The sequence below is a fragment of the Peromyscus eremicus genome, chromosome 3 (genome assembly GCF_949786415.1).
Source record: "Peromyscus eremicus chromosome 3, PerEre_H2_v1, whole genome shotgun sequence".
Classification (NCBI taxonomy): domain Eukaryota; kingdom Metazoa; phylum Chordata; class Mammalia; order Rodentia; family Cricetidae; genus Peromyscus; species Peromyscus eremicus.
The window spans coordinates 97,734,087-97,875,047 of NC_081418.1; the positions used below are offsets into that span (position 1 = coordinate 97,734,087).

General features: G+C 48.5%; 5 protein-coding genes, 1 long non-coding RNA gene, 1 other non-coding gene and 1 pseudogene across 8 annotated transcripts in view; 3 read left to right on the forward strand and 5 right to left on the reverse strand.

Annotated features, from left to right (window-relative positions):
- Positions 1–310, reverse strand: part of Nagk (N-acetylglucosamine kinase) — a 7,673-nt gene extending 7,363 nt beyond the window's left edge. The window contains exon 1 of one of the 2 annotated variants that reach the window (XM_059258105.1): positions 235–310. Coding sequence is in view for 1 of the 2 variants with exons in the window: in XM_059258102.1 (XP_059114085.1) it covers positions 3–31 (29 nt within the window). In the remaining variant the exon portion in view is untranslated. The other variant, XM_059258102.1, reaches the window with a different exon arrangement.
- Positions 311–33,466: 33,156 nt separating this feature from the next.
- Positions 33,467–40,607, forward strand: Tex261 (testis expressed 261). Its single transcript, XM_059258106.1, has 6 exons — positions 33,467–33,670; positions 34,266–34,345; positions 35,604–35,757; positions 37,282–37,349; positions 37,894–37,996; positions 38,093–40,607. Exons 1-6 carry the CDS (start codon positions 33,601–33,603, stop codon positions 38,206–38,208), a joined length of 591 nt encoding a protein of 196 aa, XP_059114089.1. The 5' UTR covers positions 33,467–33,600; the 3' UTR covers positions 38,209–40,607.
- A 584-nt stretch (positions 40,608–41,191) lies between these two features.
- On the reverse strand, positions 41,192–49,440 carry Ankrd53 (ankyrin repeat domain 53). Its single transcript, XM_059257079.1, has 7 exons — positions 49,362–49,440; positions 46,666–46,963; positions 46,437–46,566; positions 45,952–46,151; positions 43,923–44,087; positions 43,450–43,570; positions 41,192–41,908 (listed from the first exon to the last, which is right to left on the reverse strand). The coding sequence occupies exons 1-7, from the start codon at positions 49,438–49,440 to the stop codon at positions 41,210–41,212; spliced, it is 1,692 nt and encodes a 563-aa protein (XP_059113062.1). The 3' UTR covers positions 41,192–41,209.
- Positions 49,441–49,883: 443 nt separating this feature from the next.
- Atp6v1b1 (ATPase H+ transporting V1 subunit B1) lies at positions 49,884–66,380 on the reverse strand. The gene is made up of 14 exons (XM_059258107.1): positions 66,204–66,380; positions 59,733–59,788; positions 56,394–56,492; positions 56,125–56,218; positions 55,513–55,590; positions 54,531–54,670; positions 53,610–53,711; positions 52,953–53,050; positions 52,094–52,217; positions 51,711–51,861; positions 51,483–51,565; positions 50,436–50,540; positions 50,154–50,283; positions 49,884–50,068 (listed from the first exon to the last, which is right to left on the reverse strand). Exons 1-14 carry the CDS (start codon positions 66,319–66,321, stop codon positions 49,905–49,907), a joined length of 1,542 nt encoding a protein of 513 aa, XP_059114090.1. The 5' UTR covers positions 66,322–66,380; the 3' UTR covers positions 49,884–49,904.
- Positions 66,381–70,539: 4,159 nt separating this feature from the next.
- Positions 70,540–76,455, forward strand: LOC131905972 (uncharacterized). The gene is made up of 3 exons (XR_009378082.1): positions 70,540–70,980; positions 71,174–71,532; positions 75,883–76,455. It is a non-coding gene; the product is annotated as an uncharacterized LOC131905972 (long non-coding RNA).
- Vax2 (ventral anterior homeobox 2) lies at positions 71,549–99,853 on the reverse strand. The gene is made up of 3 exons (XM_059256766.1): positions 99,580–99,853; positions 75,226–75,413; positions 71,549–72,239 (listed from the first exon to the last, which is right to left on the reverse strand). The coding sequence occupies exons 1-3, from the start codon at positions 99,812–99,814 to the stop codon at positions 71,862–71,864; spliced, it is 801 nt and encodes a 266-aa protein (XP_059112749.1). The 5' UTR covers positions 99,815–99,853; the 3' UTR covers positions 71,549–71,861.
- LOC131907524 (U6 spliceosomal RNA) lies at positions 88,741–88,846 on the reverse strand. Its single transcript, XR_009378431.1, has one exon. It is a non-coding gene; the product is annotated as a U6 spliceosomal RNA (small nuclear RNA).
- Positions 99,854–135,325: 35,472 nt separating the features above from the next.
- Positions 135,326–140,961, forward strand: part of LOC131905973 (C-type lectin domain family 4 member K-like) — a 6,963-nt pseudogene continuing 1,327 nt past the window's right edge.

Sequence of the window (140,961 nt, forward strand, 5' to 3'; positions counted from 1 at the left end):
ACCCTTCCACGCCGCCAAAGAGCGCAGCCATGGTACAGTTGCCACCGCAGGTCCCTCTGAGGCAACCTCCCTCTCACTGGGTTGATTCTCTCCGCCCACCGCCGCGCACCCGCCCCGTGTCATGTGACCTCGGCGCGCACGCGCAGGGTACGAACTGGCCCAGCCTCTGTGGCCAAGGTTGGCCAGTACTAGCCCGCTCGGTTCCAGCCCTGAGCTTCCACCCGGAGGCCGAACCTCAACTGAGAAGCCTGGGAAGGTGTTCGAGGGAACGCCGGAAGCAGGCAACCGCACGGTGAATTATGGGGCGCCATGGGGCGCGCACGCGCAGACGCATGCCGAGGCGTGCTCAGAGTCTGGCGGAAGTGCCTGAGGACCAGGGCGGGGAACCAAGGTTTTGTCCCCTCCTGCGCAGCCTGGGGTCTGTCTACGCTGCGCTGAGTACTGAGCCGGTACTGGGCAGAAGGGCCCCAGGCTGCTGTCAGCATCGGTCTAGCGGTGGTGGGGCTCAACAGAGCCTCAAGTTCCGTGCATGTCAGGCAACCACTCCACAGGTGAACTGAGCCTAGCCTGTTCTTTTTGGACAGTATCTCATCTGTGTAACCCAGACTGGCCTGGAACACAATTCTGGCTCAGCCTGCAAAAAGCTGCCATTCGCAGACCTGAGTTCACCTTCTGAACACCACCCTCCCCTATTCTAAAATGTGCAATGGAAGAGGAGCAAGATGCCATCAGGTCTGGCAGAAGAGTGGCTCCCGTGTGCCACCTCAGGCTCCTCCAGGTGGTTCTTGGCCCGTTAGTGCCCCCTTCTCTCCCCTCTCCTTAATAAACCTCTCACGTGGGCCCTGACTCCTGCCGGGTTTTTTTGTTTGGTTGGTTGGTTTTTTGGTTTTTCAAGACGGTTTCTCTGTGTAGTTTTGGTGCCTGCCCTGGATCTCGCTCTGTAGACCAGGCTGGCCTCGAACTCACAGAGATCCGCCTGGCTCTGCGTGAAAGACCCCCACCAAAGGTCCAGACACAGTTCCCCCCAAAACCCAGAAGAGCTGAGGGAAGAGATATCTTAAAATAAACAGAACTGAGTCAGTTCCCCCTTCCTGGAGAGGGTGAAGTCAGGTGTTTTCAAAAGAACAAAGTCAGGATGTCTGGTGGTGACCATTAACCACGAGATGCCCCTCTCCGGAGATAACATGACCAGACCCCGGAGATGGGTTGTAAAACTCCTGACAGGGCAAACAGATAAGCTGAAATAAGACAAAGTCCAGGCCCGGGAAAAACTGGACCAATCAAGAATGGACCCATACTAACCCCCTCCCCTCTAAGAAATTTTGCGGGTTTTGCCTATAAAAACTAACTTCCCCAAGAAAGTAACTCCTCCCTGCCTCACTGCGCTGCGGCCAGTGAGTGCTTCAGATGAGTTCCCTGTCTCGACTTATAACGGAAATAAACCTTGCTTTTGCATTCTGGTACGCTAGTCCTCGGTGGTCTCTCTGGGGGTCACGATCTGGGCACAACACTGCCTCCCGAGTGCTGGGATTAAAGCCACCAACGCCCAGCTGTGACTCCTGCCATTTTTTAAAATACAGCAGCTAGGGGCAGCTTTGATAGCCAAGAGAACTGTCTGCTGCCCTTAACATTTCTTTGAGACATCAGATGGAGCCTCCGTGGGGCTAACCTGCCACCTGTCCAACCTCTACCCTCTGTGCCTGCCTCCTGTGGAAAAATCTCCTAACTAGTATCCTCTTTCCCTGACAGTTAATTGGCTCTGGTTGAGTTTGGGTGTGAATAGTTGGGAAGGTGGACACACATTGTCTCATGTATTCCAAACTAACCTCAAACTCTGGCTGCGGGTGAATTTAAACTCCTGATTCTCCTGGCCCCACTTCCCAAGTGCTAGGATGTAAATTTTTGGTGTAGGCATACTTTAAGATTAATGAGTGGACTCTGTAATTTATTTCTTACCTATCTGAGTCAGTAAAACACTCAATAACTCAAGAATAAAAACAATATTGCTACCTGATAGAGAAACTAGAAGGAGGGTCTTAATGCCCACTTGAGACATTTCCATTCACAGTACATCAAAGCTGGAAAAGATTTCATCCAACAACAGTTTTAGAATCACAGCTAATTGCATTGGGTTCAAACTGAACAGAGGTTTTAGCAAAAATGTGAAGTTGGTGAATTTTGAAGAGAAATTTCCTTTTTGTGCTAGTGTGATGAGGGTGGGGACCTATTTGTGATAATACTCAAGTATGCTTTTGTGTTATTGTTTGTTTTTGCCATTTTTTATTTTATTTTGTTTAAATTACATTTTTCATTTATTTTATATACTGAACACAGTTTCCCCTCCCTCTTCACCTCCTGGTAGCACCCACCCTTCCCATCTACTCATCTCTCCTTCCACTCCTCCTTCATTCAGAAAGGGGCAGGCCTCTTATGGGCTTGAAAAGCATGGCACATCAAGTTTAGGTAGGACCAATCTCTTCCCTGTTGTGTGATATTTTGATTGTGTTCTAACAAAGCTTGCTTGTAGTTAGAGGGTGGAGGCAGCCACTAGCTGACCAAAATTAACCATAGAGGTTTGGAGGACTGTAGACAGAGAGGAGACAGGAAGTAGTAAGGCAGAGCTGAGAGAGGATCTAGGCTCTTTTAGACAAAGGAGTGGTAGTAGAAAATGACTGGTGGCTGCTCCCTGCTTCTTTAATCTTTTAAGTTCTTACCCCGATATTTGACTCTCAAGTTTTTATTGTTAAAGATTAATTAGATAAATGCTTTATCTCAGGTCCAACTCTTGTGTGGCTTTGCAGCTGCCCACACCTGCAGGAGCTACATGTGGGAGCTGCACCTGCTGCTGACTGGCTTTTCCTTTTCTTCCCCAAGCCTTCTGAGTGAGTCTGGGATTTATTCTGTTGCAACCTCTCTATGGCAATCTCCTCAAGCCCCAGACTCCACAGGTGCCTGGGCTCCAAACACCACTGGAGTCAGCCCCTCACCACTGGCCAGCTCTGCCTTCAGGCAGCTCTGTGCTCTCACTTCCCACCTGTCACACATGCTGCTTTCACACATTCCTGTTTCTGCCTTTCAGACAGCTGACTCTTTGGCTCCTTTTCACGGGAGTTATGGGCTTTCCCTGGATCCCTCCTCAAGCTGCTGATGCAGGATCAGAAGTAGCTGTCTTCAGCCAGGCTGTGCACTGCCTATGTTCTCTACCCAGATGTGCTATACATCAACAGCTAGCCTTACACTTCACTGTCATTGTCAGCAGATTTGGTGAGACAACTTGGGATTCTTAAAAGGGGGAATTAGTTGAAAAAAGAAGAAAAAGGGAAAAGAGGTATTCCAACATTAAAAGTGGGAAACAATATTAAGATGGAGGGAGTTAGGTCTCTGTATGATTCCACAATGGATGGTTTGAAAGTGGAACAATTAAATGAGGGGATAATTAAAATAGTTGGGACTTAGATAATGTCAGTTATAATCATTATCTATTTGGTAATTCTTGTTTTAGTCCTTAAAAAATTGGTTGATATCAGTGTCAAGATACAGGCCTTAGAAAAAGTTACTAAAGGAAATAATGCAATTTTGACTGATAAGTTACAAGCCTTAGAAAAACTTACTGAAACAGATAATAGAGATATTTAAATGAAGGCAAAGGAATCTGAAGGAGAACCAATCTCACCATTACATTATAAAATTAGAGAGGGGTGGCCCAAGGTTATTAGAAAACCAACCTTATTTTTATGGAGAAGTTAAATGTCATCCTTTAGAAATATTAGATTTGAGGAGATTTAATGAAGATGTTGTTTCATATGGTATGCATTCACCCTATGTGAAGTGGATATTAAACTCATGATCAACTCAGAACAGAATTATCCCTCAAGACTGGAAAGATTTGGCATCAGTGACATTGGAAGCTGGTCCGCAGTTACGATGGCAAATATGGTGGAAAGAGGAAGCTAGGGCTGTAGAACAAAATAGGGCTTGAGGTATTAATATTTCCCAAGATCAATTGCTAGTTGAAGGCCAGTATGCTGGATTGCAAAGGCAATTTGAATTTGATCACCATACCTTGGTGCTTTGTCAGTTAGCAGCCTTAAATGCTTTGGACAAGGTTAAAGAACCAGAAAAGAGTTCTGAATCATTTACTAAAATTATACAAGGCCCAAAAGAAGCCTTCACTGATTTTTTTTCGCAAAGATTGACCTCCAGTTGTAAATAGAATAGCATCAGATTCAGAAGTCAGACAACTATTAATTGAATCTTTGGCTTTTGAAAATGCTAATTCTGAATGCAAAAAGGTGATCAGGCCACTAAAGGCAAGATTGGCACCAACAGATGAATGAATTAGAAATATGGCTGATGTTGGATCTCATACCTATGATACAACTTTAATAGGAGAAGTAAGCTCTAAAGGTTTGAAGAAAAGACAAACTGTTAAATGTCTTGGCTGTGGCAAGCAAGGTCATTTCAATAGGGATTGTAGGCAAGGCATTCCTAGAAACAATGTTTTTTTTTTTTTCTGGAGATAATTAAAAAAGAAGGTCTCTACCTTCTGGAGTATGCAGAAGGTGTGACAAAGACTGACATTAGACTAATGAATGCAGATGAACAAGGGAAAATGAAACCGTTTTTTACTTATTACAGCATAAAGGATCTTACAGGTATACCACACAAACCTACAAAACAAACAGTTATAGAAAGATCTAATGATACATTTAAAAATGTGCTTATTAAGCAGAAAGGGGTAACAGAGACCCCCAGAGATAGATTGCACAATGCTTTATTAACTTTAAATTTTCTAAATGCTAATGAGAAAGGAATGACAGCTGCAGAGAGATATTGCATAATAGAAAAAACTGCTGAATTAAATCAGTCTGTATACTTTAAAGATGTGTTGACCTCAGAATGGAAACCAGGATATGTGTTACACTGGTGAAGAGGTTTTGCTTTTGTTTCCACAGGAGAATAAAAGCTATGGATACCATCAAAATCGATAAGGATTAGATTCGAATAGGAGAGGCCTTGATTAGAAGAGGCGATGGTTAATCAAACAGCATGACCATTCAATCTAAACTAACTTACAAGACTAACAAGTGCTTTTCATTTGATTAGATATAATTTGCCAAAAGGGAAACACCTCAAAGTTAGGGTTGGGGGTGGGTTTTGTTTCTGTCTTTCCAGGAGAATGAAGGCATCCAATTAAGGAATCTGAAGACCGCTGGACAAATGAGACATCTCAAGAAAAAGGACAAATCATCCAGAGAAAAATATCCCAAGAAAAAGAGTAAATTGTCCTATTGATACATCACATTTCCAACAGGATAACAATTCATAAATCTTCACAAATATTTGTTTCTGCTGTTCTCTACAGACATGTAATGCAAATGTTGTTTTTGTAGTCCCAGTTTAATTAAAAATTAAAGCTGGCTTTGGAGTTGCAACATGGCTCTCTCCTCTAAACCCAAACATGCTTGTTAAAGGAAAATCCAAAATCTCTGTCTCATGTCAGAAGAGCCACCTGATATGGGACAGAAGAAAAACCAAAATTAAGGGACTATTCTGTTGCCACTAATCTCATAATCCTTTGATCTTATTTGGACTCTTTATAATACTTTTTTTAAGGCATAGGTATTATCTCCAAATTTATAAAATTTATATATATATATATATATATATTTAAACTTTTTGTCATGATATTAATGGACATATAGAGTAAGTACTAACTAATTCTAGAAAAAGGTTTCATCTAGCTTCCTGTACATGATTTTGGGTTTGAGTCATCAGGTAACTAGGAATTAAGTTATTGTACTCTGGTTGTATATAACAAATTATGGCCATTTAACCTCTTCAAGATTATTGATAGTTTAGATATGATAGGATGAAAGGGTAGATTAATGAACCTACTTTTAAAGAGTAACAACTTGTTTAAAAATGTTTTACATTGCTGTGGATTTTAGTTTATTGATACAAGTTTAAACTTAATTTTGTTATACTGTATATATATATTTCTATTCTCATTGGAGGTATTATGTTTATGCAACTCATTTAAATTGTAATGAATAATTAAAAATACTGATTAATAGTCTTCTATGATAGTCAAACTTGTAGCCATATTAGTTAAGTTTTCTAGGTATACATAGATATATTTCAGATAGGTAGGTAATCTTCAAACACTTCAAAGACCTACAGAATATGGCATTTAAAATGTTTTAAAAATTTAGACTTTCTGGACAGTGAGACATGTCTGCTCCTGGCAGCACCGATTTACTTCAGAGAGGAGGATGGGCATCAAAGATACTCCATATGGGGTTTATCTTCTTCTTGGCAAAAATAGCCATTTGGGCAAGAAACTGTTCTTGTCTGGATTGCTTAAAAAATGTATCAACTGGACATACAGGAGCCATAGGAAGATGACCACTGAACTTTGCTTGGCAAAATGGTCCTTCAGGTCCCTGCTTCGCAGAGGAAACTGCCAGACATTCTACAGGACACAGAGAGAAGTGACTGAGAGACTCTAGGCCTGTGGGCTGAAGACAGATGCCCCAACTTTACAAAGGAACATAAGGTGACAGTCCAGGCTGCCATCTGTCTCTGTCTACTCTCTCAAGACTCCCGAAAAGTGCTTGCATCCTTCTCCCATTTCTCAGGTAATATTATATCCTTCTGAGGTCTTTGATGTAGTTGAAGACTAGATAGTTATAATTTCCTTAGTTATGATAAAAGATAAGTTAGATATAAAATCTTAGACTCACAAATGTAAGATAGATAGGATATCTTCTTTACCAAATACAAATAGACTGGATATTATGGCTATAATTTTTGCTTGATAATTGTTTTGTTATATGTAATTTTGCTATGTGAAAGTTAAAACCTTCCTTTAAAAAAAAGAAAAGAAAAGAAAAGGGGAAGTGCTGTGTGATGTTCTCTATGCTGTGAATGTATTGCAATGATTGATTAATAAAACAGGAAGGCGGAGTTGAGATGCTGCCAGCCACCATGATGAAGAGCAGGATGTAAAGTACCAGTAAGCCATGAGCCACGTGGTAAAGTATAGATTAATAAAAATGGGTTAATTTAAGATAGAAGAACTAGATAACAAAAAGCCTGCCACAGCCATACAGTTTGTAAACAATATAAGTCTTTGTGTGTTTACTCAGTTGGGTCTGAGTGGCTGCAGGACCGGTGGGTGAGAGAGATTTGTCCTGACCGTGGGCCAGGCAGGACTGGAGAAAACTCCAGCTACACAAGATCTGCTGCATATGACATTTAAAATGTTTAAGTTTTCGGCAGTGAACCATGACCATGCCTAATAGTGACCTTTGAAGTCTCCAAAAGGAGGATGAGACCCCACAATGACAGTTCCACCAGGATTGTGGTAACACCACTAAGCTGACAAATTCCACTCAAAGATCATCTTTGGACTACAAACTGCTCAGGACAATTTCAAGGTGGCTGGCTGAGATGATCCAGCCTCACAGACTACTTTAGCCAGGATTTCAGATAAGCCCTGCACTTTCCCATTACACAGAGACTGGACAACAAATGATACAGCTAGCTCTCCCAGGACTTGACAATTCTCCCAATTTTTTTTCAGGGTTCCCTAGAGATGCTGTTGCCCCCCAGACAATGGGAAGTAATTTTAAGAACACAATGCCCACATTCCCAAGAGGTGGGGTGGGCGGTTTTTTTGGTAGTTCAGTGGGTTATGGATATTTGTCATCGTTTAGGGGGATTGGTTACAAGTTGTTACTGGTAATGATCAGAAAAAAAGCTGAACCTCCAAAGGAAATTAGATTCAGGAATCTGTAGAGTTTTCCTGCCTGGCCCACAGTCAGGACAAATCTCTCTCACCTGCCAGTCCCACAGCCACTCAGACCCGACCAAGTAAACACAGAGACTTATATTGGTTACAAACTGTATGGCCATGGCAGGCTTCTTGCTAACTGTTCTTACATCTTAAATTAATCCATTTCTATAAATCTGTACCTTGCCACATGGCTCATGGCTTACCGGCATCTTCACATGCTGTTTGTCATCGTGGTGGCTGGCAGTGTCTCAATGACTCAGCCTTCCACTTCCCAGCTTTATTCTCCTCCTTTTCCCGCCTATACTTCCTGCCTGACCACTGGCCAATCAGTGATTTATTTATTGACCAATCAGAGCAACACATTTGACATACAGACCATCTCACAGCAGGAATCTTGTTCTGAAAAGAAAAAGGGGGGATATAGAAATGATAGGATAAAAGGATAGATTATTGAATCTATTTTTAAACCAAAAAAGCAACTACTAGTCTTAAATATTTTACGTGGGTATAGATTTTCATATGCTGATACAAATTTGAGGTTATTTTTGCTATACTGTATGTAAGTTTCTACTCTCATTTAAGATATTTTTGTATATTAATACAAATTAAAGGTTACTTTTGTTAGAACATACTGTACATACATTTTTACTCTTGTTCAAGGTATTGTACCTATACAGCTCATTTAACAATGTAATGTAGCTGGGTGGCAGTGGTGCATGCCTTTAATCCCAGCACTTGGGAGGCAGAGCCAGGGGGATCTCTATGTGTTCGAGGCCAGCCTGGACAAGCAAAATCCAGGACAAGCACCAAAACTACATGGAGAAACTCTGTCTCAGAAGAAGAAGAAGAAGAAGAAGAAGAAGAAGAAGAAGAAGAAGAAGAAGAAGAAGAAAACAATGTAATATAAATTGCTAGTCTTTGAAAGTTATTATTACAAACTATTTAGGATAATAAAGAAATGCAGGTTAGTAGTTAGTCACCTATTACAATCAAACTTGTAGTCTTGTTAGGTATGTTTTCAAGGTCAGACAGAGATATATTTTAGATAGATAGTCTTCAAATACTTCAGAGATCCACAGAATATGTCATTTAAGATGTTTAGTAACATAAGGTTTTTGGTTTTTTTTATGACAATGAGACATGTCTGCTCCTGGCAACACCAATCTACTTCAGAGAAGATGATGGGCATCAAAGAAACTTTATATGGAGTTTATTTTCTTTGTGGCAAAAGTTAGCCACTGGACAAGAAACTGCTCTTGCCTTGACTGCTGACAGTATGTTGTCCAAATGGATAAGCAGGACACAAAAGAAAATGACTGCCAAACATTGTCAAGACAAGGTGGGACAGTCCTTCAAAAATCCAGCTTCACAGAAAAGTCTGTCAGATATACTAGGCCTTTAGGCTGAAAATGGATGCTCCAACATGGGGAACCTTGGGTGACTGTCCAGGAAGCCAGCTGTTTCTGTCATTTCTTAGTTTTGGAAGTTGTTTGCTCTGCACTTCCTGTTTACTCAGGTAATATATCCTTCTCAGGTCTCTGATGGAGTTGAAGACTAGATAGTTATAGTTTTCCTTGTTACCAAGTTGAAAAAAGAAACTCACAAAAGAGGTATAAAGTGAATAAGGTTGAGAGTCATAAAAGATAGTTTGGGGTTCATAACACAAGTTAGGATAGAAAGGGAATTATGTACAACACTTTGGACTCACCAAGATAGGATAGATAATGGAGTATTTTCTCTGAATTTATCAAATGCAAATAGACTGGACATTGTTAATTTAATTGTTGCCTGTATATATTTGTATATAGTTATTGTATTTATTGTATATAGTTTTACTATGTTAGTTAAAGCCTTTGCTTTTTGTTTAGACAAAAAGGGGGAAATGTTGTGTGATACTTTGATTGTGTTCTGACAAATAAAGCTTGCTTGGAGTCAGAAGGCAGAGCCAGCCACTGGCTGACCAAAATTAACCATAAAGATTTGGAGTTCTGGAGACAGAGAGGAGACAGGAAATAGTAAGGCAAGGCTGAGAGGGGACCTTAGCCCTTTTGGATGGAGGAACAGTAGAGGTAGGAAGCGACTAGCATTGCTCTCTGCTTCTCTGATCTTTCAGGTTCTTACTCCAATATTTGACTCCTGATTTTTTATTGTTAAGGATTAATTAGATAAATGCTTCACCTCTCCTTGATCAAGGCTAGCAAGGTAATCCAGCATTGGGAACAGTTCCCAAAAGCCAGCTAAGTGCCAAGGACAGGTCCTGATCTCACTGCTAGGAGCCTTACAAAAGCACCAAACTGCACAACTATCACACACATGCAGAAGGCCTAGGTCGGTCCCATGGAAGCTCCCTAACTGTTTGGTCCAGAGACCATGAGCTCAGTCAGCTGTTTCTGTGGGTTCTTCCATCATGACCCCCCTGGCTCATACAATCACTCCTCCCTTTCTTCAGCAAGACTCCCAGAGGTCAGCCCAGTACTTGGCTGTGGATCTCTGCATCTGCTTCCATCAGTTACTGGATAGAGTATCTCTAATGGTGTTTAGGGTATTCACTAATCTGATTATAGTAGATGGCCAGTTCAGCCAACCTCTCCACTATTTCAAGGAGTCTTACCTGGGTTTATCTTTGGATTCTTGTGGGTTTCCCTGGCAATAGATTTCTCCCTAACCCAGAAATGCCCACCCCTATCAAGAAGTCTCTTTCTTTACTTTCACCGTCTGTCCCACTCCAATCAACCTTCCGTACACAGCCCACCTAAATTGCTCCCTCAAGTTGCCATCCTTCTATCACCTCCTCCCCTGACCCCTCTTTACCAGGAGATCTCTTCTATTTCCCCTTCCCAGGGAAATCCATACATTCCTCTTTGGGCCCTCCTTATCTAGCTTCCCTGGGACTGTAGATTGTAGGTTGGTTATCCTATACTTCTAATATCCACTTATGAATGAGTAATACCATGTTTGTCTTTCTTGGTCTGGGTTACCTCACTCAGAATGATTTTTTTTCTATTTCCATCCATTTGCCTGCAAATTTAATGAGATCATTTTTTTTGTTTTTGTTTTGTTTTGTTTTGTTTTGTTTTACATCTGAGTATTACTCCATTGTGTAAATGTATCACATTTTCCTTATCCATTCTTCGGTTGAGGGGCATCTAGGTTGTTTTCAGGTTCTGGCTATTATGAATAATGTTGCTATGAGCATAGTTGAGCAAGTGTCCTTGTGTTATGATTGAGCATCCTTTGGGTATATGCCCAAGATTAGTATAGTTGGATCTTGAGGTAGATTGAATGTCTATTTTCTGAGAAACTGCCATATTGATTTCCAAAGTGGCTGTACAAGTTTGCACTCCTACCAACAATGGAGGAGTGTTTCCCTTGTTCCACACCCTCTCTAGCATGAGCTGTCACTTGTGTTTTTTATCTTAGCCGTTCTGACAGGTGGTATCTCAGAGTTGTTTTGATTTGCATTTTCTAGATAGCTAAGGGTGTTGAACAATTCCTTAAATTTTTTTTCAGCCATTTGAGATTCTTTTGTTGAGAAGTCTCTGTTTAGATCTGTACCTCATTTTCCAATTGGATTATTTGGTATTTTAATGTCTCATTTCTTGAGTTCTTTATAAATTTTGGAGATCAGCCCTCTGTCAGAGGTAGGGTTGATGAAGATCTTTTCCCATTTTGTAGGCTGCCATTTGTCTTATTTACTGTGTCCATTGCCTTACAGAGCTTTTCAGTTTTAGGAGGTCCCAATTATTAATTGTTAGTCTCAATGTCTGTGTTATTGGTGTTGTATTCAGGAAGTGGGCTCCTGTGCCAATGAGTTCAAGGCTACTTCCCACTTTCTCTTCTATCAGGTTCAGTGTAACTGGATTTATGTTGAGGTCTTTGATCCAGTTGGACTTGAGTTTTGTGCAGGGTGATAGATATGGATATATTTGCATTCTTCTACATGCTGACATCCAGTTATGCCAGCACTATTTGTTGAAGATGCTTTCTTTTTTCCATTGCATAATATTGGCTTCTTTGTCAAAAATCAGGTGTTCATAGGTGTGTGGATTTATGTCAGGTTCTTCAATTCAATTCCATTGATCCACATGTCTGTTTTTATGCCAATACCAAGCTGTTTTTATTACTATAGCTTTATAGTAGAGCTTGAAGTCAGGGATGGTGATACCTCCAGAAGTTCCTTTATTATACAGGATTGTTTTAGCTATCCTGAGTTTTTTTGTTTTTCCATATGAAGATGAGTTTTGTTCTTTCAAGGTCTGTGAAGAATTGTGTTGGAATTTTGATGGGGATTGCATTGAATCTGCAGATTGCTTGTGGTAAAGATTGCCGTTTTTATTATGTTAATCCTATCTATCCATGAGCATGGAAGATCTTTCCATTTTCTGATATCTTCTTCATTTTTTTTTCTTTAAAAACTTAAAGTTCTCATCATATAGGTCTTTCATTTGTTTGATTAGAGTTCACCCCAAGATATTTTATATTATTTGTGGCTATTGTAAAGGGTATTGTTTCTCTGATTTCTTTCTCAGCCCATTTATCATTTGTATATAGGAGGGCTACTGATTTTTATGGTGATATTTTATTTGTACTGAAATGTGACTTGTATGTTAATAAATAAAGTTGCCCAGGGATCAGAACTATTAGCAAGCCTTATTGAAAGCTGGGCGGTGGTGGTGCACGCCTTTAATCCCAGAACTTGGTAGGCAGAGCTAGGTAGATCTCTGTGTGTTCAAGGATACAACCAGCATTGCAGACACACGCCTTTAATCTCAATACCAACCATAGAAGACCTGGAGGTCTGTACAGACAGGCAGTGACTAGGAGGTCATGTGGTTGGGTTTACAACCAATGAGAAGGCAGAACAGAAACTCTATAAAAAAAAGACAGACACAGGAAGTAGGTCTCTTTCGGAGAGGTACAGCAACAGTTAAAGGTAAGGTTTTTAGCTCTTAGCTACTGCTCTGACCTCTTGGCTTTCATCTCCGTATTGGCTCTGTGTTTTTTATTCAGTAAGATGGTTACTTCTACAGATGTTTTTGGAGTTAATCTTGTATCCCACCACATTATTGAAGGTGTTTATCAGACGTAGGAGTTCCCTGGTAGAATTTTTGGGGTCGCTTATGTATACTATTATATCATCTGCAAATAATGAAAGTTTGACTTCTTCCTTTCCAATTTGTATTCCTTTGATCTCCTTTTGTTATCTTATTGCTCTAGCTGGAACTTTGAGTACTATATTGAATAGATATGGAGAGAGTGGACAGCCTTGTCTTATTCCTGTTTTGGTGGAATTGCTTTGAGTTTCTCTTCATTTAATTTGAAGTTGGCTGTTGGCTTGCTGTATATTGCTTTTGTTATGTTTAGGTATATTGCTTGTATCCCTGATCTCTCCATGACCTTTTTCATGAAGGGGTGTTGAATTTTGTCAAAGGCTTTTTCAGCATCTAATGAGATGCAGCTAACTTCCTTGGGTTGGAGTTTTCTTTCTAGTACTTTCTGTAGCGCTGGATTTGTAGATAGGTATATTTAAATCTGATTTTGTCATAGAATATTTTATTTTCTCTGTCTATGGTAACTGAAAGTTTTGCTGGGTATAGTAGTCTAGGCTTGCATCCATGGTCTCTTAGTGTCTGCAAAATGTCTATCCAGGACCTTCTGGTTTTTAGAATCTCCATTGAGAAATCGAGTGTAATTCTGATAGGTCTGCCTTTATATGTTACTTGGTCTTTTTCCTTTGCAACTCTTAATATCCCTTCTTTATTCTGTATGTTTAGTGTTTTGATTATTATGTAGCAAGGGGGCTTTCTTTTTTGGTCCAGTCTATTTTGTGTTCTGTAAACTTCTTGTACTTTCATAGACATATCTGTATTTAGGTTTCTTCTATGATTTTGTTTCTTGTAGACCGTTAAGTCCTGCTCCATGGCTACAAACCAGGTTTAGAGAAAAGATCCACAGCGAAGCAAAACAGGACTTAGGACCTTTTTATCTGAAAAATTTACACACCATTTGTCCAGGTCATGGTCTTTTTAATCTGCTCACTTCAACTTTCCAACTTTCCATTATATATATATATATATATATATATATATATATATATGGAAGCAAACTTTGGCAGTAAAAAGGTTATTCAAGGCTATTTTCTCAGGGTGATAAAACATTCTTGTAGATATGATATGAGTCACGATATGCCTATCAGCTTTGATTAATGGCAGCCAGCAGCTGTGGTTGTAAAAGTAACCTTATCTAAAAGGGGCAGCTACAAGAGTTACAAAGGGAAGAAATTAAACCATTGAGAGATCTAAGGAAGAGGCAAAGAATACATGTGCTATTTTACATTTCTTAAGTGTGATTAATAATATCCAGACACGGTTATTCAGTTAACAACCTTTTCCTATTAACCATCTGAATCTCAGGACCTAAACATAAGCAGTTAGTCTACTGAGTCTAAAATCTTGCATCAAAAACTGGTGTAGAAGTATATACAAAGTGTCAATTGCTTTTTTTAAGTCAGAGCAGAGAGGTGCTGGTGAAGAAAGCTTAGTGGAACATAGATCGTTATTCATCTCTTGAAGGACTATGATATAAGAAGGCCAGACACCTGCAATATTGCCCTAGTTTGCTGTAAATCTTCTCAAGGACCTTGATCCTATAAGGCCAGATACCTGCAATTCTGCACAATGAGTAAGATTTGTGAAAGTTCCATTTGTGATTTGTCCAGAAGGACACTTTGTTTGGCCAGATTGCCCTGTCAGTAAGCCAAGGATAGAGAACAGGCTTCTTAGTTCCTCACCGTAATATGGAGAGTTTGCTTTATTTACCAGAATAACACAGTATAGAGAAGAGTCATCTTCCTGACCATCCATAAATATAAGTGCCCATAAGATTGAGATGTAATCATGAGATTACATGTACACATTACATGAAAATGCATGGTAGTGGGGAGATATCACAGCTGTATTTGCATAAAGGAAGCTACAGATAGAAGCAACAGTTCTCAAGAGTCCGTGGCCCTGCAGCCCTGCCTGACAGGGTTCTTCCAACAGAGAATCATCTGGTGGGTTGACATCTGAATTATCAATTGCTACCTGCTGTAATTGCATCATGGCCCGCAATAGCTCATGACAAACACTCCTGACATTTGTTGAATATATTTTCTGTGCCTTTTTGAGCTCAAATTCTCCTTCTTCTTTCCTTATTATTCTTAGGTTTGGTCTTTTCATGATGTTCCAGATTTCATGGATATTTTGTGTTAAGAATTTTTTGGATTTAACATATTTTTTGACTGATGAATCTATTTCCTATATTGTAACATCAACACCTGAGATTCTCTCTTCTATCTCTTGTATTCTGTTGCTTGCATCTGTAGTTCCTATTCACTTACCCAGATTTTCCATTTTCAGAATTCCCTTGGTTTGTATTTTCTTTATTGTCTCTATTTCAATTTTCAAGTCTTCAACCACTTCCTTCACCTGTTTTATTGTTTTTTCCCCCTTGGCTTTCTTTAAGGAATTTATTGATTTTTTTTCCAATTTTTTTGTTTGTCTTTTCCTTGATTTCTTTCAGGGAATTTTTCAGTTCCTCTTTAAAGGCCTCTATCATCTTCATAAAGTTATTTTTCTTTTTTTAAAACATACATCTATCTATCTATCTATCTATCTGTCTGTCTGTCTGTCTGTCTATCTATCTATCTATCTGTCTATCTATCTGAGTACTTTGTCAGCATGTACATCTGCACACCAGAAGAAGGCATCAGGCAGTTGTGAGTTGCCATGTGGGTGCTAGGAATTGAACTCAGGACCTTTGGAACAGCAGTGAGTGCTCATAACCACTGAGTCATCTCCCCAGCCCCTTGTAAAGTTATTTTTAAGGCTGTTTTCTTTTGCTTCATCTGCATTGGGATGTTCAGGTCTTGCTGTTGTAGGAAACTGGGTTCTGGTGGTGCCATATTGCCCTTCATGTTGTTGCATGTATTCTTATACTGGCATTTACCCATCTGTTCTTCCCACTGGAGTGGGTGGTGCTTGGGCAGCAGAGTGGGTTGTAGGGTTTACAGAGTCCAGTGGGTGTTGGGGATGGTGGTGCACTCCACCCGCAGATCGCTCACCTGTTGGCCAGCTGCTGGGGACTCTGGATGTTTTTTAAATGAGGTCTCAAATCACCAAGGCTGGCCCTACACCCCTAAGGCTGTCTTTGAACCCAATCCTCCTGCATCCACTTCCCAAATGCTAGGATTAAAGGACTGCACTGCCCTCCCAACTTTATACTGTTTGTTTAGAAAATAATACAAGGGAGAAAGCTTGATTTGAAGACAAGATTGAATTCTGAATTTGATTTTGGATGAGAATTATATATAATTGCTGCCAGTTCTCATCTTCAGAATAAAGATGATAAACTTCAGTGCCAAACTGATGGTTCAGATAGCACCTGCTGCTCTTGCAGAGGACTGGAAGTGAGTTACCAGCACCTACCTCAGGTGGTTCCCAAACCCTGTAACTACAGCTCCATGGAATTCAACTCTGTCTTCTGGCCCCCTTGGGTACTTCATAATGCACACATACACACGACTTAAAGTTAAATATAAAAAAAGATTACAAACCTCCAGAGACCCAATAAAACAGATCTCATGTAGCCTAGGCTCACCTCAAACTCCTTGTGTAGACAAGGATGACCTTGAACTTCATCTGTTCCTGCCTCAACTTCCCAAGTGCTGGGATTACAGGTAGGTACCACCATGCCTGGTTTATGTAGTGCTGGCAATTGATCCCAGGGCTTTATATACTGTAGATAGCCTATCTACCAACTGAATTGCATCCCCAGCCCAATGGCTAATTTTATTAATATCGCCCAATGGCTAATTTTTATTAATATCCAAATGTAATTTTAAATACTTGAAAATACTCCCAGGTTTAGGTATAAAAACATAAATAAAATACTAACTTTTATATGAATTCTATATTGAAAGAATAACATTTGGGATATAATTAGTTAATTTTTGTGTCATTCAAATTGACTTAGCCAATTTTTTTAGCTTTTAAATTAGAACAATGTAAATCACACATGTAGCTAATGTTTGTGATTTGCATTATGTTCCAATAGCTGTTCTGGGTCTTGTCTTCTGTTCATCCTGACCAGATTATTTCAAAGTCACTGAATTGCCTATTTTTATGAAACATTTACTAGCCATATTAACGTAAAACAGTACATTGAATAAAAGATTGATAAGAACACTGTCCATTGCACATAATTCTTTTGTGGTTTGGTTTTGTTTTTCTTGGTGGTACTGGGGCTTGAACCTAGGTTTTACCTATGCTAGGCAAGTGCTGTACCACTAAGCTACATCCCTAGCCCATGTTAATAATTCTTTGTATGTACCTTTGTATTACCTTTGTTTATCATGCGGAAAAAAACTGTGGGAAATCACAAGAGATTCTAATCACACTTTACAAGGGGGAGATTGAGGCTGTGTAATCAAAGCAATTAGCCTCAGCTCACACAAATTATAGGCGCTTGTTATAGATGTGAGTGGTTACAAGGCCAAGGCAATAAAAATGCTGCGGTACAAGGCGCTCGTTTGCTTTTAAGTGGCTTTGTAAAGGTTTAACACCCTCTGCCCTCAGCTTGCCACATCCCAACAGCTATTCCCGCGATGCTCACAAGACTCACAATGTTCTGAAGAGAATCTGCAAGCTACAGCGGCTGTCTTCTCTCCTCTGCCCCTGTGACCCCAGGGAGGCCTTCACTGCAGAAGAAGCAGGATGAGGGTGGGAAAAGGCACAATGGAAAAATACCTCCATGCCAAATTTACTCACAAGGAGGGATCAGAGGACTCCCGGCCCAAGGTCCGTCCTTAGAGGATTACATTGATCTAGTCTGTGGGACAGTGCCACATCTGTTGTTGGGCAGTGCTGTTTCCCATGTCCACCTCAGACTGGACACTGCAATAGCTTTGAAAGTGCCAAGAGACTGTAAGATCCTGCCACGACATGGGCTACGGCAAGTGCTAAAATAGGGAGCAAGCAAGTTCCGTAGTAAAGATGGCTTTCAGCATAGACTAGTGAAAGAGGTGGGGGAAAGGCAAAATGAACTGAGGAAGCAGAGCCAGACGTGGGGCCCAGGAGGTCTCACTAGGGTCTCACTATGAAGGTTTCCAGTATAAGTGTGATCTCAACTCTGTACTTTAGAAAAGTCCGGCAGGTTCCGAGGAGTAGGATAATGAGGGAGGAGCTTGGAGCAGGGAGACACTTAGATAAGCATCACTACTATAAAAAAAAGAAACAAAAGCAGTGAACTTTTCAACTACCCAGATAGCTTACACTGAGGCCCCAGGTCAGGACCTTTTCATTTGTTTCTTTCTGTTTGGTTTGGCTGAACCAACAGCTGCCAGGGAGCCATTCAGGACAAGCAGATGATTGTTGCTGGAGACCCACGGCCTGAGGGAAATGGACAAAGGTGGGCCTACACAGGCGATATGAGGAGAGCACCCTTCTACTCCTTCCTCTAGATTCTGTCTAGGCAGTGGTTCTCAACCTTCCTAATGCTGTGACCCTTTAATGCAGTTCCTCATGCTGTGGTGACCCCCCAACCATAAAATATTTTCGTTGCTACTTCATAACTGTAATTTTGCTACTGTATGAATCATAATGTAAATATCTGTATTTTCCAATGATCTAAGGTGACCCCTGTGAAAGGGTTGATTGAGCTCCCCAAAGGGGTTGTGACCCACAGGTTGAGAAACACTGTGTTTAGGCAAGACTTAGGCCTGCCACTGCCTGTTCTGGGCCCGGCAGTGGTTTTCAGCTCTCCAGACCCAGGGTCAGAGGTGTTACCTGCTACTCTTTCATTTTTATTTTTGAGACAGGGTCTTCTATGTCCCACATTGGCCTCCAACTTGCTGTGTAGCTGAGGATGACCTTTCCCTCCTGATCCTCCTGTCTCCCCAAGTGCTGGAATTACAAAAAGGTCTGCCATTGTACTTGTACATGTGGTGCTAGAAACCCGGGAATCCATGCATTCAAGGCAAGCACTCTACCAGCTGAGCTACAACCCAGGGTTGGACTGTCTCTTGTGTACTTTCCCAGAAAATGTAAAGGGCAGTCACTGGGGCTGTTGTTGAGTGTGTGTGTGTGTGTGTGTGTGTGTGTGTGTGTGTGTGTGTGTGTTCTTAACACCCACTCACCCATATTCCTAGCCAGGACACCAGGGAAGAAAGACAGAGGCACGCTGCAGTCCACCTCTGCCCTGACTCTAGGCTCCTCTTGAGAGCAGAAGTGGCAGGAACAGCATGGGCTTCAAGGACAACAGCACAGGCCAGGGCAGCACAGAAGACTTCCTGGAGGAGGCGGGATTTGAGGCTGTCTTGGAGACTGAGTGGTGTTTATTCTAATCCCAAACTAGAAAGAAATTCAGACCCTAAAAAGGTTTGGGCTCTGCTGGCCATGGTTGTATTTGTCTGTTATCCCAGCATTCCGGGGACTGCAGAAGAAGTAGGGAGAGTTTAAGGCTAACCTGGGCTACATAGTGAGGCCTGGTTTCAAAAACCTGTAAGGAAACCAGGCATGGTGGCACACGTCTTTAGTCCCAACACTAAAGAGGCAGAGTCATGCGGATCTCTGTGAGTTCCAGGCCAGCCAGGACTACATAATGAGATCCCGCCTCAATACAAACAAATAACAACATAAAGACACCCCACAAAACAAAACGGTATAGAAGGGAAAAATGACTAGGCTCTGGAAAACTCTGCAAGGGTTTTTCTACACTGGGCTCTTGAGGTTTTTTTGAAAAGTGGGAGTGAAGAGACACCCACCTCCCACAGCCTTACCATGCCTCTAGGCCTTGATATCTCGTGTGGCCCAGGCAATGTGGGCCTTAAAAGCCTTCTGGGAGGAAAGCTATTTAGTCAGCACCCACCAAGGATCCTGACACTGAGTGAGGAAAAGCCACTTCCCTTTCCCAGGAGCTCTACAATCTCAGAGACAGGAAGGGATGGGACCCAGCGGTTTCTGCTCTGAAGTCAGTCCACTGAAAGTCCTTGGACACAGTGGCCGGCAGACATCATAACATCAGGCTTCGAGACCCGGCTACTGAATCTAAGCAGGGATAGACGTGAGTTTCCTTTTCTGATACTCCAGACCCCTGCTCTCTCTTGCCTCTCCCTGGGCAGGGGTGTGCTCTTTAGAGAAACACTGAAAGGAAGCCAGGAAGCCAGAATTCACTAAAAACATCCTTCTAATAGTGGTTTCTCAGGCCCTCGGTCAGCTTATGCACAGGTGCCTGGGCCTGGGCCCTTCCTAAGGTGATCTTATACCCTTGAGGCAGTGGCCATCCAGGGCCAGCACTGTTTGCTGAGTTTTCTCTTCTGCCTCTCAAGATGGAGTGTGTGTGGCAGCGGCAGTGTTGGGGGGGGGGGGGAGTGGGGGGGAGCTACCATCAAAGGAGCTGGATTGCCCAGTCTGTCCCACATGGCCAGGCATGTGCGGTTCAACGGCCAGCTGAGGCCTAAGCGGAAGGGACAGCAGTGCCTTTCCTGAGACAAGTGGGGAGAAAGTATCAGCCACGGCTGACCGAGCTGTGACCCAGGGCCCAACACAGAGCCAATTAGCAGTCACCACCATGGTGGCGGGCTTGCCACAGTTTCCACAGGAGGCCCTCATGTGCAGCTAGAGTGTCAGGCCGAGTTAGCACCAGGAGGCTGAGTGGAGCCCAGCTGCCTAGATGGAGGGCCATGGGTGACAACACTCCCACTGGGCTCTGGGGGGGCCAAGTCAGGGAGACCTGCGAGCAGGCATGCCTCCACTCACAAATGCATGTGCAGGCATGTTGTTGGATGTATGTTTGTGCACATGCCTGTCACTGAGGATTTGTGTGGCCTGGACTGCTGCCTGGGCATGCCTTTGTGTGTCCAGTTAGCACATTCAATGTGTGCCTGCTCTGCACACCTGGAGGCCTAGGATTAAGCAGTCCACAGTCCCTGTCCTTGTGGAGCTGGAAGTCCAGCCGGACAGGTGGGGAATGAGTGGGTGTTTATTGTGTTGTATAGCAGTAGGCCCTATGGGAGAAGGTAGATCTGGAGGCAGGGTGCAGTTTGCTCGTTAGCTGGTGTCCTCAGGGTGGGCCTTTCTGAGGAACAGATGAGTGGGAGTGAGGTGGCAGCCAGCTGATTTGGAAGAGGAAAGCGGCAGGTGGAGGAACAGGCCAGAGAGTGAGAGAAGCTGGGTGGGAGGGGAAGGGTGGGAACCATCCCTGGAGTGGCAGTGGGAACAGCCTTCAATAAGAACCTACTTTCCCAGCCCTGATCTGAGGACCATTCTGGCCCTTTCCCTCAGCCCAGCTGCACAGCTTACACGGACAGCACCCAGGACTGTCTGTGGTGGCTATGCTCAGCTATACAGACCTCGCTGGGTGCCCTGGGAACCCATGGGTGCCCAGAGAAAAGAATCAGAGCTCTCAAAACCTGGTGTGATCCTGGAGCCACACCCAGCCTGAGGCTGGCCTTGAAACTGCCTCCTTGTGGCCAGAGGCAAGGATGCACATGGAGGCTGAGATGCACAGTACCCATTAGAAGGTAGGAACAGGGCAGGCGCTCTCAGCCCAGGCTTTCACTATCCACCTACCCTGTGCTACAGAGAAAGGGAAGTGGCGTTGTCGTGGAAAACTTGTCACCATGCCAAACCAGCTGAGCTCTCCTCCCTTCAACTGAAGTGTGTGACACTATTTCTGGTGTCACATCCACTCACCCCAGACAGGAACCAACAACTGACCAGTTATGATACCACTAAAGCTCAACTTCGAACCAACGGGCTTCGTGGGGTTATGGGTGTATGGGTGAAAGGTTAATTCAGGGATATGGTTCACTCAAGGCAGACGAGTGACTAAGAGCTACCCCAGTATGGGGTGCAACTCACAAAACTGGAACCTTAGAACTCTGTGTGCCTTGCAGGCAGCTCTACCGGTCAAGGAGGCTCCTCAGGAGCTTTTCTGCTTTACACAACCTTGCAGAGGAAGAGACCCGTGCATCTGGTCAATTTCAGGAACTTCCTTAGACTCACGATTTGCTTAGTTTCTGAGTTTTAAGAGCTTCCTGTTAGAGGCTCTTAAGTCTCAGAGCTTCACTCCAGGGTAGAATGTTTCAGCGCAGGGGCTACTGCTGCAACAAGAAGGATGCTTGGATGTCCCGAGGATGTCGGGTGGGAGGCCCACAGCTTTGTGACTACCTGGGTCCTGTGTCTGCAAATGGCCCATACATTATGTTTGATTCAGACCAAACTGGAACCACCCTGCTAGTCTCTGTAAACATGCCCCATGTACCTCTGCACTGTATGGCTACCCAGGCACACAGCTGGGCCCCTGCCCTGCCCACCATGGGGGCCTGTGTCTGAGCTTTTCTGGGAGACTGAACCAGTGAGTGTCTCTAGGCTTGTGAGTTCAGCTGTCAGCCTCTGAAATCTGTAATACCCTCTTCCCCAGCTGACCCAGAAGCTCTCAAGGAATAAGCTGCAGGCTCCACCCTCCCTCATCTGGGCGGCATATGGCCACAGCAAGTGGACAGAAGGCACAAGGAGCTCTCCTAAGATGCTACTCTGTGCTGTAGGTCAGCAGGCTTGCACCCCTCTCTCTCCCTCCCTCCCCCTACCTTTGTCTATCTGTCTCTGTCTGTCTGTCTGTCTCTCTCGTGCACATGCAGCTATGTAGGCAGTCAGTGTTGGGGTTCTGGCCTCTTACTGACCTCTGGCTTTGGCTACAGACTCGTTATCCCTTTGGTCTCCCACCCTGAGGATGCAAGGAGCATGGTGATGGTGCCCAGGGAAGGGGGGAGGGGAGGGGTGAGAAGAGGAGAGTAACACCTTCCAGTGCAGTGGAAACTGAATTTCCTGAAGGGGAGAAAATAGAAACAAAGCAAAGAAACACTGTGTCAAAGATTCTACGAGGCTGGTTGATTGGGTGGAATGTCCACAATGGTGGAGAGTGGGGATGTTGCACATCTGGAACCAAATCATCCCGGGCTATGTTTAGCCTCCTTAGTAACCATGTATTGGCTACCTCTGTGTGGGAATTAACATCCTGTGACCATCAGGTGAAGTCCATCTAGAACACAAAACAGACCCTCTGCTTCCACAAACCCAAAGTCTGAGAACGCCACCAGACAGGATCTGTCTCTAACAGACTTTGTTGTTTCTCTGTGACCCGCCACCCTAATGTTTCCACCAATGCTTTTTTATAGTTTCACAATTTATAAGTTTCTTTGTTCTGTTATTGTAAAAACTTCATGAAACTGTCTCCACGTTGGACTATGGCGTTTTAGGGGAAACTGAACCTGTGTTCCTGAGCTGTGGTTACTCATATGTGGCTCAAAATAAAGTCTGTCATTCCCTTTGAGGAGAAAGCTGTGTTTTTGCATCAACAGTACAGACTTCTGAGTGTCTCCCTCAAGCCTAGTCTGAGGTCTGGCCAAGCTGTGGGTGAGCAGACATGGGCCTTCCCACTTGGGGTAGAAACTCCTGTAAAGTTTCTTTCTATAGGGCATTTTCCCAGCTGCAGGCTCCTCAGTCTTTCCCAGTACTATCCGCCTGTCTCTACATCTGGAAACGTTCTGTTTGGTCTTCAATACCCAGCTTCAGAGCGAGGAGCCAGGAGGGTCCAGTGAGGACAGTGGGCTGTGGTGCAGACTGGGCTGGAGGTGTAGGCAGGACAGGCAGGTTCTGGGTTTATGTGGATGGGGCTGAGGAAGCCTCAGGGGGCTGCCCTTGCTGAGAGAGGATGGAATGATAAGAACAGGGCTGACAGAGCAGGGCTGTATGCAGGCCACTCCAAGGCTAATGCCTCTGCAGTACTGCGGGGAGGGCTCAGGACTCCAGCCACCAGGGCTCTCAGTGTCCTTGTTCCTAAGGCAATGGCTCCCTCCCGGGTGCTCATGGGAACTGTGAAGATGAGGACCTGAAAATCTGCTCCTGATGGATACGTCTGGGAGGCCCAGGAGTCAGCCTGAGTTCCCCAGCAGCAGCAGCTGGGCCCTGGAGCATCTAGTCCTGAGGTGGTTGTAGGATAGACAAAAAAAAAAAAAAAAAAGAAAAGAAATAGCCCTTCTTGGAAGAGTCAAGTGTGGGAGGCTGCTGGAACAGGAAGGCCTGAGAACTTTGTGTAAGCTGGGGGGCCCAGACCACACCCAAGAAGGCCTTTCTAATGACCAACCTTTCCATTAATGTTTTCTCAACACAGACAGTCTACACTGGATCAGATGGTTACCACAGACCTGGCAGGCTGCTATCATGGTAGCTCAATATATACAAGCCAGTCTGGCTTCTCTCAGAACCATTGTCCTACTGTGGTAAAGAGAATATGTTCGTCTGGTAAGCTTGAGTCAGGGTTCCACCCCTCCAAAAGGATGGCATGATCTGGCAGAAATATGACTTCCAGAGGTAGCCCCATAGGCAGAATGGCTCATACCCTGCCCCCTCCAGGTACCTAAGTGCCAGACCCTGTATGGGCGTTCAGGTCACGGCCATGAGCTCACTCCCATAACCTTCTCAGGAAATACTTGAGCTGGGTATTGAAGAGCAAACAGAACATTTCCAGATGTAGAGACAGGCGAATGGTACTGGGAAAGGCTGAGGAGCCTGCAGCTGGGAAAACGCCCTATAGAAAGAGAATACAAGAGAAGGGGCTGGAGAGAGGGCTCAGCAGTTAAGAGCACTAACTGCTCTTCCAGAAGACCCGGGTTCAATTCCCAGCACCCACATAGAAACTCACAACTGTCTGTAATTCTAGTTCCAGAGGATCTGACACCTTCGCACCAATGCACACTAAATAAAGTGAAGTAAATTTAAAAAAAAAAAAAAAAAAAGGAAAGAGAATACAAAGAGAACACAGGAGAATACCTCCCAACTCTCTCCTCCCTGTCTGAATGGAAAGGAAGTACCAAGACAAGATGGGTGTGCTGGCTAGTTTTATGTCAACTTGACACAAGCTAGAATTATCTGAAAGGAAGGGACTTCAATTGAGAAAATGCTTCCTTAAGATCCAGCTGTAAGGCATTTTCTTAATTAGTGATTGATAGGGGAAGGTCCAGCCCATTGTGAGTGGTGCCGTGTCTGGGCTGGTGGTCCTGGGTACCATAAGAAAGCAGGCTGAGCAATGCATGGAGAAGGAGCAAGCCAGTAAGCAGCACCCCTCCATGGCCTCTGCATCATCTCCTGCCTCCAGGTTCCTGCCTTGTTTGAGTTCCTGTCCTGATTTCCTTCAGTGATGGACTATTACAGAAGTCAAATAAACCCTTTGCTATCCAACTTGCTTTTGGTCATGGTGTTTCATCTAAGCAACAGAAACCCTAAGACAAAGAAAACCCCATGTGGGGATATCCTGACTGTGTGCTTTGTATTCGATGACCGTTTTGCTTCCTCCTGCCAACCCAGCTACCTTGCAATCAAGTTTCCATTGTCAGTGACTAGGCTGAGGCCAGCAATGGAAAAGCCATTTGTGTGCATTGTATTTTGTTTTGTTTTTAATTTTTTTTTAATGGAGGTGGGGGCAGGAGAGATAGCCCAGTGGTTAAGAACATTGGCTGTTCTTCCAGGGGACTTTGGTTTGGTTCCTAGCATTCACATGGTGGCTCACAATGGTCTGTAACCAGGATATCTAATGGGCCTTTTCTGGCCTTTTAGGGTACTGCATGCCTATGGTGTATCAACATACATTCAGGCGACTACTCATACACATAAAATAAAAACAAATAAAATCAAGCCAAGCGGTGGTGGTGCACGCCTTTAATCCCAGCACTCGGGAGGCAGAGGCAGGCTGATCTCTGTGAGTTCGAGGCCAGCCTGGTCTCTAAAGCGAGTTCCAGGAAAGGCGCAAAGCTACACAGAGAAACCCTGTCTCGAAAAACAAAAAAAAAAAAAATAATAATAATAATAATAATAAATAAATAAATAAATAATCTTTAAAAATAAGTAAATAAAATTAAAAAAATGGAGGCTGGACCGGGTGGTGGTTGCACACGCCTTTAATCCCAGCACTTGGGAGGCAAAGACAGGCCAATCTCTGTGAGTTTGAGTCCAGCCTGGTCTACAGAGCAAGTTCCAGGACAGGTTCCAAAGCTACACAGAGAAACCCTGTCTCGAAAGACCAAAATAAAAAAAAAAATGGAGGCTGGGGGTGGGGGTGGAGAAATGGCTCAGAGGTTAAGAGCAGTGGCTGCTCTTCCAGAGTTCCTGAGTTCAATTCCAAGTAACTACATGGCGGCTCACAACCATCTGTAATGAGATCTGGTGCCCTCTTCTGGCCTGCAAAGCGTATATGCAAGCAGAACACTGTATACATAATAATAAAAAAAATCTTTTAAAATATGGAGGCTGGGGCTGGGTGGTGGTGGTGCATGTCTTTAATCCCAGCACTCAGGTGGCAGAGATAGGTGGATCTATGTGAGTTCAAGGTCGAGCCTGGTCTACAGAGTGAGTTCCAGGACAGCCAAAGCTACATGGAGAAACCCTGTCTCAAAAAATCAACTCCTCACCCCCACCCCCCCAAAAAAATGAGTCTGGGGAGATGTCAGTAAAACACTGGCTTTGCAAGCATGAGAACCTGAATTCAACCCCCCAGAACCCACATAAAAAAGCCACACGTGGCAGTCTGTGCTTGTAATATTAGTGCTTCAGAGGCTGAGACAGCTGAGGCCCTGGGACTCACTGGCCAGAGCCCACATCAGGGAGAGACTTTATCAAAAAACAAAACAAAACAAAAAAGCAAGAAACAATACCATTTTGACCTTTGGCCTCCACATCCCTGTGCATACATGTGTGCATACACCTGGAGACATGCATACATGCCATGCATACACCTGGATACATGCACACATGCCAGCACACACAGTGGAAACAAAGTTTCTCTGTGTGTCCCTGACTCACTTGAAACTGTGTAGCTGAGCTGACTGCACACAGTGCTCTTGTCTCTACTTCCCAAATGCTGGGGTTACAAGTGTGTGCTACATTTTGTTTTGAAGCAGGACTCACGGCCAGCCGCCAACAAGAGGTGTTTTCTTAGGAAGAAGAGAAGAGGGGCACTCAAGCCTAACACCCCGGGTGACATGCCTTTAGGATGAGTACCTGACTCCAGTGCCTGGGTCACACACAGGCGCACCTGGCTGAATGTTTGTGTTGCTAACAGAAAAGTATCCAATGTTCTACAGTTAGTTATAGGCCAGGGAGTGAAGCAAGAGAAACCAGATAACAGTTTTTGACAACAGGCAAAACTCCCAAGAGGATGGCCTCGGGGTTGAGGGTGGGGGTGGGGGTGGGGTTGGGGGTGGGGGTTGGGGGGTGGGGGTGGGGGGATGTTACCATCTCATCATGTGACACCTTTTCCGGTCCCTTGTCCTATCCTCCAGTCCCTGAAATTTTGCCCAATTTCTTCTTGTCCCTCTCCTCTTATCTACAGATCCATGGTAAGCAAGTTAGCTTTTATTTCCCCAAATTTCCTTTCCTTTAAAAGTTTTTTATTACATTTGTTTTCGGGTTTTTTTATGTGTGTATATATATGTGTGTTCGTGCCAAAGTGTACACGTAGAGGTCAGAGGACAGCTTGTGTGGATTTGTTCCTTCCGTCCACCATGTGAGTCCCAAGGATCAAACTCAGGTCATTGGTCTTGGTGGCAAGTGCCTTTCCCCACTGAGCCGTCTCACCGGCCCCAGATTTTCATGATCAAATATCGGGGTAGTCATGCCAGCAAGACGGATCTCAAGACATACTTCTGCCCTCATCTTGGCCTTAAGAGTACTGAGACAACAGACACCAGGACACTGGCTTCCCTGCGGGAATCTCAGGACTGGCAGAAGAAGGACAAGGGCTGGAATGGATGCCAGCCAGAGCAGGAGCTTGTAGCCCAGAAAGAGATTTCACACACCTGTCAGACCACCTTGCAGGAGAGCCTGGAACCGAGACACTGAAGGGTCAATGACGGGCAGACCACACCCTCGCCAGGGCTGCTTAGCTACTGTCCTCTACTGAAACGTAAACTTCATGTCTGGTCCCTGAAAGATGGACTTGGGAGTTGTTAGACCTCACTGTTTTCTTCCTCTGTCTCACTGATTAAGTCTCCTTTCTCTGCTTTTCACTCCCACCTGTCCCTGTAGTTGCCAGCTTGAGGACAGTGGTCAATTCTGGCTCTTCAGGGAAGCCAGAGCCCAGGCCGTGACTGTGACCACACCGAAATGGCAGACTTGTTTCCACCTGCCACCTAGTTCTGCCCCTGGTGGCGGAGGGAACACGTTCCAAGATTGGTCCTGTCTTCCTGTCTTGTGGCTTTGTAATGGCTGTAATAAACCCTTTCATTCCAGAGATCTCTCAGTCTCTAGACCTTTGCTTTAACAACATGCTAGAGTCTGATCCCCGTCCCCACCCCGGCTTCTTGTCACTCCCCCTCAAACCCTGTGCACCTGTCTTAGTCACTTTTCTTCTGCTGTGATAAGACACCATGAGACAACTTATAGAGGGAAGAGTTTATTGGGAGCTTCCAGTTTCAGAGGATGAGTCCATGACCATCATGGCAGGAAGCATGGCAAGAGGCAATCAAAGCATGGCTCTGGAATAGTAGCTGAGAGCTTACATCTTGAGGCAGAGACAGGAAGCTAACTGGGAATGGTGTGGGCTTTTTGAAAACTCAAAGCCCACCCTCAGTGACACACTTCCTCCAATAAGGCCACACCACCTAATCCTTCCCAAATAGTTCCACCAGCTGGGGACCACATTCAAATACATAAGCCTATGAAGCCATTCTTTTTCAATCCATCACAGCACCTCTGCACATGGTTTTGTTGAGCCTGGCACATTAGAAGACAGCACTTGAACAATGATCAGAACCTTTGAGGACGTTTCACTAGTGTGATAAGGATGTGGGTGGGGACTGGCACACTGAGTAATTTGGACGAATGGATCACAGATCATTTGTGTGTGCTGTGCAGCGAGCGGTCAGAGCTTTCATAGTTTGCTTTTCACCCCCTTCTGGGATTGTGCTCTGATTAACTTGCCACAGGATACCAAATAATAAACTCACTCACTTCATGGACCACCACAGGGAGAACTGGCCCCCTAGCAGGGGGGCACTACACAAGAAGACATCTACTAGAGGCATGGTATGTGTTTGTAATGGAGAAGCGTGGATGTAACACTTCTGCAATGGCTCCCACCACCCTATGCTGTTTCTGGGAGGCCTTGAGAGCGGACAGGCATGTGAGGGAAGAAGAGCCTGATTCTCCAGCTCTACTGGTATCTGATCTCTGAGTCTCTCTCTCTCTCTCTCTCTCTCTCTCTCTCTCTCTCTCTCTCTCTCTCTTTCTCTCTCATTACCATTCATTGCTGCAGCCTGGGAAGACAAGGCAGCAGAGGTCCACTGCTGAAGTGGACCCTGTCCACAAGTGCATGCAATGTGTGTGTGGTGGGTGCTATTAGGTTCCCTGGCTGGCCCTCACTGCAAGACCGGCAGGAAAATCTAAAAACTCCATTCAAGAGGCCATGAAACCACTCCTGGCTGTGGTGCCCGGATACTCCTCTGATCGCCACTAGAGGGCAGACGTCAACAACTCCAACTAAGGGATTTTTGCCATCATCATGCCTCACATAACCCCAGCTTTCTTATCAAGGCTGATCTGGTTCCAAGTAGGGACCACAGCTCGACATTAATGTCCCTCGTCTTAGACGGAGTGAATTTGTGAGTCTGTGAGAATGTTACAAGATGAGTTATTAAGGGCACACTTTGGGGGAACAAAGGTGGCCAAGAAAGAACTGTGAGATGTGTTCACTCGTCCTTGCAAGGATAAAGCTAGAGAGGAAAGAGGAGGCCTGGAGCTGAGGCAGGACCCAGCACCTGGGCTGAAAGGCCATAAATGGACAGGCAGAACCAGCTGGCCAAGGAAAACCACATGATTTCTTGCTACAGGCCACAGGAATATATTACAAGAACTCAGCTGGTTATGGCAAAGCCACTACCTGAAGGGATCAAGAAATTCCTCCAGAGGAAGCCAAATCCCAGGGAGCTTTTGGTGTTATTTGGCTTATTATATCATATATTATTATATGATATATGATATATAATATATTATATCATATATATTATATTATATCAGCTGTCTTCTGTTATGAAAATCATGTGTGCCTTCATAGCTTTCCCAATTGATTTTTCCCCAAGAATTACTAACAGTGTGGACATATACATTCGAGGTATTTGGAGAACAACCTCAGGAAAGACTTCCTTCCCTAAGGCCCATCCGTTTCTTCTCCATTTAGCGCTGGAATCAGACATCTCCCTTAGCCACATTCAAGGACTAACATAACAACTCTCCTGCATTAAGGTAAATTCCACAAGGAGACACTGCCGAGGTCAGGTGGACCTTAAGTAATAGCTTTGCACAATTTAGCTCGGACCCTCCTTTCTTACAGCCTTACTAACTTTATAGACCTCTAACTCCTTACCTAACCACTTCTAGGAATATTTAGATAACCTTCTGCGCTGACAGCTATGCACAGCAAGAACCTCAGTTCAAGCCTCTCTGTAATTATCATCATTAGCAGCATCCGGCCAGGTCCATCCCCAGATGGAGGAAAGTATCTTATTAGAGATACCTCTGTACTCTCTAAGAACAGAAAGCATCCAGACTACCTGTTTGAGAAGGTCTGGCAGATGTGCCAATTAAGCTTAACTTTCTCCTTTCTGAAATCTTTCCTCTACTTCCAGATCTCCCTTTAACTATCACCAGAGGCATCTAGCTGTACACAGATTGCCTAGTGACTGAACACACTTCCCCCCACCCTGCGGAAAAAATGGCAGATAGCTTGGACAGATAAGGGTCAATGGGATAAAGAGACAATTTTATTTTTAGAGAAGGAGAGATAGAACTGAGAGGTATGAGGAGACAGAGAGGAAGAGAGGAGTGGAGAACTTGAGGATGGAGAACTGAGAGGGATAAGGAGGATTTTGACCAGAGAGAACATGTGGACGAGGTGGAAGATGAGGAAAAGCCAGAAGGGGAAGTACTAGCTGGGTAAGAACGAGATGAAGAGGACCTAGATGAGACAGAATTAAGATGAGAGAATTAAGATAGAACTTAGAGGGAACAGTAGATATAGAGAGAAATCAGGCAAGAAAGGAGCTAGGCATGAGAACAGAACTGAAGCTGTGTAGATAGGATTTTATCCCAGAGGAATAAAGTAGATGGACAAAGAACTTGGTGTACTTAGATTCATTTCCCAAAAATAGTTCTCACCATTCATAGTTTTCTCTTCTGAGCCCCCAGGAAGTATAATATTAAGGCCGGTCCTTTTAATATTATTCAAGAGTTTCTGGAGCCAGGCTGTCCAGATTCAAACCCTGGCTCCTCCTGGTACTAGCTATGTGGATTTGGATGGGGATTGAAGCTCTCTGTGTCTTGGTTTCTTGTCTGTGAGACAGAGACAGTAATAGTAGCATCTCCTGCCCTAGATGTGATGCTAACTGGGTCATTTCATCTGAATCATTTAGGACCATATCTGGCACAGAGTAATAGAGTGGAAATTGCCAGCACTTAGCATCTTCTAACCTTGATTTTAGCAAAAAGGCCAAGAAGTGATTCGGTCATTGATTTCCAAGGAAGAGATCTATATGGGGTTGAGCTAGCTACCTTCCTCTCTCCACACATTCAGGCACAAATGTGTGATGAGGAAAAGTGAACGGGTTCTCTGTAACCTCCAAATGAGAACATGTGCCAAATAGGTTGTGCTCATGACCAAGTCAGCCATCTGTTCAGATGCCTTGAATCTCTCAGACTTTACTCTTGAAGTGAGTCCTTGGAATTTAATGCCCCTCTTCCTTACCCCCTCAAATTGAGACTTGGGTTTGGCCCTTCTCACCCTGACCCCTGCTCAGCTTGGTCCCCAGGATTCCAGAGCCCTGTGATGTGGAGTTGAGCAGAAGAAATTGCTTTTTGTTTCTTCCTGCTTGCCTCTCAGCTCCCAGGAAGCAGTGGTTTTCCTCCTTTCTTACTATCAAAGGGATTTGAGATCTTCAGTCCTGGCTGCCCAGGCCAGTTTGGGCTCTAAAACAGGGTAAGTGGCAGCACCCGGCTGGTGTACCAGTTCTAGTCGGCACAGTGAAACACAGGTACACTCAGCTTTCAGGGGCCTCGAGTTCCGTTGTCTCCAGTTCTGGAGAGGTATCGGGGGACACGTTTACATTTCCTCCCTCCTTGAAGCATTTTTATTCATTAAAAAAATTGTTATTTTATTTTTATTGTTTGTTTTAAGACAGGGTCTAACTATGTAGCCTTGGCTAACCTGGAACTCTCTGTGTAAACCAGACTGGCCTCAAACTCACAGAGATCCACTCTCTTTCTCTCAAGGGCTGAGACTAACAGCATACAGCACCATGCGTGGCCTATTAATTTTGAAGTATGTATTTATGTGGCTGTCTGTGTAAGGGTATGTGTACTTGAGTACAAGTGTCCAATGAAGCCAGAAGCATCAGGTCTACCTTGACCTGAATTTACAGGTGGTTGTGAGCCACCTGACTTGTGTGCTGGGAACTGAACTTGGGTCCTCTGCAAGAGCAGCCTAGGCTCTTAACCACTGAACCATCTCTTCAGCCCAATTCCTTGGTCTTTTGTTTTGTTTAGGAATGTGCCTTACTTTATGAATCAAGAAACATGATTCTGCCGGGTGGTGGTGGCGCACGCCTTTAATCCCAGCACTCGGGAGGCAGAGCCAGGCGGATCTTTGTGAGTATCAATTGAGTTCCAGGAAAGGCGCAAAGCTACACAGAGAAACCTTGTCTCGAAAAACAAAACAAAACAAAACAAAACAAAAAAAGAAACATGATTCTGTGTGTGATATGGTGGCACACCCCCACAATTCCAGCACTCAGTAGGTGGAGACAAGAGGATCAGGAGCACGTCATCTTAGGCTACATAGTTAGTGTGTTCAAGGCCAGTCTGGGCATATAAGACTGTTTCAAAAAAGAAAAGAGCTGAGTGTGGTGGATCCCAAGATTTGGGAGGCAGAGGCAGGATCTCTATGAGTTCGAGGTTAGCCCAATTTACATAGCAGATTCCAGGACTACATAGAGACCCTGTCTTAAAAAAACAAAACAAACAAATAAAACCAAGTGTTATTTTGCCCTCGCATGGTGGCACACATTTGAAATCCTTCCAGTTGAGAGGTGGAGATGGGAGGACTGGCAGTTCAAGGCCCATCTGAGCTCCGAGATCTTGCCTGAAAATAAGGAAGTCTGAGTTAAGAGGCATCCCGGCACTCGGAGCTTGCCTGTGTCAGCCACTAGGTGGTGCTCTCTCAGATAACCGCCTGCGGTGTCGCAAGTGCGGTCAGTGCTTAGCGGTAGCCTTACCTTATCTTATCAGGTAGTCCTGATGCAAAGGTGCAGACCTGTACTGTATGCGAGAGAACTAAGCCTAGAGGGAGAGTTAGGATTGAAGGTGACCATTTAATGACACCCGGGATTCCGGACTATTCGGCTTCCTCGTGTGTGACCTGAGATACGGTAACTTCCCTTTCCCAGAAAAGTCATGTCCGTGCGGAGCAGGATCGGAGGACTGGGCTTGGTTTGGTCCCAGGAACCTGGGCTCTGTGTGGGCTCTCGGTGCAGGGTGCAGAGCGAGCTCGATCCTCCACGCCGGTTGGCGGCGCTCGCGGGCTTGGCCGGAGCGCACGGGCGGCGGTGCTTCGCCCTGCTCCTCTCCGCGTCCGTGGGGCGGGGACAGTACGGCGGCCGCCGCTCAGTGTCGCGGGAGCCGGACCGCGCAGGCCCGTCCCGGCGCCCGGGGGGCGCCATGTGGTTCATGTACGTGCTGAGCTGGCTGTCGCTGTTCATCCAGGTGGCATTCATCACTCTGGCCGTCGGTGAGAGCGCTGACCCGGGCCGCGCGCACCCTGGTGCCCCGAGCCGCCAACCGCTGCTGTGCTTTGCAGCTGGGTGCGGGCGACCCCGAGCTGGTCCTGCTGGACCTCGGCTGAACCTTCCGGAGGGGATGCATGGTCTCCGAGACGCATCCTTGCTCTCTGGGCCATGGGCTGCCCCCTCTACCTGTCCCCTCTAGCCGGGGCTGGGAAAGGCCCCTGTCTGTGTCACCCGGCTGTGTGCTACCGCTAGCACATAGCGCCCGGCCTGTAAGCTAAGTGTTCTGCAGGTATTGATTGAGTGACTGAAGTTTAAGGTTCCTGGGGCAGAGGTTAACCCTATGTTGTGCAGTCACATCCAGTCTTTCTGTTGTCCTGGCAAAGTTCTATTTGTGCAGATGGGAAGGACACCACAGGGGTGCTTTAGCTTCTTCCTGACTTCCTGAAGTCTGGGGAGGATTGGTGGGGACTTACGGGATGAGCAGCCTGGTGGGAGTGGCCCTGGCTGAACTCTTCCTGTTTGTCCCCTCCTGTGACACCTCACCCCCCCCCCCAACTCCCACCCCCACCCCCCCCACCCCCACCCCCGCCAACCCAGCGGCTGGACTGTACTACCTGGCAGAGCTGATAGAAGAGTATACAGTGGCCACCAGCAGAATCATCAAATACATGATCTGGGTAAGTGGCAGCTTTTCCTTGGAGTCACCCAGGGCTTGCTTGCCCCGCCTCGGAAGCAGGAAGTGGGGGCTGTTTGGTTTGGAACTGCTGTGGTGCTGAGAACCCAGGCTCTGAGGGTATCCCTCCTACCTCCCTTGCCCTGCACTCTGCACTCCTGGGTCCAGACCTCCCCGGCCCTCCATCCTCATGTGGCATTGTTTCACAGCCTACTGTATCCTTTAAGGTGACAGTGGAGCTATTGCAATGACAGGTCTCGTGGTTTCGCCTTCACATGGCTATTTCCCACTCTGTCCGCTGTCTCCAGCCCCAGATCCCCACACCCAGTTCAGGCTTAGAACTTACAGCGACATTAAGGACAGTTTGTCGTGCTTATTTTTTGCCCTCTTTCTAATCAGAGTGATTGTTCCTGAGGGAGCCGCATGCCTGGCCTTTCTCTTGCCTCATGGGAGGCTTCATTTCCTGGAGACGTGGTCCCTGCCACTACAGCTAGCAAGGCTGTAGGAAGGCTTTTCTGAGGTTGCTGTGGGAATGTGTGTGGACAGAGAAGTTCTTCACCTTTCACTCACCTACCCTCTGCAGCTACTTTCATTGTGCACATAGCCTGGGGTTGTAGTATGTGTAAAGACGGGGCTGCAGCCAGTTCATTGGCTCAGCCTGTGGGTGTGGTTGGTATGGCAAATTAGACCTTTCACCACTGACAGCTGAAGCCTCTCTCAGGCTGCTGGCTGGAATCACTACTGGGTTAACGTAACTGATTTGGTAGATCATGCTCAGCATTCAAGGAAAATATGAAATGGGAGGTGGAGGGTGGTGGGCGTGCATGTGGCCTGTGGTTAGATCCCCAGCTCCCAAAATATGATAACTGTAAAGACTAGGACGACAAATTGAGTGTGAGCTCTGCGTGCATATGGATGGGTGTGTGGTAAAGTGCTGTGTAAAATGGTTTTTTCTTACTTTGATTTTTTTTTTTTTTTTTTCCGGAGCTGAGGACCGAACCCAGGGCCTTGTGCTTGCTAGGCAAGCACTGTACCACTGAGCTAAATCCCCAACCTGGTTTTTTTCTTACTTTGGATAACTGTCAAAAATCTTTTAGAAGTGACCTTCAGAGATGCCACCTTTGACAGCTGAGGGTGGCTGTGGAAGTGTCTGTGAACCAAGAAAAGCAAAGTCTATTTGTAGCGCTGCCTGGAGCGGGGCTGGGGCTGGGGGTACAGGTGGTCTGAAGGCCCCCTGCAGCAAGTGCCTCTGCCTGTTTCAGTTCTCCACAGCCGTCCTGATCGGCCTCTACGTCTTTGAGCACTTCCCCACCAGCATGATTGGCGTGGGCCTTTTCACCAACCTCGTCTACTTTGGCCTTCTCCAGACCTTCCCCTTCATCATGCTGACATCACCTAACTTCATCCTGTCATGCGGTGAGAGGGGACAAGCAGAGAGGACTTGATGTGACTGGATGTGGGCCCTCCATCCCAGACACTGAGGAGGGGAGCAGCTAAGAAGCCGCTGAGGCTAGGCTGCTTGGGGAAATGACTTCTTAATCCTGGGGACCCTAGAGCCTGTCTCTGGCCCAGGGCCTAGCCCTCATCAGGGGAGGGGCTCCAGCCAAGAGGACCTTATCAGAAAGGCAGGGTGGAAGGAGGGCTTGGGAAAGTAGAGAAGACACATTGTAGGCCGAGTGATTCTCACCTTTAAGAAGCCGCTTGGGCCCTTTGGAAAGCATGGAGCTGGCTTGGCAGACGGACAGCTCCCGCCAATCACTGAGACAACATCTTAGAGCTAGCTGCCTGTCCTCACCACATGGTCAGAGGTTTCCACTGCCCCAGGCTTGGGTCCTGCCTTCATCCTTGGCCCCATCACTTTTCCTGTCCCCAGAAAGTCACGTCCCATCCCTGGGCCTTCACCGTTTTGTCAGACCCAGTTGGTTCATTTGGTGGTCACAGATGTACACAGATGTTCGTGAGAAAGGTTTTAGAAAATGGTCACGGGCACGGTAGTCTCTCCTCACCATAGTCTGGGTCGACATGGCAGGTGGCGTGGGGTGAGCGTTTAGCTCCATTTCTGTATCTAGGGGGAGATTCTGAATGTTATCCACAGAAGGGCGGATTGTTAGAGCTGGGCATCTCTCCATGCCAGATGTGGTTTTACCTCAGAATTTGTTCAGCACCAGGTTCCTTGTGTCTCCCACAGAGGAGCTCTGGTCACCAGAAGGCTCCTCTGGCTTTCTTATGGCACTCCCTTGGCCTGCCATTTGGGTGCCTGAATGAGTTTTTCTAAGGGACGTCGTGGGCACCAGGTGCCATCTGATGTCCCTTAGCCTTGGGCATGACATAGCAGAGTACTGTCTTCCTGGTAAAGGGGAAAACTGAGACAGGAAGTTGTGAGGTGGGTATCGGGATGGTCTTTCTGGTGCTTGCCCATGGAGGCCGCCAGGGCTTTGTGCCTCTGAGCAGCTGTCTCCTTACTTGCTCTTTTTCATGAAGTTGTGCACACGAGGGAAGAGTGTATGGGGCCAGGGCATACCAGTATAGACCAGTGTGCCTCTTCCCATTGTAATTTCCAAGGAACCCTGACTGTACATGTCTCTGAGGCGGCCTCCTCCCAGCTGTACAGTGTGGGGTCTGCCGTGGTGTGTGCTCTGCCTACCCATGTCCTCCCGACACCTACTGCTCTTGGGAGAGCAATGGCGTGATCATGGATTATGTAACACACAAAGACGTGTTTTTATAGCATGCCAGAATGTTCCAGTCTACCTTCTGATTCTATTCCTGCTACCCTCTGCACTGAGAAAGTTGGGGCTAAGCACCCGTTCTTAACAGATGGGGACTGAGTCCTAGACAGAGCCGTGCTGTGAGTTGGTGCAGAGTCAAGACTTGGAGCTCCAGTTTTGGGGCCTTCTAGATTTGGTGAACACACAGTGATCAGACTCTTCATCCCCACAGGGCTAGTGGTGGTGAACCATTACCTGGCATTTCAGTTTTTTGCAGAAGAATATTATCCTTTCTCTGAGGTAAGATGTCCCCAGCGTCTAGCTCATATACGCATGTGGCAGAGATGGAGGAGTGAAGGGACTTACCTGATGTGCTTTGTGAGTGTAGCTCTGATCCAAAACTGGCCCCGTTCAGGAACCATGTTTTTTTTTTTTTTTTTTTTTTTTTTCAAAACAAAAACCATGATGATTTTGGAAGGCAGGCTGTCTGAGGAACAGAAGGGGTCCCTTTGGCTGAGGTGGACGGACACTGTCCCCTTCCCCACCATGAGTCCTTTGGGTGCCCCAGTAAGGTCATCTCAAGTCCCGGAGGGGCACCAGGCTGGCCTGTGTGACCCAGACCTCACAAGGCAGGACTGGGTGGCAACCCTCTTGCCCCCAGCTCCATCGGTTCCTGCCCAGACTTCCTCCTGCTTGAAACCCCCGAGAAGAAGAGTGTCACTCTGGGGAGGGACTGCATTCAGTCACCGCTGTGCTTCCCCTCTCCCTGAGTGCTAGCCCCTGCAGGGATGGGGTGGGCCTTGGGGGCGCCCCTGGGGCTCTCCTCAGTCTCTCCTGTCAGCAGGTCCTGGCCTACTTCACCTTCTGCTTGTGGATAATCCCATTCGCCTTCTTTGTGTCGCTTTCGGCTGGGGAGAATGTCCTGCCCTCCACCATGCAGCCGGGAGGTGAGGAAGGGTTTGTTCGGTCGGGTTGGGGGCACCAGCCCTGTGAGAGGACACCGGGGCTTTGGGTGATGTAGACGCCTGCCTGTGTTTCCACAGATGACGTGGTCTCCAATTACTTCACCAAAGGCAAGCGAGGCAAGCGCTTAGGCATCCTGGTTGTCTTCTCCTTCATCAAAGAGGCCATCCTACCCAGTCGGCAGAAGATATACTGACCCTTTGGGGAGGGCATGTGGGGGGGCAAGACCAGTAGAGCCAGGCCCCTGGGCTTCTGGGCTAATGGTGCCTGGGAGCCTGGAGGGTGTCTTCTGCCAGCCCAGGTTTCCCTTCCCTCTGTCCTGAAGCCCCGTCCCCACCCTCCTGGGGGGCTTGGATGCTGCCAAGGGCACCAGAGAGGGTAGCAGCGCCTGCTTTGCCAAGAGAGGCTATGTCCCCAGCCCTCCCCTTCCCAGAGTCGGAGCTGGCTCAGATGGGGTAGGCAGGGAAGGGTCGATGCCACTGGGGAACAGACAGCAAGTTCTCAGGCAGGTGACCCTAGGGAAGAGCGGAGGGTTGGCACTTCCAGGAAAAGTGCGTTTTGCTGTTGAACTGTGGGTCTTGTCCAATGCGGATTCCCTTTTGAATAAAGATTCTAGGTGGCACTGTTTGCCTTAACACCCCAGGAGTTCATCTTTCTCTCTGCCCGCTGTCCTTCTGCCTAGACTGGGCTAGCCTTCTACTCCAGGGACTCATCTTCTGGCTCTTGCCCTTCTGAAGAGATTCTTGTGGCCCTAAGTGGGAAGGGAACAGACATGAGGATGAGTGGATGATAACGGCAGTTTTTCTGAGGCTCCTCCCTCTTTTTCCATGTCTTCCTTCCCCCAGACTGTGATAGTCCGGATGGGAGGGAGCAGAAACAGTTGGGACTGGGTTAGAGATGCAGAAGACCATCTACAATATCCTATTTATGTCTTCCTTTGAGGAAAAGGAGAGGTTTCTTAGTGAATTCTATCTCAGGCTCAATGAAAAAAAATAAAAAATTGGCTTCTGGGCAGCCTAGGCTGTGGCCTGTTTCTTGAGAAATGGGATTGGGAGAGGCTGCCGCTCAGAGCACACAGGCCTCACACTCATGTGTGCTTCTGGCTCCTGGAGGGATGTGAGCTCTGCCTTCTAAGAAGGTGGGCCCCATCCTGGGTACAGACCAGCATCTGTTGACCTTGCACTCCAACTACAGTGCCTTGCAAGGGCTCAGCAGTACATGGAATGAAGGCCCCACGAGAGCTGCCACTGGCCGAATCCCGTACCTCACAGTGAGTCTGGCAGGTGCCCAGATGGATAGGCATGGGGAAGACCCCTACTGGTGAACATCTCTATCTCATGCATCCTTCATCCCATTGGCTCTTACGTTTCTGTCGAGTCTCAGCCTGCCATTCCCTGAATTTTGCTTTGCAGCTACAGGTGAGCTCGACAGACCTATTTCTGCCTCTCGGGTGGGTGAAGTATGTCTAGGACCCGAGGCTGCTGCTCTTCAGCGTCCTGAGACTGGCCCCATTTGGCCTTGCTGCCCACTTCTTTATCTTTGTTCACCCTACCTGCCGGTCAGTGCTTGGACGGGGCTTTCCCAGGCTAACCCTGGTGGCGTCATCACGTTCCCTACTGGGTCTTGGGGTGGCTGACAGAGCTGGCGGTCTGCTTTCTTGACTCGCTTCCCTGGCACTTCTGTGGCTGCCTGTCCCTTTACCTCTCTGTCCTTTCAGTCTCTGTAGCGGCTTTTCTCTTGCCCGGTGCACACAGTTGCTCTTGGGCTGTGTTAGGAATTGCCCGAGGAAGCCCAGCCATGCTGGTGGCTTTAGGGACACTGTGGAGGAAGCCAGGGCCAACCTTCAGCCCTAGTTCCTCTATAACTTCTCAGCCACAGTCCTGCTGCCTTCTGGGGACAGACATAATTTGACCTCAAAATCTGCTCTGTTCACCTGCTTTTTCTAGTACCTGCCCTGGTCCCATGATGGCTCAGGAGCCAGGCAGGATCTGGCTTTCTCTTTCTGCCCTACATCCAGTCTATTCTTAGTGTCTCTTCACGGGAGCTGCTCCTTCTGCCATCTTTCACCTAGTTTGTTCTGACAGTCCCCTGTGTTTCTCTGTCCTGTGGCCAGCTGGAGTAGGCTTTCTAAAATGCACAGTTGGCCACGTCTTTCCTGGCCTCCAACTTTTCCCCAGCTCTCCACTGCCCTCAGGATAAAGTCCAGACTCCTTAGCATGTGTGTGAGGCTCCTGGTGTCCTGGTCCCTGCAGGCCTCATCACTTGACCAGTACCTCTGGGCCCCAGTCTCCTGTATGCAGAGACCATGGCTCTCCGGCCCCTTTAACATCCTTCCCTCTGCTCATTTTGGTAGTTTGCCACTTTCCTCTTAGATTTGATTTCCTCCAAGGAGCCTTGAATGTCCCCTGTCCTCCCCTAACCCCAGCCACCACACAGATCCCTCTAGGCTCACTGGCCTGTAGTATGGTCTGTCTCCCCCACAAGACTGGAAGCTCCTTGAGGGCAGGGAAAGCCCTTGGATTTTTGTATTATCAACTACCTGATTTTGGCGCCTGGCCCATGGAAAGCACTCAATAAATGTTTTGTTTTAAAGAATGAGTTGTAAGTGTGTAACAAGGGAACGCTGGGGTGCAGGGTGGCTTCCTGGACCAGTCTCACATCAAGGCCACAGGTCTTTCTCTCCTGGCAGAAATGCTGCCCTGCCTCCTGGAACTGTGGCTTCACACACTTCAGTGGGACCAGGAGCAAGGGGGCAGTGGCACATGGGCAGAGAAGCCTGGTACTGGATATCACATTCGCTGTTCCTCATCCCCAGTCAGGGTCTGCAGCAGACAAGAAGGGAAGGTGGCAGAATTCCTAGGGGGGCCCTGTCCTGGAAGCCTTGTCCCTTGTGTGCTAGGGGTAGGTTAAGGTAGAGCAGTGAGGACCAGAGGGTTACTTTTACATTGCTCTGTCCCAGGACATTATCGACCCTCTACTGAATCTTATTGCTCTGTCCAGATGTGTACATCCCAGGGAGCCAGGCAGTTTCTTTGTAGAGAAAAGGTAAGCCTAAGATGTGTGCTCTTGGGAGGAGGGAGTAAGGGCAGCTCCTGCCCTTGGGCTTCGGAATGAGAACGCCATAGGTGTTTCTCCAGTCCTTCCGCCACAATATGAATCAACACTTGCGCCTTCGCCAGGAGGGTTCCAAAACAACTTTATGTGAGAACTCCCTTTGAGGGTGGGGCCCCTCCAGTCGGGCAAGCTTTCAGAGTAGCCAGGAAGGGTTCATCAAATGTCTCACGCAGGCTCATAGCCAATGCATTGCTACAGGTATCTCCCAAATGCCGTTTCTGGGGCACTTTGAGGATGTCAAGTGGATATAAGCCCTGGGGCACTTTCATCCTGTAGGGTTGAGCCCCGGGGTACAGCACCCGGACCATCACCTCAAAAGGCAGCCGGGGTACAGGTGTCACTGAGTGGTTGTCCACTGTGTACAGGCATGCACCTCCCAGGGAATTCCGAGTCACCTCCACGAATCTGCCGAAGTCATGCTCCTTGCAGGGTTCTGGGTGCACGCCCAGGCGTATACCCTGAGGACAGTCAATCTTGGTGACCGGGGAGCTGACGGGGTTATTGCTAAGATTCCACAACTTGGGCCGACTGATGGTGCTCTGCTGCTTGTAGATGGGCTTGGGTGTCACCACAGGTGAGGGCAAGCTTTGCAGTTGAGCCTCCACGGAAGGATAAGTCGGGAAGCTTTTGATAAACTGGGATCTTAGAGTCTTGGAGAGGGCCAATGACCAAGGTTGGACACCAGCCTCTTGTTTGGGTTCAGCGGAGCTCTGGGGCCGGCCCAGCAGCTTGCCTTGGAGCCATGTTCTGAAATGGGCCTGTCTCAGAATTTGTTGTTCTTTCTGTAACAACAAAGGACACAGGGCAGACCCTGAAGCTAGCGCCCTGGGAAACTCCAGGCCTAGTGGGAAATTTGCTGCTTTATGTGAGCCTTGTTCTGAGAGAGTAGGCATCCCTTGTTCTGATTGGGCTCCCAGGCTGTGGAGAAGACAAAAACTTTCATAGGAGACCTCCAGCTTGAGGACAAAGACGTCATCCCTCCCTAGGGACAACCTCAAGTTTGCAGGCCTCACTTCCCCTAGAGGTAGTCCCAGCCTCAAGGAGACAGTCCTACCCTCTGATGGCTCTGGTTTGTCCACAGAAGGAGAAAAGAGGAAGAGCTAGGAGGCCTGGCATTGGCTGGAAGTAATGAAGGTGCACAGGCTTCTGGGGAGTGACATTGAGGAGGACAGAGCAGCTCGTGGCTGGACTGGGTGGTGGACACTCAGCCAGAGCTGTCTTTACCACCGCTGGCACTGAAACTTTCCCCTGTGGATGTGTCCCCACCCTATCATCTCAGTGCCTCACTCCTCCACAGTTGCTAAGTAATTGGGTGCTTTGGAGATTGACCCAGCTCCAGAGGCAGACTGATTAGGCTTAGCCAGGAGTCCTAATTCCATCAGCCCTGCCCAGTCCTAAGTCAGGCAGCATCTGGCTTGTTCTTTGTTCTAGTCATTGGAAGAATAGTGGTCATGTGATCCACTGAGGCCAACAAGAGGATCCTGAGGGGAGGTCTGCAGGGAGCTGCTGAGTAGGGGTAGGGTCAACAGAAAACCTGACAGCTCTAAGGGCTAGACAAGGAGGACATCATGAAGAGAGGCTCAGCTGGGACACTGGAAGTGGCAGGGCCCTGAAGTCACTGTAGGATTCACTTAGGAATCCATGTTCTTGAGTTCGAGGCCAGTCTGGTCTACAGAGCAGGGGGTAGGGGGGCGAGGAAGGAAGAGTCCCAGCTCCCTCTAAGTTTCCTGTTCTGTTTGAGTGTTGTTATGCTCCCTGATGGCATCTGTTAAGCCCTTCCCCTGCCGTGTTCACTAGCCAAAGCGCTTCACTGCTCGGGACCCTTACCAAACCTCTAGTCCGTCAAGTCTGATCCCTACGTTTGATGTTTTCTGCCTCTGTGATGCTCCCGTGCGCCCCATGTATTTTGCACAGTGACTCCTTCTGTGGGTCTCTCCTTCCCTACTCCATATGGATATCAGATGCCTGTCCATCTTCAAAGACACCTCCTTGGCATCCCCTCAGGCACCCTCCTTGACTCTCTCCAGGAGCATAACCTACCCCTCCCTAGCACTAAGCTCCTTGAGTAGAGACCATACCTTGCTGGACTTGCAGGGCCTGGTGGGAGCCTAGTGTATAGTGAGGGTAGGGTATCTGAATGCCCCATAATTCAGGCTGCATTCGCTTTCTGGCACAGGACAAGACCTTTGGCCTGAAGGAGTGGTTTATAAGGGAGGACTTGGGAGGGGGCAGGGGTTCCTTCTGTGAGGGAGTCTTCCGACTGCTCCTCTCACCTGGCAGCAGGGCCCAGCCCCGGGGGTTGGGGGGTGGGACTCCCCCTTACTTGATACTCAGTCAGGTAGCGGCGCTCCAAAACGGCCAGCTTCCTCTTCAGGGTCTTCAGTTTCCCCATTTCTCGGGCAAAGTCCTTCTTGTTCTGTTTCCACATGGCATCCTTCAAGAACCTGGCACCAAGGTGAGGGTGTGGCATATTACAGTAACTGGGCTGCCCTCAGGGGGTGGGGCGCTGAGGGCCAGGGTGGGATGAGTGGAATTGCCAGAGCAGAGAAGAGCAAGGCACCCTCGTCCTATGCCCAGGGACCCTCTGAGGGCGAAGAGGGGAGCTTCTGATGGAGAGTTGGAGGAGGGGAAAAGCAGAGGAGGAGGGCAGTGTTCAATCTAAAGGGGTGAGGTCAGGCCAAACCCATGTGTACAATATCCTGCCACCTGCCTCCTCAACCCTCCCCCTAGAGGCTCAGTTCTGGGGAAGGACCTTGCCGGAAGGAACAGCAGCCGGTATGGTTGTCATGGGCTCACCGGGCACAGCTGCGGTGGTTCCAGAGTTGGCAGTAATCGATGGGTTTGCAGCCCATGGCATCTTGGGCATGCACATTGGCTCCATTCTGCACCAGGACCTTCATACATCCCAGCAGGCCATTGCGGGCAGCCAGGTGCAAGGGTGTAGAGCCATGGCATGTCTTACTGTGAGGTATACCACAGGGCAAAGGGTAAAGGGCAGAGGGAAGGGGAAGGGCATCAGATAGGCAGGTAAGCCGGAGTGGGCAGGCTTCCAGTGCCCACTCTGCCACCACCATGAGGGATCCTGTCCGTAACCCTGCTCCTCACCAGGCCTCAAGTTTCTCTTCTCTAAGCTGAGCAGTGCAAATCTAAGCAGAGGATATGTTTGAATATGACAGCTAGGAGGCTGTAATATGAATATGACTGGAGGCTCCCTGGGCCGCTTCAGGGCCATCAATCTCATCCGCTTTTGTCTGATTTTTGAGACAAGACCTCTTGTAGTACAGGTTGATCTCCAATTTGTTATGTAGCCAAGGATGGTCTTGAACCCCTCATCCTCCTGTCTGCATCTCCTGAGTGCTGAGTGTACAGATAGATATGTACCACCAAGTCTGGCTCCTCCCTGGCTTTTGGCAAGGTTGGCTCACTTGGTCGTCAGAATGAAGTTAATTTTAATGTGTGTGGTGTGCATATGTGTGTATGCATCGTCACGTGTGTGTAGGGGTGTGTGTGTGTGTGTGTGTGTGTGTGTGTGTGTGTGTGTGTGGTTGACACTGGTGTCTTCCTTTTCCTCTGTTGTCCTCCACCTTATGTGTACAGTGTACAGGCAAGGTCTCTCTAACTTGAACTCAGGGCACACTGAATCAGCTAGTCTAGCTAGCCATCTTGCTTGGGATTTCCTGTCTCTGTCTCCCATGGGCTGGAATTACAGGAAGGTCACCATGCCCAACTGGCATTTACATGGATGCTGAGGATTGGAACTCAGGTCCTCACATTTGTACAATGGGTGCTTTACCCATTGAACTATCTCTTCAGTCTCTATAGGTTGCAATTAAATATCACCTCCTGGGGCTGGGGATGCACTTCCTTTGACAGAATGCTTGCCTAGCATACATAAAGCCCTGGGTTCAATCCCAGCACTGTATCAAACCAGGTGTAGTGATGCATACCTGGGAAGTGGAAGCATGAGAATCAGAAGTTCAATATCCTCATAGCCAGTTTGAGGGTAGCCTGGACCACATGAAGCACTCAAAAAATAATGAAGAAAGGAATTGCCACTTTCTTAGAAGTTATTGCTTCTTTTAGATAGACCCTTCCCCAGGGCTCCCACCCCATCACCCCATTGTTCTCTTCATAACCCAGCTCTCGGAATTCTGGCCATTCGTTCATTTATTTGCAATTAGCATACTGTCCAGTCACCAGAAAGTCAGCTCTGTGAGGGCAGAGATGGGCTCCTGTGTCTGTTGCGATGCTCCCAGCTTGGGTGTGGTGCTTGTTAGCACACCGTGAAAGCTTGGTTAGAACTCTGGGTGAACAAGGCAGTCTCTTGGTGTGCCATGCATTTTCCTTGTCATGGAAGTATGGCTGGAGAGATGGCTCAGTGGTTAAGAGAATGTACTGATCTTGCAGGACCTGAGATTGGTTCCCAGCACACAACCGCCTATAACTCAACTCCTTTATCACAACAGCTCTATGGCACAGGCATTCATCCTCCCAGTCTCAACCAAAGACAGCCAGTTCCCAAACTAAGCTACAAACTAGAAATACCTGGGGATTGTCAAGGCTTCCAAAGCCCACAATGCTATCTGTGTACACCTGAATGTGAGGACTAAGGCACTGAGGCTCCTGCAGACCCACAGTTGGCCTGAGCCAAGATTTTGAGAATTGGATCTGCCCTCTCTGGATGCTCAGTCTCTTAAGAACCAGGACACTAAGTGGGTTCCTTGACTGCTTTCTTCAGGCAGAACCCCTCATCTGGTCCTGCAAGATTCCACTTGCCTGGCGACCCAGAGTCCCAAGTGTCTCTCCAACAGCAGGCTGGACTTACGAGTTGATGGCTGCCCCTTTCTCAAGCAGGTAGTCAATGCAGGGGAGGATGTCCGACTTGTTGTCTTTATGGATGACTAGGTGCAGGGGTGTCTGGCCGTTGTTGGTGGGCAAATCCACAGGGAACTTGTACTCTTCTATCAAGACCTGAAGGCAGGAAAGCTTGCTTCTCTGCGCTGCGAAGTGGATGGCTGTGAAGCCCTGAGGAGTGGAGTGCAGAGCGCAGGAGAAGGCTCAGCAGGATTGGGGCGGGGCCCACAACCCTGCCTCTGTCTTGGGGTTGCCCTCTTTGTTCCCTGTGTCGCTGGAGGGGCTCACAGTCCTTCATCCCCTACCTCTCTGCTTCCAAATGGGCCTTCTATGGTTGGGTAATTAGGACCAAGGCATAGAAAAAGTCACCTCGGAGCTCCTCAGCGGCAGTTCATCTGGTAGCCTCTCTTAGGTGTTGGGGAATTTCAGTCCCTGCCTCCACGCTGCAGGCTTTACCTTGTCGTCGACTGTGATCTCTTTGCGCTCCCGATTCAGGCAGAACCGAAGCCAGTCTACATTGCCCACCGAGGCTGCGAACAACTCGGAGTAGCTTGGAATCGCTTTGTAGTTCAACGACTCTGAAGGGCTAGAATTGGCCGGGCGGGGGTGAGTGGGAGGGCTGGGAACCTCCCGGGGTTTCCCTGCCCCCCCCCCCCCCCCCCCCCCGGCCCGCACACCTGCCTACCTGGGCTGTGAGAACTCGGGATCCTGTGTGTGTTCTGTCTGCTGTGTGCTGCCCGGTGCAGCGGAACTGGACTTCTCTTTTCTGCCCGAGCCCTTTCCGGAATGCAAGGACCCTGTCCTGCGCCTCGGAGTAGCAACGCTCACAGAGGTCGGGCGGGCATTGGAACTACTGCGGCTGTGCACACAAGGCTGCGCGGGGCGGGGCACACGACCCACCCCCGTCCCCCGGGTGGCGCCTCCACCGCCTTTGGCCCCAGCCAGGACTTGGGGGAGGGGCGGAGCCCGCAATCCTGGAAACTCTGCACTCCGAGCACACTACACACTTAGTCTATAGTGGAATCACATAGGAATCAAACAGAAAGTGCGACTGGGAAATGGAATCTGGCCATCTCTGCCCATAGAAAGCAGGGTCCGGTGCCACACGCACACGGAGTGCGTTTGTATTTGAAGTTGCATTATGAACTAGCTGCCCTTGAAATTCCACGTGCTAAATTATTACGTCCTCACAGCAGCATCATAATGGACAACCGCTACGTCACACGGGCCTTCCAAAGCAGAACCGCTCCACTTGGTACTTTTCTTGGGAAATGGAAGGATACAGAGTTCCAGGGTAGCCTGGGCTATGCGTCAGATCTTATCTCAGAAAAGTGCCAGACATGGTGGTGTAAGCCTGCATGCAACGCTGCATTCCAGAGTTAGCATTATTAGAACACAGTAGACACTAAGAGGCAAGGTATTGGTTTAAATATTAAGGTAACTCCACATAGTTAAAAGGGAGGTTTATTTTGTGGGGTAACTTACAAGTGAAGGGATAGGTTACAGGGTCTGGGAAAGGTGTAGTGGAGTCCAGCTGTCCAGTGTTCTCTGGAGAACTCTGCTCGGTCTACCTCCAGCGTCCAGGATCCAGTTACGGAAGCCTCAAAGTGGGTGGTACTTCCAGGTCAAAGCTGGACTGGCTACCCGCTACAGCAAGGCCCAGTTGGGGGAAGTGGGTGCCTGTGATGTGCCTTTGGAGTATATGTGTGCCCCAGGGAAACTGAAAGGAGAAGCGTACCCTATGATGTGCAGAGGTATAAAATAGAGATTCTCGGGGCTGGGGGTATGGCTCAGGAGTTAAGAGCACTTGCTGATCTTTCAGAGGGGTTACATGATGGCTCACAACCACCTGGAACTCCAGTTCCAGGATTTCCAATGCCATCTTCTGATCTCTAAGGGCATCCGGTATGTAAGTGGTGCACATATACAAATGCAGTCAAAACACTCATACGCATAAAGTAAATCTAAATTTAAAAGAATGCTGATTCTCCAGCCAGAAGCAGCCTTCTCTAGACTCCTGCACTGTACATTGTATCACTAAGCCATGTGATGTTTAAGCTTGTGGAAAGTGGACTCTGGGAGGGGGGGCCCTCCTGTTCCAGACTTCAAGATGTTTATTTTAAATGTTTGGGACTGGAGAGATGTCTCCGTAGTTAAGAACAGTTGCTGACTTTCTAGAGGACCTAGGTTTGGCTCCTAGCACCCACATGGCAGCTTTCAACTGTCTGTAACTCCAGTTCCAGATGATCTGATGCCCCCTTCTGGCCTCCCTTAGCACCAGGCACACATGTGGTGTACATACACACATGCAGGCAAAACATTCATCCGTATAAAAATTAAAAATTAATCTCAAAATAAATAATAATCTCCAAAACAGCTTTTCCTGGAGCAATGTGGGCCTCTAGCTCTGGGCCAGGGTTTGGGAGAGGCCGCAAAGTGGCCCAGGAGTAAAATGTTGTGTCTTAGCTAGAAGGTGTTTCCAATAGATATTGCAATTATTTATCCCATTATATAAAAAATGCCTATAATCTCTTCACGGTCCTTCCGACGCCTAAGCTACTTTGAATTGGGTTTCTGTCCCTTTCAGGAAAGCCTGAGTAGTGAAAAGTTCTTTGGTTAACTCCTCCATGGGGTACAGTGATTAGGACTGGTGTGGTGTCCCCTGGAATGAGCTGTGTGGGCTACGGCTCCATGACACTCAAGGGTGTTGAGAGTCATCTCTGCACTCTCGGGCAACAGCAAATAAATGAGAGTGAGGATTTATGCTTGGACTGCCAGGCCTGGCTTGTCTGAGTAGGGGCATCCCTGCATGGGGCTAGGACTGGGTGCTCACCATCACTTTCCTGCTATGGCTTTAGCACGTGCTGCTATACGGGGCGTATGCTTCTGATACCAGGGCGGAGGTAGGAACAGAGCTGGCTCCCAGCAGCCAGTGTGCTTCTGGCTGTGCTGGCAATGGGCAGGAAATAGAGCTTCCAGGTCAGTGTCCTGGGTGCCAGGAGAGCTAATGTGGTCTTTGTGGGGTGGGCGTCTGTGTTTGGGAGAGAACTGGAATGATAAGTCCTAGCAGGTAGGGCAGAGAACATCTGCTTGTAGGATCAGATTGGAGGAAGACGGGTATCTGGGGTGTGAGCAGTGCTGAGGAGAGAGGTCTGAGCAGGGCTGAACCCTGGAGAGAGGACATGTTCCAGAAAGCTCTGTGGCCTCTCCCCATCTGCTTTCCTTAGCACTCCATTGCCACGCCCATTCTGAACAGGTCCTTCAAATGAGCCTCAGAACAGTTCCTGAGGATCAAAGAGGCCTGCTGGGCAGAGATCTAGTCCCTTCCAGATGCCAGTTTCCTTGTGGCTGGCAGATCAAAGAGTTTATTTAATCACCTACCATGGAAGTACCACGACAGTCCAAAATGATCCCAAGAGGCATCCAGAATAAAAGGCGTTGGGGTCTGGGGAGATGGCATGATTGGTAAGGTGTTTATCACACAAGTGTGAGGACCTGAGTTCAGATCCCAGAACCCATGAGCACTAGGATTAAAAGCATACTCCACTATGCCCAACTAGACTTTTCTTTTTTTAATACTTTTACAAACTGCATGGTATCATCTACACCTTCAACAATTAGCAAATTTTTCTCAATCTTGTTTTCACTGGAGACAAATTCATCTCAGTTACTGTTTTTGTTTTCCATTTCAGTTATATCTATGGAGGCAGGGCTTCTAAAATACAAGTACAGGACAGAGGTGGAGTTCAGTAGTATAGTACCTGCTTAATAGTCTGAAGCACTCCCACCCCCCACCCCGCGCCGCTTTTATTCTCAGCATGCCCCTAAAAAGAGCCCCCACCCTCACCAAAAGACACTCCTGTCAACGCAGGGCATAAGACACGTGTTTGACCATGAACTAAAAGGCTGCAGACTGGGGCTGCCCTAGAGCGCGGTATCGGACGCAGGGTCCTGCTGCGCCCCCTGGCGGGAGTAGAACTCGTCCGTCATGCTCTGCGGGATGCGCTTCAGCATCTCTTTGGGGAAGATGCGCAGCAGTTTCCAGCCCAGGTCCAGAGATTCGAACACGGTGCGGTTCTCGTAGGGACCTGGGGACCATGCAGGAGTGTAAAAGCTTCCTGTCCAGAAGAGAAGGGCCAGGTGGTCCCAGCCCCGCCCCCTGCCGCGCCCCACCTTGGGTGATGAAGTTCTTCTCGAACTTCTGCAGAAACTCCAGGTAGAGCAGGTCCTCCGAGGTGAGTGCCTCCTCCCCCACCACCGCTTTCATGGCTTGCACGTCCTTCCCGATGGCGTAGCAGGCATACTACGGAAGGGCAGTGTGGGCTCACCACCCCTGTAGGCTGAGCTCCACTTGCTGGGGACCAGCTTTGCGCAGACAGGAACTTCTTGTCCAGGTGGGGCTCAGAACTCCACCTTTTAAATTGGGGTTACCGCATTCACTGCCCCTCTCCTTACCAGCTGGTTGGAGACATCTCCGTGGTCCTTTCTGGTCATGCCCTCGCCTATGGCCGACTTCATCAGCCGTGACAGGGAAGGGAGCACGTTGATGGGGGGATAGACCTGGGGAGCAGAAGAGAGTAGCATGTGACAGGACCCAGGCTCTCCTTTCATTCACCTGCTCCTCCACACCCTATGGAAAAGTGAGAGGCTACACTCCGCCTGCTCTATTCTCCATAGAGTCCAGGCCTTGATTACTAGGTGGAAGACAGTCAGGGTTGTTACATAGACGAGTCTATACAGGAAGGAAGCTGGAGCTAGGGGCAATGAGGTGAAATTAGTTAATGAAACACAATTTCAAAACATTTAATATTTGTACAAGCAAGTTAAAGCTTCATAGTGTGTGTGTGTGTGTGTGTGTGTGTGTGTGTGTGTGTGTGTGTGCGCGTGCGCGTGCGCGCGCGCGTGTGCATGTTTTGAGACAGTGTCTTGTAGCCCAGGCTATCTGGATTCAGACGTGCTTTGTAACTAAGGATGGCCTTGAACTTCTGATCTTCCTGCCTCCACCTCCCTAGCACTAGGATTACAGGCTTGTGCTAGGTTTGCAGGCTGTGTTGTTGCCTGTATTATGTAGTGTGGGGATGGAACCCAGGCTTCCTACATGCTGGGCAGGCTCTTAACCAAATGAGCTACAGCCCCAGCCCTGTTACCCCTATTTAGTGTCACCAAAGCTAATAACTGCGAGTGGAAGAGAAATGCTTTATATTTAGTGCTTTCCATATGCTTCACATATACTAATGCACCCCCCAGTACATTGGTGTGATACATAAACATGGACCCAGAGATTAGCATCATTTTCTCTGGGTCCTATGGCCAAGTGGGCTAGCCTATGGCTACCTGTGAAGCACAGGCTCCCCCAGTGCCTAGCTCCTGACGGTGTGACTTTGGGCAGACCTCTCCTCCTTCTTGCACAGGAGTGATACATAACTCTTTTTCCATGTCTTGGCCACAGGGGAGCAGATGTGGGGAGAAAGGAGGCAGCTATTGGGAAGGAACAATAAATACCTGCCGGTTGTGTAGCTGTCTGTCCACATAAATTTGTCCCTCTGTGATGAAGCCAGTCAAGTCTGGGATGGGGTGGGTGATATCTGCAAGCAAATACCCTGTCCTCAGTGTATGGGGGTGGGGTTCTCATCTACTTGGGGGCACATGAATTCTTTCAGCATGGGGATGATGGGGTGGCTGGTCGAAATGGAGAGTGGGTTCTGGAGGGCAGGGGATGCTGGAGACTACCATCATTGGGCATGGTGAGAATGGGGATCTGCGTGATGGAGCCGCCCCGGCCCTCCACGCGGCCAGCTCGCTCATAGATGGTGGCCAAGTCTGTGTACATATATCCAGGAAAGCCACGGCGCCCTGGCACTTCCTCTCTGGCAGCTGAGACCTGCAACACCCACAATGGCAGGTATGTCAGAAGATGAAAGGCTAGAGTCAGGAAGGGAGATTAGGAGGTTGGACTGAGGGGACAGAAGAGGAGTGCCCAGCCTGTGATTGAGCCCTGAGACTTGCTGAGAGGAGCAGGCCTAGATGAGTGAATTATTTTATCAGGGTGGATGTGAGGCCAAGGGAGAAACAAGGAGGTGTGGTTTGAATCTGACACCCCTCAGCCAACATACCTCCCGCAAAGCCTCTGCATAGGAACTCATATCGGTTAATATGACCAGCACATGCTTCTCACACTGGTAGGCAAGGAACTCAGCTGTGGTCAGGGCCAGACGAGGGGTGATGATCCGTTCAATCCTGGAAGCCAAGCATGACAGCGCTCAGGGAGCCTGGGGGCCCAAGCCTGGGCCCACGAAGCCCCAGAATGGAGTGTAAGGTCGGCTGGGAGGTGGCAGGGGAACAGATAAAATGAGCCCCGCCCAGGGCTCCTGGTCAAGACAATGGTTCCTAACAGTGGGCACTTCCTGGCAATACTGATGCTCCCTTGCCCACTGTCCAAGGTGAGCCAAAAATGTGCCTTTCCTGCTTGAAGCCATCCTGAGCTGGCCATTTCAGTTCTGGGCTCTGGGCCTGTGGCTCTTCCCCTAGCAATGCTATCTTGGCCTCCAGAATTCTGTTATTTAGTTTGAGGGTACCCTTAATACCCAGGATAGGTTATTAGATTTTTAATGTCATCCATGTGAACCCCAGATTGAAAGCCCCATCTTCAAAACTTTCAAAATAGAGCATTTTCTGAATAAATGCCACAAACAGTGGTCTCTCCAGTGATGACCTTGTTCAGGTGACACAGGGATGAGAGGTCCCTGACTAGGACAGCTGCTGTGGCACAGGTATGAGGAAATCAGAGGGCAGGTGGGGTCCTGGTCTGGCTCCCTGGCATGGCCCAGGCCTCAGTTTCCCTATCTGTACAACCAAGAGTTATTCTCACAGCTCTAGCCCATGGCTGTAGTTCTGGGATGTCCTGAACCCCAGTATCCCAGGTCTAGGAAAGGGGAAGGCCCCAAGGGCAGTCTGAGCATAGGAAGGACTCACGTAGGATCATTGGCCAAGTTCAGGAAGAGGCAGACGTTTCCCATGGTTCCATTCTGCTCGAAATCTGACTTGAAGAACCTGGCTGTCTCCATGTTCACCTAGACACATAGCCAGGGGAGCTGTGGGCAGGCCGTGTGGCCGAGAGCTGGGCTTAGCCATGACCAGCTTTTCTCAGCAAAACTTGGGGACTGACAGCTTCACAGTCATTGGCTGTACAGGTGAATAGTCAATGAGACGGCCATAGGGCCCAAGAAGGACTCATCAGGTCCCCTACAAAACTCAGCCTTTTTAACCTTCAGCTGCTTCTTGTCCCTCCCTTGGCCAGCTACTTCCCGACCCAGGCCCCAGCCTCCGATTGCACCCTCTGAGGACCCTTGGCATCCTTTTTCAGAAGATACCTTGTCTCTGTAGGTTCCCTGGGCTCCTCCTCCAGGCCAAGTATGGCCCTGGGATGCCTCAAGGGTCACTCTGACCTGGTCACTGAGTCCATCCCTGCCCTCTTTAGCCATGCTGGGGTCTCTGTCTCCAGACTGGCCTGAACTTTAGGGGCTTCTCAGGGTGCAGGACTCAGTGTCCCCCATCAGAATAGGCTGTGCTACAGCAAGGCAGGCAAGGCTATTTCTCACCGTTTCCAGACTTGCCTCCAGCTCCCCTTACCCCCATGGCTGCAAAGACAATGGCAAAGTTGTCCTCATGGTAATCCAGCACAGCCTTGGACTTCTTCACCAGCCCGGCTTGGCGACAGATCTGGGCAGCAATCTGAGACAGGGTGGACCAGGAGGGAGGCTGTCAGGGCCAGAGCCCTGGGACATCTGGCCCACTGAGCATCACTATGGAGGATGGATGTTACAGACTTGGGGTGGGGAGAGTCCAAGCCCCGAAGAGTGAGGGACTGCCCTGGATCCTGCAGTCTTTCTCGGGGTTGGGGATGGTCTCTTCTGTGGCTACTAAGGAGTTGAAGGCACCTGTCACAAGGAGCAGGGCAGCATCCCCAAAGAGCAACAGTCTTGTGTGAATTTGGGCAGTTTAGCTCAGGATAGCTGAGCCTTTCAGAGCCTGCACCTCCCACAGCCTGCTGGAGCCATATGAGACTAGAGTGTGTGTGACTGTGAGAGCCCTCTGTCCTGAATCAGGATGTGGTGGGGAGGGAGACTCTCGAAAGAGAGTTGGCACAGTCAGGAATGGTGAGGAGGGATATCTAGAAACCTTGTCACACCAGTGGCTCTGAGAGGACCGCGTGGTTCTTGTCTGGTGGTGGTGGTCAGGCAAACACAAGTACAAGGACTGCCTGACACAGGCTGCCAGCTGAGTGGGGCTTCTACACTGGAGTCTACTCGGGCTCTCTGAAGCCAGTGAGCACTCCATTCACTAGGGACAGCGTGCAGCCCTGTCCAGGGGCCATGTGTGACTGTATGTGTTGGGGGTGTCTCTTACGCCACCCTGACCCTGAGCTGTCAGGAAACACCAGCCGGGGTGGATGCTGGTCATTCCTACTCTTTGCTTGGCACAGAAGTGCTCGGTGCTAGCCTGGAAGCCCAGGCCTCTGCTTGTCCCCATCCTTGGTTATGCGTCCCTCACCTCATTGTGGGGGAGCCCAGCTGCAGAGAAGATGGGGATCTTCTGGCCACGGGCGATGCTGTTCATGACATCAATGGGGGAGATTCCTGTCTGGATCATCTCCTCGGGGTAGATTCGGTCATGAGGGTTGATGGGCTGGCCTGGGAGGGGAGACCATGCAGGTTCAGGCTCCAGCCCTTCTCCCACCAACCACCACTGTCTGTCTCTGCCAACCCGCTCTTCAACAGCCCCTTCTGCAACACGGAACTGTGTGCGCAGCATCACCCGGGCATCTGTGGCTCTTGTGCATGTGAGACGCAACTGAAAGATGAAATTTCCTTTCATTTGAATTGGTTCAAGTTTAAAAAGCCGTTTTCTCCATGCTATCTTAGATAGCATTGCCTGTAGTGGGTAGCCATTCCAACCCCCATTGAGGCTTCGGTAACTGTCACGCCCTAGCATCTTAGCTAGACAGCCCCCCTCAACATCTAGGCACCTGAGGGGTGTTCAGAGGACCAGAGGGTGACTCAAAGACTATGTGTGAACAGACATGTGCTTTGCCACTGGCTTGCTGTGTGGCCTTGATCAGTGGGTGCGGGAGGCTCCACCAGCCTCCATTACTGCCTCAGAAAACTGGTGGGTGGGGCAGTCAGGTCTCCTGAAGAATAGCTGGGGTTCTAGGAAAGGATCCTCTGCTGTGAGCCTCCCGTCCCCAGCTCCCAGGATAGAGCACAGGGAACTGAAGGCCACAGGGCATGGCTGGAGGTGCTGCGCAATGATAGAATCTCCCCGGAGTGCTGGGGCGGTTTGGGGTTCTATGGTGGATCTGGGGAGGGAGGCCTTTGCTGATCTGCCCGTTCATCTGGCCAGCTGTGGGGCTAGCACTGCCTGGCCTAGGTCCCTGCAGGACTTCCAAGGGTAGGTCGCAGAAATGATGGCTCGGGTGGGCAGGTGCTAGGGCTGTGTCCTCAAAGCCATGCAGGCTGAGCATCCACTCTCTCACCGTTGATGTCCAGGAAGTCCTCTGCCATGACAGCAGGCCCTTTGTCAATGGGCTTGCCAGAGCCATTGAAAATCCGACCTGGGAGGGACAAGGGGTTCAGGAAGGTGTCAGGGCTCCCAGCCTGTGCACGGCCACCAGCTCCACATACTCCTCCGGAATCCCATCGCCCTGTGTTCCCCGCCTCCTCAGCGCCCCCCCCCCCCCCCGCCCCGCCATCACACATGCCTGACTTCTGTGACTGTCCCTGCCAAGGGCAGGGTATCTTCCTTCCTTTGCTGTGAATTTTCACAGGCAAGGCATTTTGGAGTCACCCTGACCACTGGCCTGGGCCCAGGTTGATCACTAATCAGAGGATCAGGCCAGGTAAGGAAGGGCTTAGTCATCCCTTTCGGCCTGGCCCCGAGTAGGTGGCTTCCCTGCACCTGTAATGACTGAACCTCACGCCTTCATTGTTGAGCATGTTCTCTATGTTGGGCCCTGCACTAGGGATGGGAGCTAGAGAGAGAAAACAACCTCTGGTTCAGAAGGCACGTAGGAAACATGCGTACAGACTTGACTAGGGAAGCCAGGAGGGAAAGACGGAGGAGCACCCGGCCCGCCCTCCACTCTCACCCAGCATGTCCTCTGACACAGGAGTCCGCAGGATGTCCCCTGTGAATTCACAGGTGGTCTTCTGGGAGTCAATCCCTGAGGTCCCTTCAAACACCTGTGAGTTAGGGATTGTTGGGAGGGGCTAGCTGGAAAGAATGGGCCACCCACGGTAGGCACTCAGTGCATAGCTCTGAGCAGGGTACTCTCTGGGAAACAGGGCCATTCCTCCCTCCAAGGCTTGTGAAATAGGATGGGAACTGGGAGTTCATTCTTCTCATTGGCACACTTACCTGGACAATGGCTTTGGTCCCAGCCACTTCCAGCACTTGGCCACTCCTCTGGGTCCCATCCGGGAGGGTAAAGTTGACAATCTCAGCATACTGGGCAAACTGTTAGGGAGAAGAGCCACCCAAGGTGAAGCTCCTGTCACTTCCCATCTCTTCTTCTGGTCTCGAGTTACTGCCTGTCCTATTGTGCCCAGATGTGGGGAAGGGGCTTTGTTTGGGAAGGGGCACCCTGGAGATAACTGAGACTTTAATCAGAAGCACGTGTTAGATCCAAATCTCTTTTCTTAGTGCAAGTTTATGGCAGCTGTCTAATTACTTACACGGCTTACTGAGCCCTCAAGTCATTAACACATGAGCCTTAGTTTTCTCCTCTTTAAAACAAGGGTGCTAAGAATAAGCCCCACCCCACAAGGCTGCCATGACCAGGATGGGAACCCTACAATCAAGCTGTCAGCACAGCGCCAGGTGGGGTGGGGTGGGAGGGGGGTGACTCAGCAGCACAAAGTGGCCATTGTGGCCAGCCAGGTCTCCTGAGCACGAAGGAGGAGCACACTTGTCACCAGAAGAAAGACTCCCTGTTTTCTAGGTGTTACTGAACCAGTGACAACCTATTCCTGGCTATGGAGCTGGGACTGGCATCTGTGTAATGGTTAGGAATTTAAACAAAAATCAGGTTAATAAACAAAATATACAAGGGACTTCTATGATGAAAAGGATTTGATTAAAACATTTGAATAGGCATTTTCTCTAAAGTTGCAGATATGGCCAGTAGGCAGGTGGCAACATGTTCATGGCCATTCTCCTTGGTCACCAAGAAAATGCAAATCGAAACCATGATGAAGTACTGCCGCACACCTGCTAGGGTGGCTGAAAAAGCAAAAGCAGATGTTAACACATACTGCTGAGGACATGGAGAAATCAGAATCCTCTGTATTCTCCCGGGTGGAGTATAAACCAAAGCACTTGGTTTACACTGAGTAACATGCAGCTCCTCAAAAGGTTAGAATAGAGTCACCATTTGACCTAAGCAGATTTACTCTTAGATATCTACCTGAGAAATAAACACATATATATCCACATAAAGTCTTGAATGTGAGTGCTCATGGAAGCATTATTCAGAATAGCAATAAAGAAGAAAGGAAGGAAGGAAGGAAAGAAGAAAAGAAGGAAGGAAGCAAGGAAGCAAAGAAGGAAGGAAGGAAGAAAGAAAGAAAGAAAGAAAGAAGAAAGAAAAAGAAAAGAAAGGAAGGAAGGGAAGAAAGATAACAGGGCGTGGATCTAGTACCAGACAGAGAGTCCGATGCTGTCTTCTGGTCTCTGTGGACACTGCGCTCATATGCATACACACACACACATACACACAAATAAAAATAAATCTTTAAAAGAAAAAGAGAACAAATATCTATTAAAAAGAACCTACAACAAGCTCTACTAATCATATTCAGAAAACAATAAAGAAATATATATAAGAATTTAGAAGAAATGAATGAAGACTTAAGAGAATACAACTCAAACCAAAACCAATTAAAAATTAATAGAAAGAATGATCTTATAAATTTTTTTTTGAGACAAGATCCCTGGCTAGCCTGAAACGATATGTAGACCAGGCTGGACTTGAACTCACAGAGATCCTCCTGCCTGTCTCCGGAGTGAAGGGATTAAAGACTTGTACCATCTTGGCAGATTCTGTAATTTTTAAAAACTTTTTCACATTAATTTTTCCATGTGCTTTTACTCAATTCAGTCAGATCACAAGTTTATTTCATTTTTTACAGGTAAAGATGAACTTACATAAATAATGAGAGATTCAGTATAAAAGGATGTGGATTTGTGAACTATTTGTTACAGTGGAACCCATAAACAGAATGGGATTGTGGAATAAATCTATATTTTTTTTTCTCTGTGACAAAATTCCTGACCAGAGCAACTTAAGGAAGGCTTTGTTTGGCCCTTGGTCTGAGAGGATGCCGTTCATCATGATGTGAAAGGCTTGAGACAGAGCTTGAGGTCACAAGGAGAGATGAATTCCAGTGCTGGGCTTCCCATCTCCCTTTTCCCTTTTTATTCAGCCTGGGACTCCCTTATGGAGTGGTGCCATTGATATTCTGGGCAAGTCTTCCATTCTCAAGTGCACCTCTCTGGAAATGCCCCTCACAGACACACCCAGTGGTGTCTCCTAGGTGATTCTAAAATCCAGTGCAGTTGACATTAAGCACAAGTATCAGTATATTCGGAAACACAACCTGCTAGGCCACCATCCAGCAGGGGTACATGTGTCTCTCTGCACATGCGCTGTTCACCTGAATATGAACATAGCCTGCAGGTCTCACACAACTGTCCCATGGGCTGGAGACAAAGGGACAGATGGTTAACTGTCTTTCCTTTGTTTCTCTGGGTACAAGGAGCATGTATTATTTTTTGTTACTAAAATGTAATAACATTAGATGACATGTTATAATGCCACAAGTTATCATAGTCATGGCTGTCAGTCTGTCCCCTGATGGCCACACACTACTGACCTTATGAATCTGGGGAATGTGGCGGATGGACTAGTGACTAAGGTGTGCCACTCCCCCAGGGCCTTCCCTGCTCAGATTTGCAGCGATGACGGCCACTGATGGCGGTGTTGTTTGCACTGGTGAAAAGAAAGACGAGAGAAGGTGTCCCCTTCTCCAAGCGAGCACTTTCTAGGCCCTGCGGGTAGGGTTGCTGGAGGAGAGGCCCTCCCCAAACCCGAATCCGAGGGGGTAGGAGGTGCGGAAGTCCAGCCGTTTGGCGCTTCAACCACAAGATGGCGCGCAAGAGCAGAGAGACAGAGGGACGTCCGCGAAATGAGATCTACAGCAAAAGTCCCGCTCTTTTCCTCCCCGCTCTGCTCCCTGTGAACCTGAGTCTCTGAAACCACCCCTGTCCTCAGTGATTGTCAGCTTGAAGAGGAAAATTTCAGGCCAGAGAACGCTAATTTGGGCCTAAAAGAAGCAAGGCAATAAACCCGCTCAACAAAATATGGCAGGGAAAGAAATGCAGCTCAGGATAGAGTGCTGGCCTGGCCTGCGTGATGCCCTGGGTTTGATCTCTCGCGAGTGGGTCGGGGCAGGGAGAGGGAGAGAGGGAGAGGGGGAAACTGGCCGATGAACAGAATTTCCAGGGCCAGCACTCACTAGGCCCCAGCCTTGAGTACTGGTGGTTTTTACAGCCTCCCACAGACAAATTGTGAAGAAGAAACTTGGCAGGAGACTTGAGGGGTGACAGAGTTAGAATAAAACAAGGCCCCTGGATGGGCAGCTTAAAAGAAACCCCGAGTATGGCCTAGAGGCCAGGAAGGAGACTGAAGACTCTTACCTTGACCTGGTCGAGCACCACTAGAGGCCCATTGACGCTGCACACGGTCCTGTAGGCTGGGGGAGGGAAGGAGTGGGTCAGCATCTCACCTCTAAATCCCGCTATGTTCTACCTCCAAGGAGAATGTATGCATGTGTGCACACGTGCGCGCGCACACGCGCACACACACACACACATTCACTGAGACACACATTTACTGAGACACACACACACACACAGAGAGAGAGAGAGAGAGAGAGAGAGAGAGAGAGAGAGAGAGAGAGAAGCATCCTGTCTCCTGCCCTCTGTGCACCCCCACCTCCTCCTCAGCCTGGGCCATCAGGGTCATTAGCTGTGACAGCGCCAGCCACCATTGCTGTAAGGGTCAAGCCCCTGCCACAGACCCCCCACTGTCTCAACACCTGCAGGATGCTGGAGGAGGGCATGAGGGCAGAGGCCTCCTCAGAGTCCTGCCCAGGCCTGCTGAGCTCTCCACCCTGTGTGCTTCCCCTCTGGCCTCAACCCCCACCTCACCTACTCCCTCTTCCCAACTCCACTTGAATGTTCCAAAGGCGTCTGGGGCACAGCTGTGGCCTCCTGGGCCCTTCCCCAGGCCCCCATTGCCATCCCTTCACCCTGCACTGATGAGCTCTGTGGGGTGAGGGGTGCTGCCCCCCTCTGCTTCCTCCACCAAGCCCTGGCCAGGTCCCCCCAGCACACTGGGCATCCTAGTGGGTAGAGGAGGGTTATACCAGGAAGAAACACACACACACACACACACACACACACACACACACACCACTGAGAAGAAAGCTCAGCTCCCAGGGTAAGATCCAAGGACAGTCAGCTAGGAAGCCTGCCTCTGGTCCTCCTGGGGCTAGCTCAGGGGCTCTGAGGAGGCTGTGGTCTCTTGACTGGTAATGGAGTACCAAAGCTAGTCTCTCCCAGGGATTCTATGGAGCACCAGTAATACAGTGGAGACAAGTGATTTGCCCAAACCGGATGAGTGGGGTGCTGAGAAGGAATTGGGTCACTCACAGACCACAGAGCTCAGGGGAGCTGGGCACCATGGGCCTGGGACTGGAATGCTTGTGGCACATCTTGGGAAGGGGCTGCCCTGGGCCCTCCATCAGCCCACACTGTCCCACAGAGGAAGCCAGTGTCCCTGTTCATGCCTTCCCAGTCACTGAAGCTGTTTCACAGCACATCCACCAGAAAGAGCAAATGCACGAGGCCATTCTTCCGCTGGTCTTTGCAAGGACCCTCCTACTGTAAGGACTACCTGGAAAACTCAAGGCTGAGCCCAGGCTTGCCAGAGTAGGACGCTCCGTTCCCTCCCAGAGCTACCTACTGCCCCTGAATCATCTACCTGCTGTCTTCCCTCAGCCCCTGAAGGAGGTCCACCTTTATCTGAGGCAGGATCCAGGAGAAGCCTCTCCTGGTGAAGGGCCAGCTCCTCACCCTATATTTGTCTCTCAGGCTAGCCCTACCACCCATGTGCAATGGCTCCCTCTCAGCCTCTCCCCCTCCCCTGCACTCACTCTCACAAGAGGACTACTACATCATCAGGCACATTCCCTTTCTTCCATATCTAGGGTCCTTGGAAGAAACCCACAAGGTCCCCCACTGAAGGGCTTCTTACAGATCAGCCCAGGCTCTGCTCCTTCCCTCTCACTTCCTGTTCCCTGGGAATCTTCCCTCCTCCCTTCCTTTCTTCAAATCCTAGCTGTTGAATGCCATCCAACCACCACTAGCAAGGCAGATAAATGACAACTCAAATGTAGAGCCTAATGTCCAAAGGCAGGGACAGAAAGAACGTGGCATTGGGAAACTATGAGACACTACAGGGATGTTTAGATGGGACAGATCAGGATGGGCTAGTAAGATGAAGGTGGGATGGATGGGCCACGTGGAGGGCAAGATAGGCAGGTGAGGTAGGTGCAAAGCCAGCAGGCAGAAGAGATGAAGGATGGGATGGGCCAGGGACCAGAGTGAGTGTTCAGGGAAGAGGCATTCTCAAGTCAGGGGACGGAGTTAAGGGGAGCCTTCCAGCCAGCCCCAGCGAGTTGAGAGAAGTGCCCATGGCAGAGTTGAAAGAACCCTGATTGCTAGCTGCTCAGTGCCTTGGGGGACAGAGAGGAGGAAGGTGACTCAGGACTCCTCTAGGCTGGCCTCCAGTGTGAGGAGAGCTGTCAGACATGGTCTCTGCCATCCCTGCTCAGCACAAGGCTGGCACTCCGTACATTGGGCTGACTGAGTTCTGGAAGGCACTAACTGGTTCTATCAGTTCATTATTCCCTTATGTCCCCATCAGACCAACAGGTATCCCCACCTTAGCCTCAAAGGGATGGGAGTCCTGATGCCCAACACAAAGGCCACACCCCCAGCTGCTGCCTGCTGAGGACCACAGAGGAAAAGATGAGAGAAAATATGTATAGTATTGAGGGTGGTGGTTTGGGGGGCCACAACAGACACTCTGATGGAATTTACACTGTGAGGATGGTACAGAGTGGAGCTGGTGACACCAGCAGAGACAGGGCCAGGACCAACACCCGACCAGGGTGGGGAAACTTTTGGACTGGCAGGTAAGTGTTTCCAAGCCTGGGGAGAGCTGGCATTTTGCTAGATCCACAGAGTTGGGGAAAGACAGCAGTGAGTCTGGAGTCAAGAGACTCCAGGGTGTGTGGGTCTGAGTAAGTGGCTTGTCTCGGGAGAGAGAGAGCCACAAAGCCCAAAGGGATCACTTTTGGTTTCACAACTTTGGGAGACAGGCCTTTCCCTTTCTTCTTTGACAGCTCCCGGACTTCGTGATTCACAGCTCAGCCTGAGAAATCTCTGTTAATCTGAGGTCCAGCAAGTCCACCTGGAGGGAGGGTACCTGGAGATGGAGGTTAGGGACTGGAGGCTGGGCACCCTGCCTGGGTGAAGGAGGAAGGAGTGGAGGCCATGCTGGGCACCCTGCCTGATGTCAAGGGGGAGAGACAGCGCTGGGTGGCCTGCCTGGCTCTCTGGGAGTCAGGTTGGGAGATCTTAGCTTCCGGTTAGGCCAGACCACATGGCGATCACTGTGAGATCTCTGAGTCTCCACTCAGCGCCCCAGCCTTCTTTCCAGACTGCAGGATCCAGCCGCTAGCTCAAGGCAGGAACGGCAGTGGCCGGAGGAAGGCACAGCTCTCTGCATTGAGGCCCTCACTGTAGAAAACTACCCAAGTACCATTTTCTATTCAACACGGGACTGACTGCAAGTCCTTCAGGCCGTGCCCTTGCCTACCTCCTGCAGTGCTTCTCACAACTTCTCCTCTGGAAATCCCCAAGACCACAGACTGCTACCCTGAGGGATTGTAGACCCCAGCACAGGACTAGGTCTTTTCTCAGAGCCCTCTGGTTTTATTGGATTTTTTATTTTATTTATTTTTGTGTATGTGTGACAAGGTTTCACTCTATAGTCCAGGCTTCCTTCAAACTCACTATTCTATCGCAAGCTGACCTCAAACTCGTGGCAATCCTCCTGCCTCATCCTCCTGAGTGTTGGGATCATAGGTATGCCAGCACTCCCACCTTCGGGTTGTCCAGTTAGGACTCAGGCAAAGGGAAACTGAGCAACGGAGATGTCTTTGACTGGTGGGCACCCTGACTGTGCCCCTTGCATGGGGAGGCAAGCTAAAGTGTGTGTGTGTGTGGGGGGGTCCAGCTGGCGCTGGGGCACTCGGGGATTAAGGCACTGCCCACCCGGGATGTCCCACTTGACCCTGAAGAAAGACACAGGGTGATGAGCTGCCAAGAGAGCCCTGGCGCTGACCTCAGGGCTTTCCCTCAATGGGCTGTCCCCACACTTAGCAGACACTCTCCCCCCTCTGCTCACCCCCTCCCATTGTCTCTGACACTGGGGGCTGCAGTGTGGAGGAGAGCTCCCTACCCCCACCTCCCCACAGCTCCGGTCAAAGGCTCAGCAGGGCTCCTACGAGGTCCTAATTAGCGCCTGACCAGCTACACCTGCAGTGTCCTGTCTCCCTCCCCCAGCAGGCTGGAGGCCAGGGTGGGGGCAAGCCTAGGGCAGCAGGTCCTGCTCCTCCACCCCCATCCCAGCTGGGGGGGACTAGGGGAGGGGGTCCCTACTGGAAGATAGGGGTCCTAGAGTCAGAACCTGCTTGTTCAGACTCTACTGTAACTACCTCCCCTTTGGCTCTCAAACCCTGGAGGAATGGCCTGACCTGGCCCCATCCCTCCAACTAGGCTGTCACTTGTCCTTTCGCACCTTTGCACACCTGTACTCACCCCCACGTGCAATGCTCCACATCTACCCAGTGATCCCATGAAGCGGCACTGCCTCTACAATAAGCCAAGGAAGGCACTTGGGGAGTCCGGGCAGTTCCGCTGAAGGAAGGCCCTGCTTCTCAAGGTGGCTATTGCCAGCACTCATGTGCAATCCCAACTCTGTCCTCCTCCTCCTCTCTGGCCAGCTCTGTCCCTCAGCATTAAGTCACCCTTCCAGTTGCAGCTGTGCCCTGGGATGACCAGACGACCTCTATGCAAGACTACGGGAGCCCTGGGGCCCCTGACCTCTGGACTGGCCCATCTCCTAGGCTCCCTCTCCAGTTCTTCAGCCTGAGCTTAGGGCCTGGAGTTTCAGAGTAAAGGGCCTGGCTGGAGGAGGAGGGCAGAGGGGGCACAGCATCCTTGTCTTGGGGGGGGGGCAACAGTCCTGGGGAGGGGGCTCCAGACACTCCTACCCTCGGGCTCATTCTCCTAGGAAGAACTCCACCCAGGTACCCAAGATGGATGGAGGGGTATGGGGAACTAGGCTGAGCCAGGCTAGGAGGGTGTCCTGGAGGGCTAGCCCAGCCCCTGGGCTATCCACAGCCTTTGCTCTGTCACTGTGGCTGTGATCTTGTTGTCTTGGGTTGGGGGTGGGTGGGTGGGTGTCAGAACCTGCAGGGTGTTGACAATAAATAAGTGGCTGGCTGGAGGGAACCGGTGAGAGGCTGTTCTAGCCTGGAAGAAAACGTGGGGTGAGGGGAGGCAGCACAAAGGTTGTACCAGGAGATCCTTGTAGATCCCTGCAAGGCCGCATTCCAGAAGGAAAGCTGAGCCTGGAGGTCCAGGCCCCTGCCCCACCCAACCTGGCAGCTCTCCTTTGCCCACAGGTGGTTGGGCCTGCAGGGGCAGGGTATCACATGGCCCAAACCCTGGGCATAATGAGGCCCCACTCGCCACTGATTTCTGGGCCCTGGTGACTCCAGCTTTTGCCTAGGGGACTCTCTCTAGACTCTGTATGTCCATGAGGCAGGGCCTCCAGGCCTCCTTGAGAAACCTGGCTTGTCCCCTTTTGTCTTTTTCCCCCGGCTGGTGCGTGCTGTACCTGTCTTGCTCAGCCTCAGCTGGGCTGGGCACCCAGGGCTCTGCTCCCTGAAGGCTGAAAGGCACTTGCTCTGAGCTCAGCTGTTGGCTACCCTGTATGTATCCACCCCTCCCCTGTGGGGCTGGGTAGCTTTGCAGTCAGGGTGAAGAAGGGTTGACTGTGTCTAGCTCCTTCCCCTCACCCAACAAACACACCCTGTTAGGAGCCTCAGGCTCTGCTCAGCCGAGGCCACTCAGGCTGGTTTACTCCAGTGAGCTGGGCTGCCTGAGACTTAACCAGGCTAGGGAGAGTGACCTTGGACAAGAACATGGGGGGTGGCTTTGGCCCTGTGGACCTCGCCAGGTTTTCTGTCCCTGACCTGGACTTGGCTCGCCCTTACAGATCAGACACAGACAACATGAGAAAGACACACCATGTGTAAACAGGTCCGTGCTCTTACCCCAGCCGTATACACAGATTACCACAGCTATGTGTGTTCTCATACACCATGTAAGCATAAAGCCACGTGTTCTCGCCCCTTGAACACATGTGCACACCATATCCAAGCGCGCACACACATATTCACTCACCTCACCTCCACTCTGTGTGTACAAGCATGCACACACACGCTGTTGCACATCCCGCCCCCACTCCCAAGTGGAGAATGCCCTTCTAGTACATGTTTCTATATACAGATTCTCTCCCCTAGGAAATGATGCAGGCACAGCACACTGGTTACTGAATTCCTCAAGCCAAGTGCCCACTGACTATACTGCTACATATGTCCCTGCAGACCCATTTGCCCACTCATACATGCCCACATGTGTTCTTGTTCCCTCCTTCCCTCTGTCTGTCTCTGTCTTTATCTCTCCCTCTCTCTCCTCTCTCTATCTCTGTCTCCCTCAAGCTCTCTCTGGACCTTGGGTCTTAGACAGGATCCTGATGATAACAGTTGCTATTCAGCCCTCTCCTCTGCCTGAACGGGGAGCTCCATCCCTCCACCTGCAGAGGTGACCTGGGCACAGGCTGTGCCACCACATGGCTCCACTGGACCCAGAGCCCCCTGGTCTCCTTAGGTCTTGGTCCTCCTTTTCAGAGGCAAAAACATGATCCCAGCAGCCCTCTCCCCTCACCAGCTGGACATGAATACTCACTGACACGGGGGTGGGTGATGTAGTTTCGGGTCACAACCTGCACATGCTCTCGAGCTGTGACTGGGTCGCAGCCATTGCTAGTGAATCCCCCAGGCCTGCTGTCTGCTTTCGTGGCCATGGTGTGTGGAGAGCTGGGAGTCAGTGCCTGAGAAAACTGGTGGCAACTCTAAGACTTCAGTTCCAGCTGGAGCAGGCTGCTCAGCCTGTGCCAGCGGCCACCCCTCCCTTCCTTCTGTCCCTGCTCCCCCCTCCTCTGCCAGGTTGACTGTAAACAGGGAAGCTGGCACGCACCAACTCTGAAGGTTTCTCAAGCACAGGCTGAGCAGATCCTGTAGTGGCTGGCCCCCGGGTGCCAGGTGCTGAAGGCTCACAATGACAGACAGAGCGGGGTGCACAGCATTTTTCTAACTTCTATGCCCCCCCCCCCACAGTTCCCACAGTGAGTGTGGCTTCAGCTTTACCTACTTTCGGCAAGTCCTTGTCCCTCACCATATCACTCTTTGGTCTCCTCATGCTCTATTTCTGGCAGATTGTCTTTTCGCTGTCCTCACACCCTGCACCCTTTGTCCTGAGCCATACTGGGTGCTCCTTCCTCTCCAATTCCATCACCTTGTCGTCTGTAAAGGCTCATCTCCTGGCCAGTCACAGGCCACCTCCTGCAGGAAGCTACCATGTTCCCTGGATCAGTCTGAGCTGTCTTCCTGTTCACTCCCTCGAGCACTGGTCCATTTCAGGTCTCTGCTCCCTCTCTCAAGCATCCCATTATGTCAAAGAACTCTTCTGTTGAGAGCTGGGTGTGGCTATGAGGGATCAGAGTTCTGACTGCATGCTTCCATGAGGCTACACTGCAGGTGAAATGATATGAGCTTCCGCTCGTGGTCCCAGCATTACTTTTCTGTGTGATAAACGCTAGGTATTAAAAATTGCTACCATTGTGGGCAATTAGGTGTGATGGTTAACTTCGACTGCCAGATTGACAGGACTTAGAAGCATCTAGGAAATATACACAGCCCTCCCAACTCCTGCCACCCCCATGCCTTTCCTACCATACCGCAATCTCAAATCATGATCCAAAATAAACTTTCCCTTTGCCAAGTACTTTGTCATAGCAATGGAAAAGTAACTAATACAGAAACTGGCACCAGGAGTGGAGTTGTGACTACGAACCTGGCCACGTGCTTCTTAGATGTCTGCAACTGGTTTGTGAGAGGAATGCGGAAGAGTTTTTCAGCTGCGGTCTGGAGGAGCCCTGGATTGGTGTAAGGAGAGTGACATTGGCCATTCTGGTGGAAGATGAGAATGCTGAAGAGATACATGGACAGTTGAATCCCAGCACACACGACGTGTCAGAGGGAAACAAGGACTTTATGATGAAATGGGCTAGACGTGATTCATATTATATTCTGGAAAAGAATCTGAATTTATTCTGCCTGTATTCTGAGAATTTGAGTGAGACCAAATTTAGAAGTGATGGATTGGTCTGTTTGGCAGAGGAAATCTCATGGCAGGTATGGTGGTTTGAATGGGAATGGCCCCTGTAGCCTTATATGTCTGAATGCTAGGAACTTAGTTGGTAGAACTGTTTGGGAAGGATTAGGAGGTGTGGCCTAGTTAGAGGAGGTGTGTCACTGGGGCTGGGCTCTGAGGTTTCAAAAGACTAGCACCACTCCCAGTGCTCGCTCTCTCTCTCTCTCTCTCTCTCTCTCTCTCTCTCTCTCTCTCTCCTTCTTCCTGTTTGTGGATCTGTGTATGAGCTTTCAGCTGCTGCTCCAGCACCATGCCTGCCTGCCTGCCTGCTGCCATGTACGTGCCATGATGTTAGGTGATGACTCTAACTTTGCAACTGTGAGCTCCTCTATAAAGTGCCTCTAGTTGTGGTGTCTTATCACAGCAATAGAAAAGTAATTAAAACAGCAGGACAGCATTCAGGCTGTAGCATGGTTACTGCTCACTGATCTTGTGCAGTGAGAGAGAGCAGCGTGTATGCAGAGCAAAGATACGAAAAGTGTACAGTTTGTCAAAGGGAGAGAGTTTAACGTTCCAGTCAAAGCAGGGTTGGAAGCAGCTGGGGCTGTTCGAGAGGTTAGGGCCGTCACAGAGAAGCATGGCACTCTGCACTGGAACAATAGGAAATGGGCTCTGATGGCAAGACCACCCACCCACCCAACTCTCCAACTTGTAAAAATGCAAATTCATTTGAAAGAAGAGAGCCTGAACTGAGGAACCCCGACAAGTTTTCTGAAGATCTGACTGTGGAAGAGCACAGAGGCCACTACAGCTGCAGCAGAAGGGGCCAGACCACATCTCAAGCTGATAGCAGACCTTGGCAGCAGCAGCCACCTGTTGCTGGTTTTAAGAACATGCAAAATGCAAGAGCTGTATAGAGCCATGGAGGTTTGCACCATGGTCCTAGAAAGCTATTGAGGCCAGGTCATGTGTGGCAGGTTTGAATCTCCTTCAAGGAGGCCCTGAGAAGCTGTTGCATGGAACTCTGAGGGTAAAGCTGAAGTTGTAATGGAGGTGCTAGGGCCATGAATATCTTTCGAGGAAAACTGTAAACACAGCATGGAGTTAGCTCAAGACAGGTGCTTACATGTGCTGCAAGTAGCAGAACGAAGAGACAGAGCTAGCCAAGCCTGTTGGCACCTCTGTATCCCTGCCTGGATACCTGGTCCCAGGTGCCAGAGCTCCAGGATGTGTTTCCTCTGCTGGGTTCTGGTCCTGCCTTGGCTCGTTCTTTCCTTCTTGTGTCCCATGCATCCCTTTTGGAATGGAAACACTTATTCTGTGCCACTGTGTATTGAAAGGGTGTTATTTTTAAAAGTTGGCTCTTTCAGTCAAGAGTTTGTCTGATCTCCACACTTTGACCAACTGTGGAATAGTGAAGACTTCAGGAACTCGTGGAGATAGACTAAACACATTGCACACTGTGAGATGAACATAAGCATTTAGAGACCAGGGGTAGAATACTGTTGATTAAAAGTGATGTGTTTATGTGCCAAGTTAGTGGGGGTGGTGATGCTGAGTAACCTTGATTGTCACCTTGATGAGGGGGGTGATGCTGGATAACCTTGACTGTCACCTTGATGGGGGGATGCTGGATAACCTCAACTGTCACCTTGATGGGGGAGGATGCTGGATAACCTCGACTGTCACCTTGATGGGGGAGGTGATGCTGGATAACCTCAACTGTCACCTTGATGGTGGGAGGATGCTGGATAACCTCAACTGTCACCTTGATGGGGGGATGCTGGATAACCTTGATTGTCACCTTGATGGGGGGATGCTGGATAACCTCAACTGTCACCTTGATGGGGGAGGATGCTGGATAACCTCGACTGTCACCTTGATGGTGGGAATGTTGGATAACCTTGACTGTCACCTTGATGGGGGGATGCTGGATAACCTCGACTGTCACCTTGATGGGGGAGATGCTGGATAACCTCGACTGTCACCTTGATGGGGGAGGTGATGCTGGATAACCTCAACTGTCACCTTGATGGGGGAGGATGCTGGATAACCTCGACTGTCACCTTGATGGTGGGAATGTTGGATAACCTTGACTGTCACCTTGATGGGGGGATGCTGGATAACCTCGACTGTCACCTTGATGGGGGAGATGCTGGATAACCTCGACTGTCACCTTGATGGGGGAGGTGATGCTGGATAACCTCAACTGTCACCTTGATGGGGGAGGATGCTGGATAACCTCGACTGTCACCTTGATGGGGGAGGATGCTGGATAACCTCGACTGTCACCTTGATTGGGGGATGCTAGATAACCTCAACTGTCACCTTGATGGTGGGAATGTTGGATAACCTTGACTGTCACCTTGATGGGGGGATGCTGGATAACCTCAACTGTCACCTTGATGGGGGAGGATGCTGGATAACCTCAACTGTCACCTTGATGGTGGGAATGTTGGATAACCTTGACTGTCACCTTGATGGGGGGATGCTGGATAACCTCAACTGTCACCTTGATGGGGGAGGATGCTGGATAACCTCGACTGTCACCTTGATGGTGGGAATGTTGGATAACCTTGACTGTCACCTTGATGGGGGGATGCTGGATAACCTCGACTGTCACCTTGATGGGGGAGATGCTGGATAACCTCGACTGTCACCTTGATGGGGGAGGTGATGCTGGATAACCTCGACTGTCACCTTGATGGGGGAGGATGCTGGATAACCTCAACTGTCACCTTGATGGGGGAGGATGCTGGATAACCTCAACTGTCACCTTCATGGGGGGGGGTGATGCTGGATAACCTCGACTGTCACCTTGATTGGGGGATGCTAGATAACCTCAACTGTCACCTTGATGGTGGGAATGTTGGATAACCTTGACTGTCACCTTGATGGGGGGATGCTGGATAACCTCGACTGTCACCTTGATGGGATTTAGAATCACCCCTACTATATTCATACTTCTGTGTAGAACTGTCAGGGCATTTCCCGAGTTTTAAATAAGGAGGGGAGGGTGACAACAGTCCTTGGGCTGGGGGCCCAGACTGAAGAAAAATGAGAATGAGAACCAAACACCAGCGTTCAACCCAGCTTCCTGACTGAGGCTGCAGTGTGACCGACCACCTCGCTTCTGGGGCTTCCCACAGATGGACTCCCCGTCAAGCTGAACTGCACCTTCCTGCAATCAGCTGAAACAAATCTTTCCCTCCTCACCTTGCTTCTGCTACACACTTTGTCCTGGGAACTAGAAACGTCTGGCACAGTGGGTGAACGACTTCCCGAGAATCTATAATTATTACAAATAAAGGTTCGGGCTGGAGAGATAGCTCAGAGGTTAAGAGCATTGACTGCTCTTCTAGAGGTCCTGAGTTCAATTCCCAGCAACCACATGGTGGCTCACAACCATCTGTAGTGAGGTCTGGTGCCCTCTTCTGGCCTGCAGTCATACATGCTGCATACATAATAAATACATAATTAAAAAAAAAAAACAACAAATAAAGGTTCAATGGAAGCACCGTGAGCAGAATGAGACTTTTCTGAGTGCTTCATGCTGCAGAGGCCTCTCCCCAGTCCAGCCTTGCTCTGGCATACCTTTGATGCCCTCTCAGACCTCCTTCCACCTTGCACCATCCACCCTTGAAGGACTTACTGCCCACCCGAACAAGCATTTTGAATTTGAAAGAAAAGCTCCCGGAGGAGAGAGCTTAACCCGAGAAAGCACCGATGTTGTAGGGCTGTGGAGCCCAGATGAAAGCTGTGTTAATGGTGGACCCACGCCTGTGGACACCAGCCCCAGGCCCACCCCTTCCCTTTTGAGGTTCCCATTTTTGCTGCACATTGAGGACAAGGACAGAAGGGGGTGAGTTGGTGCTGCTGGGACCATTTCCCTTCTTTATTTCAGTGAGACACACACACGCACACACGTATGCACACACACGCTCACACGCACATGACACACACATCAGAGAGTACGTTGGGACCAAAGTCATTTGGTACAGTCTCTGAGCTGAGGGCAGTGGAGAGGAGCATGCTGTGCCCACTTCTCTCTTCCAGGCCTGCTCAGTACAGTCCACAGGGGCCAGGAGGTTGGGGTCGTGCTGTGCTGGGGACTCAGTGTCACACGGGGACGGGACTCTTAAGTGTCAGCTTTCTTGCCACTTTGGCCAGGGCTGCCTACTTTCTGTTGTTCTAGCCTGATGTAGGGCTCAAACGCTGAGGACCCCAGTTTGTAGCTGACAGGCAAGTCCAGGAGCGAGCTGTGGAAAAGCAGGTGGCTGGCAGAGGGGGCGACGCTGAGGCCGAGGGCACTGGATTGAGGCTTGGGGAGGAGTTCCTGGGGTCACCCAAGGAGGTGCCCCTGTGGCAGGCAGGCAGGCCTGGCAGGCCCGGCGTCAGTGTCAGGAGGCTGGGGGCCCTGGGCACGGAGAGCAGCCGGCCCTGTTCCAGAAGTCGCAGAACGCTGGAGGTGGCAAAGGCCTCAGAGGCAGAAGAGGATGCCCGCTTCTCCAGGTCTCTGCTCTGGTCCTTCTTCTGCTTGGTGCGGCGATTCTGGAACCAGACCTTCACCTTGGGGCAGAGGGCACACAGGGATTCCAGAAGGGGCAAGAGGAGGAGCAGGAGGCGGAGCCAAGAGAAAAGGAGAGGGAGTTCAGAGGTGGGGTGGGATGAAAGGGCACAAGGGGCAGGGGAGAACAGGGGGAGAAAGAAGGGCAGACTGTTAGTGTCACTTCACAACAACCTGGACCGAGGAACTGACTGGAGACCTCAAGTCTCAAAGTATAGACACCCCTTCGTTGCTGCTCTGACTCTGGCCAATGGGAGCATGTCGCTCCGAGAGAGAGAGAGAGAGAGAGAGAGAGAGAGAGAGAGAGAGAGAGAGAGAGAGAGAGAGAGACTCCAAAGTCATGACTGTCATGACTCCTGTGCTGGGGAAGCTGAATGTCTCACAGGGAAAGGTACAAACCCATTCGGGGGTGACAATGACCAGGGGTATGGAAAATGCAGAATGACAAAATTAGGGGACCGTGCTCCCCACTACACTCTGCCGTGGCAGAGTTCTATGAGCAGAAGGAGAGGAAGACACGGGCAGGGTCTCCCAGCAGGCAGGCCCTAGACACGTGGAGAGAAGGCTAAGGGGAGGTTGGGCTGGGCTAGGACCTGGCATTCTACTTGTCATACGTGGACTCTTAAGCCTGGCTGCGCACAAATTTCCTGTGCACATTGTAAATCCTAGTGCCCAGGGCTCATTCCAAATCCTTTCTGTCCGCGTTGGGTCAGGATGGAGATATCAGGATTTCTTTTTTTCTTTTCTTTTCTTTTTTTTTTTAATTCATTTTCTGTGCATTGGTTCAATGAAGGTGCCAGATACCCTGGAAGTAGAGTTACAGACAGTTGTGAGCTGCCATGTGGGTGCTGGGAATTGAACCCAGGTCCTCTAAAAGAATAGCCAGTGCTCTTAACTGCTGAGCCACCTCTCCAGTCTCTTCTGCCCTGGCATTGGGAGTTCTAGAAAACCCTGTGGGCGATTCCAATGTGCTGCAGGTAGATCGCCTTCAGAACCCAAGCCTGTGTGTTTCTCTTCATCGATCCCAGGGCTCCTGGAGGCTGGTTCATGGGGCTCAGTGACTTTGAGACAGGCTCACCAAGAAGCCTTTTATTCCTCCCACCGCTTGTACTGATTCTTTCAGACTCTGCTCTATCCCTCTTCTGGGAAGCCATTGCTGGCTGACTCCTGAAGGGCCAGGGCATTGTCTTGTGGGGTGTTTCCTGGGCACTGACTGCTCCGCTGGGCTCCTTAGTGCTCTGCAGAGGGTCTCTGCAGGCTGCCCTCTTGGATCCCTGGATCTCAAGGAATGCTTGGTGGCTTCATGTCCTGATATTTTGCTGGGCCACAAAGGCCCACAGCAAAGAGGAACGTAGTTTCCAGGACTGAGAGTCTTTTTTTCTGGCAGAATATCTCCTTGGGCCTGAGGTTAGTGCTTGATTCTAAGGCTTGTTCATTTGAAAATGAAAATGCCATTAATAATTTAGAAATCAGGCAAGGTCTCCCTGTGAAGCCCAGGCTGGCTTTAAACTCTGCACCCCCCTGCCTCAGCCTCCTGAATGCAGGGATGATAGGCATGCACTAGACCTTTGTCCTTCAAAGGCCACTTCCTGAGACCATGGGCTCATACAGAATCTGGATGTCTGAGTGTGAAGGCAGCTTGGCTTTTCCTGGGCTAGGTCCCTCTAGTCCGCTGCTTTGGACTTCCAGGGCAGGGGCAATGTACTGGGACTGCAGACAATTGCTGAAGAGCCAGAGTAGCACTTATTTAAGCTGGTGACTCTGTCAGTCCTGGGGTTTGGCACTTGTCCTTAGCCTGTCCCTTGGCCAGTTGAGAGAGAGGACCACCGAGTCAGGCTCTCTCACCTTTCCTTCCCTCAAACCTCATCTCTTCCCATTTCCGGTTCTGGGCATGTTTGTTTATGTGGTTTGAGACAGGGTCTCATGTAGCCCAGACTGGCCTCAAGCTCACTTTGTAGCCAAGGATGACCTTGAACTTCTGACCCTTTGGCCTCTACCTCAAGAAGGGTGAAGAGACTCTCCTTCTCTGTCTCCCATTTCCACATAGGGGCATGGGGATTGCAGATGCTCACATTCGGGTTTTCAATGTGTCTTCTGGGGATTCGAACTCAGCTCGTTAGGTTTGCCCAGCAAGTGCTTTTACCCACTGAACCTTCTCCCATTTTTCTCCATGCTTCTTTCCTTCCTCTCTCCCCATTTCCTTCCTCTCTTCCCCTTTCCTTCCTCTCTTCCTCTTTCCTTCCTCTCTTCCTCTTTCCTCTTCTCTTCCCCTTTCCTTCCTCTCTTCCTCTTTCCCTCTTTCTTTCCTCTCTTCCACTTTCCTCTTCTCTTCCCCTTTCCTTCCTCTTCCTCTTTCCTTCCTCTCTTCCCCTTTCCTTCTTCTCTTCCCCTTTCCTTCCTCTCTTCCCCTTTCCTTCCTCTCCTCCCCTTTCCTTCCTCTCTTCCCCTTTCCTTCCTGTCTTCCCTTTTCCTTCCTGTCTTCCCCTTTCCTTCCTGTCTTCCCCTTTCCTTCCTCTCTTCCCCTTTCCTTCCTCTCTTCCCCTTTCCTTCCTCTCTTCCCCTTTCCTTCTTCTCTTCTCCTTTCCTTCCTCTCTTTCCTCCCCTCTTCCTTCCTCTCTTCCTCACTTCCTCTTTCCTCCTCTCTTCCTCTCTTCCTTCCTCTCTTCTTCTTTCCTTCTTCCCTTTCTTCTTCATCTTTTAAATTTTGTTTGCTCCGGGATAGGGTCTCGCTGTGCAGTCCAGGCTGGCTTCCAATCCTTTATACTTCAGCCCCCACCCCCTGAGTGCTAGGATTGCACGCATGCGTCACCACTCACAGCCCAGCCCTCTTGCTGACACTATTGGCCCTGCCTTACCTGTGGCTCTAAGTTTTCCCCTCACGTGTGTATGTTCCTCCCAAGTCATGGTCCCATGTCAGCTCTTGGCCTCATACACCAAGACAGTCCCAGATACCAGCACCAAATGGCGGAAACCTGGCCTGATTCTCACCTGGGTCTCAGAGAGGTTCAGCTGGCGGGCCAGCTCCGTGCGCTCTCGGCCCACCACGTACTGGCAGCGCTGGAACTCCATCTCCAGGCGATACAGCTGCTCTGCCGTGAAGGAGGTGCGGGTCCTCTTGGGTCGGTCAAGGTCCAGGCCCTTGGGCAGGACAATTTCTCTAATGGTTCCCTTGGCATCTGCAAGGGCCATGAAGGGAGCCAGGTTAATTCACTGTGTTAGATCATCTGTGTGTTTTTTTATTTCCTCTTCCTCTTCCTCCATCTTCTTCACAGGGTTTCACTGTATAGCCCAGACTGACCTTGAACTCATGGCCTGGTAAGATCCTATCAAGAATCCTCAGGTCCCTGCCTGAACACTTGATCTCAGAGAACTTGCTAAGCCTCTCTGAGCCGAGCTTCCTCATCAACCTCATGCAGGGAGTCATATGTCATGGGTATGGAGATAAAGATAGATGGATGGATGGATAGGTAGGTAGGTAGGTAGGTAGGAAGGTAGGAAGGTAGGTAGAGATAGAGGGAAGTTGAAAAGGAGGGAGGGAGGGAGGGAGGGAGGGAGGGGGAGAGAGGTGCGAGAGGGAGGTTGGCTATCATGGCCTGGGCAGAAAGGACTCACTGTGACTCATCCAGGATTCTGTTCCCTTTGCAGAGTAACTAGCTGGGACAAAACAGACCAAGTCCTCAAGTCCAGAGAAGATGGATTAGAACTGAGTGTGGTCAGTTACAGAAGGCTTTCTGGAGACACGGAGCCCTGGTCCCTCCTGGGGTCCAGAAGGATGTTAGCTGATGTGATACAGAGGGCAGAAGAGAAGCTGGGAACCCCAGGAGGGGCCCAAAGGCTGATACCACCCTGCTAGGCTGCTGGGTTATCTTCCAGCCAGGGAACTAACCCACTCGCTGTATCCCTGTACAGCTGAGCCATCTCAGGCCTTAGGCCAATATCTTTCACACAGAACCCTCTTTAGTGCTTTGGGCTCCGTTTAAGAAAGGCCAAAAGCCACAGCCCACGATCACCACAGAGCACCACAAAGCGCTCAGAGAGGGGAAATGCTGTAATCTAAGCTCCCCACCACTGATGTGAAATCTGTTAGCACAGGTAATAATCAGACGGTGGGATAAGGCAGCACTGTGCCCGTGGGATCCACCAGGCACACAAGGAGACCAGCTGCAGTTGCCCACAATGGAGGAGCAGCAGCCTGGAAAGCTTACCACCAGCTCAGCAGGGCACTGCATGCCTGCAAGCCCAGCTCTTGGGAAGTGGAAACACGAGGACCAGAGTTCAAGGCCAGCCTGGGATACAAGACCCTGTCTCCAAACAAAACCAATGCCGCTGAACGACTCAGGCAGCTCTTGCTCAGGAAGCCCCTGCAACATGCCATCTCCTGCAGCTGCAAGGATCCTCATTTCCACCAGGGGGCGCAGAAACAGCTTTTGCTATGTGCTTGGAAGCAAGCAGCTTCTAAACTGGCTTCTTACATAGTCGTCCTAAGAAGGGTGAGAAGGGGCTGGAGATACCGCTCAGCCGTGAAAAGTGACTGTTGCTTTGCGAAAAACCTGGATTCTGTTCCCAGCACCCATATCGGGAGACTCACAACACCTTTAACTCCACCTTTGGGGGATCCTACACCCTCTTTTGGCCTCATGGTATGATACACATGTGCACATATGCCCCCACAGACACATACACATAATTAAAATATATTTTAAAGATATGAAAGCAGGAGACTTGTGGGGAAGAGGGAGCCCAGAGGTGTGAGGGTGGGGCTGACAGGGTAGTGGGTTTAGTTCTAACACATTATGTACATGTAAACAGGCAACAGTAGCAACAAAGGAATCAGGTTCTTCAGGCCCTGCCCTGGGCCGGGGGTTGGTCTTCAGTTTGAACCTTCTCAGTGTCTCCACGGAGATGGAACTGTCATTTCCCTACTTTATAGACAAGGAGCAAGTTTTAAGTAACTTCTTGAAGGTCCCACTGTCAGTATTCAATAAACCCTAGAAACACCCTGATTAGCAAGCACACTCCTGTAATCCCACCACTAGGGCGATGTTAGCAGGAAGACTGCAAGTTCAAGGCTAGCCTAGGCTACATAGTGAGAGCCTTTCTCAACAAACAATAACAGCAACAGCAACAAGCAGGGTCTGGAGATGTAGTCCAGCGGAGCGCTTGCCTAGGAGGCACAGGGCCCTGGGTTCGGCCCCCAATGTGTAAACAACAGCTCCCAGCCACTCTCTCACTTCGTGAACATGCTGTGGGACGTCCTTAATACAGCTGATAAGTTTCAGCCAAGGCTTTAGCAATGGGCAAGAAGGAATCTTCTGGAAAAGCCCATTGTTCCCTTGGAGAACGTGAGACAGGGTGTCTATTTGGGGCTGCTGCCTGCCTTGCAGCCCTGAAGGACTGTAGTCCTTCTTTTAGAATTTCTGCTCCAGATAGGTAGCCTCAGCCCCCTCTTCCCACACCCACGGCATGACCTGACCTTACGGCTCCTGTTTGCCCCAGTGGCTGTTCAACCTTCAGGGTGTGCTCTGGCTCTGTCCCATCTTCATGTGCAATCAGCCTTGGAAGTGGTGAGTGGGGGTGGGGATGGGATGGTGTCGGGGAAGAAGGACATCATTGCTCAGAGGGGACCAAACCCTGCCAGCCCAGGTCCTATCCAGGCTCGGAGCCCAGTAAGTCTGATGGATGAAGGTCTTGCTGTTGGTGTGTTGTAGGGACCATGGGCCTCTTGGGACTGCTTAGTGCCCTAGGTCCAATACTTTCCATATTCTAGAAGAGTATGGAACCCTTGTGAAGGGGCTGGTTCTGTCTGCTCAGCTTCCACTATTAACAGTGGTGAGATAAGACCAAAGGCTTCCTTCCCACGCCCAGAGAGCCCATCTTCAAAGATGCAGGTCTGACCAGGGTATCTGCAGGGACAGACGGGAGGGAGGGTGCTTAGACCTGGAGTGTAGGCTTCACGCCTTTTCTGGGCGGCTCCCTGAGTCACCCTGAAGTTTCTGAGCCCGAACACCAGGAGGTCAAGCCACACCTGGACACATCCTCTGCTCTTCCCAGGAGCTAGGAGGAGCACTGCTGTCTCTGTGGGTGAGTAAGGTCAGCTCTCTCCCTCGGGGCCACTACACAAGAAAAGCAACCGCTGACCACCACCCGGCGTCACGCCACACAGGAGAACCCAGGGAAACGTGTTCCACATCACCAGTGTTCGGGGAAGCGGTTTAGAGCCACAGTGAGGTGTGCCTGTTAGAACAGAAGAAATCACGAATGCTGGCGGGGGTGGGGTGGGGGGTGGGGGTGGGGAGCAAAGAGGAAGAGAAAGGAAAAGGATGCTGAGCATGCCAAAGGCCACGGAGGATGCAGACACTGGGTCTCTGGTGAAAATGATCCAGCCACTCTAGAAGCCAGCCTGTGGTAACTGAGAGAGTTAAAGAAACAACCAACCAACAACCCCGTGACTGTGTTCCTGAGTGTTTGTCCTGGAGAAGTGAAATCTTATGTCCACACAAAGACCTGTACACAGCGGCTTTTCTTTGTGCCTTTTGTAAAATTAAGATCTACTTATTTTTATTTTATATATGTGAGTGTTTTGCTTGTATTCATACATGTGTGCCTTGGAGGACAGAAGAAGTATTTGATCTCTTGGAACTAGTGTTGTGAGCTGCCATACAGGTGGTGCTGGGAATCGAACCCAGGTCTTCTAGAAAACCAGCCAGTGCTCTTCACCGCTGAGCCATCTTTTCAGGCCCTGTTTGTTTTTGAGATGGGGGTCTCATGATTCTAGGCTGTCTACAAACTCTCTTTGTAGTTGAGGATGAGCTTGCACTCCTGATCTTCCTGCTGGAATTACAGACATAATCCATCATGCTTGGTTTGTTTGGTGCTCTGAATTGAGTCCAAGGCTTCATGCATGATAGGCAAGCAATCGACTACCTGGGCTACACCCTGGCCCCAAATTTCCTTTTAATGGCCTCCAAAGGGAACTAAAGTGTTTTTTCAGCAGCGGGCTGGTTGGAGAAACTACTCAGAAGTGAAGAAGCATCATTGTTGACAAAGTTGGTGTGCTCAGGGACCACAGTGAAGAAGCCAGAGCTGGAGAGAGGGCTCAGAGCTTAAGAGCACTGGCTGCTCTTCCAGAAGATCTGGGTTCAAGTCTCAGCACACCCAGAGCAGATCACAATCTTTGGTAACTAACTCCAGTTCTGGGGGATCTGATGCCTTTTTCTGGCCTTCCAGGCACTGTGTACATGTGATACAGACATACTTGCAGGCAAAACACCCATATACATAAAAAATAAATAGAAGCCAGTTCCCAGATGTCATGTACACAAGCTTCTGTTTATATAACATCAGAATGACGAACTGATGGAGGGGGAGGGCAGAGCAGTGACTGCCAGGGACTGGGGCAGATGAACGATTTGACCACACAAGGGGAGCATTGCAAAGCCCTTTGTGGGCCAGGGGTGGTGGTGCGTGACTTTAATTCCAGCATTTGGGAGGCAGAAGTAGTGGATCTCTGTGAGGTCAAGGACAGCCTAGATTACACAGTACAATTCCAGAACAGCCCAGGCTTTACAAAAATAAAAATAAAATTAAAAAAAAATACAGAAAGACTGGAGAGATGGCTCAGTAGTTAAGAACACTTGCTGCTCTCACGGAGGACTTGGGTTTGGCTGCCAGCAGCCAGTTCACATCTCACAGCTGCTTGTAACTCCAGCTGCAAGGGAACTGTCACCGCTGGCCTCTGAGGGCACCCACATTTCTGTGCCCATACCCACACACAGGTATCGGTAGGATTAAAAATAAAATAAGTCCTTAATTTTTTTAAGAAAGAAAAGAGAAGCCCTTTGTGGTGGGGCGATGGTTCTGTATTTCAGTCATCTTCTGAACCCATGCATGTGACAAGGCATCACAGAACTATGGGAGACAGAGATGAGTGACGCCACACACAGATGGAGCTCGGGGAAGGTCTAGGGCTCAGTTTCTCGGACAAACCCCCTGGCAGTTTTCTGTGTGGTTTTCTTCTTTGTTTTTTTATTTTGTTTTGTGTTTTTGAGACAAAATCTCCTGAACTCTCTATGTAGCCCGAGCCGGTCTTGAACTTTTGACCCTCCTTGATTCTGCCTCCTACATGCTGGGATTGTGCGCTGGGATTGCCTGTGTGCAGCACCACTCCTGACTGTCTCCTGGATCTGATAATGTGCCCTGGATGTTTGTGAGACGCTCTCGACGAGGGAAGCCAGTCTGGCTGGTGGCTACTTGACATTTTTCTGCACTAATCTTACAACTTCTTGTGGGCTTGTTGTTGATTTCGAAATATGAAGTTAACCACCACAAAAACAAACTACAAAGCCAGGGTGGACTGGTGTCAGCCAACACACAGATTCATCAACAGAGAGGGAACATGGTAATGGTTCCCGTGTCTCTGTGGGCTGTAAGATGATTTAAAACAGCACACGAGGGCCTGGAGATATGGCTCAGAGGTTAAGAGCATTGGCTGCTCTTCCAGAGGTCCTGAGTTCAATTCCCAGCACCCACATGGTGGCTCACAACCATCTGTAATGAGATCTGGCGCCCTCTTCTGGCCTGCAGGCATACATGCAGACAGAACACTGTATACATAATAAATAAATAAATCTTGAAAAAAAAAAAAGAGTGTTTGCTGCTCTTTGAGGACTTGAATTTGGTTCCCAGCACTCATGTCCAACAGCTCACGACTGCCTGTAACTCACTCCAGCTCCAAGGGATCCAATACCTTCTTCTGGCCTCTTCTTCTGGCACACACACACACACACACACACACACACACACACCAGCACATGAGAAACGCCTGCCATTTCAAAACTTATTTTAATGTTTACTAGAAAAAACTTAACCCATGTGTAGGTTAAATTTGAATGAGAATATCTCCCAGGGGCTCAGGTGTTTGAATACTTAGCCCCCTGGTGGTGCTGTTTGGGTAAGCTTAGAAGGTGTGGCTTTGCTGGAGGAAGTGTGTCACTGGGGGCAGGCTTTGAGGTTTCAAAAGAATCTGAGAATTCCTAGAACACACTTTCTGCCGAGTGGTTGCAGTTCAAGATGTGAGGTCTCAGTTTGCTAATCCAGCTGTCGTGCCTGCCTGTGGCTATGCTTCCCTGCCAGGTGGTGATGAACTCTAATTGCTCTGGAATCACAAGCCCAAATAAACCTTTCCTTTTATAAGCTGCCTTGGTCATGGTGTCTAATCACAGCAACAGTAAAGCAACTAATAGACCATGATTTTACATGGCTAGGTGAGGCTAAAGTGAGTATTTAATTTAGAGGTGTAGAGAGATGGCTCAGCTTATAAAGTTGTTTGCTGCCAAGTCTGACGACCAGAGTTCAATTCCTAGAAGGAAGGAAGACACACACACACACACACACACACACACACACACACACAGTGGAAGAGAATCAGCTCCAGAAATTTATCCTCTGACCTTCACCTATGCCTCCCCTGATTAATAAATAAATGTCAAGAATGCACTATACTAATATGCTAGGTAAAGAAGTGGGGCGTGAATGTGACAGAAACGGAATGGTGCTCAAATGGCAGTCCCGGAATAGGCAATCGGATGGAGGGTACACTCACTGTCAGACATGTGTGGACATTCTAAAACTAGCCACCGCCAGCCTGCCCCGCAGGTGTGTGCAGTGCCCACAGAGGCCAGAAGAGGTTGTTGGATCCCCCAGAGCTGGAGTTAGACGCGGTTGGTTGTGAGCCACTCAAAATGGGTGCTAAGGACTGATTTTTGGTCCTCTATGAGAGCGGCGAGTGCTTTTAACTGCTGAGCCACTCCTCCAGCCTGTAAGGGACATTCCAAATGAGGACAGGCTGTGCTTATAAGAGAGCTTAAATAGACTGGTGGCCACAAATCATCTATTTGGAATAAAATTAAGTGAAAACTTTTTCTCACACCAAAAATATCAAGTTTCAAGTAAATCGCAGAGCAAGTGATCTATTATAAAATGGTGAATTAAAAATCGTAAAAAAGGCCGGGCGGTGGTGGCGCACGCCTTTAATCCCAGCACTCGGAAGCAGAGGCAGGAGGATCTCTGTGAGTTCGAGGCCAGCCTGGTCTCCAAAGTGAGTTCTAGGAAAGGCGCAAAGCTACACAGAGAAACCTTGTCTCGAAAAACCAAAAAAAAAAAAAATTAATATGGTAAAGACATTACAAAAATATGGTATGATACTTCCTTTTTCTTTCAGATTTATTTCATTTTATTTCTATGTGTATAAGTGTTTGGCTACATATAGATCTGTGTACCATGTGTGGACCTGGTGACCTAGGATCACAGAAGAAGGCATTAGATCTTCTGGAACCTGAGTTATAGAGAGTTGTGAGCTGCCATGTGGGTGCTGGGAATTGAACTCAGGTTTCTGTTCTTACCTGCTGGGCTGTCTGTCTCTCCATCTCCAGGACACTTTCCTGTGACCTCGCTTGTTAGGAGCTTGCCTTGTTTTCAACACAGGATGTCTTAGCCCTGGCTGTCTTGGAACTCACTCTATAGACCAGGCTGTTCTCAAACTCACAGAGACCCGCCTGCCAGGGTCTAAAGGCATGCGACACCATGCCCCATTCTATTAGGAGCTTTCTAAGCAGACAGAACACAGGAGACCGGAAGAAACACAAAGGATGTGTCTGACTCCATTAAAGTGGAAAGCTTGTCTGAGCAAAACACCAAAGACCAAAACATACAATAAACACTTGGGTGGAAATACTGTTGAGCAAAAATAGCTCCGTGGGCAAGAGGATTGCTGCACGAGCATGGGGACCTGAGTTCGAATTCCAAGCACCGATCTCGGCAGGAGTGGGGGCCTAGACAGGCTGGTCCCTGGAGCTCACTGGCCAGCCAGCTAAATAAATTGATGAGTTCCAGGTTTAAAACAAGGTGAAGTGGCTGGAGAGAAGGCTTACCAGTTAAGAGCACTTCCCGCTCTTTCAGAGGACCCAGCTTTGGTCCCAGCACCCACATGGTGGCTCACAACCATGTGTAACGTCAAGTTCTAGGGGATCCAAAGTCCTCTCAGGCTTCTGTGAGTTCTCTACCTGTGTGGTGCATGTATATGTATGCAGGTAAATATTCACACAAAACCAAAGATAAATAATAACAACACATGGAGAACGATTGTGGAAGATACCTCATGTTGACTTCTGGTCTCTACCTATGCATGTATGATACCCCCATACCCACACATACACAAACTAAAACCTCAAAACATAGGCTTGTATGGCAGTGCACACCTTTATCTCAGCACTCAAAAGGCAGAGGCAGGTGGATCTCTATGAGTTCCAGGCAAGCGTGAGCTACACAGTGAGACCCAGTCTCAAACAAACAATAGCAATAAAAAATTCTTTTTCAAAGCATCCTTAATGTTACTCACAGGGAGATGACTGAACACACTGTGACCCATACTATAAAACATCTGGTAGAAGTGAGAAAGAGGGAGGGAATGATTATGTGACCTGACACGAAGTACAAGAAAGTAACTTATAAAATAACACGTTTAGGGGTCTGAAGAGATGGCTTAGCAGTTAAGAGCACTTGCTGCTCTTGCAGAGGATGGGGTTCAGTTCCCAGCACCCACATGGCAGCTCACAACCATCTATAACTCCAGTTCCTGGGAATCCGAAGCCTCTTCTGACTTCCCCAGGTACTCCATGTATGTGGTACACATACACATATGCATGGTGCAGATGCATACGCACATGCAAAGCTGTTATACACATAAAATGAAATATTATTGAAAAGTACATTAAAAATAAATAGCACGTACAGTTTTTCCCATCTATGTAAATAAGAAAAGTCATATCTATTTAATGGATCAATAAATCTTTATAATGTGCCAAGCACTGTTCTAGGTCATAGGGACCAGCAAAGCAGACAAGGTTCTGTTTCCAGAGGTCCTGTGTGAGCAAGGGGGAGAAGTAATAAATTTAAATTAATTTTAATTCAATAAAAAAATAAATTTTAAACAAACAACAAGGTAACAGTGGGAGCAGAGAAGATAATAAACAGACCTGGAAGTTACAAACCCAATCTCCAGGCCAAAAGGGGCCCCTCTGGCCCCTCTCCCACGGGACCCTGACAGTGGCCCTCCCTTGCTTCACTTCCTACCTCGCCCCAGGAAGGCCCTTTTCTGCAAGAAGCTGCTTGTGTGTGGCTTTGTTGTTATTCATTTTCATTTTGTTTTTATGAGACAAGGTCATGCTCTGCAGCCCAGACTGGCCTTGAACTCAGCAATCTTCCTGCTTCAGCCTCTGGAGTGCTGGGTTTACAGGCCCATACCACCATGCCTAGCTTTAATGTGTTGACTTCTAACTGAGACAAGACTCTTCCTACCTTGATCCAGAAATAGAATGTTGCCACTAATAAAAATTCCTTGTGGAAAATTCACTCTCGTGTTTACTGTGGAAATTTAAATAGTTAAGGAAAAGTCTTTCGAAAAGAGGCAGCCGGGTGGTGGTGATGGCGGCAGCGGAGGCGCACACCTTTGATCCCTGCACTGGGGAGACAGAGAGGTGGATCTCAGAGTTCGAGACCAGCCTGGTCTACAGAGTGAGTGCCAGGACAGCCAGGGCTACACAGAGAAACCCTGTCTCGGGGGAAAAAGAGGCAAAATTTAACATGTTGGAGACCCCTGCCCATCCAATTTTATTGCAGTCTAGCTGGCCATCAACAGATGAATGGACAGAGAAAATGTAGTGGATATCCACAATGGAGTTTTGTGCAGCCTGAAATAAGAATCAACTTATGAAATTTGCACGAAAATGGATGCAAACAGAAATCATTGTATTAAGTGAAATGAGCCAAATTCAGAATACAAATGCTATGTTTTCCTCATCTCTACATATATATTATGTAGATATATGAAAGCATGTATGTACATAGAAGTGTATACAGGATTAAAAGTAGAAGCACGGCTTGGGGAACAGAGGGGAATAATTGAAGGGAGAGACATGGAAAGGAGGGAGAAATTGGTCAAAGTCCATGATACACGTGTATGAAAATGTCTTTTGTGTATACATATGTGTGGGTATTCAAGTGTGTGATGGCCAGAGGTCCATGTCTGGTATCTTCTGCTATTATTTCCACCTTAGTTTTTCAGATAGAATCTCACAATGAACCTAGAGCTCATGGATTGGTTAGACTGTTGGCAGACTCCAAGAATCCTCTTGTCTCCACTTCCTGGCATGGGGATCGCAGCCCCCCTTCGCCCCCACCATGGGTGCTTTACTGAGAATCATCTCCCCAGCCTCAAGAAAAATGGCACTGTGCACCCATCACCATGTACAGTGTGACTATGACAACAAAAATCATCCAACCAGAGCTGGGTGTGGTGGCACACTTGAGGGGCAGACTCAGGAAGACCTCTGTGAATTTGAGGCCAGCCTGGTCTACACAACGAATTCCAGGACAGCCAAGGCTATACATAGAGAGACCCTGTGTGAAACAAATAAATAAATGTATGTTTTGTATTTACGAAGTTACACACACACACACACACACACACACACACACACACACACACACACCCCAAAAACAGAAAAAGGAGATGATGCCTACACAGCCACACAGCAAAATCTATTCTGAATCCAGACTCACTAAAGTGGTGTGACTCCAAGGAGACCCTCGAAGCAGATCCATATGCCCTCAGGGATCCTGAATATTCTACAAAGATGGCATTTCAAATTAGCTGGAGGAAAGACAGGACTGTTAAAGACATGGGCCTTGGACAGTTAGCTCATTGTTTGGAATAAGGCGATCCATCTGTCATTGTATACAGTACCAAATTAACACTTAAATATGAAAAACGCAGCTTCAAAAATCAAGGAAAAACACAAAAAGCACTCAGAGGAAAGCAATGACCAATAGAGTTCTCCTGAGCAAGTGCTTCTGCAGGGAGTGAGAGAGTTAAACACAGACCCAGAGAAGAGTCTCGGAGTCAGAACACACCCAGCCACTCAAGGCCAGGGCCAAAGCTGGCCAGTACGGTGGAAAACTGAACAAATTATCCAGAGAAGAAACACAAGTGGTTAATTAAAATAAAAAGTGTCGTGTGGAGAGATGGCTCAGTGGTTAAGCACTGGCTGCTCTTTCAGAGGACAGGGGTTTCATTCCCAGCACTGCATGGCAGCTCACAGCTGTCCCAGACTCTGGTTCCAGGTTATCTGGCACCCTCTTCTGACCTCCATGGATGCTGCACACACATGTGGTGCACAGACATACATGCAGGCAAAACACTCATATACATAAAGTAAAAATAAACAAATCTTTAAAAATAAAGTAAAACGAGAAAGTGCTCAGGCTCACAGTTAAGTCACAGAAGGGACCAGGGGAGCAGCTTGAGGGTCCTTGGGATTTTTGAAACATTGTATTTCTCAGACGAGGAAAACTGCTGGCCAGAGTCAGAGTAATTAGGTTCTCTGAATCTCCTAATAGAAACACAAACGGATACAACGTGAAAAGTACTGGGGGGTGGGGGGTGGACTGCAGCCCCATTCACAATAGCTAAGATACAGGATCTGCCGAGGTGTCCGTCAACAGATGAACAGATAAATAGAACATGGTAACACAATGGAGTTTTATTCAGCCATGAAGAAGAATTAAATTGGGGCTGGTGAGAGCTGGGTGGGTCAAGGCATTTGCCACTGGGCCTGGTGACCTGGTTTCCGTCTCCCGGATCCACACAGTGGAAGGAGAGAGCCGACTCACAGAAAGTTGTCCTTTGACCACCACACAAGCACTGCGGCTTGCCACACACGCACACAGAGACTTATAAAAAATGGAGTCTCTTTATTAAAGAAGTATGCTTAAAATTAAAGAAGTCATTTGCTGGGAAATAGATGCAGCTGGAGTGTATTGTAGTTAACTGAAGTTAAGCGAAATAAGGCGGAATCAGAAAGACAAAAAATACTTGTTCTCTCACACTTTGGGGTCCTAGAATCCTTCAGACACACTGGAAATCATATATGTATGTACACACACACACACACACACACACACACACAACATGAAAGCAGAAGAGAGCTCTTCCAGCGTCTTTGGCACACGTGGTGCCGCCTCTGTGGCTCCGCGGCCTCCCACCCTCAGAAGCCGACCTGTGGCAAATGTGGCTATCCTGCCAAGTGCAGGAGAAAGTATAACCAGAGTGCCAAGGCTAAGAGACGAAACACTTCAGGACTGGGCGGATGAGGCATCTAAAAGTTGTCTATGGAAGATTCAGACATGGATTCCGTGAAGGGACATCATCTAAACCCCAGAGGGCAGCTGTGGCAGCATCCAGTTCATCTTGAGGATTTCAGTCAGTCATAAAAGAAATGTTCTGGTTTTAAAAATGAAAAAATAAAGGCAGAAGAGAGAAGCAAGAGGAAATAGGATGGCAGGGGAGGAGGAGAAGGAACTGAGGGTGTACTGGAGAGCTGTTGTCTGTGTGAAACCAGTAACATAAAATCAGTACACCCAGTAAACAAGCAAACAGCAGTAAATACGAGGCCTTCCCAGAACCTTGAAGAGCTTCCGTCCTAAAGAAATGTGGAATTTGATGAAGTCAAATCCACTGTGATGTAGTTTTATTAAAAAACAAAACAAACAAAAAAATGCCAAAAGCTTGATAATAGGAGAATGGTTAATGAAACTAGTGATTTTTGGCTACTCTGGAGCTATTGGTAAGAGTGAGGAATGTCTTCACCTACTAACCTGGATGGACATTCACCAGATACTGTCAACTGCAACAGCAAGTCTGTGTGAAGTTGTGTATATATGTATGTGTGTGTGTATGTGTGTATGTATGTATGTATGTATGTATGTGTATGTATGTATGTATGTGTATGTATGCATCTATGTGTATGTGTGTATGTATGTATGTGTGTGTGTGTGTATTTATTTATATATTTGCAGAGTAAACTCCTGTGTGTTCCTATGTACCCACACAGTAGCAAGTCTGGCCTGCAAACCCCCACCCCACCCCCCACCCCGCCTTCTGTTCCCTCTAGGAACTAGAAGTTGATCAGAGAAGGAAAATTTCTCCCACCATCCTTTGTATAATTTTTTTGAAGTATTTAGTTTGCTTTGAAGGCAAAATAACTTTCCCCCAGTACTAAGGCTGGCGCCAAGCGCCTGGAGCAAAGGAACAGGCGCTCTCCCAACCATCCTCCCGCCATCCTCCCGACCTATCAGAGGACTCCTCCGGAAGATGGGTGTTTGTGAATATTCAAGGACTCAAGCAAATGCAGATCAATGTTTAGTTAGGGATTTCTTAAACAATGCAGTTTAACAACTATTAACATAGCATTTGCATGCCATTGAGTGTTGCTGGTGAGGGAAAACGCCGCCCGGAGGGTGTGCGTGGACAAGTGTGCCCAGCACCCTTTGCTTTTCCTCCTTCTCTCCCTCGCTCCCTCCCTCCCTCCCTTCCCTTCCCTTCCTTCTTCTCTCCCTCCTTCTCTCTCTCCCTTCCTCCCTCCCTCCCTCCCTCCCTCCCTCCCTCCCTTCAGTATGGAAAGCTTCGCACAGTTGTGTGTCATCCTCGTACTGGGGCCGTGCTAACCTTCTCTGTGTCCTTCCAGCTTCAGTATGTGTGCTGCTGAAGCGACACCAGCACCGTTTTCTATAAGTGACTTCAGTGTCTGCATGGGGTTGTGTGGGATGGATCCACCCCTCCACAAATTCGGGATTCCCACATTCTGATTCCCTCCCTCCCTCCCTCCCTTCTCCATTTCTAATCAGGAACTAAAATCTAGAATCCCCAGAGGAGACAGCCATTAGATGTGATGACAGTTTCAATTTCGAGTTGCAAACAAAATAAATCTCAGAACGATTTAAAAAAAGAAAAAGACCGGAGGGATGTCTGCAACACAAGCCACAAAGAGGGTTTGTCTCCTCCTCGGTGTATAAATAGCCCTCTCAGGGCTGGAGAGCATCAGCCATCGGCAGCAATTCTAATCTAGCCGAGGCCCCGGTGCCACAACCAGCATCCACATGTGGCTCACAAGCATCCGTTGGCACACACAAAGCACACATACATACAAGCAGGCAAAACACTCATACGCACAAGATAAGTAAATTTTAAATTTTTAAAAAGAGCCCTTTCAAACGAGGTAACAGAAGCCAATTCAACAGAGAAGTAATTAAGTGCACAGCCGAGAAAACTAAAATGCAGAATAAATACTAACAGGTTTAGCCTGACTAGCAGTTGGAAACTGTGAGGATTTGGTTTCGTTTTTTCACTTGAAAAGATTTTACTCCAAAAGCATGACTCTTTGGGAAGGAAGCAGTGAGATGATACATGCATTTTTGCTTGCTGGGCATGTGAGCTTGCACTTTTTTGTTTGTTTTGTTTTGTTTTGTTTTTTCGAGACAGGGTTTCTCTGTGTAGCTTTGCACCTTTCCTGGAACTCACTCTGTAGACCAGGGACCAGGCTGGCCTCGAACTCACAGAGATCCACCTGCCTCTGCCTCCCAAGTGCTGGGATTAGAGGCGTGCGCCACCACCGCCCGGCGAGCTTGCATGTTTTGGCATGAAATATATAGATACCTATAATGGCGTTGTATTTAAAATTTTTTTTTTTAGTTTCCCTGTGTAGCCCTGGTTATCCTGGAACTTACTCTGTAGACCAGACTGGCCTTGAACTCACAGAGATCTGGCTGCTTCTGCCTCCTGAGTGCTGGGATTAAAGGTGTGCACCCCCACCGCCTGGCATGTTTTTAAATTTTTGCTTTTAAAAATTTATCCTGTAATTGTAACCATACCATGTATATGTGAATAATTTTAATTATTGTAAATATTTTGTTATGATAAATTTCAAACATATGCACACTAAAGAGAGTAGTATAACAGGTGTTCACTGTCCCCCAGTGTTCACTATTATTATCTCAGAAATAGTTCTATTTCTTTGGTATGGCCATTCTTGGCAAAACATCACATTACTTCACCCACAAAAAGACCCCTCTAAGACACTTAACCAGAGTACCAGCACTGCAATAAAAATGAACAACGATGCCATGCCAGGCATGGTGGGGCCAGCTGCACTCCAGCACTCAGGAGGCCGAGGAAGGAGAATCAGGGCAGGTTCAGGGCCAGACACCACTTTAACACAACGCAAAACAAACTGACAACCACAAAAACCAAAGCGATGATTAGTACAATGCATGATCCCACTGTGGTTATATTTCCCATAAATGAGATTTTTTAAAAACTGCTTGTTTAATTAAGATGCAGCCTTGGGGCTGGGGAGATGGCTCGCTGGATAAGAGAGCTTGCTCTGTAAGCTCAGGGACTAAGTTTGAATCTCCAGCACCCACAAAGAAAGCCAGGCTGTGTGCCTGAAGCCCCAGCACTTGAGGGCAGAGTCGAGTGGATCTGAACTCATCAGCCAGCCAGCCTGACAGAAAAGGCAAAATGTGGAGCTTCCAGTTCAGTGAGAGACTGTCTCAAGGCAATGAGACAGTAAGAGATAGGGGACATCGTGCCTTGCCTGCTCTGACCTCTGCCTGCACTTGTATTAGGTTCTTAGGGCATGTGCACCCACATTCCCACAAATAAAACACACACACACACACACACACACACACACACACACAGAGTTTGGAATTGTGAAAAAGAACCAACCTGAATACCCATCAGCAGAAAATTAGTTAAATAAATAACATGCTAGCTACACAATTGCACACTGTGTAGTTTATTCAAAAAAGGAATGAGGGCTGGAGGGATAGCTCAGCCGTTAAAGGCTAGGCTCACAACCAAAAAAGGAATGAAGGAATTCTAGATATATTTCCACACAATATTTACTAAATAAGAAAAGGAGTTTGTGAAAACATTGCCTGATTTTGCAATACATAACTCGCACACTTCTGTTTTTTGGTTACTAGGGGCATCCTTAGAGTAGATATGATCATGCAGGGAAACAAGGAAGCTTCTCTCTGTATATATATGGCAAGGCAAACCAGCTGGATGGACTACATGATTGAAAAGACATCTTACACCAAAGAAAACAAAGGCCATCATAAAATTGAAAAGCAAGCTATAAACTAGAACAATCACAATAATATTGCAAGTATTCGGGTGACTATAATACAGAATCTCCATGGACTAATAAGGAAAGGAGTATTTGAAAATATGGTCAGAAGGAAGAGTCAGCAATTGTCAGCAGAGGAGATGCTCCTGGGCTCACGGGTGTGGGAAGACACCCAGCTTCACTAACAAAGAAATGAAGTTAAATGCCAGCTACTCCAGTCACCTGACAGTGTCTAAATGATCCACAATGTTTAGGGATGAGGCAAAGGGAGGAGTGTGAATTACTAGACCTCTTTTGCAGAATAATTTGACAATATCTATCAATATGTAAGCAGGCCAGGTGTGATGGCTCTCATATACAACGAGGAAGTGGAGATAAAGATTCCAGAGTTCAAGATCAAGTTCGGCTACATAGTAAGTTCTAGGCCAGCCTGGCTACATGTACACAATGTCTCAAAAACCAAAACTAGGGGCCAGCCAGATGGCTTAGCTGGTCAAAGTGCTATACTGCCAAGCTTAAGGACCTGAGTTCCATCCCCTGGTAGAGAGAGCTGACTCCTATAAGTGGTTCTCCAACCTCCAAATACTCACACTCATACATACATACAATAAATAAATATGTTTAAAAAAAACTAAACAAGAGGCTGGAGAGATGGCTTAACAGTTACTAGTGAGTACTACTCTCTTACAGAAAGAGCACATGCTCTTGCAAAGGACCAGAGCATGACCCAGTTCACAACTGTCTGTAGCTCCCAGTCCAGGGGAATCCAACAACCTCTTTTGGCCTCATGTATACACAACACACACACACACACACACACACACACACACACACACACTTAAGAATAAAACTATAAAATATTTAACGACAGCCAGGCGGTGGTGGTGCATGCCTTTAATCCCAGCACACAGGAAGTAGAGCCAGGCAGATCTCTGTGAGCTCGAGGCCAACCTGGTCTACAGAGCGAGATCCAGGACAGGCACCAAAACTACACAGAGAAACCCTGTCTTGAAAAGCCCTCCCTCCCCCAAAAAAAAGAAAAGAAAAAAATATTTAACAACAACAAACCAACCCTAAATCAATCAACCAACCGACCAAACAAACAAAATAGATCTAGAGAAGGGGATAGGAGAACAGTTCAAAGGTAGGGAGGGGGCTTGCCCAGCACCTGAGGTGCAGAGGGGGTTTGGAAAGAGTAACTGTCCAGCATTCTTGGTAGCAAGAGAGTAACTGTCCAGCATTCTTGGTAGCAAAATAAATTGCCACCACCAAAGGCAATTAAACAAAGACATCCTTTGACCCAGTAATCCACTTTGAGGAACTCCCTCACAGATATACCCAGCAAATGAAAATAACCAACCAACCAACATACAAACAAAAAACCTCAAGTTTATTAACTGCAGCATGTATGGAATAGCAACAGAAAACAGTCCAGTGTCCACCAGCTATTCGACAAAGATCCGTACAGAGAAACCCCATATATTTGTTAAATACAAGCAAGGACTCTTAGTGTCTAAAATTCAGTGGGAGGAAAATAAATACGTAGCTGTACAGATGTGCAAAAACATTAGACGACCTAAACAAAAATGGCTACCTTCCGGCCACTTGAGGGCTGAGCCAGGGGGCACTGCTAAGAAGTGTGTGTGTGTGTGTGGGGGGTGCCTTAGACTTTAAAAAGGGGAAGGGAAGATTTGGGGCTGCTGAGAAGGCTCAGCAGGTCCTAGGCAGAGATCTGGGGAGAGACAGCCTAGTTCCTTCCCCAGGACCCAGATGGTAGGCAAGAACCAACTCCTGCAAATTGTCCTCTGACCTCTATACATGAGTGAACACATACACATCAAAAAAAAAAAAAATTGAAAGGGGGTATTTATGAAGGAAATTTTTGATGAATTCTCTACTTGACAATTAAGTGAAATGTCTTTAAAATTGTGTAAGCCTTTCAAATCAGCAGTTTTGCTGCTAGGAATTTATTTCACTGAAACATTAAAAAAAATCTGCACAAAGCCTGGGGGCCTGGGAGTTCATTTCACTGTATTTATAATAAATTAGACCAAGGGCAAGTCCTTCCTGGTCTACACAATTAGCTGACTGCACCGTCAAAAGACACGGGACTGGTGGATCTGCACTTTAAGATTTTTTAAAGGTGAATTTCAAAATAGCACAGGGAAATAGCCTGGAAGGGGACAAGGGGACACCGCAAGCTGCTTCTGGCAGCCTTTGCTGCCTTTGGTTCTGTTTCCTGTGAAGCTTGTATTCTGGAATTAAAGCTCTCCATGGGCTAGTCGATGATGTTGAATGTGGCTGGCCTAAGCTGGACCTTGAGAGTGTGGGATCCTCCCTGCAAGTCCGGGAAGGCGCCGTGCAAACGTCAGTGTTAGTGAGGTCAAACCAATGCAGATTTATCTAGTGGTTTAAGCTGGTTCATTGTTAGAATTTTTGTTGTTGTTGTTTTGGTTTGTTTTCGTTTTTTGTTTTTTTACTTTTGGTTTTTGATAGACTCCGAGGCTGACCTTGACCTGAGGCAATCTTCCTGTCTCTGCCTTCTGGAGTGTGCAGGCATTACCAGCTCTTGGCCACCACTCTGGACAACCAATTTAGGCTAGTTTTGCTGGTGGAAACTTACCAGCGCATCCACTGCGGCCCTGCACTTCCTATGACCTTGCAAGAGACTCCCCCATGCCTTTCCAGCCCTATGATCAGAACACACACACACACACACACACACACACACACACACACACACGCCCACGTGCGCAACAAAAGAAATTAAGGTTGTTTGGTCTTAAGTTTTTAGCGATTCCCAAAGTTGGGGATTTGAAAAGGTCCTGGCGACCTCGACCTCGTACTTTAATGGTTACATTGTACACTCCTTCTGTCCACCGCCAAAATAGGAATTTCCGAATGTCGGTTGTGGGAGTGGTCACTAGTCGCTTCACGCCTAGGAAAGAGGTAATAGTGACAATGGTCTTCTTTCATTTATTTGGCAAACATTCGAGTGCCTACTGTTTGCTGAGAAAGAAAAAATGGAGTGGGCTTGGCAGACCCTCCCAGGGGCCCCGAGGGACTGGAGAATCCAGCTCCCTGCTCTGCAGACACCCCCCCCCCCTTTCCGCCATTGCGCGATCTAGGAGCCCAGTGCTGGGTCCTAGAGTCTCCGCAGCAAATCTCCAGATTGAGGCATCCCCGGCTTCAATCATTCAGGTACACAGGAGTGCTCATTGGTTGGTGTCTGTGGACTAAGTCAAGAAGAAAGAAGGTCTCCGCTCTGAGAGCAAACGGTTAGAGAGGGCACCGCCTCTGCAGGCAGACACCAGGCTTCAGGTCACAACAACGAAGCCTGGATTTCATTGCACCCACCCTTGGCCTTCCAGGCCAGCTCCCCGCCTGTCGCTGCCCATTCTCTGCAGTTGTCTAGGCCTCTGGAAAACCCAGGCGACTGCAGGTGGTGGAAAAGTCCTAACCGCCCTTCAGCCCTTCTGCACAAGCTCCTGGGCTACCCTGGGTCTCCGGGGGAGGGCGCGCTGCTCTCCATGCCTTTCCTAAGATCAGCTCCACCTGCGGTGCAGAATAGGGGCTTACACAGCCTCCGGATCCCCGGAGAACCAGGCCAATTTCTCTCATATTAAACAAACAAGAAAGAGAAGGCAAAAAACGAAAATGAGAACAAAAACAAAGACAAAAATCCTCATAGGCTCCCCCTGTCGCCCCCGATTAAAATGGAATGGAAAGAAACAGGAGGCAGAGGCAGTAGAGCAATGGCATCGAGGCCTGCCTGATACACAGATGCCATTTCTAACGGATGGTGCTGGAACCCTGAAGGTGCGTTTGGAGCGGAGACCGCCTTGCGACACGCAAGGAAGTCACATCTCGATTTTCCGATTTTCCCCAGCCCCAGCGATCCACACCCCCAGCTCCAGCTTTCCAAAGATTTGTCCTCAGCGCCCCCTCACTGGGTCCTGTAGATGTGGAAACCCACCGTGACTATGCAGGGGAAGAAAGCTCGAGAGAATAGAGCCATGTAAATGGTCCCCATAGTTCTCTGAAAATGAGGTTGGTCGGAAGAGCGCAAGAAGGCCTCGTTCTGCTGTCGGCTTCGGTTTCCTGTGGGGTGGGAGGGTGAGTAATACATAGAAGGGAAAATACAGAACCCAATGACCTCCGCACAGACCAGCGGTGAGAATGCGGTTCTTCTGCTGACAACAGACGAAGCGACGGAAAAAATACAGAACGAAACAACCACTGGAAAATAATTTAAAGTACTCTCCGCAAACACTAAAATTAAAAAAAAAATTAAATTCCAAAAGTTCCGAAAGTTCGGTTTTCTGAACGAGTCCTCTAGAGCTCTCAACATCTGCTTCGGGCATGTGTTGGGCCAGGTTTCCGAACAGGTATCCACAGACTGAGATATGGAGATCCCTGCCCCCCCCCCCCCCAAAGAGGCCCAGGATTGGGGCTTTGCCCAGCTCTCCGCAGTTCAACGCGGCCCTGGCTTTGCTGCACCGCGCCTGCTCAGCAAGGCCGGGCCTGCAGCGTGGAGGTTTCCCCAGGCTCAAGGACCGGTGGAAACCCAGCCGAGCCTTCAAAGCTGGAGATTCCCTGCAACTAGTTGTTTGAAGCCACTGTGTTGGGCGGCTTTTCGGGTGCAACTGTAGGAGGCAGACCAGCCCCATGCAACCTTTGTGCTGGGTGCCAGATCGAGCTCAAGTCGTTTCAAACCATTTCAAGGCAAAGACCCAGTGTTCTCAGGGGGGCCTCCAACCACCGGGTGCGTCGGTCCAGCTTCCTCTCCAGGGCGTTTTAGCCGGGAAGATGACTGGTGCATCACTCCTCCGAAGGATTTGCCATGTTCAGAAACGGTTCTTGGAAAGGCTGGGGTGCAGACGATGAGTCTTGGCTAGTGTTTGGAGACCTGCCGAGGAGGCAGCAGGCTCCGAGGGAGCACCTCGGACAGAGCAGATTATTGGTGCCTCCTGGCATTGACCATGGATCTATGGAGCATTCTCAGATCTATCAAGACCAGTTAGATTCTCATCTGGATTGATACGGAAACCACCACTGGTCTGAGCCAAAGGTGGCAGCAGGCTTGGACTACCAATTGCAGGGATCTGTGAATTAGGCTGTCTCTCTTCTGCCTGTCCCAATCCTCCACTGAAAGAGTCAGCACACGGTTGGCCAACTGCAGCGTGAGGTTAGAGCTTGGAGGCCCCACTGGTTCCGGTGGCCTCCTGCCTCCACCGGCCAGCCCCTTCCAAGATAAAACAAAAGGTTCCTTCCACACTACCCCTCCTTGGCCAAGGGCCCGGTCAACGGCCTTAGAGACTGGAGTCCCGGAAGAAGCCTCACTGTGTGGAAGCCTGTGGTGTGTCCATGTGTGTCATCTTGGTGGCACAGTATTTATGCCAGCCGCTGGAGAACGCCTCCATTTTGAAGGCAGGGTGAGCAGAACAGGGGGCCCTCCAAGGCTCCCAGCTTTGTTTTCTCAGAGGAAATCTGAGACATTGGTCAAGCAGGGTTACCCAGGGGACAGAGGAGAACCCCACCGTTTGCAAGATAGTCTGATTTTCCTTTATCAGTTGTCTTTTCCTCTAAACTGCTGACTTTCCACAGCAACTCAGTCCTTGGGTCCATGGTGTGTGTGTGAGTGTGTGTGTGTGTGTGTGTGTGTGTGTGTGTGTGTGTGTGTGTGTGTATGTGTGGTGGCAGTTAACAGGGGCTTCTGACTACCAACTCACACCACCCCATCCATTAGACAGGCTTTGTAGGTCACCCCGGGCTACTCATTCCTTCCCTCACCAGTATTTATGGAGAGCCTGCAGAGCGCTCTCTGTGTGTCTGGCAGCACCCTGGATCCTTCCTGGAGGTGGGGGCAGCAAGGTCAGAGATGAGACACCAGTTCTGCTCACCTCTGGCCCCAGCTGTCCTTGGACTTTCTAAAGATCTCTCTCAAGCAATCCCACAACCAGGGAGGAAGGGTGAAAGATGTGGAGAGAATGGGGTCATTTTTTTGGAGTGCCCTAGCCTCACAGCAGCCAGGGCAGATAATCCTCATAATCTTGCACCTCTGTTTTGCTTTTTTTTTTTTTTTTTTTGAGACAGGGTTTCTCTGTGTAATTTTGGTGCCCATCCTGAATCTCGCTCTGTAGACCAGGCTGGCCTCGAACTCAAACTCAAACTCACAGAAATCCGCCTGGCTCTGCCTCCCGAGTGCTGGGTTTAAAGGCGTGCGCCACCACCGCCCAGCCTCCCTTGTACCTTTTAATGGCTTCCCTGGAAGACATGAGGGGGATATGTCTTCAGAGTACCAGAGGACAAGGGTAAAATGTGCTTAGGGCTTATGGGAGGCTGTTTATTTGGGACAATGAAGGTTTCCCTTCCTGAGTGTTGGGCTGGCTTCACTTATGGAAGCCTCCACCCTTAGCCGTGGTGGGGCTTCGAGTAATTGAGCAGTGACTGACACCAGTGACCCTGCCTAGGAGGGATTAGCAGTAAAAGACATCCTGGGCATTTCAGGCCTGTAATAACATCCTTGTCATTAAATGGGGGAGGGGCAGAGGGATTTGTGAGGGCTGCATTTGCTTTCCATTTCAGTTAGGTGGATAACTGTACTTCATATTTAATATTTCCAGTATGCTTTACAAATGTAAGAGAATTACCTGTGTGAGTACATTACAAAAGTGTATCATGAAGATGTACCGGAGCAACCCCACATATGTGTCTCTGCCTGACTTAGGTGGCTCTATCCCAGAGGAGAGAGGGTCACTTTTTACTCCCACCTCTAAGAGTCTGCACCAGAGACAATCCCACTGATGCCCATGAATGAGATTTATTTGTTCTACATAAAGGTTGGTAGAGTGGAGGCAGACCATGTTTGGGCTCAGAACTCAGTCATCTTGACAAGAGGAAAACCTACTTTTAGGTTGGTGTGATGCATAATATTGGCAAGGACTCAAGACATTACCCCAGGAGCTGGAAACATTAGACTGTCTTTATCTCTGGAAGCCTTGCAGATTTCTTAGTGAAACTCAACTGGTGGTTCACTTTTTGGACTCAGAACCCCTCAGATGACAGAATGGCATTCTAATTTAACTCCAAGTGACCAACAAGTCCTCATATCTTGGTGGTGTAACTGCCTTAATCCATGCGGGTCCTTAGAGTGGCAGTGGCCACCCAATTTTCTAGTGACCACACCTATTCCCAGGAGTATTTCTTTATGCAGGTTCCTTTCTGGATTCAAGTCAGCTTCTTATGCCTTCAGGTAGGCTGTCCCCATGCTCTGCCCTAGCTGAATCTCAGATCCCAGGGCCACTCACATTCGGGGAGGAACGGGATTTAGGGAAGTTGTACTCCACCCGCTCCAAGGCGAGAGAAACCTAGGTTCTCCTAGGCAGAGGAGAGGAAATTGGGTATGGTTGGTGGTTTCTTGAGGCCTGCAGGTTCCAGGATGGGTACATGGGATGAGTAAATTCGAGAAAGGGCAACTAGGGGAAGCCAAGTGAGCCAATCCGAAACCCCAGGATGGCGGAGGACAACAGGCCTCAGGCCCAGGACCCAGACTTTCTACCTTGGAGAGGCCCAGACCCAGGAGGCCTGGGGGCCTGGGTCTGGATGGGCGATGGCAGGAGAGTGCTGTGAAGTCGAGTTCGCCCGCAGGGACAAGCCTGGGAAACAGGGTGAAGGCGAGTGGAGCAGAGGAAGAAAGGGTCAGCCAAGCTAGGCGGAGGGGCACCCGGAGTCGGCGACCGAGCTAGTGGGAACTGGGGCAGCGGAGCCACGGCGGGCCAGCCTACCTCCTCCCACCGAGCCCTCCCTTGACCACCAACCCAAGCAAGGCCTGGTTCTGGGAAAGATGGCTGGGCTGAGGCAGGGAAGCACTCCACAGGCCTGCGGGGCCGGCCTTCTTCAGCAGCTGCCCACTGGGTCCCTCCCTATCCTGTCCCTGCGGAGCGCGCGTGACACTTTCTCCTCCCTTGCTCTGAGAACCGTTGCGCGAGGGCTCTGGCTCTCGGTGTCTTGCTTCCCCAGCTGATTCGCATCCTTACTACAGCAACGAGCCGGAATGGGCCTAGTGTGAGAGAACCAGCCCAGAAGGATGAACTGCAGGACGGAGAAACAAGGACTCCTTCCAGCCTCTGCTTTGTCCCCTGCGTTCAGCTCAGTGTCCCGCACACAATAGGCGGTCGGAATAACTGCTGGATGTTATGCCCAATGAATGAACCAGTATATTAACTGTGAGATGGACGCCGTAGAGAGGTCAGAGGCCCCAGGAAGGGTAGCATGGTGACCCAAGGAACCAGAGCCGCGGCTGTCCCCTTACCTCGTACCAGGATGCGGCGGCAGTGGTCCGTCTCACCGAGCGCCGGCTGTCCGTCGCTATCTGCTCCGCTCTCCCTGGAGCCTGCGGGGCTGGAGACCGAGGTCGCCGCAACCTCCCTTGGACTCCTGCTACCTGTGTCAGCACGCAAGTCTTCCGCTCCGTTGTGGTCGCCGTGGTGTCCGCTCCGGCCACCGCGCTTGGGGCCGCGGTCCCGCTCCGCGCCCCCATCGCCCATGCCCGCCACCACTGCTGCCTGGGTCGCAGCGTTCGCTAGCCCAAGCCCGGGGTAGCAGATCCTTCCCCACCCCTCCCCGCCCCTTCTTCCTTCTGCTCCGCCCCTTCCACAGGCCCCGCCCCCCTCGGCGATTGGACGCGAGCTAGGGTTCTGGGACTCTGGGTGGATCTCCCTGGCGCAGCGCAGCGGGAGAGTGGGGAGGGAGGGAGGAGGAGGGAGGAGGTGAAGAGGGAAAAGGGGAGGGAGAGAAGAGAAGGAGGATGGATAGGAGGAATAGAAAGGAGAAAAGGGGAGGGGGCGGTGTCCTTTCGCCTCCTCGCGTAGGGCGTTGTTTAGAGCCTGGTAGTGGCAGACTGGACCGCTCAGACGTAGAGAAGACCGCCCCACACCCTCTGCTAAACTTAATTACTCCCCACTGGTCCTTCTAACCGCCTCTTCTCTCGGTCCCCTGTATCCTCAGGGAAATGTGCCCAACGCTCAGGCTGGCTCCGCTAGATGGATAATCCATTGCGCGAGGGAGGCGACCCGGCACAACTCTGCAGAAAACAAGGTTTGCTGGGCTCCAGCACTTGGTGGGTTGGGGAGGGGGGTGGAGACTAGGATGCAGGCCTGGGGCTCAGAGCGCCGGTCCCGCTCCCAAGCCCACGCACACTCAGGCCCACAGAACGGTGCTTCTTGCGGAACTCCCACAAGTTTGACCGGACAAGCTCAGGAGGTCGACGCACTCTCCCTGGCTCTGGTGAGGTGCCCAGCTGGACAGGCAGACACCCAGATCCCACGGAGCAAACGCTGGCTTTCCTGCAGTTCTGAGGTTGTTACTCCCGGGGGGATTGACACCTAGAGGATGAGACAGACCTCGGATTTTTTTTTTCTGTCTTGGAGCAGTCGCTTGCTCGCTGCTGCCTCGGGCTATGAGAACCAAAATGGGAGCAGAGCCCTTGGCGCGAGCCTGGCGCTTTCGGGCGTCCCCTTGGTTACACTTTCTGTAGAGTCCAGCTTCTCTATAGACGTCAGGAGGTCTGGGGACCAGTTTCATTTTACTTGGCTCAGGTTTAAAGAGACTTGGGGGAAAGATTGAGAGAGAAGACGTATGTGTGACCGAGGGTCCATGGCTCTTTTTCTAAAGGCCGGGAACCCCTCTCAGACTCTTCCCTTCTTCCACCTGCAGAGCTGGGATAAACCAGGTACTAGGAGTGAGCCAAATGCTCGGTGTGAGTTCAACCCAAGGTACTTCAGGAGGTCTCGAGATCTGGTTGAGGGTGTCTGTGACCACCAGGGCTAAGTATGTTGGGTCTCTGTCTCTCTAGCAGGGCTGAGTGTCCCTCGTGGCCGCTCTGAGGGTGAATAGGTATGTAAGTGTGATGAGTCAGTCAGTGCCTTGGCCCACGTTCTCTGTGTGTGAAAATAGCTGTGTGTATTGTCCAATCCCGGTGTCCTTAGCCAAAGGGGAGGTTCGCAGAGATGCATCAGTGACTGAGTGACTCTCACTGATCTTGTAAAGTAAGGAAAGGAAAGGAAAGGAAAGGAAAGGAAAGGAGGAGAAAGGAAAGGAAAGGAAAGGAAAGGAGGGGAAAGGAAAGGAGGGGAAAGGAAAGGAAGGGAAAGGAGGTGAAAGGAAAGGAAAGGAAAGGAGGGGAAAGGAAAGGAAAGGAAAGGAGGTGAAAGGAAAGGAAAGGAAAGGAAAGGAAAGGAAAGGAAAGGAAAGGAAGGGAAAGGAGGGGAAAGGAAAGGAAAGGAAAGGAAAGGAAAGGAAAGGAAAGGAAAGGAAGGGAAAGGAGGGGAAAGGAAAGGAAAGGAAAGGAAAGGAAGGGAAAGGAGGGGAAAGGAGGGGAAAGGAAAGGAAAGGAGGGAAAAGGGGAAAGGGGAAAGGAAGGGGGTAAAGAGAGAATGCCTGCTGGCTCATAAGAGGAAAGAAAGGAAGAGAGAAGACCAGAAGGGTAGGAGAAGGAAGAAGACACTGCCGAAAGCTTTGAGCCAATGACTACAGAGGAGGAATGGCTCCCATGGTATGTGTGTGATGGAGCCTGCAGAGGGGGAGCAGTGTGGACTAACTGCAGGTGCCTGGAGTTTACAAGGTGTTTGTGGGAGGGGGAGAGAAAGAGAGAGAGAGAAAGAGGAGGAGGAGCACCAGCGCTTTAGTTAAGGCTGGCTCTGTGCCCCCCCCCCCCACCATACCATGGCAGTGTGGCCAGCCCCACACCGGTTCTCCCCAGCTTGGCCTCTGGAGTGCAGTAGGACTTCTCAGCAGCCCTCATGGGGGGTGTGCCCCCCTACACTGGCCACCGTACCTGCACGGTCTGCATTGATCTCATCTCTGGCTTTCTCGATTTTTAAAATTATGTCTTACAGCTAGTGTAGAAAAACACAAACAACAGAACAAGCTAGCTAGACCTCCCACTCTAAGCCCAGGCGTCCCCTCCTGCTTCCTATGAAGCTGTTTCTGTGCCAATAGAAGTGGAGGGGGACACCTTCTGGATCCTTCCTTTTCACGATTTTAAATCTTCATTTCACTATTGGCAGGAAGCTGGTCTTATTCCATGAGCCTCTTCTGGGGTCAGTCCCCAAGTGAGCTGGGCCATTCTTCCTGGAGAGGCTGAGAGTTTTGCAGAGTGCTTTGGAACCAGGGTCTGGAGGTTTGGGCTGTTTTGGGTCCCCTAGTGATCTGCGACACTCGGGTGATTGGTCCTTTGGTGCCACTGGTCTCTTGCCAGTGTGTCCTTCCTCTCAGGGAGACTGCATTCTTTAGTGCTGTCCTGGCTAAGGAAGTTTGGGTACACTTGTGCTAGCACGCAGTCCCTTGGCCAGTGAGTGCCACAGTCTGTGGTAGGTGATAGGATGATGTTGGCTTCTTCTGAGTGTCTGGGTGTGTCCTGGAAAAGGAGGACCTGTAGAGAGGCGTGGCTCAGAGGATCCCTTCTGCTCCCAGGGCTAGCAGCACGGGGTATCTGAGTTCTGCATGATGAGAATTCAAGGTTTTTCTCACACAAGTTAGAGAGTCTGGAGGCCTGGGTTTTATTCCCACTGTTCTCTCCTGGCCAGTGCCTGCCTGCTGCCTCACTCACATCCCAACCTGGCCACAACCCCGAGAGAATCTTTCTTCCTACTTCTCCTCCTTTTCCTCCCCCTCCCCTTCTTCCGGTTCCTCCTTCCCCTCTTTCCCTCCCTTCCTCTTCAGGGTCTCAAGCAGCACTGCCTGGCCTCAAACTCACAGCTATGTAGCTGTGATCAACCTCTGATCCTTCTGCCCCACTGAAATGCTGGAATTATAGGTGTGTGTCATCACACCGGGGTTATACAGGGCTGGGGATCAAACTCAGAGCTTCCTGCATACTAGGCAAGCATTCTTCCAACTGAGTTACATCAGCCTCCCCTCTGAAACTATTGAAGAACCCCAGTGAGCCTGCTGAAATGACAACACAAAGATGGTGGAGGAGGCCAGGAGGGCATGCTGACCAGGGCCCAGCTCAGCCCAGTTTTTGCTTGCTGCTTCCCTCTTGCTGAGGGTGGATTGGGCTATCCTCCAGCAGTGTGTGCTGTGCTGAGCTTGTTGGCTCACTCCCTGCCAGCTTCTTTCCTGATTTGGGAGTCCTCTCAAAGATCCCTGGGGAGGTCCTGAGTAACATTTTTTGCATTATCCCCAGAGAATCCAGTGCTTAGATTTGTCACCGTGGGAGCTTGGAGTTTGGGGTAAGCAGGGAAAACTGCTTGTAGACTAATCCTGGCCCAGAGAGCAAGCAGAGCTCATAGAAAGGGTCTACCCCACTCACTTCCTTTTCCAGCCTCCTATCTGGGAGCCAGACCTCTGTACTGACGTGCTACAGGAGGACCCACTGTCCTGCCCATCCCCTGCCCACAGGAAGATGATGACATCTGAGCAGAGTGGCCATGCTGAAAGAGAAGGGAGCAGGTGTGGCCATGAGCTCTCTGGCAGGTCCCTGTGGTGGCAGAGAGGTGCGGCAAACATGGTGCCTCACATTCTGGTGCCTAGCCTTCTCCTAAATTGAACCCTACAGGCTCACAGACACATTTAAAAAAAAAAGTTAAACACGCCACTGTTTGTCATATGTATTGACACACACCTTTAAAAAAAGATTTAGTTTTATGTATGAGTGCTTTGTGTGCATGTATGTCTGTGCACTATGTATGTGCCTGGTGCCTGCAGAGGTCAGAAGAAGGAGTTGGATTCCCTGGAGCTGGAGTTACTAGAGTTATGGATGGTTGTAAACAGCCATGTGAGTGATGGGAATTGAACTCAGGTCCTCTACACCAGCAGAAAGTGCTCTTAACCACTGAACCATCCTCTCCAACCCCTACTGATACTTTTTAAGCAACACAAGATGATGATGATGATGAAGATGTGCCTGTGACCTGGGTTCTGCAGGGAGCTGGACCCTTGTGCTGTAGGACAATGGGAAGGGGCACAGAACTTTAGAGGTCACTGCTGAGCTGAGGCAGAAACCGAAGTAGACTAGGGCTACTGATTCCAGCAGGGGATACCAACTATTCCAGCCAACTTGTCACCTCTGGACTCACCACTGGTCTGCTCCCTAGTGCTCTGCCTTTTGCTGGCCTTGGTCTACAGAAGTCCCAAGCTGAAGTGCTCTAGGCCACGGGGCAGGTTATTATCAGTCCATGGTTGCTGAATTCTTCCCCTGCAATCCTCTTGAGTTCCAAGATGTGGCTCTGACCTGTCTAAGCTGTCTCTTGTGGGGTATCCAGGCTGTTCTCCCCTACTTCACTCTGTCCATTCAGCTCTTGCAGGAAACCTAGCCAGGCTGCCAGAGTTCTACAGTGAGCCAGCACCATTGTCCATGTGCCAGGCTCTAGCAAGGAGCTTGCTACTTTCCAGAGCTGCTGAGTCCTGGGCTCTTGCCTGGAGACTATGCTGTGGAGACTGTGGGTCTGCAAGAAAGATACAGTAAGGGCACATGGTGACAGGTGAAGTCTGATAATTGCCTCCATGCGTCAGGCAAGTGTGGAGCAGGCAGCATTCATTTTGGCCCTAGCTTTGACATTAGAGTCAGAGAACTTTAAGGAAGAGGGGAAGGGGGGCGGCTCTTCAATAGGAATCCACCGAGAGCACCTAGAATAAAATCTCTGGTGCTCAGCTGCAGCTACATGGTTACCCAGAAGTTCCTCACAGACATACATAGACAACCTCCAGGTGATTCCCACCTGAGGGCCATAGAGCTGGGACAAGAGTGGTAGAGCGGTGTGCGATGGTGGCATTTTTTATTGAGATATAACTCAACTATCACATAGCTCACTGTCTTATAGTGTATGGTTTGGTAGATTTGAGGGTATCACAGATAAGTGCAGCCATCACTACCACAAATACAGTATTTTCATGGGCTACGGATGCAGCCCAGAGTGCTTGTGTAGCAAACAGAAAGCCTTGGGTTCAATTCCCAGACATCTGAAACCAGGTGTAGTGGCCATGTCTGTAATCTCAACTCTCGGGAGATGAGATGATCAGGAACTCAAGTCATCCTTGGCTTCATAGCAAGTTTAAGGTCAGCCGGGACTACAAGAGACTTTGTGGGGAAACTCACCCCTCAAGCTCCTATTCCCTCTCAGCCCTGAGCTATGACTGTGGATTAACTTGTTTGGGGTGTTTCATATGAGTGCGTACTCCTGTGGCTCGCTTCTTTCTCTCAGTGTGTTTCAAGGGTCATTCGTGTGTAGCATGTACAAGCATTCCACTCCTTCCTATGCCAACTAGCATCCACTGTATGACAGTGGTGCTTTTGTGTGTTTACATTGTATTCAAATTTCTTTCTCGTCCTAGGTGAGCCTTACCGATTCTGGGTGTACAGCCCACATCTCAGCTAGGAGGGGAATTTCTGGGGAGTAGACAGAGGAGAGGCTCAGGGCAGCATTGCCTGTCACCTGGCTGTATGTATGCCTTCAGTCACCTTCTGGAAGCATCCTTTTCAATTCTGTCCAATGAGGAGGGATTGTGGGGCTGCTGGGCTTGCAGAGGTGATGGTGTCTGGAGAGATAACTCAGAGCTGTGGGTCTTGACTAATCCTTGCTGTCACCAACTGATGCCTAGCTTCTAGAAGTGCCATAGTGTCCCCACCTGTCTAATGGGAACATCGGTTCCACCCTATGGAATTGTTACCGCAAGTAAACTAATTAGGAGGCCACTTGTCCCCATGCCTGTAGTCATTGGTGCCAGAGAAAAACAGATGTTTGTGTTATTCAGGTGTCTGAGCCAAGCACACACCATAGCTCCTGATGGTCCCCTCGTCCTCCACCAGAGGAGGTTATGGTAGCCAAGAAGGATAGGGAAAATTTGTGGCACATGCCTTTAATTCCAGCACTCAGGAGGCAGAGGCAGGTGAACCCTGTCTCGGAAAAACAAAAACAAAAACAAAAAAATCTTGCAAAAAATATTTGTGGTCTGTCACTGGTTGAATGAATCCAGTAAAACAGCATGTTAAAAGTGCTTGATTCCAGTGGGCTTGCAGAGACATTTTGCTTCTAGAGCAACAGATCGAATTTCCTCTCTGGATGCTGTGCCTTCTGCACTGGCAGGAATACTGCCCATATAAGGCCACCAACCATTCTCTTCCAAGTCTCAAGCACTGAGGATCCAGAAGCCCTGTTGCTTCAGGGAGAACCTGAGTCCTCTCTGCTCCCTGGCCTATGGCTGAGGAATTTCTAGAGAATCCTAGCCTGGGATGACAGGGACCCCACTGCACCCGCCCCATTGGGGATTGAACACAGGATCTTTTGCATGAGCTATATGCTCAGTTCTAGTCTTGACTCTGGGAAATGACTTCCAAGATGTGGAGTTGAACAACAGTATGACAGCCCTGTGAGGTGCTTGAAGATGCCCCCCACTTCAGGTCCCAGCGTAAGGACTTTCTAAGACACCCCTAGTGACTTTCTCATTTCCCTGAGAATAGCTGCTTGCTCCAGAATAACCTTCATCCAGAATAACCCTTGGGAGCCAAACAGACCCAAATCCCTCTACAGAGAGACACATATCTCTGGAGATCGCCAGCTTTGCCCTGGACAGTAGTCATATGTGTTGTGTGATGCAGAGCCAAGGCCGGGGATGTCAGAGGTCCTGGTTGGGTCACCCCACCAGGTGGTTCACAGATGCACCAACCAGGCCTAAGCTCGTGTTTTCAGCCTAACAGCATTGGAAGATGCATTTACACAGCGGCTCTCGGAGGACCAGGAAGGAAGCTCCTCGCCTCAGCACCGTTCAGTTACAAAACAAAACCAAAAACTTCCAGCAAACCTGTAGACTCAAAGCCTGGGAAGGTGTGCAAGTGTGGACTAATTTCACCAACGTTTAAAAAAACAACCAGTTTTAATTTTTACAGATGGAAAACATGTGTCTACGAAAGACTCTAGATGGGAAGAATTATAAGAGGGCAAATTAAGAGTTCCTGCAGACTCGGGCCCCATCTCAGACGTAAAACTCCCTCAAAACCTGGTGTGAAGTCGCTAGATCTGCACTGGCTCTGCGTTTCTTGCAGCCTTTCTGGCTTTGGCGGGGCACCCTTCCCCTTCCCAGGTTCTATCGTTGGCGAGCCAAAGTGACCACTGCTCCACTGCACCGCCACTTTACCAGATTCGTTGCTGGTACAGAAGACTGTGATATTTGTATGGCTTTTATTTTCTTTAAACGAATTAAATTAAGGAGAGCCAAGAGAAGAGGTGTTTGTAGCTGAGGCCGTTTGCTTTGGTGTGGAGCTCCGGCGTGAGTCAGGACACGGTGTGGAGCCCTGGTGGTGCCCTTCAGAGTCTCGGGCCCAGAGGGAGTGGGGGTTGCGGGCCAGCCGGAATTAGCGCGTGGAGCGAACACCGGGCAAAGAGTTGGGGTGGGATTAGCGGGTTCAAAAGCAGGTCAGGGGGAGCTAAGCGTGGCGACCAAGTTCCTGCTAGGTCAAGGTCCTTGGCAGAGGCAGGCTCGGGGGATCTGCAGGGAGCCGCACAGGCCTGGCCTTTGCCTAGCCAGGGACCCCAAGCTCGCCAGCGACAATTACAGGACCCCATTCAAGCTCCCTAGTTGAGCGTGTGCCCATTTGAAGGACCGGATTTTCCTATTTTACATTTTAACTTTTTCTCTTTTTTTTTCCTTTCTGTTTGAGACACTCTGTGGCCCAGGTTGGCCTCCAGCTCATAGCCATCCTCCTGCCCCAGCCTGCTGAATGCTGAGATCACAGGCGTTACTTACCTTGTTCCGCTTCTTCTTCTTTTTAGTAGTATCCCTTTTCTTTCTGGCCAGATAAATATAGCGACCCACCTGCAGGTAAAATTTTCTTCTCAAGAATCTCTTCCTCCCCTTGTGGAGCAAATGGGGTGGGGTGGGGGCTTCTGAGACACAGTGTAAAATAATCGCATCCCTCTTTCCCGTGCATATTGCGGTAGAGAGCGAGAGCTGGGAGGCGCTGAGACTCAGGCGTCTTCTCTTTCCGAAATATAAAGAAGTGTTTGCGTGACTCCGAGCCCGGAACGTTTGTAGGGCCGTGTGCATTCCTCCCTTTTCTCTCTAAAGGCCCCTAAGTTCTCATGGGGTACAAACGTAGCGCTACCGTGGAATTCGAAATCCTGGCCTTGGTGACCACCTAAGAAAAATTCACAAAGCAACCGGGGTAGAGGGATGAAACCTCAGTGTCTCCGGGTGGAGGTGGCCCCGCCCGGGTCGTCACCTCCAGCGACTCCAAGCTGCACACAGCCTGCACTTGGGACCTAGCCTCTGCTTTTTTTTTTTTTTTTTCCTGCTTTCTCTCCCGCGCTGGGCCGACTGCGGAATGGGGTACAGAGGTGGACTTGGTCTTGTTGAAATCCCGCGGGTCTGGACCCGGTTCCCGTTAGCTTTTTGGAGAAAGACCAAGTGGACTCCCGCAGGGGAGAAATTTCTGCACCCTGGGGACCGAGACCGGGGTGGAGAGGAGCGGTGGAGAGCCGAGGTGGCTTGGGAGAGGCCTGGGCTGTGGCGCCGAGGGGATCTTGGTTTCTGAACGTGGAGCGCCGGGCCCCAGCCCCGCAACCCTCTTGGCAGGCGGCTCCTGGGATTTCTCCGAAATACTTCCTCACTGCAGGCCCTGGGTGCCGGCGTGGACCTGCAGGCTGCAGACTCCAAATCCGTGTAGAGAGAGGAATCCGGATGGACCTGCAGCTGGTGCGGGGCTTGGGTCCGAGTGGAGTCAGTGGATGTGGCTTGGCTCCGAGAAACAATGCAAATGCCCTTCCCGGTTCCCAGTTCCACGGAGCCCGGCAGCTCTCCACTGGAAAAGCGCCGGGGGCCGAAGACACGGTCTCTTCATTCTTCAGCGGTTTAAAGGAAGCGGGTTTCCTCTCAGCACTGCTTGCTATCGGGCCACAGCGTTCCAGCGGTGCCCCAGAAATAATGGGGGAAAGGCAGGAAAGGCTCCCACTGCTTCCCTCCCTCCGCTCTTCTGGTGTCCCCCCCCCCCCATCCCTGCTCATCCTTGTTTGTGAATAAATTTACCGTGAAAGTGCCTTTTTTTGTATGTAGCCCTTTCTTTTTAAAAACAAACTAGATATTTTTTAAGGATTCATTTTATTAGTTTGTGTGTGTGTGTGTGTGTGTGTTTGCATACAGGCACACTCCCGTGCAGATGGTGGTGGGAAACAGAAGAGGGCATCGGATCCCTTATAGCTGGAGCCAAAGAGTAGGGCTCTTAACCTTTGAGCCATCTAGCCCCCTTAACTACCATTTTTTAAATTCCACCTATTTATTATGTTTATGCGCACCCGCAAGCCTGGAGTCCGAGGACAGCTTTCGGGAAGGAGTTCTTTCCTACCACATCGGTTCTGGGGATAGATCCAGCTTGACTGGCGCCTGGAGCCTTTACCCATTGAGCCATTTTTCCATCCCTTTTTTAAGTTTTTGAGACAAGATCTGGTGGCCTAGGTTGGCTTCCAGTTCATTATGACCTTGAACTTCCGATCCTTACTACGGTAACAGACCGGTGTCCCAAGTCAGTTGTCTGATTTTGGGTTTTCCTAGGTTAGCTTATAAGTCAGTAAGTGGGCTCAAAACGCCAGTTAATATCCTATTCTACTTTGCTTAACTGTTCAGCTGTAGATGTCTGGGATATTCATTTAGCCAGCACTGAAATAGCCCACAACCAAAGCCATCCGGTCTGCAGCCTTCTCCACCTAGAACCTTTGGATCATTATTTTACAGGCTCAACAGCACCGAGAAATCTCAAGCGTCGGGAACCCACCACTGTTCTGCTTTCTAAAGGGGCCACCAGAGGCATTTACTTTGGAATTTGTTTGGCAAGAGTCGGGATCCTAGACACCAATACAGTGTCCTCACTCCAAAACACCCTTTGTCCTCCGACCCTATGCAGGGGTGTCCCTGGACAGAGCACAGGTAGAGAAACTTACTTCTAGGGAGGAAGAAGAGGCAGCCACGGAAGCTTGGAGCAAGTGCGCTCTCTCCCATCTGGGAGGTACAGGAACGCTGCTCCTCCTGGAAAGTCCAGACAAGTGGTTGAAGGAAAGAAACCTGGGGATCTTGGCCGGCACAGATCTCTTGGCTCTGGGGTTTGCAGAGCGACACTGTACAGCTGTGGATGCATCTCAGAGAACAGGTGGGAAAGCCAGGAAAGGCCACCTCTGACCATCCTGGTCAGGGGGCTGGGAAATAGATCTCCTCATCCCTGGACATTAGTAGGACATGAGAAGGCTAGAGTATCATTAGATTACATAATTACTGTGGTTTGGGTTTTGCTGAAAGAGACATTTCCTTCCTGAGAATTGTCTTCTAAGAAACAGTTTCTTCTCTGAGCCACCCTGACACATATTTTAGTTTCTTTCTTGAGACACAGTCTGGAGTTCAGGCTGACCTGGAACTCTTGATCATCTTTCCTCCACCATCCAATGCTGGTACATGTGTGTACCCATCTCCTAGCCACAGTGTAACAATTTAAGCATTGAATACAGTATTTGAATTTTGTCATAATGAGAATATGTATGTGTTGTAAGATTAATTTTAAAATTAGGACTCAGCAGAGACTCATACCCTAACTAGTCACAAGTGTGTAGAAGTCTCTCTGTCTTTGCTCCAGGATCCGCCTGGCTGCAGGAACACTCATGGCTTCAGGAACACTCATGGCTGCAGAGACACTGGGTGTGTTTAAGCTATTCTGTTTTTGCAACAAGGTTTCCTACTATCCCAGCCACTCTGTCTTGGTGGCACTCATCTGTCATCCAGCACTGGAGGTGTGTGTGTGTGTGAGGCAGGGGGATCAGAAGTTCAAAGCCACCATTGGTCACAGATTGAATTTGAAGCCACCTTGGGTTATATGACAGAGAGAGAGAGAGAGAGAGAGAGAGAGAGAGAGAGAGAGAGAGAGAGGTTGTTTTCCCAGATGCCCTCTCCAGTCTTTAAAATACTACTACCACTACTACTAATGATAATAATGGATAGTCTCTTTAGCTGGAGTATTCTTCCTCTCTGTCTCTCCTTCCAGAACACTATGTTTAGTGTAGCTATCTCTGTTCCCACAAAATACGCTGTTTTGTGTGTCTGTGTCTAAATTTGTGATTGTGGCAATAAGTTTTCTCATTTAATTTCAGTTTTTGTTTTAAGAAAATAAGAATTTCATATTTATGGAAGTTACCAGAAGAGCAGACAGGCTATAGCACACCGGACTCCACCACAGCTGGTTTATCCGTTTCTACCTCTTCTATGGTTAGTGTTGTGGGTGTTTGAGAGTAAATCACAGACACCCACCATGTCCTTGCTCTTCATTATTACAATGTCTGTCTCCCTGGATGAGGATGACTTCACCCACCTCAGTGCTGGGGACAAAATCAGGACAATTTAACCTTGATACAGCCTCCACATCCTATTCACATTTTATCAACTATCTCAATAATATCCTTTCTATTCTTTTTTTTTTTTTTTTGGCCCAGATTTTAATCCACTATTATCCATTACATTCTGTCTTAAAAATCCTTTTAGTCTCGCTTAGCTAGAAACAGTTCATTTATTTATTTTTGTTTGTTTGTTGTTGCAACATATTTTGGAAGGGCACACCCGGTTTTTGCACAACTTTTAGTTTTCTAATTAATTAATTGATTGATTTTTTTTGAGACAGGGTCTCACTACCTAGCTCAAATTAGCCTGAAAAATCATGATTTTCCTGCCTCAGCTGCCTGCTCTTTAGTTTAAGTCACCCCACACAGAAAAGGCTGTACAAAGAACCCTTGTCCTGACCTATTTGCACATAAGTTGCTGTCACAACGCTTTATTTTACATCCTAATAAACAAAGACATTCTCTTGGGGTCACAATGAAGTCACTAAAATCAGGAAACCTGCACTGTCCCCAAGTCCTCAGCCCTGTGAAGTCTCACAAGTGTCCTGGAAGTGCTCCTCATTCATGGACCCAGGTTCTTAGGTTTTGCATTTGGTTGTTGTTTCTCTCTGGTCCTTTTCAGTTTGGGGACACTTAAAGACAGTCTTTGCCTGACCTTCACAGCCAGTTGTCCCGTAGAATGTCCCTCAGTATGGATTTGCCTCATGTGTCCTGGTGACCAAACTCAGATTGTGCCCCTGCGGTGAGAACATCTGTGCAGTTACTTGGAGGTCCCATTGCATCCTCTCAGGTAGCACATAATTTATCCCTTATTGAAGAAGCCACCTGACGGTTGGAGAGAGATGGCATTTGCTGAGGGCGATGGTTAGTTTTGATTGTCACAAGCTAGAATCAACTGGGAGGAGACTCAATGAGAGATCTAGATCAGGTTGGCCATCAGCTTGTGGTGGAGATTGTCTTGATTATGACAACTGATGTGGGGGGCCCAGCCTTATGTGGGTGGCACCATTCCCTGCGCTTAGATCTAGCTTTGTTCAAGAGAGGACAAAGCGGAGCTGAGCAGTCACACGCTGCTTGTGTTTCTCTCTGCTCTTGGCTATGATGTGACTGGCTCCTCCCAGTGCCTGCCATGACGTCTCCACGAGGATGAACTGTGACTTGGAACTGTGAGCTGAATAAACCCTTCTCTCAAGCTGTTTTCTTTTTCAGGGTGCTTTACTACAGCAACAGAATGAAATGGGACACAGGCTTTCTCCCTAAAAGTTACTGTTTTGCTTTGTAATTAATTAGCACCTTGCAGGAAAGAGTTTTGGGACTACTATCAGATGGATTCCTGCTGTGCTATATTGATTAATAGTTGCTATCTCTATTTATTTAATTCTTTCCAATGCTGGAATCCTGTAAGGTCATTTCTTCCTCCCTTTTTTGGTGACAGCTTTATTGAGGTCTGAGTTACTTGTCATAGAACTGGGTTGGGTAAAGTGCACCATTCAGTGGATTTAAGCAAACTCTCCGAATCACATAGCCACCATCCTCTGGTCAGTTTTAGAATGTTATCATCACCAAGAAAAGGAACCCTGGGGCCAGGCTGTGGCGCACTGGGAAATGCTGCCTGGAGTGTGTGGGGCACCAGGTTTCCTCCCAGCACTAAAAGAAAAAATAAGAAAAATCCTGTTTCCTTCCGCCTCATCTTAGCATTCTCTGAGCATTCCTTACTTTCTAGCACAAGATTCATGCTTCTCATGTGGCTTCATGTGCTACAGTTTTGACTCAGCCAATTCTTTCTCCCGAGGAATCTTGGTTCTCTAATGTAGCATGGTTTAGAAGGCGGGGTCAGGGTTCTGGTTTTGGCCACATTGCTGGGGAGTTCAGGTACAAGCCTCCCCAAGGGCGGAGTCTACTTACACATTCACAGTTTCATTTATTGAGATTTATAAGTTCGCACCAAGGACTAACCAAAGGAGCGTGTCCTGCTCTTCTTCCCTCTCCCTCCCCCTTTTCCTGACCGTCCCCCCCTCCTTTAGACAGGGCCTCATTACATAACTGCCCTGAAACTTACTGTGTAGATCCACCTGCCTCTGCCTGAGTGCTGAGATTAAAGGCATTTGACACTCTTCTCTTTATTTTTTGAAACAGGTTTTTACGTAGCCCTGGCTGGCCCCATGTTATATAGCCAAGGATGACCTTGAAATTCTGACCCTCCTGCTTCCACCTCCCAAGTGCTGGGATTACAGACATGAGCCCCTACACCCAGTTCATACAGTGCTGGGAGTTGAAGCTAGGACTTTCTGTAGACTAGACAAGCACTCTACCCCCTGAGCCCATCCCCTCTTACTGTTCCCCTTTTCCTGTTTACACCACTCTTCTATCTGGCGGGGAGAAAGCTGTCTCCTCTGGGTTTGACTCGATCAGCCCCCTGCTGTGTTATTACGTTCACCGTACTGCCCCATTTGAGGAGTGTAGACCCTCGGGTGGAGCTTAGCCACCCGCTCCAGACACTGTGCAGGTGGCTCTCTCGGCAATAGGTTGCTGTGGGCACACACCCTTCCTTGCTGGCAGGGAACCTGGCCTGGTTTGACTCCACCTCCTGGCTTTTGAGGGGACTTTTCAGGAAGCAAAAGAAGCGTTGTGTTTTAAAGATCACACTCTCTCCCTCAGACTGCAGTGTAATTCTCCTGGTGTGTGACCGCTCCCTCTTCTTGTTCTCTCCAGAAAGTAAGACTCAGGTGACTCCACTCATCAGCCCTTGTCACCCCAAAACCACCACTACAAGCCTCCTTGTGCAGATTGTCCTAATCACCCGCAGAAAAGAAGCTCTGAGACCTCCGAGCAGGAGCAGCGCACCTGGGTCCAGGACAAGGCGGTGTCTGTCTGATTCAGCACTCCGTGAGGGCTGTTCTGTCACACTCACTTGCGTCCTTCTCACCTTCAAGTGGGGAGGAAGCCCTGGATGTTGTGGAAATCCCTGTGTAGACCAGGCTGGCCCCAAACTCACAGAGATCCACTAGCCGATGCCTCCTAGGTGCTGGGATTAAAGGCGTGTGCTGCCACAACCAGCCCTATATTTTCCTATTCTTAAGTTTTTAAAATACATACTTTTCTTTAAGAATTTCAAACATATATACAATGTATTTTAGTTCTGTTCACCCCCTCTCCTCTAACTCCTGAATCCGAGGTCCTCCCCCCCCCCCCCAAGTCTTCCTTCCAACTCGGTGCTACCGCCTCCTCCCTCACACTCTTCTTCCTTCTCCTAGCCCACTGGGCACAATTACTGCATTCCACGTACCCCTGAGTGTGGAGCCACCTAGTGGAAGATGCTCGACTTACCGGGGCAACGTTCTTATTAAAGAAACCCGACTCTCCCTCGCCTGACAAACCTCAACTGTGAGCACCTCCTCAGCTAGAGGTGGGGGCTTGTGGGGCCCTCCCTCTCAGCGCTGGGATGTTGAATGACTTGGTCTTGTCCAGGCTGCCGGAGCTGCTGTGAGTTCGAGGTCCTGATATGTCCAGAAGACCTTGTTTCACTTTGGTCCTCCCCAGGTGTGTACTGTCTTTCTGCCTCTTTTTCCAAAATGTCCCTGAACCTTGGCGGCGGGCGGTGTGTGTGTGTGTGTGTGTGTGTGTGTGTGTGTGTGTGTGTGTGTGTGTGTGTGTGTTTGATGTAAATGTCTTATTTGTGGCTGCTCTTCTTACCTGTTGGACAAACTAAAATTGAAGGAGCTTTTGTTGTTGCTTTGATTTCCCTGCTTCTGATTTCTGGTAATCTTGGGTGTTCTCCCAACATGTCTTAGTAGGCTTTGTTCCAAGGTTTGAACACTTAGCCACAAAGGGCCTAGAGTTGGTTAAAACCTACACAGAATCAGCTCGTCCCTTTTGTTCTCCAGCTCTTCTCCTCACTAAGGTGGCTTGAAAAGCTTTTTATCAGATGTGTAGAAATCCATAGCTTGTGCGGCCCTTAAAGCATTAAACTAGTTTTCTGTAAATGGGCATTTTGAAAGCTTCCCACTAGCACCCATGCATACACACCACACACATACAAACACGTAATGCTCCCATAACCATCCTTAGTTTGATATATTTGTGCCCACACCGGAATCCTTTGAGTACATCCCCACGAATGGTGTCTGTAGTGTGAGACACACATTTGAAGCCACTGTGCTTGGCCATGGCTGTGTATCTGCACTCACATCTGTAGTGGACGGCAGGCATCCCATCAGGGATGGAGGGCTGGGGAGAAAGCCTGCCTGCCACACTGAGAACTCTCTACTTCAGAGATGGGAGGAGTCCTTGAAGCTGGAGCTAGGTGGTGAGGACATCTCCAGGAGAAACTTGAGTGCATGGGTTGGCCAGAGGTGCTGGCCACGGTGTGCAGGCAAGGCAGGGTGCAGGAGGCCTCAGCTTCTGGGAACTGCTCCCTCAGATCCACCGAAGGGAGTCTCTGCTGACGGGAACATGGTCAGCCCTTGTGGTCCAGCATGTGGAGGGTGCAAGTGGACATTCACCCGATGAAAAGGAGATTCTTGGCCCATGAGATTGGCAGGCTCCACCATGTATCGTTTGCAAGTTGTGCCCAGGCAAGGTGACCACATTCAAACACTGAGCAAAGGCTGAGCTGCTTCTCCAGAGATGCTGTGTGGGTAGGTGTGGCCCTGCCTCTGAGCCACAGTAAGAAGACAATGCCCAAGGCTCCCTGACCCCAGAACAGCCACGTGAAGCCACCCAGTAGATATTGTCAAGACCTCCCTCTCCTGAACTATCTCCTGAAGGGGAAATACCCCTTCCCAGCAGTCCCCAGTGAGGCAGCCCTCGATGCGTTGAATCCTCACAGGCTTTAGGTTGGGGTAACTGGGTACATTCTTGGAGGGAGAGGAGAGTAGAGAGGGCAAAGAGAAAGAGATGATACATGTCAGTTAAATTAATGATAAACTCCGAGTCACCAACAGGCATCAGTGTCTCATCTGTCTGTTACATTAGTCTGAATCTGTGTCCCTGAGCCTGTATAATGTCAGCTGTCTCATCTGTCCCTAACAAAGGGCTTTGCTCTCTTTTTATTGGACAGGGCAGAAGGAATGAGGGATACTGTACAGAAATCTCTAACAGAGTTTTACAAGAGATTGAACTTTTCTGACTCCAACTGACCCAGAAGCACCAAGAAAGGCAAATATTCATGTATCAAATAATATCTGTATGCTGTTTCCAACATGTGTGGCAGATATTTGCTGTATGAGGCTGCTTTAAACTGATTTGCTGCTTCCAGCATTTATTACCTTAACACACATACACATATGCATTCCTCATGGGTCAGGGGCATGGGAGAGCATATAACTTAAGACTGCAGCTATGCATTAACTTAGGTTGTAAAAGCTGATTACACGAGAAGTCCAAGGCAAGTAAGGTGGTTGTTACACTGTTCTCTTAAAGGCGGTGGAACAAGCAGGCAGAGTATACAGTAGGAGAGCGGTCTTAAGTCTTAAGTGACCTCAAGGTGTATTGTTAACTGGGCTGTCAGGTCCAGCAAAAGTTCCAGGACTTTAGAATGTAGGAAATATTTGAGTAATAATGCATTGCTGTGATGGTGTCCCCTGTCCCAGACTGAGCCCCAGATGCAGTGACAGAAATGGATGGAGATCCAGGCAGGTGTCCCTTGGGTATTAGGGACTCTGAGGAGGTGGGCTGCCAAGTGGACACATGTGGGTTTTGAGAGCAGCTCTTCCTTTCTCTGAGCCAAGGTCAGACTCAAGGATGCTCTATGGAGCTGGAGCCTGAGGGGATGGGACAGGACTCAGGGGGCTAATCCTGCTTGAGGTTTGAGCCCGGGATTGAGGGCCAGCGAGGGCCTGACAGTTGTGTCCTTGTCTCGGTTACTTTTCTAGTGCTGTGACAAAATGCCATGACCCAGACATCTTACAAATGAGTTTTGGTTTTGGTTTACCGTTCTAGAGGGATAAGAGTCCACCACGGGGCAGAAGGAGCAGATGAAACAGTAGGGCATGGAAGCTGAGAATGCATATCCTTTATCATAGGCACAGAGCAGAAAGAGCCAACTGCAAGTAGATAAGCCCTCTTTACTTTTAAAGCCTATCCCCAGTGACATACTTCCTCCAGCAAGGCTGCACCACCTAAACCTCCCCAAACGATGCCTCCAACTGACATCAAGTACTCAAATGCCAGAGACTATAGGGGCCACTTCTCATTCAAATCACCGCAACCTTGCTTAGCCTTTTGGCTGTACATCAGCTCCCTGAGCAGCCACCTCCATCTGGGACAGTGCTGGGTCCTGGCAGGGCCAAGATGACTGATGAGAGTCATCTACCCAAGGAGCATCTTGAACAGCGAGATCCCAAGGAAGTTTTCTCCAAACACCTAAGCCAACTGTGAAAGGAGAGACTCCAGCTCCCCCTAGTGGAAACATTCTCCCCTGCAGGGAGGGAGGTGCAGCCGACTCCGGAAGTTCCCGGAAACACAAGGCTGCTCCCCAGGATTGTATAAACAGTACCGTTTGCTGGGGAGAGGAGACTCTCCTGTGGAACTGGCTGTAAGCTGGGCAGGGAGAGCCAATCTTGCAGCCTTCCCCAGTTGTCGCCCACGCTGGTGGCCTTTCAGTAACGACAAGTGCTTTTAAGGCACCTGTACTACCTACCATAAGTAATCCAAATAAGCTCCTTGGTTCACCCAGGTAGATTGGGGCGGATTGGTCACTTTGATTGTGTTTGCTGCCCACTCAGGAGTGAATGGCACTTCATGTCTCCCCAGAAAAGGAACCATAAAACAGATGTTCATTCAGGTAAGTGTGGAGTGTCAAGAGAAGTGCTAAGGGGCTGGAGAGATGGCTCAGTGCTTAAGAGCACTGACTGTTCTTACAGAAGACTTGGTTCAAGTGCCAGCACCCAGAAGATTACCTTACAACCATTTGCAACTCCGGTTTCAGGGGATCCAATCCCTCTTCTAGCCTCCAAAGGCATCAGGCATGCATGCGGTGCACAGGCCAAACACCCATACTCAACAAAGAAAAGAAATGAAAAACGCGAAGGGTTTCCCCAGGTCAAGCCTTTAGTCTTGGGTTCTTGAGCTCCCTAACGTCCAGTGAGTCCTAATCGCCCACTGAATAGATGGGGGAAGTCAAGGCTCAGATGGTGCAGACAGCCTGTCCAGAGCCACACCGCCATGGCAAAGCCAGTTTCCTCCATCACCAGGCCAGATGCCTAGATGTGCAACTGTGTTAGTGGAGAATGGAGCTGGTAACTTCTCTCTCCTGAGGACCAGGCATGTGTTCCAGGCACAGGCCACTGGGAGTACTTTCCCCTGACACTAGCTGCAGGGGTGGTCTTTGTGGCTACCACGGCCAGCAGAGTAACAATCCTGGACACAAGAAGGCAGTTTGGTTCAACATGGGCTAAGTAGCCAGTGCTGGTTCAAACCTCAGGAGTCTGATTCCAAGTAGTCTATTTTAGGCATATTTGAGCACAGAGCAATTTGGTGGAAAATTTCCAGGTGATAATTAACTCAATCCTGAGTGCACAAAAAAACTCAAGACATGACTATATCAAAACTTTTTGTGAAGTACCTGTGACATCTGCCATAAAGATGGGTTCTATAGATTGAATACATGTGACACCTCCCATAAAGATAGACTGACAAGCTCATAGTAAGAGTTGGGGGAGAATCCATTGAGGTCTCAGCCACACAGATAGTGCAAAGATCACCAGGCTATTAACCACGTGTGGTGGTATTGTGTTCCCCGAAATATTGTGCATGCTAATAAACTTATCTGGGGTCAGAGAACAGAACAGCCACAATATTAAACATAGAGGATAGGCAGTGGTAGCACACGCCTTTAATCCTAGCATTCCAGAGGCAGAGATCTACCTGGATCTCTGTGTGTTCAAGGATACAGCCAAGCAGGGTGACTCACGCTTTTAATCCCAGAAAGTGAGCCTTTAATCCCAGGGAGTGATGGCAGAAAGCAGAAAGGTATATAAGGCGTGAAGACCAGAAACTAGAAGCTTTTAGCTGATTAAGCTTTTAGACTTTTGAGAAGCAGTTCAGCTGAGATCCATTTGGATGAGGACTCAGAGGCTTCCAGTCAGGATCGCCTGAGGAATTGGTGAGATTCAAGCTACAACCACACCTGCTCCAGGTCTTCTGGGCAAAAAACAGGATAAACATCCCTCCCTTGGAAGGGACAGCCTTGTGTGTTTATCTGTGAGCACAAGGGTCTCTATACGTCCCCTGACCAGTGCCGGTTTCTCTCTCCTTGACACCCCGTCTGGTGTCTGTGAGCTCCCGTGCCTGGGGAGCCTTCTGGAAAGTGCACTGCTGATCACTTGTGCACACCACAGGCCCTCTGGGTGGTGCTGGAAAACTGGAGGCTGCATCTGCTCTGTGTTCCAGGGACCCTCTCTCCAACTCCAGATCATCTCAAGGGCTTGGTTGGTGGAGAGTGGGACCAAATTCTAAGAACATCTGGTTTATTCCAGAAACGGTTTCTGAGTAGTGAGGGGGTGCTGGGATGATAAAACACACCCTTGGCCCAGGCCACCTGGCTTGACTTCCCTGTTCTCACAGAGGCCATTGAGGTGTCTGCAGAGGAGACAGATAGGGCAAGGTGACAAGAGGTAACACAGAATGATACATGGCTAGCTAAGCACCACTCACAAGCTACACTCAGGAGGGTCACAGAGACAGCCCCTGAGCCCTGCTGTGTGGAAGGAACAGAGCTGGAGGGAGTTTAGGGGTGAATGACTCTGGCATCCAGGCTCCAGGCTAGTTGGTTTCTTCCCAGCCTTCAGTCTTACATCTGTGCAGACTGCTGAAGAACAGGTGTTAGTTATTTAGCGGTGCTCTTACCCTGCGAGGAAATGTCACAAAACACGACAGAATCCACTAACAAGAGTTTTATTAAGACAAAAGAGACAGACAAGTGCTCAGGCCTGCGGAGAGACACGTGTGCAGGGAAGAAGAAGAAGGGGGGAGCCGGGAATATGGCGCCGGCTTGTAAAGGCTGGGTGGCACACGCGTACACAGTTCGATGTGGCTACTCCACACATGCACAGATCACATGGTTGCATTGCACGCTCTTACGCAACCATGCAAAGCCACGGGGTCCTGGTCATGCGAGACACCTTGACCCGGAAATGGCTATTTTGACCTGGAACTGGCTAGGCAGAAGTGTCTAGGTCCGACGGGCATGTGCAAACATGCCCAACCGTGGGGGCGTGTTGTGAATCCATCAACAGGCCCTTCTAGACCACCAACAACGTGGTTTTGTTTTTTTTTTAAAATTATATTTAGTTACTTATTTGTGTGTGTGTGTGTGTGGTGGGGGGTAAGGCATGTCAGAGGACAACCTGTACGGGTTGGTTTTCTCTTCACATTCAGAACCTGGGGCTACATTTCACATCAGCTTTGGTATTTGCTAAAATATCTTGGATCCTGGTCTAGGGAACAAAGGACGTCACACAATCATTGGTACCACTTGTTCTCTCCTTCGCTCTTCCTTGTCCCCCCCCCCGCCCCCCTTTTTTCCCCTAAGAGGTTGTCTTGTAGCCCACATTGGTTCTTAGCCTCACTGTGTGGCTGAGGATGACCTTGAACTCCTGATCCTTCTGCCTCTGCTTCCTAAATTCTGGGATTACAGGAATGTCCCATCACAGTGCTGGTGGGGAATGAATCTAGGGCTTCATGAATGGTAGGCAAGCACTCTACCAACTCAGCTGCAGCCCCAGCCTGGCCCAGGCCCAGCCCCAGCCCCAGTTCAACCCAGGCCCAGTTCAACCCAGCCCAGCTCCAGCCCCAGCCCAGCTCCAGCCCCAGCCCCAGCCCCGCCCCACCCCACCCAGCCCCAGCCCAGCCCCGCCCAGCCCCAGCCCCAGGCCCAGCCCAGCCCCAGGCCCAGCCCAGCCCCAGGCCCAGGCCCAGCCCCAGCCCCAGCCCCAGCCCCAGCCCCAGGCCCAGCCCAGCCCCAGGCCCAGCCCCAGCCCAGCCCCAGCCCCAGCCCAGCCCCAGGCCCAGCCCAGCCCAGCCCCACCCCCAGCCCCAGCCCAGCCCCACCCCCAGCCCCACCCCCAGCCCCGCCCAGCCACAGTCCCAGCCCAGTCTCAACCTGTTCATATTCCCAGCCTCATGGCCTTCTACTTTCTTGTCTCCCCTTTCACTGGATGGAAGTGGCTCCTGGCCCACACCACTCCGGGAAACCTGTAGGATTATCTGCAGATATCTCCCTTCAGTCCTTCCTGGTAGTTTTGATAAAGTATGAGGAAAGATTACCTGCCAAGGTTTCAGAGAGGGACCAGTAAGAAAAGTGAAGACTTAAGGATAGAGGTGAAGGGGCTGGAGAGATGGCTCAGTGGTTAAGAGCGCCACCTGCTCTTCCAGAGGACCTGAGTTCAATTCCCAGCAACCACATGGTGGCTCACAACCACTTGTAATGAGATCTGGTGCTCTCTTCTGGCATGCAGGTGTACATGCAGGCAGAACACTGTGTACATAATAAATAAATAAATCTAAAAAAAAAAAAGATAGAGGTGAAGCCACCAGTGATCACGCATGCCGTTAATCCTGCAGAGAAACCCTGGCTCAAAAAACAAAACCATGCAACCAACCACACAAACAAACTAACAAGAATGGAGCTGAAGGTCACCAAAGACAAGGAAGAGCCAGTCCCCTCTGAGCCTACATGGTCACCATGGCCCTGTCATTCACAGTGAACCCACCAATGAAGAAACCCAGCTACACAGAGGAGACCCAAAGCTACTCTCTTGGGACAACTTAACAACTTAAGTTTTAAGTTGGGGTGGGGGTGGGGTGGTGGAATACACATTTCAATGTAAATATTGTTCCAAGGTATCAAATTATTGAGCAATAACTGTGGAATTGTGGACTTTGAAAGTTAAAGTTTATACTTAAAAATGGAAATAGAGCCTGGAGAAATGGCTCAGTAGTTAAGAGCACTGGCTGCTTTTGCAGAGGGCCCGGACCCAGGTTCAGTTTCCAGCACCCACATGGCAGATCACAACAATCTGTAACTCCGTTTCCCGGGTATCTGACACCCACTTTCTTTTGGCCTCCACGGGCACCAGGCCTGCATGTGGTGGACATACTACATTCAGACAAAATATCCATATGCAAACAATGAAATACATAGTTATTTTTAAATATGAACCAGCTGCTTTACTCCTGGGCACACAGCCAGAGAATGCCACACCCTACCCCAGAGACATTTGCCTATCCACGTCTACTGATGCTTTATTCACTACAGTAAGGAAATGGAACCAACCTAGATGTCCTTCAACAGATCCCTGGATAATGAAAGTCTGGTACACATATAAAATGGAATGCTATTCAGCTCTAGAGAAAAAGTAAATCACAAAATTTTCAAGAAGCTAGGGGAGCTGAGTGTAGAGGTGCATGCATTTAATCCCAGCAGGGGCAGGCGGATCTCTGTGAGTTTGAGGCTAGCCTGGTCTACAGAGTGAGTTCCAGGACAGCCAGGGCTACACAGTGAGGCCCCATCTCAGGAGAAGAATGGAAAGAAACCATGGGAAAGAACTTAGGATATTTTCACTCCACAGGACTTTTAGAAGTTTTGAATCATCATGTGGTTTTCTGTAAGCACATACACTTAAAGAATGCTGACTCAGCAGTCTGGAGAGATGGCTTTGTCCACCGGGAAAATACTTGCAGCTCAAGCATAAGTCCAGAGGTGGATAACGAGCACCCATATGGAATCAGGCACAGCTGCAGTCCCAGCACAGGAGAGGCAGGCACAGAAGGATCCCCTGAACTCTCAGGCCAGCCAGCTCTCTCAGTCTCTGTCTCTGTCTCTGTCTCTGTCTCTGTCTCTGTCTCTGTCTCTGTCTCTCTCTCTCTCTCTCTCTCTCTCTCTCACACACACACACACACACACACACACACACACACACTTCATTCTTTTAGACGCAGTTTTGTTTTTTTCTGGGTCCCTGCATTGTTGGGGGTGTCTCATGGGCAGTTCTCTTGTGCATAAGTGATGTCTCTTCTGGCCACCTCCTAGCCCCTCCCCCAAACCCTACTGTCTGGTGATCAACCACCTGCTCTTCCAGGTGGTCCTTATCACACAGCCTGGGAAATGAACTGAGAACTTCCGGGAGTGGCCAAGTCTGGTCAGTGACAAACTTTCATCCAGCTTCACATTTCTTCCCTGTCCTTTGTCACAGGATAGTAACAACCTGTACTCTGGCACACTGCCACTGTTCCTTGTAAATCCATAAAAAGAGGGACTCATTTCTGGGGCCAATGGAGACCCGGAGATGTCCATGTGGAGACCATCTTCTTCAGTCTTTCAGTCTCCCCTTCCTTCTGAGGGCAGGGTCTGGAGCTGTCTGTTTCCTGCTGTCTCTCCTGTACACATCAGCTTCTCCTTCATTTCTCTGTCCTGTCACCAGTACTGGACACACCCAGAGGGGCCTGGGACCCCTCAGCTGTCTGGAGTCTGCTGGGTGAGTCCTATTGTGTTCTATCTAGGGGTCTGGGGATGGGTCGGACTCCTGACTGACCATCTCCTCTCATGTATTCACATGCTCTTCTTCTCTCTCCTCTCTCCCTCCTTCCTCTCTCCTCACTTGTACTCAGTCTCAACTCACTGTCCAGTCTGGTGTCCTTCATGTTTCTTGATAACCACAACACCTCCCAAGTGCTGGAGTTACATGCCAGGTTTTACATTACATGCCAGGTTTATGCAGTGCTGGTCCAGGTCTTTGTGTGTGCCAGGCAAGCATTCTACAACTGAGTCTTGTCTCCACACCCTGGAGTCTTGCTTCTGTTCTGCAAGCACAAGGCTAGTTCATCTTGAGAACAGAAGAAATGGCCAAGCTGGTCTCTCCTCTGTCGTTGTCCAGAGGAAGTCTGAGAACCCCAGGAACACAGCCAGGGGGAACAGAAAAATGGGCACAGTTGTCTTTTTCTCTCCCAGGAACATGGCAAGGGGGAACAGAAATATGGGCACAGTCATTTCTTTTCTCTTTACGGTGATTTTTGGTCTCTTGAGGTTAAGGCAGAGTTCCTCTTTGGTTAGGAAGAGCTGGTTTGCTCCTGAGAGTGCTGGAGAACTGGATCCTTGACTCTAAGGCCACAGCAGACACCTTGTTCTGTCTGTCTCCTCTCAGGGAGGAGGCCAGGGGCCAGCAGGTAGGGAGCAGCAGGTAGGGAGCAGCAGGTAGGGACCAGCAGGTAGGGATGCTCTGTGAATTCCACAGGAAGAAGGCTTGCACTCACTCCTTCCTGGTGGCAAAGTAGGAAGTGAAACTTTCTGTGGCCTGGAACTTTTCTTCCTGAAGCCCCAGGTGGCTCACAAGTGGAGACTCCCTGCTTCTTGCCCTTTCACACTGGTCAGCCTTTGGCTCAGAGATCAGAGCACCACCTTGGACTTGTTTTCATTTGAACTAAATGTTTCCACCCTGTCCTTCCCATAAAGGGGGCCCTAGTCTAATGGGGCTCCATGATGCCTCCTGGGACCGCTGGGACCATCTCCAACTCAGCATACAGATCTGTTGCCATTTGGCAAAAGTCATTTATTTATTTATTTTTAATTTCTACTTTTGTGAGACATGGTCTCACTATGTAGTCCTGGCTGTCCTGGTACTCAATATTTAGACCAGACTGGCCTTGAAGTCATAAAGGTCCTCCTATGTCTGCCTCCTGATTGCTGGGATTAAAGGCCTGTGTTGCCATGCACAACAGAAAGCAATCTTAGGGCTGGAGAGATGGCTCAGAGGTTAAGAACACTGGCTCTTCTTCCAGAGGTCCTGAGTTCAATTCCCAGCACCCATATGGTGGCTCACAACCATCTGTAATGAGATCTGTCTCCCTCTTCTGGCCTACAGGGATACATGCAGATAGAACACTGTATACATAATAAGTAAATAAATCTTTAAAAAAAAAAAAAGAAAGCAATCTTAAAGAAATTATATTACTTAAGCTTTTGTGTGTGTGTGTGTGTGTGTGTGTGTGTGTGTGTGTGTGTGTGTAGTATGTTGGGCATATTCTCCTTGAACTCCTTACCCTCTCTTTTTGTTCTTCCCTATTTCCACTGGTCGGTCCCCTTTCACTGAGAGCCAGATTGACCCAGGACTTTCTCAGAGGCCGTGAAGAAAGGACAAAGGGAATGTCAATTCTGTGTCCTTGTCTGGAAGTGGGCTTGGCAGGGTCCAGTCTGGCGCTGGAGCCACAGCCTCGAAGGAGTCAGGGTTGTGGTTGCTGACGACTCAGTTCTTCCTTCTGGCCTGTGGTTATTAGTCCTAGGACAGCTGTGTTTGAACATTCCTGTCTTTGTCAATATTGTCTGATTTAGCTCTCTTCTGACTTTGGCCATTTACCCCCCTCAAATGATATATAAGATGTTGTATTTTTTTTTTAAAATAAACTTTCTTGGCATAAGTCATCAGCTTATGTGAGACCTCCTGGTCCCAGCTATTGTTTTTGTCTTCTTTATTCCTCAATCCCTGGTCCTCCCACTCAATACCTCAGTGCTGGAGAAGTTGCTGAGAGGCCAACATCTTTCTGGCAACAGGAAGTGGTGTGTCTGTCACACGGAGTGAAATTTGAGAAATACACTTCAAAGCCTGCCCCAACAATGACATACTTCCTCCAACAAGACCACACCTCCTAATAGTGACACTTCCTTTGGGCTTATGGGGGCTAATTACGTTCAAACTGCCATATTCCCCTCCTTGGCCCTCATAAGCTTATAATAATATCATAAAGCAAAATGCATTTAGTCCAACTTCAAAAGTTCCCATAGTCTATCACAATCTCAACACTGCTTTAAAGTCCAAAGTTCAAAGTCTCTTCTGAGATTCAGGCAATCTCTTAACTGTAATCCCCTGTAAAAAAAATCAAAATAAAAAGGCAGATCATGTACTTCCAACATATAATGGCACATTACCATTCCAAAAGGTAGGGAAGGGACCGTAGTGAGGAAATATTGGACCAAGGAAAGAATGAAAACCAGCTGTGCAAACTCCAAACTCTGCATCTCCACGTCTGATGTCAAAATGCTCTTCAGATCTCCAATTCCATTCAGCCTTGTTGACTGCAACACACCTTTCTCTTGGGCTGGTTCCACTCCTTGTTAGCACCTTTCCAAGGCAGGTTTCCTTGGTGGGTCCACTCCTCAGCTTTCCACGGCTCTGGCATCTCCAACATCTTGGGGTCTCCAAGGTAATCCAGGTTTCAACTTCACAACTTCATTTAATGGCCTCTCTAGGCCTCCATTCAGGGACACCCTTGACATGTGCCTGGCCTCAGTGTCTTTCCTTAGATTCGGGGACAAATTCATAGCCTGTTTCTAATAGGTTTCCTTACCCCATAATAGGTTTCTCTGCTGGTGCAGTAAGCCAGATCAAGCCAAATTAAAAAGTAAAAGACCAGGTATATTTGAGCAAAGCACTCCTGGGTGACTCTCCAGCCCCCAGAGATGAGGTAGGGGAAGGGGACAAGGAGAGAAATCACATGGCCATTCTAGAGGAGGGGGCTTACATACCTTGTAGGCACGGGGAGATGAGGTGTCTTCCACAAGTTGGGTTTGTGCCCAATTATAAGCTTTGGGTGGGGACTCAGGGAGCTGGCAGCCTCAGAGGAGGAGCTACCATGACTGCCAGGAATGTGGAACTCGACTTTTGTTGGTCTTTCTGAGAGGGCAATGCTGGAGAGAGAGAACTGGGGCAGAGCTGAAGATCTAGCCGAACAGCTTCTTCTATCCTTAACTCTAAAGCTTGAATCATGTGGCCGAAGCTGCCAAGCTCTGCTGCTTACTGGGGTTGGAACATGACCCTCTTGTCCAATTACATCTTCACCAACTTCCTGTTTTAGATGGTTAGACCAGGCTGGCCTTAAACTCAAGAGATCTGCCAGCCTCTGTCTTCTGAGTCCTGAGATTAAAGGTGTGCACCACCACACCTGCTCTAAACTTTTCTTTAGTTACTGTTCACAGGTTGGAAACTTAGCTGGGTGGGATCTTGCCCTGAGGTCACCACTCCCTTTACTCCATTCTCTAATCCATTTATCTCATTTAACACAAGATTTAGCTCTATTCCACCTCCTGGTACCCCTTTTCTAAATTTGTATATTTAGTATATTATTTGTTCAATTTGTTCCTTTTCATTATAAATATTCATTAGAGTTAACACCAATAACCACACGTCAGAGTCTATACTAGACTGTTTTGAGATTTCCTGTGTCAATGGAATTAATCCAAAACTCTTCACTTTAGCCTCAGGCAGACTCATCGGACAAGGACAAAAGCAGCCACTTTCTTCACCAAAATATCATAAGAAAGATCTCTAGGCAACATACTAAAATTCTTCCCTGAAACCTGTTGAGGTATCCCCCCCACAGTTTATCAAATTACACTCAGCACCACTGTCTTTCATGCTCCTACTAGTATGGCCCATTAAACAGTGTTTAAAGCATTCCACTGCTTTCCTAACCCAAAGTACCAAAGCTCATATTACTCCAACCAAAAACATGACCCAGCCTATCACAACAATACCCCAGTTCCTGGTACCAACTTCTGTCTTAGTTAGGTTTCTATTGCTGTAAAGAGACACCATGACCACAACAACTCTAACAAAGAAAGCATTTAATTGAGGTGGCTAGCTTATAGTTCAAAGGTTCAGTCCATTATCATCATGACAGGGAGCATGGCGGTGTGCAGGTAGACATGGTGCTAGAGAAGTAGCTGAGAGTCTGACATCTTGCAGGCAACAGGAAGTGGTATGTCTGTCACACTGAAAGGAGCTTGAGAAAGAGACCTCAAAGCCTTCCCCCATAGTGATGCACTTCCTCCAACAAGGCCACACCTACTCCAACAAGGCCACACCTCCTAATAGTGACAGTCTCTTTGAGCCTATGGGGGCCAATTACATTCAAACTCCCACATCACTTGACACCAGATACCCCTTTAGACCCATGCCCACCTCCTGTCACATACATCACATGTACATAGGACCAGAGCTATGTACAGTTCCCCTAGATACCATTAGTCTTATTTCCCAGACTCTGAGTGTGCCCATCCCTCAATCAGTGCTCATACTGCTCTGCTCCCTGTATCTCCTTTGATAGTGCATATCCATCCACTGCCATGTTCTCCACCCTGTATTATAATGTACTTGCTCAGGTTATTTTTTTCTGTCAGGTTGCAAGCTGCCTGAGTGAGAAAACTGAGTAGTTCATCTCTGGGGTCCTGGGTTGGGCTTTTAGAAGGCTCTCAATGTGTGTTTGTAGGGAGGGTGGATAGATGTTAGCTGGATGATAAATGAGGGGGCTCTTTCTTTTTTCTTTTTGAAAACCGTTTCTTTTTGTTTATTAATTTTTTCTATTTATTTTACATACTGACCATAGCCTCCACCTCCCTTCTACCTCTCCCCGGAATCCACTCCTCCTCCATCTCCATTCAGAAAGGGATAGGCCTCCCATGGGAGTCAACCAAGCATGGCACATCAAGTTGAGGCAGGACCAAGCTCCTCCCTTTGCATCAAGGTTGGGCGTGGAAACCCATTTTGAGGACTGGGTTCCCAAAAGCCAGCTCAAGCGCTAGAGACAGGTCCTAACTATGGTGATATTTTATTTGTGCTGAAATGTGACTTTATTTGTATGTTAATAAAGCTGCCTGGAGATCAGAGCTAAGAGCAAGCCATTTAGCAGAAGTCTGCAGTGGTGGCACACGCCCTTAATCCAATCACATGGCAGGCAGAATCTCTGTGTGTTCAAGGACACAGCCAAGTGGCGACCTGAACCTTTAATCTCAGTACGAACCATAGAGACCTGGAGGCCTGTATAGACAGGCAGTGATGAGGAAGTCATGTGGTTGGGTTTACAGCCAATGAGAAGGCAGAACAGAAAGGCAATAAAAAGACAGGACACAGGAAGAAGTTCTCTCTCTCAGGGGAAGGACAGCAGCGAGTGGAGTGGTAAGATAAGGTGGTCTTACCTCTTGGCTACTGCTCTATCTCTGGGCTTTTAACTCTTTATTTGGCTTTGTGTTTCTTATTTAGTAAGACAGTTTAGAATTACATCTACATATAACCCCACTGCTAGGAGCCCCAAAACAGACAAAGCTATACAACAGTTACACACAAGCAGAGGGCCAAGGTCAGTTCCATGCAGGCTCCAGAGTTGGTGAACTCCCACAAGCTCAGACCAGCTGTCTCTGTGGGTTCCCTGTCATGGCCTTGACACCCTTGGCTTGTACAACCCCTCCTCTCTCTCTTCAACAGGACTCCAGGAGGTTGGCCCAGTGCTTGGCTGTGGGTCTCTGCATCTGATTCCATCAGTTACTGGATGAATGCTCTCTGATGACAAGTGGGATTGTTACCAATCTGATCACAGAAGATGGACAGTTCAGGCACCCTCTCCACTATTGCTAGGAGTCTTAGCTGGGGTCATCCTTGTGGATTCCTGGGAGTTTCCCTGGCACCAGATTCCTCCCTAACTCCCAAATGGCTCCCCTCTATCAAGATATCTCTTTCATTATTCTCCCTGTCCATCCCACCCCTAACCTACCCAACCTGATCTGATCCCTCATGTTCCTATACCTCCATTCCCACCACTGCTCCCAGTTTACCCAGGAGATCACTTCTATTTCCCCTTCCCAGGGAGATCCATGTGTCTCTCTTTGGGCCTTCCTTGTTACCTAGCTTTTCTGGGGCTATAGATTGTAACCTGGTTATCCTTTACTTTACAGATAATTACCGCTTATGAGTGAGTACATACCATGTTTGTTTTTCTGGGTCTGGGTTACCTCACTCAAGATGATTTTTTTTTCTAGTTCCATCCATTTGCCTGCAAATTTCATGATTTTTTTTTTTTACTGCTGAGTAATATTCCATTGTGTAAATGTACCACATTTTCTTTATCCATTGGTTGAGGGGCATCTAGGTTGTTTTCAGGTTCTGGCTATTATGATAAAGCTGCTATGAGCATAGTTGAGCAAATGTCTTTGTGGTATGATTGAGCATCCTTTGGATATATGCCCAAAATTGGTATAGCTGGGTCTTGAGGTAGATTGCTCCCCATTTTTCTGAGAAACTGCCATATTGATTTCCAAAGTGGCTGTACAAGTTTGCACTCCCACTAGAAGTGGAGGAGTGTTCCCCTTACTCTACATCCTTTCTAACATAGGCTGTCATTAGTGTTTTTGATCTTAGCCATTCTGACAGGTAGTATCTCAGAGAAGTTTTGATTTGTGTTTTCCTGATGGCTAAGGATGTTGAACAATTCTTTAAGTGTATCTGGGCCATTTGAGATTCTTCTGTTGAGAATTCTGTTTAAATCTTTACAACATTTTTAATTGGATTATTTGGTATTTTGATGCCTAGTTTTTTGAGTTATTTATGTATTTTGGAGATAAGCCCTCTGTTAGAGGTAGGATTGGTGAAGATCATTTCCCATTCTTTGTATACCAACACAGTTCCCCCTTCCTCCCTTCCTCCTGCTCATCCCTCTCCCATCCACTCCTCAGAGAGAGTAAGGCCTTCCATGAGGAGTCAACAAGATCTAGAACATCAAAGTGAGGCAGACCTAAGCCCTTCTCCCCTTGATCAAGGCTGATGAGGTATTCCACCACAGGGTTTGGGTCTAATAAGTCAGTTCATGCACCAGGGATAAATCCAAGTCCCACTGCCAGGAGCCCCATAAGCAGACCAAGCCATGCAACTGTCATCCACATTCAGAGGGCCTGGTTTGGTCCCCTATAGGTTCCCCATCCATCCATCCATCCATCCATCCATCCATCCATCCATCCATCCATCCAGAGTCTGTGAGCTCCCCCTAGATCGGGTCAGCTGTCTCTGTGGATTTCCCCATCATGATTTTGACCCCCCCCCCACTTGTACAATCCCCCCTCCCTCTCTTCAACTGGACTCCAGGTGCTGGAACATTTTGTCATATTGACAATGTCCTTTGTCTTACAGAAGCTTTTCAGGTTCAGGAGGTTTCATTTATTAATTGTAGATCTCAGTGTCTATGTTATGTCTGGTGTTATATTTAGGAAGTGGTCTCCTGTGCCAATGCATTCAAGGCTACTTTCCACTTTCTCTTTTATCAGGTCCAGTGTAACTGGATTTATGTTGAGGTCTTTGATCCACATGGGCTTAAGTTTTATACAGAATGATAGATATGGGTCTATTTGCATTCTTCTAATAATTCTTCTTCAAAACTGCAGACATCCAGTTTTGCCAGCACCATTTGTTGAAGATACTTTCTTTTTTTTCCGTTGTATAATTTTGGTTTCTTTGTCAAAAATCAGGTGTTCATAAGTGTGTGGATTTACATCAGGGTCTTTGATTCATTTCTATTGACCCACATGTCAGTTTTTTATGCCAATACTAAGCTGTTTTTATTACTATAGCTCTGGTCTTGATTTATTTTTGGTATGTGATACCTATCCAGAAAATTGTTTATTTCTTTTAGATTTTCCAATTTTGAGGAGTAGAGGTTTTTAAAGTATGACCTGATGATTCTTAGTTTCTTCAGTGTCTGCTGTTATGTTCCCCTTTTTGTTTCTGATTTTGTTAATTTGGATATTCTTTCTCTGACTTTTGGTTAGTTTGGATAAGGATCTGTCTATCTTGTTGATTTTCTCAAAAACCAACACTTTGTTTTATTGATTCTTTGTATCATTGTCTTTGTTTCTATTTTATTGATTTTAGCTCTCAATTTAACTATTTCCTGTCATCTACTCCTCCTGGGTGAGTTGGTTTCTTTTTCTTCTAGAGCTTTCAGGTGTGCTGTTAAGTCACTAGTGTGAGATTTCTCCAAATTCTTTATGTAGGCACTTAGCGCTATGAACTTTCCTCTTAGGACTGCTTTCATAGTGTCCCATAAATTTGGGTATGATGTGGATTTATTTTTATTGAATTCTAGGAAGTTTTTAATTTCTTTATTTTTTCTTTGACCCAGTGTAATTCAGTTGAGAGTTGTTCAGTTTCCATGAGTTTGAAGGTTTTCTGTAGTTTGTGTTGTTGTTGAATTCTAACTTTTACACATAGTGATCCAATAAGATACAGGGGGTTATTTTAATTTTTTTGTATCTGTTGAGATTTTCTTTGTGACCAAGTATGTGCCAGTTTTGGAGAAGGTTCCACAAGGTGCAGAGAAGAAGGTATATTCTTTTGTGTTTAGGTAAAATGTTCTGTAGATGTCTATTAAGTCTATTTGAGTTATAACATCTGTTAGTTCCCTTGCTTCTCTGTTATATTTCTTTTTTTTTTTTTTTTTTAGATTTATTTATTTATTATGTATGCCAGAAGAGGGCGCCAGAGCTCATTACAGGTGGTTGTGAGCCACCATGTGGTTGCTGGGAATTGAACTCAGGACCTCTGGAAGAACAACCAGTGCTCTTAACCGCTGAGCCATCTCTCCAGCCCCCTCTGTTATATTTCTATCTGGCAAACTTGTCCATTGGTGAGAAGGGGGTTGAACTCTCCCACTATCAATGTGTGGAGTTTGATGTGTGATTTAAGCCTTAGTAATATTTCTTTTGCAAATGTTGATGCCCTTGTATTTGGGGCATAGATGTTCAGAATTGAGACTTCATCTTGATGGATTTTTCCTTTGATGAATATGAAATGTCCTTTTCCATCTCTTTGGCTAATTTTAGTTTGAAGTCTATTTTGTTAGATATAAAGATAGCTAACACTGGCTTGCTTCTTAGGTCCATTTGATTGGAAAATCTTTTCCCAACCCTTTACTCTGAGGTAATGTCTGTCTTTGAAGTTGAGGTGTGTTTCTTGTATGCAGCAGAATGATGAATCCTGTTTTCATAGCCATTTTGTTAGCCTGTGTCTTTTTTTTTTTTTTTTTTTTTTTTGGTTTTTCGAGACAGGGTTTCTCTGTGTAGCTTTGCGCCTCCCTGGAACTCACTTGGTAGCCCAGGCTGGCCTCGAACTCACAGAGATCCACCTGGCTCTGCCTCCTGAGTGCTGGGATTAAAGGCGTGTGCCACCACCGCCCGGCCGAGCCTGTGTCTTTTTATTGGCAAATTGAATCCATTGATATTAAGAGATATTAATGACCAGTGATTGTTAATTCCTGTTATTTTTTTTTGTTTTGTTTTGGTGGTGGTGGTGTGGTGTGTGGTGTTTCCTTTCTTTTGGTTTTGTTGGTGTTCAGTTATCTATTACCTATGTTTTTGTGGGTGCAGGTAACTTCCTTGAGTTAGAGTTTTCCTTCTAGTACTTTCTGTAGGGCTGGATTTGTGGATAGGTTTTGTTTAATCTGATTTTGTCGTGAAATATCTTGTTTTCTCCATCTATGGTGATTGAAAGTTTTGCTGGGTATAGTATTCTGGCTGACATTCATGGTCTCTTAGTATCTGCAAAACATCTGTTCAGAACCTTCTGGCTTTTAGAGTCTACATTGAAAAGTCAGGTGTAGTTCTGATAGGTCTTTCTTTATATGTTACATGGCCTTTTTCCTTTGCAGCTCTTAATATTCTTTCTTTATTCTGAATATTTAGTGTTTTGATTATTATGTGGCAAGGGGAATTTTTTTCTTTTTAGTTCATCCTGTTTGGTGTTCTGTAAGCTTTTTTGTAACTTTTATAGTCATGTCCTTCTTTAGGTTGGGAAAATTTTCTTCTATAATTTTGTTGAATATATTTTCTGTGCCTTTGAGCTGGGATTCTTTTTCTGCTATCCCTATTTTTCTTAGGTTTGATCATTTCATGGAGTCCCAGATTTCCTGACTGTTTTGTGTTAGGAATTTACTGGATTTAACATTTTCTTTGACTGATGAATCTATTTTCTCTATTTTATCTTCAATGCCTGAAATTCTATCTTCCATCTCTTGTATTCTGTTGGTGATGCTTGCATCTGTAGTTCCTGTTTGCTTATCCAGAATTTCCATTTCCAGAATTCCCTCAGTTTGCATTTTCCTTACTGCTTCAATTACAATTTTCAAGTCTTGAACCATTTCCTTCACCCGTTTGATTGCTTTTTCTTGACTTTCTTGGCTTTCATTAAGGGATTTGTCAGTTTCTTCCAATTTTTTGTTTGTCTTTTTCTCGATTTCTTTAAGGGAGTTCTTCATTTCCTCTTTAAGGGCCTCTATCATCTCATAGAGTCATTTTTAAGGTTGTTTTCTTGTGTTTCAACTGCATCAGAATGTTCAGGTCTTGCTGTTGTAGGATCACTAGGTTCTGGTAGTGCCATATTGCTCTTCCTGTTGTTGAATGTATTTTTATACTGGTGTTTACTCATTTGTTCTTCCAACTGATGTGGGGTGTACCTGTGCCTATGTAGTCTGCTGGGGTTTCGGGGGAGGGCTGACCATGGTGAGGATGACCTGGTTTGTGGGGCTGGGCGGTGGAGTGGGTCTTGGGGGAACAGAATCCAGTGGGTGTCAGTGGTGGTGGTGCAGCCGGAGGACAGGTCTCTCACCTGCTTCAGATTAGGGCTCTTTACAAGAGAAATAAAAGAGCCTTTGGATTAGATGATTAAAAGGTCTGTGTCCCAGGGAAGATGTCAGGTGCCCCCCCATCAAAAAAAGCCTAGATCTTTGTAGAGGGGATGAAGCTATGTTTTCACCCAGGCAAAGTGTCTAAGCCAAAAACGAGGAACTTGGGCATGACACGGTGACCTGCTTTGAGACTCATTTCCCATTTCTTTCCAGATAAAAGGGCCTTGAGGAGACAGGCAGCCAGAAGCTCCTGTGCAAGAGGTGGAGATGGAGGAGAGGGAGGCCCCCGATGCACACTTCACAGTGGACAAGCAGAACATCTCCCTCTGGCCTCCAGGCAAGTGCCAGCTATTGCTCCATGCCCACTTGGTGCTTATGCCCATCACCACTCTTCACTGACCCTTAACAAACTTCTGTGTCTCTTTCCAGAGCCTCCTCCCAAGCATGATCAGTCTCCAGTCCTAAGGAAACCTCTCAGCCTCCGTGTGGCCTTCATCTGTCTGGCATTGGTGCTGGTCACCTCTATTGTGCTTCAAGCTATTTTCTGTAAGTCACCAGGTCCCCAGATACCCAACCCCTTTTTGCTACTGTCCTTGGTATCTTCAGTGTATGATGTTTCAGGAATTTTGCTGATGTTTCTGGAAGCTGACCTGCTGCTGCTTCTATCCCAGGTTTCTTGGAGGATTTTCTGACTGACATTAGGAAAGATCTGTTCTCAGGGGTACTCTTCAGTGTTAAGGAAACAGTCACCAAGCTTTACATCTCTGCCTTTGCCTCCCTTAGCATCCTGTCACTCACAGCTCTGAGACCCTTGGAGTCAAAGCCTTGTGGATAGCTCCCAAGAGTGAGTGTGATGTCTCCTGACCCTACTAGGGACTGAGTTCTCCACTGAGCAGATAGAGAACTTGACCAAGCCAGCAAATCTCCCAGATGGTCTCCTCACTCTCTTGTATGTCCATGCTTGAAACCGTCTTAGTCCTCTTCTAGAAGCTTCTTGGTCTCTGTTGTAGTCATACCTTTCTACCTTCTGCCAAGTCTCTAAGAAGTATAGGGAGGGATTGTCTTCTCTTCTCATGGACTACATGATTTTTTTTATATATATAGAATTTTTTTGAAGGATTTACTTATTTATATATTTTATGTATATGGGTACTTTGTCTGCATATACATCTGCACACCAGAAGAAGATATTAGACAGTTGTGAGCTGCCATGTGGGTTCTGGGACTTGAACTCAGGACCTTTGGAAGAGCAGTGAGAGTGCTCTTTACCACTGAGCCATCTCTCTAGCAGCAGGGTCTCAGATTCTTAGCTGCATCCTTCCAGGACCCCAGGACCCCATCACTGAACTTGGCCTCCTCCTAGACTCTTGGTCTTGACTCTTCTCTTCTTCCCAACCCCCTCCCCCCTCTTGTTTGAGACAGGGTCTCTGTGTATCCCTGGTTGGCTTGGAACTCAGTAGATCAGGCCTGCCTGGAACTCACTGAGATCTGCCTGCCTCTGCCTCTGCCTCTTGAGTCCTGGGATTAAAGGTGTGTGATACCATGCCCAGCTGTTCCTGGCTTCTAGCACTGCCTTTTTCACAGGACTCTTTTTTTGAAGGGGTCTCATTTTTATTATTTTATTTTATTTTCTGTATGTGAATGTTTTACTTGCGTGTTTGTACACCACATGTCTTGGTGTCTGAAGAGAGAAGAGGGCATGAGATCTCCCTAGAACTGAAGTTATGGATGGTTATGAGCTGCTATACACAATACGGAATGGGGAGTTAACTCAGGTTTTCTGCAAGAATAAGTGTTCTTCCTGCTGAGTCATTTCAGTCCCACAGGACTCTTTTGATAGTTATTGGTAAGTTTTGGTTCTCATGCCTATGGTCTTAGTAGAGTATGAAAGATAGTGCTAGGAAAGGGCAGAAATAGCTTAATATCCCTCTCATGTGTTCTGGAGTCTGCATAGAGATAGCCCTGCCTATGGCCATAGAGCAGACTGTGGGCAGACAAGGGAGGGGTGTGTTGCCCTAGCTGGTGGCTGTGTCTTTGACAGGAGATGGCTGGGGACTGCCTCATAGGCTCAGAGGAGACTCAGTGATGGAATGATGAGGGGGTGACTAAGTTCACCCCTTTACCAAGTTCACCCAGGCCATACTAAGGAATTTCAGGGCTGGGCTCTCCCTCTGATTGTTCATGAGGCCTCTTGATTTCCTTCCTGCCTGCGCCAACCAGCGTTCCTGACAGATGGTGGCACATGGTGCACACATGTGTATATTAGTGAATGAGTGGAGAGTAGGTGGCAGCTTCTTGGACTGTCTCGGTTCTTTGGGAAGCTTGATCCTGCATTTCCCCTTTCCCTTGGACAGCACCCCACATTCATGGCTTAGGAACTCCTTAACTGACATTTTGACCTTTTCAAATCCAGATCCCAGGTTGATGGAAAAAATATTGGATGTGAAGAGTGATTCTGAGATGTTGAGAGGTCGTGTAGACAATATCAGCACCCTGGGTTTTGTTCTTGAGAAGGACAGAGGCCGTGTGGAGAAGGCTGAAGTTCAGATGCAGACACTGAACACCAGCCTCACCCGCGTGCATTCTCAGATTCTATCTTTGAGGAACAGCATGGCACAAGCCAGTGCTCATATCGAGGTATTAACAAGAAACTGGGAAAAAGTTGATAATCTTAGTTCTAAAATCCTGGAGCTGCAAAGAGATCCGGATAAAACCAGCACCTTGAATGCAAAGGTCCAAGGACTGCAGAGCAGCTTGGAGAATGTCATCAAAGTACTCCAGAGACAGAGTAAGTAAAGAAGGATCACCCTGCAGGCTGACCAGTGGCCATAAAACCCTACCTGTCTCGGACAGGAGGCCAGCTAGCTTGTGGGTAGACAGAGGACAGGGAAGGGGGTGGGCCGGAAAGTTAACAAGGAAGACATTAACTGTCAGTCTGAGAGGACTTGGGCCAGTGAGAGAGACCACACCAGGCCTAGCTTGGGTCTCTACACTAAGGTGCAGAGTGTGGAAACATTAGGGAGTCTGTCCTGGTTTTTCCATATGGTCTAAAAAAGCCGTATTTTAGGTTTTGAGAGAGTGAGTTTATTAAGTATATAGTGAACTATAAATAAAAGAATGAATAACAAATGAGAGATGGATAGATGACTGATAGACAGGCAGACAGACACATAGGTGATAGAGAGACGGACATAGCAAAACATCAAATTGGACACTCAAAACATCCAGCAGAAATCAACTGGGGAAACCTGACTGAGACCCTAGGTTGGAGTTCCTGATGGAGAGTCCCCGAGGAGCAGTGTCCCCTTAGGTAAGGCTTTCAAGTAAAAGAACAAATAACAGCTGGAAGGTGACATCATCAAGTGGGGAGCTATGAATATCCAGCAAAAACTGACTGGGGAAGTTGAAGCAGACAGCTGGAGTTCCAGGTTGAGCTTTCTCTCCATGGCTGAGTTTCCAGCTTCCCTTTCCTACTGAGGGGCCTTATACCATGGAACAAACAGTAGTAACCTGTGTTGGAAATGATTTGGCTTCTAGCTGTTCACAAACACACCACACTTTCATTTGGGGCTGCTCTCTTGTCCTCTTCTCTCAATGTCACAGAGTCGGGGAGGGGCAGTCCATTTCCAGACAAAGGGCCTTAAAGGGGACTTTGAGACAAACATGCTTGGGTATGAAATTGGGAGGGGTGGGCAAACCCCTCCAGAGCCAGTTTCTCATTAGCTCACATAATGACATTCCACTAATATAATATGTACACGTGGCCTGTATCTTGCCTCTTCCCACGAAATCCCTTACTGTGAGCCAGGGCCCAGGGGTAATGGCCCCTGAGTTCCTCTCATATTCTCCCCTCCCTGACCCTGTACCTTTTCTACCCCCAGAGGGTCTATCACAAGTCTCAGACCTTTAGGGTTCCAATAGAGTGTCCCCAGTCCCTGACATTGGGAACCTAAGGACCCTTGGATCTATTCACTGCTGTCCCCAGGATTCCATCAAATACCCCATGCCAGTCAGGATGCAGAAGAATGTGGAGCACTGCTGTTACCTCAGCCTTTGTTTTGCAGGTGACATTCTGGAGATGATGTCTCGAGGCTGGAAGTACTTCCAGGGGAACTTCTATTACTTTTCATACACCCCAAAGTCCTGGTACAGCGCAGAACAATTCTGCATTTCTAAGGAAGCTCATCTGACCTCAGTGACCTCAGAATCAGAGCAAGTGAGTGCAATCATCACAGACTCTGTGGAAGGCATGTCAGAGAGGCTGGGCAGGAGTTTGCTGCAGTAACAAAAATTCCTCAACGGTTGATGATCTAAAGATGAAGGCTCATTTGTTTTGTGTGTGGGTGCATGTGTGTGTGTGTGTGTGTGTGTTGTGTGTGTGTGTGTTGTGTGTGTGTTGTGTGTGTGTTGTGTGTGTGTGTGTTTGTGTGTGTGTTGTGTGTGTGTGTGTGTGTGCGCGTGCACGCGCGTGCGCGCGCACACGCATGGGTCAGGAGCGTGCACCCATGCATATGTGGAGGACATCAATTGTCCTGTTAGATCACTCTGTCTTTTTCCTGAGCACTTGCTGGTAGATAGCAAGTAAGTCCCAGTGATCCTGTGTCTCGTCCTTCCACAGGGCTGGGGTTATACAGGTGCCAGGGATTTGAGCACAGAACCTCATGCTTGAGTAGCAAGTTCTCCTACCCACTGGGACATCTCCCTAGGCTCACACCCTTGAAGGTTTATTTCTCATGTATACTGCACATCTTTGAGGGACAGCAGGTGTCCTCTTAATTGTGGTTATCAAGGACCTAAGCCATAGGAGGGTTTATTTCAACACACATCACAGTTGCTGAAGCAGCAAGGAGACACTGCCAGCTTCATTGATGTTAAATATCCTACACTCAACTTACTTGGCATTTCTGTTCACATGTCCCTAGCAAGAGCCATTCCCACAACCCTGCTAGCTTCAAAGAGGGCGGCCAGGGGGCGCTCTTTTCATGTGCCAGAGAATAGAAATAATTTTTGAACAGCATCAATGATATACCAGGACCCAGGAGGCCTCCCTCCTTGTGACGGAGTGTAGATAGGCTCACTGATCTTGGAGGTGGAGGAGTGAAGCAGAGTGACGCCGAGTGTCACAGTCTGCCATCAAATTTGTCCTGGAGCTTGGGGAGATGACTTACTTTTCCCAGGCCTCACCTTAAGTGAATTGATGAAATAGTGCCTGCCCTGGAGGGTAAAGGAGGGAGGCAGGCATAGGGGTCTTCTAGTCTCTGGCAAAATTAATCATGTAATTTAGATATTACCATTAGGCCGATCCCTTGATGTTCTTTTTTTGCAGTTTAGCTGAATTTTTTTCCTTTCTCTCTCTCTCTCTCTTAACATTTTTTTCTTTTGAGATGGGGGTCTTAGTATACAACTCAGGATGGCCTTGCACTCTCAATCCCCTGGCCTCAGACTCCAAAGTGCAGGGATTGCAGGCATCTGCTGCCATGCTTGGCAGGCTGTGTCTCCCTTGTTCTCCTGCACCTCACTAGAGAGCACAGGTTCCTAGTTGTTAGTTATTAGCTGACAAACAAAGAGCATCTAGGACTTGGAAGTGGGCTCTGGGCTCCATCTCGGGCAATGAGGCATTGAGAGAAGATGCGGTACCAGTGATTCTATGAGTCTCTTGGGGCACCGTCAAGTTCAGGGGCTGCTGCTGTGCACAAGTGTAGAGTACCCAACAGGTAGGTACTCAGAGGTGTGGTAGTGGCATGCCCTCACTTACTCTGTGTTCCTCACAGGAGTTTCTCTACAAGGCAGCAAATGGGCTTCCACTCTGGATTGGTCTCACCAAGGCAGGGAATGAAGGGGAGTGGTACTGGGTGGATAAGACCTCATTCAACAAGGAGGAAAGTGAGAGGTGA

Bases quoted from the DNA above. Each gene is read 5' to 3' on its own strand.
- Tex261 (XM_059258106.1), top strand. From the start codon at position 33,601: ATGTGGTTCATGTACGTGCTGAGCTGGCTGTCGCTGTTCATCCAGGTG. The intron at 33,671-34,265 runs GTGAGAGCGCTG...CCGCCAACCCAG, and splicing joins ATTCATCACTCTGGCCGTCG to CGGCTGGACTGTACTACCTG. The intron at 37,350-37,893 runs GTAAGATGTCCC...TCCTGTCAGCAG, and splicing joins AATATTATCCTTTCTCTGAG to GTCCTGGCCTACTTCACCTT.
- Ankrd53 (XM_059257079.1), bottom strand. From the start codon at position 49,440: ATGCCATCTCCCCAGACCCCAACGCCTTTTATTCTGGATGCCTCTTGG. The intron at 46,152-46,436 runs GTAAAGCCTGCA...TCCACTCCTCAG, and splicing joins AGATCACAGTCGACGACAAG to GGCTTCACAGCCATCCACTT. The intron at 44,088-45,951 runs GTAAGTCCAGCC...TATACCTCACAG, and splicing joins AAAGGGGCAGCCATCAACTC to TAAGACATGCCATGGCTCTA.
- Atp6v1b1 (XM_059258107.1), bottom strand. From the start codon at position 66,321: ATGGCCACGAAAGCAGACAGCAGGCCTGGGGGATTCACTAGCAATGGC. The intron at 53,712-54,530 runs GTGAGGGACGCA...ACCCTGTCTCAG, and splicing joins CTGGGCTCCCCCACAATGAG to ATTGCTGCCCAGATCTGTCG. The intron at 51,862-52,093 runs GTATGTTGGCTG...TGGGTGTTGCAG, and splicing joins ATGCAGAGGCTTTGCGGGAG to GTCTCAGCTGCCAGAGAGGA.
- Vax2 (XM_059256766.1), bottom strand. From the start codon at position 99,814: ATGGGCGATGGGGGCGCGGAGCGGGACCGCGGCCCCAAGCGCGGTGGC. The intron at 75,414-99,579 runs GTAAGGGGACAG...TGGCCCTTGCAG, and splicing joins CCGCCGCATCCTGGTACGAG to ATGCCAAGGGAACCATTAGA. The intron at 72,240-75,225 runs GTGAGAATCAGG...CTCTGCCCCAAG, and splicing joins TGAACCTCTCTGAGACCCAG to GTGAAGGTCTGGTTCCAGAA.